The sequence below is a fragment of the Bos javanicus genome, chromosome 26 (genome assembly GCF_032452875.1).
Source record: "Bos javanicus breed banteng chromosome 26, ARS-OSU_banteng_1.0, whole genome shotgun sequence".
Lineage (NCBI taxonomy): Eukaryota > Metazoa > Chordata > Mammalia > Artiodactyla > Bovidae > Bos > Bos javanicus.
Genome location: NC_083893.1, coordinates 40,212,753 through 40,356,931, shown reverse-complemented (window position 1 = coordinate 40,356,931; position 144,179 = coordinate 40,212,753). Strand labels below are relative to the sequence as shown.

Here is a 144,179-nt window from a genome sequence, read left to right as displayed (position 1 = left end):
AGCCGAGTGGGTGGGAAGGACTCCAGATCCATGAGTTGGCTTGTACTTCTGGCTGTTATACAGCAAGGAATCTCAACTCCAGAATACTTCGATCTTTAACTCCTTCATATTTTAAGCATTTATATTCTTATTCCCTACTCTACTCCTGTTAAAATTTTTAATAAAGTTATCTTTGAAAAATCTCAATCATTCCCTTCGAGCTAAGCAACAGGAGAATTTCCCCCTTGCTTGAGCATATGATACCAGCAGAAAACAAGAGATATATAGTACCATATCTTTCTCTGGTATCATACTTCCATGTGCAAAGACGATTTATAATGGACGGGGTCAAGTTTCAAATGATGGGCTCATTCTTCATGATCACTGATCATAAAGTTGGGGGGAAAAGCTTTATATGTTGCTGTAAAAATTTGATGTTGTGTGACTTTCTTGAGATCACACCACTTGTAGGTGGCAGAACCGTGATCTCCGTTTGGGAGAAAGGAAAGATGGATGTGTTCTGAAACAGCCAATAAAGATGTCTATATTTGTCAGAGTTTGTTAAACTCTGCAGTGACAAAGATCCTCAAATCTTATTGGCTTTCAGCAACAAGAACTTCACTCTCACTCGTGTTGAGAGCTGCAAGGCAGCCGCAGGTTCCACTCCATGAGTCGTTTCATTCTGGGACATGTCCTGAGAAGGAACAACCGTACTTGGGATATTGTGTTCTTTTGGCAAAGGGAAAAGTACAAGAGACCAGGTCAAGCCACGTAACTACCTTTAATGCTGCTTAGATGAGGCTTCTGTCTTACCCATTCACATTCCATCAGCCAAAGCAAGTCACACAGCCAAACCTGGAAGCAGGGCAGGGAAGAATCCCCTGCAGTTGGTCACGTGTCAATGAATCAGGATGTTTGGTTCTCCTACAGGGAAGGCAGTAGGAGGGAATATTAATATCATCAACCGTAGCTTCCAGAAGGCAAAGTAGTTACTTACAATCTGTAAGCCTTGGACTACTGGCAACCATTCCTTCATTTAACAGGTTTCTATTAAACATCCCCTAAATGCCAAGGCACTAGGGAGCAAAAACAAGTATGTTTTCCGTCTTTGTGGAGTTTACGGTTGAGAGAGAAAGACCAAGATTAATTATGCTGCTGCTGCTGCTAAGTCACTTCAGTCGTGTCTGACTCTGTGTGACCCCATAGACGGCAGCCCACCAGGCTCCCCCATCCCTGGGATTCTCCAGGCAAGAACACTGGAGTGGGTTGCCATTTCCTTCTCCAATGCATGAAAGTGAAAAGTGAAAGTGAAGTCGCTCAGTTGTGTCTGACTCTTCTTGACCCCATGGACTGCAGCCTACCAGGCCCCTCTGTCCATGGGATTTTCCAGGCAAGAGTACTGGAGTGGGTTGCCATTGCCTTCTCCAGAGATTAATTATAGAAGTACATAAATCATGATGGAATTCTAACAAATGTATGTGGTGTGTGTGTATACAGACCTAGTCAGGGGATCCAAGAACCCAGAACCATGTGTGCCGACCCACAGAGAGAACCTGACTTCCTGGGCTCCATCGTGATGCGTGCTGACCTGGTGGTAGCAATGCGCTCCTCTGTGACACCGCTTTCTATCAGTTACAGGGTGCCCATGAAGCTACTACAAGGATGTGAGAATAACCAACCCCACAGGAGGACAGGAGGACCTTGATCTTTATGGAAAGAAAAAATGAGGCCCATGGCTAGAGGGCCAGGATGGGTGATTACCCCAGGAGGAGGCTGCTAAGATGTAGCAGTGATGAGACAGGGAGTTACAAGAACGCAGGCTCACTTTTGCCATCTAGGAGCCCTCCCTGGGTGGGCGTCAGTTTTCTCATCTATGGGGGTAATAATGCCCTTCAGATTCATGTGACTGTGATTGGAGATGGGATAAAGGTTTCCCCAGTTCAGTTCAGTTTAGTCGCTCAGTCGGGTCCGACTCTTTGTGACCCCATGGACCGCAGCGTGCCAGGCTTCCCTGTCCATCACCAAATCCTGGAGCTTGCTCAAACTCCTGTCCATCATGTCAGTGATGCCATCCAACCATCTCATCCTCGGTCGTCCCCTTCTCCTCCCACCTTCAATCTTTCCCAGCAGCAGGGTCTTTCAAATGAGTCCGCTCTTCCCATCAGGTGGCCAAAGTATTGGAGTTTCAGCTTCAGCATCAGTCCTTCCAAAAAATATTCAGCACTGATTTCCTTCAGGATTGACTGGTTGGATCTCCTTGCAGTCCAAGGGACTCTCAAGAGTCTTCTCCGACACCACAGTTGAGAAACATCATTTCTTCAGTGCTCAGCTTTCTTTATAGCCCCCGACCAAAGATTGTTAAGAATTTTCAACTGGGAGATTCTCCTGGTGAGTCCAATGTAATCACAGGGTTCTTAGATGAGGGAGAGAGAACAGAAAGTCAGAGGAGGAGACATGAGACAAACAGAGATGAGAGGATTCGAGGAAGGGACCACAAGCCAAGAAATGTGGGCGCCTCAAGAATTCAAAAAAGGGAAGAATGGATTCCCAGCAAAGCCTGAGGAAGGAGCACTGCCCCGGGAACCCCTTGGTTTTAGCCCCACAAGCTGGTGTTGGAAGACTGACCTCCAGGACGGTAAGGTAAGAGGTTTGTGTTGTTTCAGGCACATTCATTACATTTGTGTTGATTGGTTACATCATCAATAGAAAACTAGTACACGCGTTAAAATAAAATCATGGATGTTCCAATTCTTTGAAAAGGGCTTCCTACATGAAAATCGGAAATGTTTGAGCAGCTGGGAGACGTGGAGGGGCGGAGCTGGCCTCTGGATTGGTCAGACTCACCCTCCTTATTGATTCTGGCCCTCTCTAGGTGGATAAAACTCCCAAACAGCTGGATGCTAGCATCATCCTTCCTGTTACCACAGAGGCATGTACTACTGAGCCACCCCACCGCCAACAGAAATTAGCAGCACCCCTCCATTCCGTTTTCACCAGCTCTGGAATCTTTGGTGGTTCTCAACCCTGGTGTCACACCAAAATCTCCTGGAGAGCTTTGAAAATATTCTTGAGAATGGTGTCCACCTTCAGAGGATCAGATGGGCTTGCTCTGCAGCGTGGCTCAGGCCTCAGCATTTTTGAAACACTCCCATAGAAGCATCCGGTGTGCAGCCGGAGCTGGGAGTGGCTAGCCAAGAGGGGCCACCGCTCGGGTCCGCGGGAGAGTGCCCCCCGCCTCCGACTCACAGGGACGCTGGTGTCCAATTTCTCCCAGCCCCCGCAGCCTGCCTGGCGTCAGCTTTGCCCACTAAGCCAGCTCCTCCCAGACAGGCAGGCTCAACCATAAATTTTAATTCAAAATTTTTCCTTTTTATTATTTTCAAAGGCTCAAGGCCCTACATGAGATGAAAAACTTTTCTCACACTGAAATCTGCAGAAAAGAAGAGAACTTCTCTGCAAGTTCCCCATTGACAAGATGCGTCGTATTTCAGCAGCCCCACCCCCTGTACATGCACACACACACACACACACACACGCACGCACACTCACATGTTAAACTAGTTATTCTTTGCATCTGTGGATACTGTTCTATCCAAGTGTGAGGCCACTGACTTTGCTCTGCTAAACTCTTTGTGTGGCGGCTCCTTCTCTGGGGCCAAATGGAAAAAAAATCCAGATAATCGTGGATAATGTAAGTGCTGACAGGTCCGGGCGCACAGCTCCACCTGTACGGGCTGCCTCCTCACTGAGACCCACAAACGTGCCCCAGCACGACTCGCCGCGGCTCCTCGCTGGCGTGAGCTCACCTGCATTCCCGGGTTGTTTTGTTTCTTGCCTCTGCACCCGCCCGACGCCCTGTGCCTGAGACTGACTGAGCCCCTTCTGGCTGGCCTCCAGCCTGGAGCCTTGGAAACCCGAAAACCCGAGGCTGAAGCCTTGCTTAGCATCTGGAGGGCAGTCCTGGTCCTGCTCAGCCTCCCTGGCCTGAGTCTGGGAGTGGAGGGACCATCCTTGAGGTCACACGGCCCCAGGCAGTGAGCACTTGGTCTGGGAGCCCTCAGAAAGACACAGGGCCCTGGTGAACTGGAGAAGCCAGGTCCAGTGGGTCTGATGTGGGCCCAAGGTGCTGTATTTCTCACAAGCTCGCAGAGGAGGCCGATGGGCCTGGTACCTGGACCACACCTCGAGTAGAAAGGCCTGGGGGTTTCCAATGGGCTTTGCATCTAGGACCAAACTCAGCTGGAGCTTTAACAGTAGCATCACTTGCTTATAGGCAGACAAGCTCCAAAGGGAGCCATGGGGGACACTTGAAGGTCAGCATAGCAGGCTGACCCATTTATGGTCCTAGCTGATGTACGGATGTAGCCATGATGATGCTGCCCCCAGGCAACTGGTGGAAGAGGCCTCCCGTCTCTCTCCCTTCCAGCCTGTACCCCACAGCCCAGAAGCTGAGACAGTATCCCCTTGTTAGATTCCTTCTGTAGCTCCCTTAGACTAGGCGAGACCTTCCCAAAATCTGGGGCAGCATGTTGGGTCTCTCCCTCGGGTCTCAACCCACCTCTCCAGCCTGAGCCTGCTGCCCCACATCCCTGACCCTGACCCCTGACCCCTGTCCTCTCTCAGGCTGGGACCCCGGACACCCTATCCTGGTCGGAGGCTGAGCTCGGAGCCATCTCCGCTGTGTGGTCTCCCCACCTTCCGCTAGAATGATCCTCGTGTCCCCAGGGCTTGAAACACCTTGTTCAGACCCCTCCTCTGCAGCTTTCCTTGTTGTGCTGTAATTGTCTCCCCTGCCCGCCTCTGAGTACCTTAAAAATAGCACCTGCCAGGCATGCGGGTCAGTCGCAGGCAGTCAATACCTGTTTAAAATATAAATAGGGTGAGCTGCCTCCCCGCTGTGCACAGAAGAAATCCTTCCCTAACAATATAACAAAAATCAGCCCAGTTCAGAGCCCAGGAAGCAGAAAGGGCATTCTCTGTACAGGAGCACAAGCTGGGCAGAGAAGGACTGTGCTGAGATAAGAGGAGATAGACGAAAAGTCATGTCCCGCTCTGACACTCCCCTTAATCTTCTTTCCTAAAGAAAAAGCCCCAGGTCTGCAACACGAGCCTCCTTGGAACCAGCAGGTGTATGGAGACCTCGTGGTGTGAGGGCTGAGGATCCCTTTGACAAAGAAGTTCATCCCCCACGAGGGGAGGGTTGGGTTCTGGTCCAAGGCACCCGCCAAGGCCAAGGGGCCGTTGTCTCTGAGGCTTCAGCCTTTCAGTGATGAGATAGGCTCAAATGGCAAGCCAGTCCAGTATTCGTGCTTGGAGAATCCCAAAGACAAGAGGAGCCTGGCAGGCTGCAGTCCACGGGGTCGCAAAGAGTCGGACATGACTGAGCACACACTCAGGCTCACAGCTTTTCCCTCTTCTTTCTTTCCGGGGAGGTGTAGGTCTTTGTTAAGAGCTTTGTAGAGCTCCCAGGGAGCTCGTTTTGGGCGAAGCTATTCCAGGAAAATACAGGAGATGAAAGAGACACGGGTTCGATCTCTGGGTCGGGAAGATCCCCTGGAGTAGGAAATAATGGCAACCCACACCAGTATCCTTGCCTGGAAAATTCGTGGGCTTGCAAAGAGTTAGACACGAGCGCGCGCGCGCGCACACACACACACACACACACACACTTCTTATTATATCAAACACATTAAAATACATGCCTGGTTAATATTCGAACACATTTTCACATAACAATTAGAGTGGCAGTTGACTTAGATGCAGCGTTATGCTTTGTAGACATTAAATTTTAGTTTTGTTTTTTTCACTCCCTATCTTTGAGGGAGGGGATGTGGCTTAAACCCTTCTGTACAGTTTGGGTCCTAAGCAAGCCCCATGCCTCTGGGGCCCTGGCAGACCTGCCTGGCTGGGCCGTGGGCCTTGGGAGAGGGGAGTAGGAGGCAGGGAGGCATCACTTTTCTCTTCTCCCATTATCTTCTTGGACAAGCATCAGTGTCCAGCTCATGGCGTCTCTTTTCCGCCTTCAAGCGGGATTCTTCCTCCAAGTTCTCTCCTTTGCGGAAGCGAGGGGAGTGAGCGCCCTGTTGAATAGAATAATTTACCTTGAGCCAGGAACTCAGTGACAGTCCACTCCTTAAGCCACCTAAGTCATGAGGACCCAAAAGTCAACCTGTGGGTTTCTATTTTTCTTTGAGAGGTACAGTCTCCAGGTATGATTGTACAGTTACTTTTCTTTGATGTTGCCCAGCCCAGGGCCCTTTCTAGTGGCCTGACTCCTGCTGAAAAAGCACTTCTGCGGCCCAAGGGCCATGGCGGTGCTCATCTCTGGCCCTCCCTCCCTACTCTACATTTTTTCTGAGTCCCTTTAACCCCAGGTGTCTTCACTGCCCTCCCTGCCAGACGCCACCCCCCCACACCCCCCCGCCGCCCCCCGGAAACACAGCTGCAGCGTGAAGCCTCCTGACCTGGGCTGGGCCAGGCAGGTGTGCTCTCCACATTCCACTCCACACTGCGCCTCGCCTCCGGGCTGGCTCAGACAAGCACCCCTCTCCAGCTCCGGATGCACCCCCAGAGGCCTTTCCCGCTCTGCGGCTGGGCCTAATTGCAGCGAAGCCTGGATGCGAACATCAGGAGGGACCAACGAGAACAGGTGAATGAACAAGCCGGACGCTCCCACTCTGAATCCTTCACCAGTCAGGATGCCCCAAGCGTGAGGCCCAGAAGCAGAGACAGTGCAGGGGACGGAGCTAATTAAGCTGTAAGCCAGCCCCCAGAGTCCCCACTCATTTGTAATTATGCTCTCTGATCTCAGAAGCAGCCTGGGGCGCTCTGGGAGGGCAAGGTGGAGAAGGGGAAGCGGATGATTGAGAAGTTGATCGGGCCTTTTACAACGGATTTTCATGAAACTGACATGTACACCCTTCTCAGAGACTCCAGCTCCCTGAAAAGAACCAAAAACCGTGCCTAATTCTGCCACGTGATCTGAGGAGCTCCAATTGGCCGGCCCCAGGGGGGTGCTGACTTATTTTATGTAGGTCAGGGGACCCCTGTGTGGTGTAATTTTGGAAGCCCCCCGCCTTGCTCCTGCCCACAGAAATACCCTGGTTCAGCTCACCGAGGCTGGCAGTCAAGTCGTGCAAGCATTCTTGTGCTTTGGCATCGCAAAAACCCAAACGCTGTGCTTGCTCTTGCAGACGCTGACTTCAGTGGACAGGAGGCATACCTAGTCTCTATGACAGGACCTGACTGCTGTGTACCCCAACCCGTATTTTTTGTAAACTGTCAGCAAATCAAAACATGATCTAATTTTTAGACCCAATTTTTTGAATAAGTAAACTGAGGACCAGAAAGAGCTAATGACTTAATTAAAGACCAAGGAGGCAGGATGTAGCAGAGCGGAACCTGTACCCTCTGGCCTCCAGTCAAGTGGACTCTGCAGTTCATAAGACGTGGAGTACAAAGAACAAGCTAGAAAGCTAACGATTGACCGAGCATCATTGTGGAGGCTGGTATTGGGTGGGGAAGGGAGCCTGCAGAAAGGGCTGGAGTCCGAACTTGGTCCCTGTTATCACCTTTGGCTACTTTTTGATTTGTTGACTGTTAGCAAAATCCAGGTTGAGAACACAGCCATGCTCCAAAGGATAAATTGCAAGCAGAAGCTCTCGAGCCAATGCGCTTCCATCTGTTAAGCTCATCCCGTGTCCTAACGGGTCCTGCTGACAGCTGACTCGGGTCTGGGCCCCTGAGCACAGGCTCCCCCAGACCCTGCTGCTCCCCAGACAGCCCCACAGAACCAAATAGCAGCCGCTCGTCTTCGTGTGCCTTTGAAGAAAGCCAGATAATACTGGGCTCAGCCTAGTTTAGGCAGTGGCTATTTCTTTTAAAAACAAAGAAGGAGACAGACAAAATTCCTGCCTGAATCCGTTTGCCCTGGCCCTGTGGCCAAGCCCCAGGAATTCTGCCCTGGCGGGGAAGATTCCAGCCTCAGCACTTTTCTGAGCAGACTTGGGGACTTGGGCCAGAGTCTCCGCCCCTGACTCTGGTTCCCAGAGTGGCAGCAAGGCATGTCAGAGGGAGCTGGCCTTCCAGAGCCTTCCAGATCTATGGCATGAAGCTAGGGGATCTTGAGACTTTTTCTATTTTTGTTACAAATTGTAAACAAAGCTTGTTTCATGGAGTTTTAATAAAGACTCCAGAGTTAAGGAACTTAGCCTAGTACCAGGCAGAGAGTAAGCACCCCCAAAATGGTCATTATGAAAATAATACATTTCTAGTGATAAAGGTAGCTGTCTCATTATAAACAAATTTAGAAAATACTGAGATGTACGAGGAACAAAATGAAATTTATTTACAATCCAAACTCATATACATGGGACCTTATGGATATATATCCTTCCAGAGTTTTTTCATAAACTCAATATATCTGTATCATAAACTGGATTATAATATAATAAACTATATTATAAAGCTGGGTTTAGAAAAGGCAGAGGAACCAGAGGTCAAATTGCCAACATTCACGGGATCTTAGAGAAAGCAAGGGAATTCCAGAAAAACATTGACTTCTGCTTCATTGACTACAAGAAAGCCTTTGACTGTGTGGATCATAATAAACTGTGGAAAATTCTTAAAGAGATGGAAATACCAGACCACCTTACCTGTCTCCTGAGAAACCTGTATGCAGGTCAAGAAGCAACAGTTAGGACCTTACATGGAAAAACTGACTTGTTCAAAACTGGGAAAGGAGTGTGACAGAATTGTATAACTCTGGTGCTGGAGAAGACTCTTGAGAGTCCCTTGGACTGCAAGGAAATCAAACCAGTCAATCCTAGAGGAAGTCAACCCTGAATATTTATTAGAAAGACTGATGCTGAAGCTGAAACTCCAATACTTTGGCCACCTGATGCAAAGGGCCAACTCATTGGAAAAGACCCTGATGCTGGGAAAGATTGAGGGCAGGAGGAGAAGGGAGTGACAGGGGATGAGATGGTTGGATGGCATCACTGACACAATGGACATGACTTTGAGCAAACTCCAGGAGATAGTGAAGGACAGGGAAGCCTGGTGGGCTACAGTCCATGGGGTGGCAAAGAGTTGGACAAAACTCAGTGACTGACCAACAACAAATAAACTGGATATGTCTGTCTCACACAGCATAAATGGAATGTATTTATTCACACAAAAATTTTATTCATAAACATGGTTATATGTATTATTTGACTATATTTTCACTTTACAGCATTTCATGAGCTTCTTTTCATATTAATATTAACAAATATTCATTTAGTTATTATTCAGAACCACACAGTGTTCCATTATATCACAAACAACTCTTCAGTGAGCATCTTTGCACATAGAGATTCACTCACTTCTGGATAATTCTGTGTAGTTAAAGAGCTTAGGGCCACACGACCCAGCTCCTCTCTAGAATGAGTGGACCAGTCTTTATCCTGAGATCCTTTCAGGTACTAACAATACATTGACACGAGTCTCTCATCATTATTCATGGATTCCGTGTTTGCAAATTCTCGACAAGCATTCCCCAAAGTGTTCCAGAGGTCTCTATGGAAAATAGGATTCAAATGTTGGATATTAAACTTTTAATGCCCCTGGTATACATAATAAGCATTCATTAAATACGGCGTGTGTTGAATGAGTGGGGGGAATAGCCAGAGGTGGTTATACAATTTGGACTGCAAGGCAGCATAATGAACTCTTCTGCTTCCTCCTTTGGAACCGGGGTGCTCCTCACCGCGTTTGGGCGGCTCTCTACGGGCATTTCTCTGAGGCGCGTGCACCCGCCTTACACGCCCCCTTGAGAAGCAAGGTCCAGATCACACCCTCGATCCGTTGTTACCCCCGGAATTACCAAGCACAGTGGGAGTGCAGCATGGATGATCCTATGTCCCAAAGGAAAAGTCAGAAACAAGGATGTTATCTGATTTGTAAATCTACTTATGGGGAAGAAGAAAAACACTTGCAGAAAAATAATATTTTGTGACATGTGAAGATTATACAGCACTCAAATTTCAGTGTCCGTAAATAATATCGTTGGAACCTAGCCACACCCATTTGTTCCTGACCCTTGCTGGCTGATTTTGTGACCCTGTGGTCACGTGGAGTAGTTACAACAGAGACTGCACAGCCCACAAAGCCTAAAATATTTACTCTCTGGTACTTTATAGAAAAGTTTGCCAACCGCGGGCCTGGAGGTAGGAAAGGATATTCAGTCACAGTGGACTTAGTATCACAGACACACTCAGAGGGCAAACGTCCTACTGTTGAAAACCATGACTCTCAAACTCCTTGGCCTCGGAACCCTCTTTAACACTGGAAATCACTGAAGGGCTTCCCTGGGGGCTCAGTGGTAAAGAATCTGCCTGCCAGGGCAAGAGACACGGGTTCAATCCCTGGTCCAGGAAGATTCCATATGCTGCAGAGCAACTAAGCCCATGCACCACAGCTACTGAGCCCGAGCTCTAGAGCCTGGGAGATGCAAGCACTAAGCCCTCGGGCTGCAGCTATTGAAGCCCATGAGCCTAGAGCCTGTGCTCCTCAAAAAGAAAGCCACTGTAATGAGAAGAACGGGCACCGAAACTAGAGAGTAGCCCCTGCTCACCACAGCCACAGAAGAGCCAGTGCCACAGTGAAGACCCAGCACAGCCAAAATAAATAAATAAAATTATAAAGAAACAAAAAAGAAAATCACTGAAGACCCCAGAGAGCTTTTGTTGGCTGTGAGTTGCATCTATTGATATTTGCCATACTTGAAATGGAAACTGTGAGACATTTCAAACATTTATGTATTCGTTTGTTTAAAGTAACTCCACTCATCTTCCCACCAGCAGCCTAGCTTTTCCTGCCTGGGGCCCGATGAGGATTCCTGCTTAAATAAAACCACGAGGCCAGCCTTTTGTGAGCCAGCTCATGAGCTGGTTCTTTTGTTGTAGATCATTGCATTAGTCAGGTTAGGCTCACTACACTACAGTAACTCCGAGACTTTAGTGCCTAACATAACAAAGGCTTATTCCTCACCCAGTGTGGCTTGGGGAGAGGCTGAAAGGGAGTCAATGAACTTGTTCTCCACGTAGTCCCTTAAAGACCCAGACTAATGACAGCTCCTGCATCTTAGAGTTACACTCCCAAGAACAGGTGTCCTCCATGATTACCATGGAAGGGGAAGAGAGTGTCCCCTGGGATAGCCCACTCCTTCTGTCTTATATTTTAACCCAGAAGTAACAGCTCACTTCCTCTCACAGCCCATTGGCCAGAACTAGTCACACGGGCCCACCTATCTGCAAGGGGACTGGGAAACATGGGAAATGAACACCATATATGGTGGGCAGGAAATGTCTCTGCCCTCCCATGTAAGCACCCACATGTTTACAATCAGGTCCTACTGAAAAACATTCTCGAGCATGCATGCTTAATCCGAGCTACCCCATGGGCTGTCCATGGCTCCTCTGTCCATGGAATTTTCTAAGCAAGAATATGGGAGGGGGTTACCATTTCCTACTCCAGGGGATCATCCCAATCCAGAGATCAAACCCACATCTCCTGTGTCTCCTGCATTGGCAGGCAGATTCTTTTTACCACTGAGCCACCTGGGAAGCCAGTCCTTTCCTTAGTCTTTAGTGGGGACAGGTGAGATAGTCTAGGCTTCAGTTGGGGAAAGCATGGATGCATGAGAACTTCCCTGGTATCTCTGTCCTAGTGACAGAGGAGGTGAGAATCTGAAGAAATATTTGATGGCTAAGGAGTGATTGATGGCTAAAGAGAACTTCCCTGGTGGTTCAGATGGTAAAGAAACTGCCTGCAATGCAGGAGACCCAGGTTCAGACCCTGGGTTGGGAAGATCCCCTGGAGAAGGGAATGGCTACCCATTTCAGTATTCTTGCCTGAAGAATTCCATGGACCATGGTGCCTGGTGGGGTTACAGTCTATGGGGTCGGAAAGAGTCAGACATGACTGAGAGACATTTTCACTTTCAAGAGTGATTACTCAAGCAGAGCCTGGGAACTAAAAGAGGACACTTGGTGGCCTGAGGAGAAAGAAGCCAATTTTCCATTGGTGTCTGCCTTACAGACCATGAAGACATCTGGGCCAGTACCTGGAGCACCATCTCTTCCTCCACCTTCTCTGATCCCCTCCAAAAAGGATGAGAGGAAATAGATACACAGATTTGTGGGCTTTGAAAAGTGATAAACTTGGGAGTATATATCTAGAGAAATATACATTTTTATTTATACCCTAAGTCCTCCAGTCTAAACACATTAGCTTTTATTTCAGTTCAGTTCAGTCACTCAGTCATATCCAACTCTTTGCGACCCCATGGACTGCAGCACACCAGGCTTCCCTGTCCATCACCAGCTCCCAGAGTTTACTCAAACTCATGTTCATTGAGTCAGTGATGGCATCAAACCATCTAATCTCTGTTGTCCCCTTCTCCTCTCGCCTTCAATCTTTCCTAGCATCAGGGTCTTTTCAAATGAGTCACTTCTTTGCCATGAACAGTATGAAAAGATTTTATTTAAGAGGTTTCAAAAAGAAAGAGTTAGCTTCTGTTTTTTTACAGTTAGCCAATTCCAAGGAGCGCTTGAGGACCTTGTGGAACCAGAGGCTGTCTCAGTTTTGCTCTGAAATGTAAATCAGTCACTCAGGTATTGACTTTGTCCCTCTCATGTACCTGGTGCAATGCTAAATACTTTGATGAAAAGTGCAGTGTGCTATGTGGCAATGAGACTGGTTTTGTAGTAAAACATGCCATTTTTGTAATATTTAACCCTAAAGAATTTGTCCTTTGAAGTAGTCCCTTTAAAAGACTACTTAGAAATAGAAGAGAAGCAACGCCCAGTGAATCTGTATCTAGAAAAATGTGCTGTAGCCGCTGAAGGCAAACTCCAAAGTGCATTTTAAAACTTTGTGGCAGATTATATTGTCCCAAACCAATATATCTAATGATATTTCTCATTCTATATGCTTTTTGAGAAACCTGACACCCACTCATTAAGACGGGGGCTGTAATTCCTCTCCCCTTGAAGCCAGGTGAGCTTCTGACTCACTTGTAACCAACAGAATGGGCGGAAGTGATGCTGTCTGACTTCAGGGTGAGGTCATAAAAAGCAGTTGAGTTCTGCCTTGTGAGCCAAACACTCTCCCCGGAGCCGTGACCCACCCTGTAAGCACTCTGATGGCTCCGAAGCCGCGATGCTCTGAAGAAGCCCGAACTCCCCAACATGGAGGAACCGCATGACTGTGAGGAGTGGGAGATTTCCAGGCAGCCACCAGCTGCTCTCTCCTCGCCCAGCTCCAGCCATCATCTGACTGCAAAATGCACAAGAGATCCCAAACCATCCAAACAAGTCCTTCGTTTCCTGTCCCACAGAAGCTGTGAGATAATAAAATCCTTGCTGTATTAAACACAGCCAGTGATGTGTTGGTAGATTTTTTAAAAGATAATTCTAGGCTGTCCAGGAAAAAAAAAAAATCCAGATTTGTACTTACTATCTCTATGGTATAGATACTCCCACAATGGCCAACCTTCAGCTACCACTGTGGTGACTGTCGAGCTGGGAGGAGATGCACACAGCCGGCTCAGCCAAGTGTATGAGCTGGCTCCAGTGTATCGAGCTGTATCCAGGGCCAAAGACAGACCCTCTGCAGTCCCAAATGGAGCCCCTGAATGTGCTTTAAAGTTCCTTCCCCAGTTTATGTGATCGAGCCCAGAGCCATGTGGCACTCGAATTTGTGAAGCGTAACTGTGTTAAGGGGTTAAGAGGTCACATAAGGACCCCTCATTTGACAACATCTTCTCCTGACACTTGAAAAATGTAGTGGAGGAAGCCCTTCACCTTCTAAGGGATAGATATTTTAAGGGGTGGGCAAGTGAAGCCATAGCTCTTTGGGGTTCTGAAGACTGCTTCCACAACTAGGCTGGGAAAACCTGTCCCGAGGGACTTGACAAGTGCAGAACAAACTTGTACACAAGAAGCTTTGGGAGTGTAGGGCCTGCGTCCTGAGATGTGGCCACATTTCTAGGGAGACAATGTGTCTATACACACCACTCCCACCAGCACCTAGGAAAAAAAATCTATCCCCACTCATCACCATCCAAGTCTACTCGAGGGGGACAGAACTAGAAAGTCATGCCATTTCAAGAACTTTTTTTTAAATCATAAATTAATATATTCTACTCTGGGAAACACACACACGAAAGGAGAAAATAAGTCACACCCAAACCCACTATCCCAGCAGAAAACTTTGGGGTTTTGTCTTTAGTCTTTTATATAAATAGTATACACAGGTTTCATCTGAAGTTGTTCTCTTAGAGTTACATCATGATCACGTCCTTAAAAAATAATGATTATAGGGACTTCCCTGGCAGTCCAGTAGCTAAGACTCCAGGCTTCCACCGTAGGGAGTGCAGGTTTGTTCTCTCATCAAGGAAGGAACACCCCACTTGTGGTGCAGTGTGGCCAAAATGTAATAAAAATTATTATTTTTTTAATGTACCAACAGATCTTATGCCTGGTGAGATGCTTTAAAAAAATATTCACTTTGAAAAAAATGATGGTAATGGCTGTATAATATTCCATCATTTGGACGCTAACAATTCTAATTAACAGTAGAAGCCACCTCCCAAAACTTTTAAGCCTCTCCAAAAATGGAAAACCTTGTGATTAAGGCTTTGTGTTTTTATTTGACTGTAGAGTATTTGTAGCAACAGGAAAATATAATGAAAGAATATGACCACTTTTAAGACTCTTGATTAATGTTATTGTTTTAAGAAAGTTTCTATCAGTGTGAACACCCATGAGGAATGTGAAAGAGAGTCTGCCCTACAGTAAATTAATACACAAGATGAATTTTCATTATTGGTTTGATTTAAATTTTTGATTAACATATTTGAGTATTTTACACATTTGTTAAACATTTATATTTCTGTACTTGTGCTCTTGGCCCATTTTAATATAGTTACCTTAGCATTTTTCTCATTTTTTGCAATAGCCTTTCACATAAAAATAAGATTCTTTGCAATACTCATCACAAACACCTTTCCAGGATGTCTAGAAGTTTTAAGGTTTCTGTGGTCAAACACAATAATCTTTTCCTTTTTAACCTATGTCTTAAGCTTTTATATCTATAAAATTCTCCTCTCAAGATCTGAAATTTCCCCATGTCTTCTATTTTTATGTTATTTTTGCATATAACTTCTAAGTGCATGTGGAATTTATTTTGCTATATGGGGAGAGCTAGGGATTATGTCTAATATTTTCCACATGGTTGGTCCTAACATCATTTATTGACTAATCTCCCTTTCCTCACGGATCTTTACCACGTACTAATTTTTTATCTCTACTAGGGTCTGTGCTTGAGACATTCTGTTATACCCATCCATCTGTTGATGGTTTGATTTGACTATTGAAGTTTTACAATATCTTTGTGTTTCTTCTTTTCCCTCAATGGTATAATATTTTTAATAGACTTTGTTCTCAAAATAATCTGGGCTGGATCAAGCTACCAGAATTTCTTGAGAAGGAGCAATCCAGGCTACTGCAGGTCTTGTCTGAATGTAACCCTTGTTGATCTGAGTAGCCGTTCTCTTCTCGTGATAATAATCAACTTTACAACTCTCACCCAGGAACCTACTCTTTTGAAATTTTTTTCCCCCTGCTCATCCCAGTTTTTGTTTTGGAATGGAAAAGCAAACAAGGGCAGAAGGAAGAAAGAGCTTGGGCCTTGCTGGGCCACTGTGATAGAAAACTAATATATGTGGTCACTTTTTTTTTTTTTGAATGTCATGTGCCTATTGTTGCTAGAAAGCAACAGCTTCCATTTAGCTGTGTTTTCATTGAGACTTAGCAGAGAGACACCCACAAAGGAAACTAGTAGCTGCTCATTAAAGGACACCCAGCAAGAGGGAGGGGCTCTATTTGTAATGCATGCGTCTAAGCCATTTCGGTCATTCCCAACTCTTTGTGACCCCATGAAACTGTAACCTGCCAGGCTCCTCTGTCCATGGGATTCTCCATGGACATAAGAATATTGGAGTGGGTTGCCATTTCCTTCTCCAGGGGATCTTTCCTCCCCAGGGACTGAACCCATGTCTCATGTCTCCTGCATTAGCAGGTGGGTTCTTTTCCACTAGCGCCCCCTGGGAAGCCCCTTACTTGTAACTCCACTAAATTATCTTGAGTGCGCTGCTGCTCCTCTCTGGTATTCCGCCACATCATCTATAAAATGAGTCTTCCAGACTGGACAGCCTCCAGCTCTAACACAGTGCCACTGGTTCTAAACAGCAGTGCCCAAATCTTACAATGAAATCCTCCAACTGCCTTTATTTTCTGGAAACCAGCATCTGTCTGAACTTTTCAATAGCTCAAAGTGTAGCCATCGTCCTGTTTTTCCTGAGTCTTCTTGCTTTGTGAATGATCCTTTCAAGATCCCAGGAATAAAGCTGTCCCCAAAGCGTGAAGCAGATAAAAAGCAACAGCCATATAAGAGAAGAAGAAATTTGTGGGCTTTTTTCCCTGCCTCTCATTAATTTAACTTCTGACCGATTTAAACATTTGTTACACTTTTCCTGGAAACTTAAAAGTTGAATTTGGAATCCAGTCATGGAGAGAAAATTCTGCTGAGTATATAATGCAAAAATATGGTTGCTAATGAATGGCACTGATTTAACAGGAAATAAGGGAGAAAAATACAAATTTTGGAAGAAAATAAGCAATTTCACAATGTTTCCATTTGCTCCATATCCAGCTTCATTGCTTCAGGGGGTAGCTTGGAAATTTTTCTCCTGAAAGCGCAGTAAATATTCCTGTAGACTGTCTATTTTCTGACCTGGAAGAACTGGCTAGAGATGACAAATTTCCTAGAACAACTCTGGGAAATTTGTGTTGATGGTACCTCTGATTTTAAAATCTTCATTCCTTCTTTCAGTAAAAACACATCAAATTTTGCAACAAGGCAGAACAGAGCAAATTCCTGGTTCTTTAATTTAAAAAAAAAAAAACATCTTTTAAGCCTTGGTGGTTGCTTTGTTTGCATGTAAATCCTGGGGGCGGGGGGGTGGGGGCAGGGGGCAACGTTTTTAGATGCCTTTTGAGATAGTTTAGGGAGACAGCACAAAGCAGCCACCTTCCTCCCCATTAGAAATTCTGATTTTACACCATTAATTGGCATTTTCAAAACAACCCGCACCCAATTTGAAGTCTACAAATAAAATCCAAGCCCAGATGCTGTGTTCACACTTGCATGCATTTAACACTTCATAAGCAGTTCATTAAACTGATAACACTTTAAATGGTAACACTGCCTCTTTCAGACTCCCTCAGCCTGTAATTGTCCTGAGGCTCCGAATGAACCCTTCTCAGGCTGGAAACCGCAGGAATTTACATTCTTGACGTGTGTCTCTTAATTATGGACACCAGCGTCCCTGAGTCACAGAAGGCCAGGCTCGGGCCTGCACACCCCAGTGACCACGCACATAGGGACAGGCCCCAGGGGCTGTCGCCAGGGCGGCGCAGGGACCTATCCCAACGGAGGAAAAACCAAGTCTCATAACTTTTCTGAAACTCCTCAGCTGGGTTTCAGCCAAGCCCCTTGCTTCTCCTAAACACCTTCCTTCTGACCTGAAACCCATTTCCCAGGCGTCAATCTTCCTGATCCAAAAGGATATGGGATGCACCTTCACCACCTTCCTTTTAAGAGTCCTAACCCCACCACTCAAGTTTTCTCCAGAACACGGGAGACCCTAGTGCAGGCAGGCCTCCCACACTCCCTGCAAACACCCCCAGGATGCGGGGTGACTGTGGCTAGAGAGGTGAAAGAATGTCTTGGTCCACAGTACACCTCCTAGAACAGTGGAAAGGTTAATGGTCTTTGGCTATTCGGACTGTGCCCCGTGAATATGAGCTCCGTATGCCTCTCATTCAAACTCGCAACAAGCCAGAGTGGACACTGGACTTCTTCTGTTGACGGTGACCCGAGACCAGTCTGGCCCGAGTCAAGGGGTGACCATGGTCAGTGACTCTTCAGTGTGCTTGAGCACAGGGCGCTGTCCTAGGTCTTTTCCTGCATCATCTCCTTCAATCCCACCAACCCTTCGGGACTAATATTATCCCCACTTTGCAAAACAGAAAAGGGAGGTGGAAAGTCTGGGACAGTATTTGGAACTCAATCCTTCAGGCACTCCTAACAAGGCAATTGTGGAGAAGGAAATGGCAATCCACTCCAGTATTCTTGCCTGGAGAATTCCATGGACAGAGGAGCCTGACAGGCTACAGTCCATAGGGTTGCAAGAGTTGGACAGGACTTTGCGACTAAACCACCACCACCACCATCACCAATAAGGCAATTGACTTCCAGGCCATGGCCCCTCGGTGGACATCGGGTGTGTACAACGAATTAGTGTTTCTCAATGTCTGGCACCGGGGGTTTCACAGGCGAGAATCCTGTCCCTCTTGCCTCTCCCCCACCCCGGCCCCCCTGCCCAGCTCGAGGCCGGGACCCCAGGGTTCCCACGCCTACCACCTGCCCTTGAGATGATTTCCAGTCCCCTGGAAAGAGATGATTTCCAGTCCCCTGGAGATGATCGGTAACTGATGGGCAACTGATGGGTAACTGATGAGTAACTGATTAACCTGAGTGGGGCTTCTAAGACGCTGCAAGCGACACGCGAGCCCCCTTCCCAGGCCCGGAGCCCCGCGGTCTGTGGGAACCAGGAGAGGAACCCGGATTTCCCTGCGCGGAGCCTGCCGTGAGCGCGCGCGCGTGGTTGGAGGAGCGGCGGCTCCGAGGCCGGGCCCACAGCGCCATCGTGTGGTCTGAGACGGCAGCACGGCTGGGGCCGTCGGCTCCCACCTTCTCCAGGACCGCAGTGGGTTAGGCGATCCCTGCGGACAGACCTCCGCGTCCTAGAGGAACATCACCTGGGCTCCAGCTCTGGGCGCGGGCGGACTGTGGCCGCAGCAGCAAAGGGAGTGGCCCGGTGGAGTCCTGCTGGGCGAGGACTCCTTGGTCAGACCTGGACTCCCCGCGTGGGGAGCAGGCAAGCCACCCAGCCTCTCCCCATGGGGACCGGGTTTGTCACAGAGAAAGGCGCACCGGTGACAAAGGCTGCTGGGAGCCTTCTGCCGCTTCGAGGATGCACCACACTTGGCAGAAGCCAGGCCGGGTTACATTAAGGCTCCTGCTATCATTCATTCTTTCGTTGTCTGGTTCATCCAGTGAATCGGTTCACAAAAATGTCATGAATTCCTACTATTGCCACCGGGACTCTAGGTGCCTCTTGATACAGAAAAGACTAAAAGTGGTAGCGTAGAGCGGAGTGGGCGCCTTCGCTGGTCACATGAAGCCCCTGGGATCCTTTTAATTGCGGAATGGTCGTGTTCTGTGTTAATATATGATGTCACAAGAACTACAAACCTTTATGTTAACTTCCAGGTTTTCAAAATAGCGATGAGCACAAATGGTATTTCAAGATAACTACCAATTGCAAGGTGACATGAAAATAGCTGAGATTTCTTGGTTAGGAAGCCACAGTCCCTGCTAATACACTGTGACATATTGCACATAATTCATAATTGAAAAAATGTTACCTTTCTGTTCGAGGTTACTCAGACTAGTGATGTAAATGCTTCCCTAGGCAAGTTCAAGAACCTTCTGGAGTCTATCCACAGAACACTTGATTAAGAAGCCTGGTAGCTGAGCAGACAATAAGTAAGTAAACAGGGTGAGTGTAGATGGTGCTGAAGGCCCTGAAGGAAATCAAGAGGGTGATTTTGACAATAAAAACAGACGAGAGGGCCTGACTCCGGGGGGATGTCACAAAAAGCCCAGAAGACATTTGATGTTACAAAGCCTCTTACGGAGGCAGGAAATGGCCACCAGGGGCCCCATGCGGCCTAAGCCCTGCACAGTGAAAAATCTGACTCCAGTGGAAGATCTGTTTTTACTTTCTGACCACTGTGCTCCCTTAGTTCCTAAAACCCAGGCTCATTTACATCCTGTGGCTCAAGGGTAAAGAATCCGCCTGCCAATGCAGAAGACTCAAGTTCAATCCCTGGGTCAGGAAGATCCTCTGGAGGAGGAAATGGCAACCCACTCCAGTATTCTTGCCTGGAGAATCCCCATGGACAGGGGAACCTGGTGGGCTACAGTCCATGGGGTTCCAAAAGAGTGGGACATGACTCAGAGACTAAACAGCAACAACAATTAGGCCCTAAAGGCATTTGATTTTGCAGATTTACTTGTTTGCGCGAACCAGCCAAATAGCATCGATCCACCCTGCAAAACTGAACCCCTCAAAGTTTAAAGAAAAAGCTCAGTATCTCTCAGATCAGATCAGATCAGTTGCGCAGTCGTGTCCGACTCTTTGCGACCCCATGAATCACAATACGCCAGGCCTCCCTGTCCATCACCAACGCCTGGAGTTTACTCAGACTCACGTCCATAGAGTCAGTGATGCCATCCAGCCATCTCATCCTCTGTCGTCCCCTTCTCCTCCTGCCCCCAATCCCTCCCAGCATCAGAGTCTTTTCCAATGAGTCAACTCTTCGCATGAGGTGGCCAAAGTACTGGAGTTTCAGCTTTAGCATCATTCCTTCCAAAGAAATCCCAGGGCTCATCTCCTTCAGAATCTCCTTGCAGTCAGTCCAAGGGACTCTCAAGAGTCTTCTCCAACACCACAATTCAAAAGCATCAATTCTTTGGCGCTCAGCCTTCTTCACAGTCCAACTCTCACATCCACACATGACCACAGGAAAAACCATAGCCTTGACTAGATGGACCTTTGTTGGCAAAGTAATGTCTCTGCTTTTAAATATGCTATCTAGGTTGGTCATAACTTTCCTTCCAAGGAGTAAGCGTCTTTTAATTTCATGGCTGCAGTCACCATCTGCAGTGATTTTGGAGCCCAGAAAGATAAAGTCTGACACTGTTTCCACTGCTTCCCCATCTATTTCCCATGAAGTGATGGGACCGGATGCCATGATCTTCGTTTTCTGAAAGTTGAGCTTTAAGCCAACTTTTTCACTCTCCACTTTCACTTTCATCAAGAGGCTTTTTAGTTCCTCTTCACTTTCTGCCATAAGGGTGGTGTCATCTGCATATCTCAGGTTATTGATATTTCTCCCGGCAATCTTGATTCCAGCTTGTGTTTCTTCCAGTCCAACATTTCTCATGATGTACTCTGCATATAAGTTAAATAAACAGGGTGACAATATACAGCCTTGACGTACTCCTTTTCCTATTTGGAACCAGTCTGTTGTTCCATGTCCAGTTCTAACTGTTGCTTCCTGACCTGCATACAAATTTCTCAAGAGGCAGATCAGGTGGTCTGATATTCCCATCTCTTGAAGAATTTTCCACAGTTTCTTGTGATCCACACAGTCAAAGGCTTTGGCATAGTCAATAAAGCAGAAATAGATGTTTTTCTGGAACTCTCTTGCTTTTTCCATGATCCAGCGGATGTTGGCAATTTGATCTCTGGTTCCTCTGCCTTTTCTAAAACCAGCTTGAACATCAGGAAGTTCACGGTTCACGTATTGCTGAAGCCTGGCTTGGAGAATTTTGAGCATGACTTTACTAGCGTGTGAGATGAGTGCAACTGTGTGGTAGTTTGAGCATTCTTTGGCATTGCCTTTCTTTGGGATTGGAATGAAAACTGACCTTTTCCAGTCCTGTGGCCACTGCTGAGTTTTCCAAATTTGCTGGCATATTGAGTACAGCACTTTCACAGCATCATCTTTCAGGATTTGGAATAGCTCAACTGGAATTCTATCACCTCCACTAGCTTTGTTCATAGTGATGCTTTCTAAGGCCCACTTGACTTCACATTCCAGGATGTCTGGCTCTAGGTGAGTGATCACACCATCGGGATTATCTGGGTCGTGAAGATCTTTTTTGTACAGTATCTCTGAATAGTCCTAATTGGGAACCAGCCTCCTTAAGGCTTGGAGAACCCCTGAACCTTCAAGGTCTCTACCATCTTTCATTCAAACTGATGGCCCAGGGTCCCCTCCCCTCAAGCTAGTGGGACACCTGGGTTCTCACCCATGGGTTCCCAGTCCAGAAGCAGCACGGGGGCAGCATTTGGGGTGGGGGAAGAGTTGGTGAGCTCAGGGTGGGGCGGAAGCGGCCTCTGTGGCTGGGCATGAAGCACTGCAGCAGGTTTGTGGGGTGACGTCAGGGTTGGCAGCCGTGAAGAACAACTTTGTTGACAAGAAGATTAATTAGACAAACGTAGTGCCCATCAGCTATTACCGCCCCTCCTTGGGGTCAGCTCTACTCAAGCCTTTGCAAGAGACTTTTTTTGTTCATCTTTTAAAATGAAAACCTAATCTCCTCACAAGGCAGCCAGAAAATAATTCATGGTGTGCCAGAGAGCAAGTACCTACAAGCAGGGACTGGAGAGGAAGGGTTCCTGTAAACCGCCAGGCCGCGGGCTGGCCCCGCCTGGGAGCGACCCGGCCTCTTCCTTCTGCCTGTACAGACCCGGCCCCAGGAAGCATGTTGAGCCCTGAATCCCTCCTCACAAGGGAGGACTCCCGGCTGGTGAGCTGTCTTGATCTCGCTTCCTCTCTCCCTTTCATGGGAGAGAGTCTCTGGAGTGGGGCTGGCAGCCAGCCACACCAGGTCTGCAGAGCTTGGGGCATTCCGCCACCTACACCTTCCCTCTTTTCAAACGCCCTCTTTCTCCCAACAGGAGCGTGCCCCATTGTCCTATTATTGGAAGAGACAGTGAATCAGTAAGTCGTCATGGCCTCATTCATCATCCGATAACTATTCCTTGACCCTCTTATGTGCCAGCAACAGCAGGGAGGAAGGGGCGATCGTGATATATCCCCTTGCTTTGGGGGCAGAGGCTTATATTCTGGAAGGAGAGATACAGCAGTGAGTAAGATAAACGCACACAGGCGCCTGTGGTAAAGGTCCAGACAGAGCAAAGTGAGGGGATGTGGTGGAGAGGGCCTGGAGGTGGCAGCCATGTTGGCAAGGGTGTCCCAAGGAGGTGAAATTGCAGTTGAGATCTGAGGAGGGAGGGAAGATGTTGGGGAGAGGTGGCATTCTCTCAGCTACAGGGGACAAGAGTCCGGTGGTGCCAAGGGAAGGGACTCTCTGTAAATACCTATTGACTGAATGAATTAAAAAATGTTTCTAAGTTTAACATTTTAATGTGAATTAGAACCTTCTGGGGACTTGCAGCCCCGTCAGTCCTGTCAGGTCTCCCTGAGGTTCTGGAACGCCCTCACCGTCAGGCTGTGCTGTGCTGTGCTTAATCGCTCAGTCATGTCTGACCCTTTGTGACACCATGGATAGTAGCCTGCCAGGCTCCTCTGTCCATAGGGATTCTCCATGCAAGAATACTGGAGTGGGTTGCCATGCCCTCCTCCAGGGGATCTTCCTGACCCAGGAATCGAACCAGGGTCTCCTGCACTGCAGGTGGATTCCTTACCAGCTGAGCCAACATGGAAGCCCCCAGAGTCAGGCTAGGGACACCCAAACCTCATGGATGTCAACAAGCCAGTCCTGGGAACTTGTCAGAGCCCAGGGGGGCCTAGGGGGACGCCCAGGCCTTAGGTTGTGCGTGGTGGGGGCAGCTGAGCACATGGAGGCTCCAAGCCCCAGAGGTCTCCTTGGTGTGGCAGATGAGCTGGCCTTCTCTTTCCCGGGCCTCTGAAAGCCTCCTAGGGCTGGGCATGGGTGATGGCACTTGATGGCTTTGTCAACCATTTTCTTAGTAGACTCCCCAAAGCTCCACGGGTCCCCCAGCAGCCTCCTGAACCCATATCTACTTCTTCTTGGACAGAACTGAGAATCCTGCCTGCGGGAGCCCAGGTCCGATGGGCATCTGCACCCAGGGCGATCCCAGGAGCCTGGAGGTGCGTCCCGCCCTTTAAGGAGCAAAGCACAGCGGTCACTGCACAGTCCTCCGTCTTCCACGGAAGGAGGAGCCGGTTTGCCGCCTTGAGGCTGTCCTGTCGGAGACCCGAGTGGGAAGGAGCATCTGTGCTGCCTCCTGGGGCCACGCCCCTCTGTGGGCGGAGTCTCCGACCTGGGGGCAGGGCCTGCGTCCTGTCCTATCAAGGTCATCTCGAGTCCGTGGAGCCCTGAATTGGCCCCAGGTCTGTGTGTGCCTGACTCCTCCATCTGTTTTCCTCTGGGTGACACAGCAGCTGGATGTGTGTATATGTGTCGGGGGGTGAGGCAGACAGAACTTGGACACGTGAGGCTGATGGGCACACACTCGTGTGCCCTCGCACACATGCACAAGACCCCTTCAGTGGGCCCACAAAGAGCTGGGGGTGGACCTCCAAGGGATGGGCTATACAGCCCGGCTCCCCGCACCACTGTGTCCTGACAGCCCACTCCTGTGCTTCTTAAATTCAAACCTGGAGGAAGATGTTTATCAAGGTAGAAAAGTAACACGTTTTATCTCACAGCTTATTATCTTGATTAGGAATGGCAATCGACACATGGCATAGGGCCTCCACGTTTACCCTTGTCCTGGCCTCCAAAACGTCAGGAAGTTAGGACACTCTTGGAGGAATTTACCAGAACCAAGGAATCCTCCTCATGGGGACAGCTGAGTCCGTGTCCCCTTTCTCGCATCTTCCCTGAATGAACCTCTGCACCCTGATCCTCCAGGTGAGGGCCAGCCTGGGTTTAACATGAGGTCCCAGGGCCGCCCCCAGATCCGATGAACAGGGTCTCGGGGGAGGGTCTTGGGAAGCTGTGTCTTTTGCCCCTGTTCTCCTTTCTCCATCAAGTGACTCAGAAGTGTGAGCCCTTTGTGGGGAAGGGGACAGGAGTTCTCTGTTTAAAGCCCAGTGGGGGAAATGCAGTCTGGGACTTGCCTGCTGTCTCTGAATAGATCTTTGGGGGCCGTGGGGTCAGATCCTTGTAGGGAACCCCCTTTTCTAGCTGCACATGGAGGGGGCTCCAGACTCATGGGGCTTAACTTAAGAAACCACTCATGTCTGTCCTACACCCCATCTGGAGGCCCCCAGAGCCCCACCTGGTCCTGATTCTCCTCCAGGAGGGGATGCAAAAGTTAGAACAGGAGGCAGTGAATGGCCTGTGGATTATTCTGACCTGCCACCAACCTGTGACCGTGGGCCTTTTTTTCCCCTTTCCAGGCCTCAGTTTCCCAGGGCTATAAAGGTGATTTCAGAAAAAAAACTTCCACATAAGGCATCAATTCACCTCTCCTGGTCACAAGAGAGGGCAAATGGATTAGAAAGTTTTCATTCCTTTGGTCTAGCGGTTTTTGGAGCACTGAGTTGCCAGAGGAAGTGAAGCCACTTAGTCTTGTCCGACTCTCTGCAACCTTTTGGACTGTAGCCTATCAGGCTCCTCCACCCATGGGATTTTCCAGGCAAGAGTAATGGCAAGAGTAGGTTGCCATTTCTTTCTCCAGGGGATCTTCCCAACCCAGGGATCGAACCCGGGTCTCCCGTGTTGCGGGCAGATGCTTTATTGTCTGAGCCACCAGGGAACAGATGTTCAAACAGAAGACTCAGTGCCCACACACTGAGTGGGCTCATCCAGCTGCCTGACTCTTCTCGGTTTCCCGGTCTCTGCTGCCCTCTGCTGCCCAGAGCAGGCTGGGCCAGGCCAATGCAATCAGCCTGGAGCGTGGAGCCCAGGACCCCTTTCTAAAGCTTTCTCTTTTCACTTGCAGGAGACCTGAGGCTCAGAATGGACAGCGTCTTCCTCTAGGCCACACACCAGCTAAGCAGGGCAGAGGGTCCTCTGCCCCATGGCCCCTCCTGGGGCCTGGACCAGCCTCCAGAAGGGCAGCTTCTCAGGCCTCATTCCAGACCTGACTCTGAAACGGGTGGCTGCCATTCAGCTTTCAGCATCTTCATAAACCCTCCACGTGATTCTCATGCATACTCCAGATGAGAACCTTTGCTATGGCTCTGAACCTGGAATTTCAGAGGAGGAGTAGACTTTAAGAAAAAAATCTTATTGTGCATCAGAGGAGCCTGGTGGGCTACAGTCCTTGGGGTAGCAAAGAGTCAGACACAACTGAGTGACTAAGCGTATGCACACACACACACACGCATCTTTAAAATTAAAATGATACATGAAAATGCAGAAGTTCAACTGCTTGGTTTTTATTTCATCCTTAAGCTCAGCACTGTGAGAATGCTGGATTTCCGTAGCACACAGGTGGGTTCTGTTCAAGCTTTTGTTGAGACTCCTTGGGGACACATAGAAAGTTTTCTCTGATCTGGGTGATATGTGTGCCACTCTAGTGAGTGACAGAGAGCTTCTGCTATCGAGCAGGATTTCTGAAGTCTGGAGAGAAGCATGTGATGATCGGCAGCATCAGGGAAGGACTTTGGACTTCCAAGACAGTCCTGATTTGAATTCATTCGTCTATATATTCACCCCTTCACTTACACAACAACTGTTTATCAAGCTCCAACTATGAATTCTGCAGACTGTGCTGGCTGTTCAGCCTTTGGTCTCTACCCTTACTGATACAGTCCAGTGGGAAAGACAGAGAGGAGACCAAAAATTACACAGAAAAATGAATTCCACTGAAATTAATTAGTCATAATGATAATGAGTTCCCTGAAGAGGGCTTTCTGGGTGTCCTGATAGTCATGAGGGCACAGCCTAGGGAGAGGATTATAAAACAGGGTGACGATATGTCTTATGAAGAAGGTGGTCCCGAGGGCTATGGGAGGGGAAGGGATGCCTTCTTCCCACAGGAGCTGCAAGGGGAACCCAGAGAAAAGACCTCACGGAGGTTGAGGGTTGGTGGGCTGAGTCTTTTTACTATTAGAATTTAAACTTGACTTTTATTATGAGACAACATTTTATTCTTAAAAATGTTTTGAATATAGATAATACAGTAAATGTTAAACCACAGACAATCCCACTGTGTAGACATAACCACTGACAAGAGTTTGCTCTAGAGACTTCTGAATATTTTATGTCAGTCTGTGTGATACTGTGTTATGCTATGTGAAAGTGTTAGTCACTCAGCCATGTCTGATTCTTTTGTGACCCCATGGGCTGTAGCCCACCAAGCTCCTCTGTCCGTGGGATTCTCCGACAAGAATACTGGAGTGGGTTGTCATTTCCTTCTCCGGGGGGTCTTCCTGACCCAGGGATTGAACCCGGGTTTCTCGCGTTGCAGGCAGATGCTTTATGGTCTGAGCCACCACTAGCCACCATGCTACTTATTGTTTGGTGATTTGCTTTTTAAATGAGCAATGTGCATGGGCCTTCTTTCTTCCTGCCTACCCTTCATGTGTGAATACCTCTCTGCTAGTACCTGGCTGTTTCAAGGACATCCAATGTTTCTTTCATTTTAATACCTGTCAAGTTGTCCCCCCATCCCTAGGTGTACCCTGAACACGTCAGACCACTGGGAGGGGATTTTTGTTATGAAAAATGTGGTAGCTTTGGGACTTCCCTAGTGATCCAGTGGTTAAGATTCTGCGCTCCCAATGCAGGGGATCAGAATCCGTTCCCTGGTCAGGGTAACTAGATCCTGCATGCTGCAACCAAGACGAGGCACAGCCAAAAAAAAAAAAACAAAAAACAAAGAAAAAACTCAAAAATAAAAATGTGGTAACTTTAAGATAGCAGTGGCGGTGTTCTGGGGCTTACTGTGGGAAAAATCGTTACACACTCACAGAGATAATAACCCCTAAGGGCCAGAAGAGCATGAAATCAGACCAGAAGCTCCAAGCAAGAGGTGGAGGGGTTCCTGCCCAGGCGGAGACTGGAAGGGAGGAGAAGGGAGACAGCGGTGTGGGTTTGGGGGTTTGGGGGTCACACAGGGAAAGGCAGAGCCCGCTTGGGAGCAGAGAGATCGGGGCTGAGGTGCTCGCTGCCCACTTGCTTCTCTGGGTGGACAACATCGTAACGAGGATCAAAGTCTCCTCCCCACAGACTGCCAATCCACAGTGGAGCCGTGTGCCCTCACGGTGCCCTGGACTAGACACGGCCCCAGGACTCAGCCTCTGAGGGTGACAGCCTTCCACAAGGTTCTGCTGACAACGGGCAGGAGCCAGGGTGGAGAGGGGAGTAGCTCCCAGCACACGGGTCTGCTCGAAGCAGCATGGCGGTGTTCGTGCAGAGGGCAGGTGAAGAACTCCGACACAAAGAGAGGGCTAGGTGCCGGAGAAGCTCAGAAAACGATGTATGCACGTGTGCTGTGTTCACAGCGACCAGCTGCTCTGAGAATTCTGTATCAGTGTCAGAACGATGACTGCGCTTAAACTAGGGAAGCACAGATCACATAGCAAAGCACTCCAGCCAGGGACAGAGGAAGGCCCTACCTGGGTCTTCACCCATCTCTGAAGGGTCCAGAAAGTCAGCCAAGGGGAAGAGGTGAACACACCCCTGTGCTGAGAAGACGGTCCTTTGTAAGCCGTCGGAGTCTTTTATGAAGAGGGTGGCCTGGCAGGCACCTCATCTCGTAGTCGCCTTCACTGTGATGGGAGGAGAACAGAGGGATAAGCAAAGAAACTCAATCCTGGCCACACGTGAAAGTCCCTTGGGGGCACTGTGTAAACCTCAGGCTCTCAGACCCCGGCTCTTGAGACTCCAACTGAACAAGGCTGTGTGGTTATATGATTTTTAAAAAGGAGTTTACACACACATGTCCAGTAGCCAGGAGTGAGGCAGAACTTCCTGGGACCCTACTCTCAGAGCCCAAGTGCATCAGTGAGGGGCCTCAGTAGCTCAGAAAGACTAGGGTACTCCAAAGAGCGGCACATCTTTTAGCTTCTTTTTTCTTTTTTCCTTTCTAACATAGTAAAGCTAAGAGATGAAGCGTGATGCTGATGCGTTCTTATTTTTATGATTATGGAAGTCACAAACTGTCAGCACAAAAGCTGATTTTGGCCTAGCGATGTATTTTGTTTGGCGTTCACTGGATTTTTTTTTAAAACTCGAGCCAACCTTTAAAAATCTGGATATTTCATGGAGTTATTTGGACTTGCAGTTTCTTTTGAAAGATCAAAAGCATCTGACACTTGGTGCCCCAATGGCATTGTCTCTGTGCCCACAGACAGCAAGTGCTGAGTAGGGGCTCTGGCTTACTTCGCTGAGCCTGTTGCCCTGGGACCCCCTAATACAGGGTGTGCTTTGCCACTGCACCCTGACTTTCTGATTTGTTTTTAAGCCTGTGGATCCCACATAAGTAAAAGAAAAGAAATTGGTCCATCAGAATCTAATCTGTGCTAAAATTGAGCAACACAAAGTGAGTTGCTCACAGTTCTTTCCAAACCAGAAAAGTGTGTACACTTCATTTTGCCCCAGGAACCAGCCAAACAACATTAGCCAATTTGTCAAAATTACATCAACACAGTCTGTTTTCATTTTTAAAATAGCATAACCACAAATGTATCTAGAGAAAAAAAAATCTGCTGAATTTGACGTTGTTGGTCATTTCCAAGTTCCCTGTTGTACACTGTGTCTGCTCCTTTGCTCACTAATGCAAGGTAAGTTTATCAAAGCCAACGGGAGATTCGACAATGACGTGCTTTCTCTGGCTGCCTTGCGGGGAGGGTGCCTAATAAGGCATTTACCGTGCACAGTGCGGCCGGAGACCATGCAGTTGAGGGACCAGGGCTGCTGAATCTCATCGTTTTCTTCAAGTGGCCAAAATGGTTTTTTCCTGGGTTTATACCTGGAAGGACTGATGTTGAAGCTGAAACTCCAATACTTTGGCCACCTGATGCGAAGAGCTGACTCATTGGAAAAGACCCTGATGCTGGCAAAGATTGAAGGCAGGAGAAGGGGACGACAGAGAATGAGATGGTTGGATGGCATCACCAACTCAATGGACATGAATTTGAGTAAACTCCGGGAGTTGGTGATGGACAGGGAGGCCTGGCGTGCTGCAGTCCATAGGGTCGCAAAGAGTCGGAGACGACTGAGCGACTGAACTGAACTGATACCTGATGACAGAGAGGCTGAGAACCAAAGTGAAGCTTTCAGCAGACAAAAAGGGATTGAGGGACCCTGAGAGGCTTGGGAACGTGATATAACGTGTGGGGCTCAGAGGTAGGGCACCTGATCTGGGTGGTGGGGGAATGGGAGGCGTGAGGTGGGAGAGGATGCTCAGCCTTGAGGATGTGAGGATGGTTACATGTTCTCCAGGCAGATGAGGCAGGTCAGGTGGTCTGGTATTCCCATCTCTTGAAGAATTTTCCACAGTTTCTTGTGATCCACACAGTCAAAGGCTTTGGCATAGTCAATAAAGCAGAAATAGATGTTTTTCTGGAACTCTCTTGCTTTTTCCATGATCCAGCGGATGTTGGCAATTTGATCTCTGGTTCCTCTGCCTTTTCTAAAACCAGCTTGAACATCTGGAAGTTCATGGTTCATGTATTGCTGAAACCTGGCTTGGAGAATTTTGAGCATGACTTTACTAGTGTGTGAGATGAGTGCAACTGTGTGGTAGTTTGAGCATTCTTGGCATTGCCTTTCTTTGGGATTGAAATGAAAACTGACCTTTTCCAGTCCTATGGCCACTGCTGAGTTTTCCAAATTTGCTGGCATATTGAGTGCAGCACTTTCACAGCATCATCTTTCACGATTTGAAATAGCTCCACTGGAATTCCATCACCTCCACTAGCTTTGTTCGTAGTGATGCTTTCTAAGGCCCACTTGACTTCACATTCCAGGATGTCTGGCTCTAGGTGAGTGATCACACCATCGTGATTATCTGGGTCGTGAAGCTCTTTTTCGTACAGTTCTTCTGTGTATTCTTGCCACCTCTTCTTAATATCTTCTGCTTCTGTTAGGTCCATACCATTTCTGTCCTTTATTGAGCCCATCTTTGCATGAAATGTTCCCTTGGTATGTCTAATTTTCTTGAAGAGATCTCTAGTCTTTCCCATTCTGTTGTTTTCCTCTATTTCTTTGCATTGATCGCTGAGGAAGGCTTTCTTGTCTCTTCTTGCTATTCTTTGGAACTCTGCATTCAGATGCTTATATCTTTCCTTTTCTCCTTTGCTTTTTGCTTCTCTTCTTTTCACAGCTATTTGTAAGGCCCGCCCCCACCCCAGACAGCCATTTTGCTTTTTTGCATTTCTTTTCCATGGGGATGGTCTCGATCCCTGTCTCCTGTACAATGTCACGAACCTCAGTCCATAGTTGATCAGGCACTCTATCAGATCTAGTCCCTTAAATCTATTTCTCACTTTCACTGTATAATCATAAGGGATTTGATTTAGGTCATACCTGAATGGTCTAGTGGTTTTCCCTACTTTCTTCAATTTAAGTCTGAATTTGGCAATAAGGAGCTCATGATCTGAGCCACAGTCAATACCAGACCACCTGACCTGCCTCTTGAGAAACCTGTATGCAGATCAGGAAGCAACAGTTAGAACTGGACATGGAACAACAGACTGGTTCCAAATAGGAAAAGGAGTACATCAAGGCTGTATATTACCACCCTGCTTATTTAACTTCTATGCAGAGTACATCATGAGAAACGCTGGGCTGGAAGAAGCACAAGCCGGAATCAAGATTGCAGGGAGAAATATCAATAACCTGAGATATGCAGATGACACCACCCTTATGGCGGAAAGTGAAGAGGAACTAAAAAGCCTCTTGATGAAAGTGAAAGAGGAGAGTGAAAAAGTTGGCTTAAAGCTCAACATTCAGAAAACAAAGATCATGGCATCTGGTCCCATTACTTCATAGCAAATAGACGGGAAAACAGTAGAAACAGTGTCAGACTTTATCTTTTTGGGCTCCAAAATCACTGCAGATGGTGACTGCAGCCATGAAATTAAAAGACGCTTACTCCTTGAAAGAAAAGTTATGACCAACCTAGATAGCATATTGAAAAGCAGAGACATTACTAAATGTCTGTTTAGTCAAGGCTATGGTTTTTCCAGTGGTCATGTATGGATGCGAGAGTTGGACTGTGAAGAAAACTGAGCACCAAAGAATTGATGCTTTTGAACTGTGGTGTTAGAGAAGACTCTTGAGAGTCCCTTGGACTGCAAGGAGATCCAACCAGTCCATTCTAAAGGAGATTAGCCCTGGGTGTTCTTTGGAAGGACTGATGCTAAAGCTGAAACTCCAATACTTTGGCTACCTCATGCGAAGAGTTGACTTGTTGGAAAAGGCTCTGATGCTGGGAGGGATTGGGGGCAGGAGGAAAAGAGGACGACAGAGGATGAGATGGCTGGATGGCATCACTGACTCAATGGACGTGAGTCTGAGTGAACTCTGGGAGTTGGTGATGGACAGGGAGGCCTGGCATGCTGCGATTCATGGGGTTGCAAAGAGTCAGACACGACTGAGTGACTGAACTGAACTCAACTGAGGCAGATGAGGCAGGAAAGATGTCCCAGACAGCAAGGACCAAGCTGTGACTATGTCACGTGATCAGGAATCACAAGTGTCTCGGGTTGATCGCATTGTAAGGTGCAAAGAACAGACGCTGAGTGAGAGGCGTGGCCTGACCCTGGATGATGGAGGGTATTTCATGTCATTTAACTTGAGCCTAGGGGGTTCAGTGACATAGTTACACTGATTTATGGGGAAGACTGGAAGAGCAAAGTGGTTTTCTAAACTTGGAAGAGAGAGCTCTGGTAGGAGAGAAGGAAGGGAGGGACATCTTCATTGTTGCAATTCAACAAAGCACAGATGGCTAAAAGCAAGCAGAATGCAGAGAGAACCTGCGATCAAGCAGGTTTGGGAACCCTGAACACTGTGTCCTTTGCTTGAAGGGACTCAACTTGTATCTGACATATTAAAAGTCCTGAGGTCTGCAATACAGTAATTTGCTTAACTATGTTTATTTTGGCAGTTCCCAAACTTATTTGACTATGATGTTTAAAACATTTATTAATATTTTTGCAGGACATTACAGTTCTAAGGAACACGTACTGGGATAAATTGGCAAAACGGATTTTCTGTTCCAGAAGCCAAGAAAGCTAAAACCACAGAGAATCCTGGACTCTGGAATCTTCCCCGAGCCAGAGTCATGGGTCTGGATGGCTTTGACTCCCTAGGGCTTCCCTGAGCTGTGGGTGCTGGAACTGTTGCTGTCCATGGTTTTCCCTGATCCACAGTGGGCCTCAGAGAGAGATGCCAGCAAAGCATCACGAGGGCTTCTGGAAAGATGGAAACGGAAGGCTGGGAGCCTGGTTATGTCAACCTGGTCGACAGGGAAATTTCTAGTCCAGAAGTACAACTGAAAACCATTCCTCTGTTTCTGGAACTCTGGGCTCTTCCCTGACAAAGCAGATTCAGTAAAACAAACACAGGCAGAAAGCCTCCTCCAGCTTGGCCAGGAGGCGAGGATGGGGGAACGGAGGCAGAATTCTTACCGTTCCGGGTGATGAAGGGGGGCATTGGCCCTACAGCTTGAGGTCCCTGAGGAATTCCCGGTCCTCCTTTTTGCTCAGAGGAGGTGTCTTAGTTGGACATTGCCATTAAAAAAAAAAAAAAAAAAGCACAAACTTAGTGGCTTGAAACAAGAGGAGTTTGTTCTCCCGGGGTTCTGCAAGCCAGATGTCTGTAATCAAAGTTGGTAGGGCCATGCTTTCTCTGCAGGTTCCAGGGAAGAATCCTTCTTGCCACGTCCCAGCTTCTGTCCTTCCAGTGAGCCTCAGCGTCCGTGGCCGGCAGCTGCATCACTCCGATCCCCACCTGTCTTCACACAATCTTCATCCCTGTGTGTGTCCTCTTCTCTTCCTATAAAGACACCATCATTGTCTGATGATGTCATCTCAAGGTCTAATCACTTCTGCAAAGACCCTATTTTCAAATAAAGTCACATTCTGAGGTTCCAAGTGGACATGAATTTAATGGGAGGGAGATATCATTCAAGCCCCTACAAGGAGCCAGCAATTCCCCAGCAGTCTCCAGCAGGCCTCCCCCTTGGCAGAGGCTGACATGTGTGTCTGTGGGGCCCTCTCTTTCTATTTTGATTTAGATTTGATCATGGCCTGAAGGTCTGGGAGCTCGGAGGCTGGGCTGCAGCCCTGAAATTCACCAAGCCTCTCTGTTACTCTGTGAAAAGGCAGAGCCCCCACCTCTCAGACACAGCAACACCATTCACATCCCCAACAGCCGGCTGAGGCACGAGTGACTGAAATCTCACGGGGAGTCGAGTTTGGCTCAGAAACTTGAGTGGGCGGGAACTTAGGGTAGTGATGGAGCTCAGAGGTTCTCCTTTGTCTCTTTGCTTTTTTAACCTGCCATTGTGTTCTTGAAGTTGTCAGCTGGCTCTTTCTAGAAGCGGTTGGAAACTCCATAATCACCTTGGGGATGGACTTTCTTTATTGCTGGACAAAGTGTCTCCAAGGGTTCTGGGGAGCCCTTTGGGGTATACTGTTCCTTCCCCAGGCCCTGAACTTGGAAGCTCAGGGGGAGAAGTTAGGAGAGGCTTGGAAGCAGATTGCGGGAGAAGTTAGGAGAGGTTCCCCACCATTGACAGCTACAAATGGACATAGGGTCCCAAAAGATGGGGAGGCTCATGTCCAACTCTGCAACCTCATGGACCGTAGCACGCAGGCTTCCCTATCCTTCACTATCTCCTGGAGTCTGCTCAAGTTCATGCCCACTGAATCAGTGATACTACATAACCATCTCATCCTCTGGCTCCCCCTTCTTATCCTGCCCTCAGTCTTTCCCAGCATTAGGGTCTTTTCCAATGAGTCGGCACTTTACATCAGGTGGCCAAAGTATGGGAGCTTTAGCTTCAGCATCAGTCCCTGCCATGGATATTCAGAGTTGATTTCCTTTAGGATTGACTGGAGGGTCCTGGACTGCAAGGACATCAAACCAGTCAACAGCCCTAGGGGGGAAGTATAAGTCACCATCCCCATTTGGCAGGGGACTAAACTGAGGCTCAGAGAGGCATAGCTTGCTGCCTGTTGGCACACAGCTATGATGGAGCTGGGATTCTGACTAGCTGGATTGATTCAGAGATCAGGTTTTCACCTGCTACACTGCACTGCCGCTGCCACTTGGGGGGCCTCTGGAGTCATCCCGCTGTCAGCTAATGCCCATTCTAGTGGCAGAACTTATGATTGATCAGCGGACAGCCTGGGAGGTAGTGAGCACCCGTCCCAGGAGGCCTGTGAGCAGACGCAGGATGGCCGTTTGGAAGAGACCATGGCAAGGCTGGCTTCCCACCCCCAGGGAGCCTGAGAAGCAAAGTGGAAAGAAATCTGCGGTGGCATGAATTATTCAGAAACTCCAAGGGTTAAGCAATCTCATTAAGTGTGTTCTGTTCTCAGGGTTTGTTCTTTGGTTTGTTTTTTTGGTTGAAGTGTTTTTGTTTTCTTTCCTTCTCATGAAACTTCTAGACGTGGAGGAAATTGTTTGATGATCTCAATCCTCTCTTTGTGTGTATAAAAGAGTTAGTGTCTCTCTGGGAAAAGACATTAAATCCTTTTGCTTCAACTGAGGGCAAATCAGTTCAAGGGGAGCCCTGAGGCTTGTTCTGGGAAGGCTCCATCTGTGTGGCTCAAGGGCCAGCCTCCTGCAAGTCCCTGGGTCATCCCTGGTCCCTTCACATTGGAAGTCCCAGAAATGCTGCTGAGAGTGTGGTCATTGCTCTGACCCCTGAGAATGATATCCCATAGCCTGTAGGTCTCTATGTATCTCGGGTGACCGAGTCCACCCCAGTCCCCAGCACAGATTCCACGTGATGCGTGGAGACAGCAGGGGAGAAAGAGAGGACGGGCAAAGAGGGGAGACAGGCATTCCTGGTTAAGTGTGTCTGGCTATTGTTGGTTGAAACACAGTTATGCAGGATTCTTACAGGACTTCTCAGAGCCTTTAGGTGTCTCTGTGCATTGTGACAAGATTTTAGACTATCTTGTTTTCCTGAATTATTTAATTCCTGTCTCCTTTTTAATAGACTTAATTATTTGGCGCCCCCATCCCCCACCAAGCTTTTTCCTGAAGCATATATCATGGGACTACCTCTTGCACGTGTTCCTTGGCATCGCCTTTTGGAGGAAATAACCTTAGACTGTCATCTCTGAATTAGGACCTTTGCTCTCCACAAATATTTATGGAGTCCCTATGGTGAGCCAGCAAGGATGCCAGTTACTTTGGGAACATCTCAGGGAAGGATTCATCTCTCCTGTGGTTTTCTGAGTTCGGTTCAGAACTCAAGGCTAAGGATTCTCATGGGCCTCTTTGCTCAAGGAAGGGGCACAGCACCCCTTCCCTCCTTCCACAGGGCAAAATGTGGAGGTCCGGGCTAGACCCAGAGAAGGAGGGCTCTTTAAAGGTCCCCTCCCTCCTCCTTGGTCTCCTCCATCTGTCTTCCCTCTCTTCCCCAACTCCACATCATTCTCAAGCGTCCAGGCCTCCAACACCTCCCCAGGGCTGGGAAGCTGTTTTCAGGGCTCAATGCCGTGGGGTGCTCCAAGCCAGACGGGGTGATGAGACATGGCTCTGGCTGTGGGGATGGCCCCGGCAGGCATCACCCCAGTGAAGCCGGGAGAGGGCTGCAGGGCTGTGGGGAGCGGAGACCCCTAAGGGCAGAACTGGGTCTGAAGGTTGGGGCTGTGTGGCTCTCACCGCAGACCAGTGCGTGTTATGGGGGAACCCTGACTCCCTGCCAGTTGTGGGGGGAGTGGAATGAGCATGTTGGTTCTCTCTCAGCTCCTTCCTGATGATTCGTGAGGCCACTGAAAACCTGAGGTTCCTGGGGCCACACAGGCACAGTTACTCCTGCTCACGAAACACAAGACACTTCCTTGGGCTCCACTGATGGGAAGGAAGAGGAAGTTTTCCAGGGACACTTGGAGGCTCATTAATCAGAGTGTTAGAGATGTTCTGATCCTCACTTGGCTCTTTGTGGGGAGAACGCAGAGGGGAGGTGGTGAGTCTTCTCAGAATCCTCAGGTAAGCTAAGCATGCAGCTCCCCTCTGGAGCAGAGGGGCTCCAGACTCTTGCGAACAACCGTCTCCCCCGAGGTAGCGCCAAAAATGAGAGCCAATATTTGTCAGTATTCATCCTGCCAAGCTGTGTCCCAAGAGCTTTTCAACTTAACGAGGGAAGGACTATCATCGAACCCATTGTACAGATGAGGAAACTGAGGCGTGAGGATGCTAGATTCACTGGTCAGGGATTACAAAACTCACAAAGGCAGAACCAGGAGTCAGACGTGGGGTGGGAGTCAGGGGTCAGGGCCAAGAGTCCGTGGAGGAGCAGCTCAGGGGGCTCAAAGAGCTGCTGAGAGGGACAGAGTGGGCAGAGCCAGCACGCCAAGGGGGCAGGTGACAGCACTCAGGTTACTCCGCCCGCTCTGCCTGCGCCCCCCTCCCCGCTTCCCCCACTCCCCACAGTAGAGAGTGAAGTACTGGCTTTCCTGGACAGACTGCATCTTGGTTATCTACAGATTTCAGAGAAGAAAAAGCAATGAACATCATTTTCCTCTCTCAAAAGTGCTTTTTTTCTGGATTCATCAACCACAGTAGAGATACTGTCCAGTTAGTAACTACCCTGCAGTTAGTAAGTTTTCAGATAACCGCATTTAAATAAGATACTGCGTGCATTTGTTAAAAGAAATGAAATATGACACAAAGATGTGTGAGGAGGCTTGTCCTGCTGCAGGTGCCAGGGTAAAATGGAAACTTTCAGAACATGATTACCCAACACCTGTCGGGAACCTTTCTGGAACCCTGGAGAATGTGGGGGCCACCCCAGGGCACAGTCAGATGGGAAGGTCTCTGGTGTACTAGGGGTGAGGACGAGGCTGGTACCAGGCTGGCCTCAGAAGGCTGTCCGAGCCCTCTGGAAAGGCCACCTCTGGGCAGCCGGTGTGGCTGAGCCCTCTCCAGTCCAGAACTTCCCTGGGCACTTTAGTGTGCGCCTGTCCCCGTCTCATGGGCCAAGGCTGTCTCAGTCCTGTACCAGCCTCCACTCAAATCCAGCCTCCTCCCTGACTTTTCCCAAAAGCCTAGTCACATCAATCACAAGATGAATTTCCTACTTTTATTAAAGATTTGTGGAGCCGCAGGAGAGAGCGCATTGCACATGGCATTTCTGAGAAAAATCCCCATTTCACATGTCTTCTTCCAAAGCATCTTGATGACAGCACTGCAAATTGGGCTCCGGACAAGGCTGGGGTGAGCGGAGCTGCCATCTCCAGCTTGTGCTTCTGGAAGAGCAGCAAGGCCCGCCTGCCTCTGCGTCTGCGTCCGGAAAGCAGCCCTCTTCATCATCCCCACTCGCCTCGCCCCCTGCCCCGAGGCAGTTCAGTTCAGTTCAGTTCAGTTGCTCAGTCGTGTCTGACTCTTTGCGACCCCATGGACTCTCTGTCCATCACCTGGAGTTTACTCAGACTCATGTCCATTGAGTTGGTGATGCCATCCAACCATCTTATCCTCTGTCATCCCCTTCTCCCGCCTTCAATCTTTCCCAGCATCAGGGTCTTTTCCAATGAGTTGGTTCTTTGCCTCAGGTGGCCAAAGTACTGGAGCTTCAGCTTCATCATCAGTCCTTCAAATGAATATTCAGGACTGACTTCCTTTAGGATGGACTGGTTGGATCTCCTTGCAGTCCAAGGGACTCTCTCAAATGTCTTCTCCAACACCACAGTTCAAAAGCATCAATTCTTTGGTGCTCAGATTTCTTTATAGTCCAACTCTCATATTGGTACATGACTACTGCCCTGAGGCAGGGACGGTGATAAATAAGCCACCCAGACTGGCTTCCTGCTGCGAAGGCAGGGGCTCCCAGGACCCTCCTCTCTGGTATCCTGATCTTTCTCCCTCAGTGGCCCACTCTGCCCTCTGTGGCTCTGTCATTTCTCAGGCTCCGGGAAGACTGAGGCCAGGGCCTCCACATCCTTTCCTCCGGGATGACAACAATGATGGAGGTTTGGCACGTGTTCATACTGAGCAAAGGCTCATTCACAGGAAAGGAGACTTGGATGGGCGTGGGTTTCCTGCAAGGGCACCGCGTCTCCACCTGCTTTTGTTGGAAGCCAGACAGGGCAGGCCAGCCCTGCCTGGAAGGGGAGTAGCGGACCCAACACCAAGATGATTCTGCAGACCTCTCGAGGCCCTTCCTGGACACGGCTCAGGTGCCACTAAGAAGCACAGGCTCCTGGACAGGGGATCCGGGACAGAGACCCAGGGAGTATCTTAGATGATGGGGGTTGGGGAAGGAGGACAGGAAGCAGGTCTCAGTGGCTGCCAGGCCCCCCAGAGGAGAGGCTCCCTGCCGGCTCTCACCGGGACAGCCCAACCCTCTGCTTCTCTTCCAGCTCCCCCAGCCCCCTTCTTCATGCAGCCTTTCACTTCACATTTATTCATCAAGGGCTTTCTGTGTGCTCGACCCTCTGCTGGGATCTGAGGGCTCAGGAAAGCACAAGATAGACCTGCCCTCGTGGAGCCTACAATCTCATGAGGAAGCCAGGGGTTCTGGAAAAAGGCAAGCAGGATCAGGGCTAGTGGAGTTTGGGACCCTGCTTGTAAGAGAGCAGAGCAGCCCAGCTGAGGGTGAGGTGACATCTGAGCCGAGGTCTTGGGGAGGTAATAGTGAGCCCCGTGAGTGAGCGGCAGGGGAAGAGAGCTCCGGACGAAGGGCACAGCGAGTGCAAAGGTGCTGAAGCGGAATGGATTACATTCAAGGTCAGAGGTAAGTGGGCAGGGCTAGACAACACAGCTGTTGCTACTGCTCAGTCACTCAGTTATGTCCCGACTCGTTTGTGACCTTATGGGCTATACCCCACCAGGCTCCTCTGTCCATGGGACTCTTCAGGCAAGAATACTGGAGTGGGTTGCTGTGCCCTCTTCCAGGGCATCTTCCTGACCCAGGGATCAAACGTGCATCTCTTGTCTCCTACATTGGCAGGCGGATTCTTGACCTTTGCACCACCGGGGAAGCCCTTAGATAATGCAGGGCCTCCCTTATAGACAAGCGTGTGGTGGGAGCCACTGGAGAGATGTGGCCAGGGCAGCATTTGATGAGAATCTTGTGTCCAAACATCACTCTGGCTGCTCTCAGGGCTTCCTGGGTGGCACCAGTGGTAAAGAACCTTCCTGCCAGTGCAGGAGACATAAGAGACACAGGCTCAATTCCTAGGTTGGGAAGATCCCCTGGAGAAAGACAACCCACTCCAGTATTTTTGCCTGGAGAACCCCATGGACAGAGGAGCCTGGCAGGCTACAGTCCATAGGGTCACAAAGAGTTGGACATGACTGAAGCAACTTAGCACGCACGCACACACGCTCTGTGACTAGACTCCCAGACTAACATGGAAGCAGGGAGATGGCTAAGCTGCTGTTCTCTCTACCAGTTCTGAGCTCCCCTCTCAGGGGCAATAGGCTGGCCTCGCCACAGTGGTCAGACCCGCAGGCTCACTGGCCAGCAGGTCAGGAGCTTCTGCTCTTTCACCCCCTGTCAGAGCAGCAGATGTCAGCTGCCACCTGGAGCAGCTGCCCGGCTCTCTGGTGAGCTGGCCCCCAGCTGGGCCCTCATGGGCGTCCAAGCAGCTGGTCCACACATTCCTCCCACCCAGCCCTGGGGGAGAAGTCCCACATTCCTGAAAAATGGAACCATTTGCTTGTGTTGGTTGTAAGCCTGCTGTCCTGACCACATCTTTCCTTGCGCTTATCTGCCTGGAGGCCCTGGGCTCATCCGTGCTCATCTGTCAAGGCCATGCTGACACCCCTCCCTGGGAGCCCCCGGGGAGTCACCCGCTCCCCGTCCTCTCTGAACCCCAGTGCAGCTGCTGTGGGCCTCCCCGGCTCTGGTGTCCACTGTTTGCTGTGTCAAGGCCACTCCCAGTGGACTCTGTCCTGTCCTTCTCTGGTTGGGTGTGTCCTTCCCTCTTGGGCCTGGGGTTGCTCTTCACCTCCCTGCTCCATCCCAGCCTCCCCCAATTTGAGGGAAGTGCCCTCATCCCCTGACCAGGTGTGTCAAGTCGCTGGCAGAAGGTGGTGGCTCAGTGGGTACTTGGAATTTGGTGGTTCCCATGGGTAGGGATGGGGAGGCATCAAAGGGCTGGGGTGCAGGAAGGGAAGGTGAGTCTCAGGCAGGAGGAGGCTCGCTGAGTGTCCAGGAGACGGTCAGAAAGGAACCGCTGGAAGCAGATGGAGCAGGTCTCTGGAGATGCCTCACGGAGAGAAGGAGGTCCACCCTGGCTCCAGACCAAGTCCTTTCTGCTCCAAACAAGTTTTCCACAATGCCAGTGGGTGATGTTAGGGATGCCCAGAGTCACTTCCCTTCTCTCCCTTCCTCCCTGTCCCATTCTGATTTCTGCTCCTGGTCTGTGTCACACAAGCAACGACTCTCAGTCCTGAGTGCGAGCTGACAGTGTCATCCGTCTTCTCACAAACAGTGACGCGGGCAGACCACACACGTTCCTGAAGGACTTCTAAAGACTTGAGCAGCCTCTAGACTGGTGAGCCCTCTCATCTGTCACCTGTCATCTTCGCTCAACCATCTTGGAGGCAGGCAGTATCATCCCCCTCTTACAAACGAGGCTCAGTTGACAGCTTGTCAAGGTCAAGGCCAGTCATTTAGATGGCAGGGACACGCCCTCCCCAGGCCACGCTTTCCTCTTTGTTCCACACTGTGGGCACTGGTGTTCAGAAGCACGGTTGAGCAAGTTTGCACAGACAAAAAGCAAAACCCAGGGCTTGACTGACAGTTACTCTGCTGGCCAGCGGGTGGCTCCAGTCGGCCCTCTGCAATGTGCCACGGCATTTCCAAGAACACAAACAGATCAGAGTCTTTGGACTCTGTGGGAGAGGGAGAGGGTGGGATGATTTGGGAGAATGGCATTGAAATATGTATAATATCATATATGAAATGAGTCGCCAGTCCAGGTTCAATGCACGATACTGGACGCTTGGGGCTGGTGCACTGGGACGACCCAGAGGGATGGTATGAGGAGGGAGGAGGGTTCAGGATGGGGAACACACGCATACCTGTGGTAGATTCATTTTGATATATGGCAAAACCAGTACAATATTGTAAAGTTAAATAAAATTTAAAAAAAAATTCCGAGTTAACTACCATTACACTTTTGCTAGAATGCTATCCTCCAGGACAGCTGTCAAGCTGCTTCGTGGGACACAGTCCATTTTCCTTGGCCTATTCTTGCCAAACATTAGCAACTTTAGCAAGGGCCTACTGTTCAATTACATTCCCAGCTGATGTGAGCTCTAGACCACGGGGCAGTGAACTTAATCTGTAGAACTATATTTTGTCCTTGGACAGCTGGTTCTTTAAGAAAACAATCTGAGTGATTTCCCTCCAAATCAGGAGACCTGGCTTCAATTCCTGGGTCAGGAAGATCTCCTAGAGAAGGAAATGGCAACCCACTCCAGTATCCTTGTCTGGAGAATCCCATGACAGAGGAGCCTGGAGGGCTACAGTCCCTGGGCTCACAAAGAGTCGGACATGATTGAGTAACTAACACTTTCACTTTCATCCTGCCTGAAGCACTAAGGCTCTAGATGGTAGAACGTCAAAATATTGGAATCAAGTGAGCTCTTACTATAGCAGAACACATTAGGAGGTGCCTGGAGTATAACAGACTTATTTTAAAATGCTGATAATGAAACCGCTCTTGGATTTAAATTTTTCTATCACCTGTTGATGTCAGCTATCATCAGCTACCATCTGTTTGCTCAGAACTGTCAAAAATAAGACTAGGTCAGCCTGAATGATGCATGTTCTATGTAGTTTCCCAGACCCACTGCCATGGGAACTGGGGTCCATGAGTCAGATGAAAGTGAAAGTCACTCAGTTGTGTCTGGCTCTTTGTAACTCCAAGGACTAAACAGTTAATGGAATTCTCCAGTCCAGAATACTGGAGTGGATATCCTTTCCCTTCTCCAGGGGATTTTCCCAACCCAGGGACTGAACCCAGGTCTCCTGCATTGCAGGCGGACTCTTTACCAGCTGAACTACAAGGGAAGCCCAAGCACACTGGAGTGGGTAGCCAATCCTTTCTCCGGGGGATCTTCCCGATCCAGGAATCAAACCAGGATCTCCTGCATTGTAGGTGGATTCTTAACCAACTGAGTTATCAGGGAAGCTCTGGGATGATGCTAATAACATCTTCCTGAAAAAAGCTAAGTTATAGTGCATCAGGGCTTCCCTGGTGGCTCAGTCTATAAAGAATCTGCTTGCAGTGTGGGAGACCTAGGTTCAATCCCTGGGTTGGGAAGATCCCCTGGAGAAGGGAATAGCTACCCACTCCAGTATTCTTGCCTGGAGAATTCTGTGGACAGAGGCTACAGTCAGTGAGATCGCAAAGAGCTGGACACGACTGAGTGACTAACACTTTCACACCTCGTCAGAGGAGGACCACTGGTCTGCACCCCCAAGGACAACTGGGTGCTGCTGAAGCTCCATCTCAAGTTGGCATTATGGACCCAGAGTAGCAGTGGGTGAATTTTTCCTATAAGAGGCCAGAGAGTACAATATTTTAGGCTTTTTAGGACACACAGTCTCTGTCCCAAGTACTCAAATCTGTCAAAGGAAAGCAGCCTCGGACAAGGAACAAATGGGCGTGGTTTTTCCAGTAAAACTTTTATTTACGAAACAGGCAAGGAGTGGGCTCAGCTCTGCAGGTTGCATTTTGCAGTTCTTCACCTTGTGGGTCTTGATGAGAGGTCTCTTCCTGTGCAGCCCCCCACCATCCGCCCACACCAGCCCACCCTACTTCAGTTTCAAAAAGGCCATAAACACAAGGGAAAACTGGTCCAAGCTACGTTTTTAAGGCAGTGACTGGAGAATGTTCTTTTATCTGATCTTAAATTCGTAACTATTTGTTCAGTCCTTCTGAAGCTGTACATCACAGGGTTTTTAACAGCCTTCTTGCCTAACTGCACCTGGCTTTGCTAAAACCCCAATCACCTATGGAACCTAGAATATCTTTCCTTCTCTTGTACTTGAACAGTTACTTTCACCTTGACTAAGTCATGTTTCTCAGTGTCCCGGAAAAAGAATAAGGAGGGTCAGTAGTGTTAGTCGGCCTTTTTAGGTAAAAGAGCCAAATATTGAAGTACGATGCCCGCAGAGACTCATCTGAGAGCCACAGGCACAGAAAATCTCAGTGGGAGAGAGGTGGGACTTTCATGGTGTTATTTTGTGTGGGTCTTAACATGGCTGATGGAGCAAACACAAGGAGCCTTTAAGGACAGGAAAGACAGCGGGGCAATATGCTCATCCAAGTGCCCACTGGACCTGCCCATCTAATTGGATTCCAGCAGTTCTCAGGAGAACTGCATTCCTAAAGCCTAGCTCCTTTGCTTTTCCTCTTTTAAAAACACCAGCACATTCAAGTATTGATAGAGCCAATTTAACACAGAAGGCAATGGCACCCCACTCCAGTACTGGAAAATCCCATGGACGACTGGTAGGCTGCAGTCCATGGGGTTGCAAAGAGTTGGACGCGACTGCACTTTCACTTTTCACTTTCATGCATTGGAGAAGGAAATGGCACCCTACTCCAGTGTTCTTGCCTGGAGAATCCCAGGGACGGGGGAGCCTGGTGGGCTGTTGTCTATGGGGTCGAACAGAGTCGGACATGACTGAAGCGACTTAGCAGCAGCAGCAGCAGAGCCTTTAAAATGCCTTTATGTTTTAATTGAGGGACTTCTTTCATTCACAAAATGAGAATGAGTCATTTTGAGTCAGTCATATCAATTGTAAGCAAGATCCCAAAGAAATAAAGCCCTATTGGCTCAGAGAATATTTTCACTTGTCTGTCATTTATTTCTGCCTTGCAGAAATCTTTTATTCTAGATGGAATAACTGCCAGTGTGTACCTGAATACTTTACTTAAATCGCAAAGTGCTGCTGAGGAGAATGAAATACTTTGGGTGATCACAAGCTCAGGAATCATAGACACCTAAGACTGTCCTCAGGCAAGACGGAATCTCCAGGCAATCAAGAGCCGAGAGAGGCACCGTTTTATTGAGGTGAGGGCTACTCTGTAGAGAACTTTTGATCTGGCGCATCTGGGAGGGACATGAGGCTGGTATTGACATTGCTCCATTATTGGTTTTGGGAGAACAAAATGTCCTGCTCCCACTTTCAAAGCAATGTAAAGACCTAAAGCCAGAGTGCAGGGAGGCCCAGGGCTGGTCACCATCTGCAAAACAATCAGCAACAGAACAGGGAAAGGTAGTGAGTGACTCTCTGGTGAGCTGCTCTGCCTGGTCCTCTCCGCACTCCCACAATCCAGCAAAGGATCACCGACTATCTGTTGGCCTCCAATCCCGAGCACACGGAACTTTCAAATGCCCTCTGCTGGAATTTCTACTTCTTTCTCTTTGCTTACTAAAGCCAGCATTCTTTTCTCCCTTAGCTAGTTGATGGCTAGATTAATAAAGTCCATCCTGACAATCATTTAACTACTAAACAATATAAAGAGAGCTGGGTTTGCCTGTGGCCTTTAAAAATTTGGTGGAACCTACCCAGGCAAAGAAAGGGCAAGGAGGTGACCAGTTACAGGACCAATGAACGGATTCTGGGTTTCTTTTAGGACATGTAGCAAAAGCACTGGGCTGGGAACAAGCATTCCTGGGACAGGCCCTTCCTCTCCACGGACCTCAGTTCCTTGTTCGAGGGGGGTTGATATCTAAGGGCAGAGACTACGATTCCATCTAAAAACACCTCTCAGTGGGTGTTAGTACATATGCCACCCTGGACGTCCAGGGGAAAGACAGGAAGGCCATTTCCTCACCTCTCAGAGCCACAAGCTGAGCCCTGCCCACGCAGGAACCCCGGCGGCAGGTGTTCCACCCTGTTCTGTGCTGCGGCCCCGAGTTCCTGCAGCCAGGTTCCGGATTCAGCAAAGCAGTGCTGGAGGGTGGGTAGCTGGACCAACTCCTGAGGCGCCAGCACAGCACCCGACGTGGTGCGCAGCAGCTCAGAGGACACAAAGGCCTGGCTGGGATGAATTCCCTTTTTATTTATCGTTTCTGTACGTTATACACATTTAAATTTTTAGCAATAATTTATAAGTCACATTTCATATAGTTCAGTCATTGGAAGAACACAAAGACAGAAATGAGAGCACTGAGCCTTCAAAGAGGAGGTTACTGTAACACATCACAGCAGGAGCTAAAATCTCAAATATCCAAGACTCCACAGACAAAACCTAAAGCTTACAATTTCTCTAAGAGCCTATGCACTTGAAATTACAAAATTCAGCAACTGCCTAAACCAAGAAATGAACAGCTCTGTTTTCAAGGTAAGAAAACAAGGAATGCTGTGGTAAGTCACCTTTACTGTTTAAATGTTTCTGCTCTGTTTATACATGGAATGACTGTATATACACACAGGCACAGCACATATTTCAGTACAGCTCTCACAGACTGCTTTTACTACAGATTTAAATCTAGTCCATGAGAAAAGCAATTCAATTGCTTGGATCTTAAGTTTTAAAAAAATGAAAAGCATTTCTAGGGACTCTTAAAGCTGTCTCCAAAGTATAAAATGTTATACTTTCAATATCTGAAGTGTTCCTGTCTTTCTCTGAGATGAATACGGGTCCCAGGACTGGCTTCTCACAGTGTAAATGCTCACACAGTGTTGGGCATACATGGCGAAACAGCTTACGAGCGCCCTGGAGAGGATGGCACCCTCGTGGGTCTGGGCTGTGACTGTCCACAGCCAGACCAACACCCCGGCCGCTGCTCTTGAGGCCGGGTGCCCTGGGGCATGGAGACTGGTCACTCTTCAGTCAGTCAGTTCTTGCTTGGGGGATTCCAGTTCATTCAATAAATCTCTGCCAGCTGCTCCAGCCTTTGAAGCAAAAAGAACCGCTCCCTGTTTAAAACCAAGGTTCTTTAAACTTCGGGCATAATCTGCATATATAGCAGAGATGAGCTTCTGTAAACTGCAGTTAAGGAAGAGAAGGGCAGACAGGGCTCCAGCAGGTTCCCACAGGCCAGAAACAAGGACCAGCTCTGGAGAATGTCCAGGGGAGGGTAGCACAGGAGGAGCACAGGGGGCTCTTCTCAGGGAGGGCACCTGCTGGGGTTGAGTGGGGGCGGGAAGGCGAGGTTTCAGTGTGCAGTGTCCCTGCACTGGCACCAGCTGAGCCCAAAGCCCGACTCCTACAAGACCCAACTAACATCCCCTCAGATGCTTCAAGGTCTAAATGCACTTAAGGAGTGGAGAGGGAAGGATGACAGAAGAGAAATACATGCGCAAACCCTTGAGCTGTTTGCAAATCTGAGAGGTTGGCGTTTAAGGGGCAGATCCAGCCTCACTGAGTGGCTCAGACGGTAAAGAATCCACCTGTCATGCGGAAGACCTGGGTTTGATCCCTGGGTTGGGAAGATCCCCTAGAGGAGGGCATAGCAACCCACTCCAGTATCTTGCCTGGAGAATTCCATGGACAGAGGAGCCTGGCAGGCTACAGTCCATGGGGTCGCAAAGAGTCAGACACGACCGACTGACTTTCACTTTCGCTTTGGGAATGTTAGACAGCCCTGTTCCACTGTGTTCTGATATCCAAAACAGCGCCACTGAATCAGAGCCAGCTTAACCAGTGCCAAGGTATATGACACTGAGTTCAATTTTCTGTTAAAAAATATATACAGAAAAATAAAAAACATGACATGTAGATATGAGGCCACAATGTAACAATTCAAGAAAGAGTGCAATGAGAACAACAAAGCCTCTGCAAACACAAGGACCTGAGAGTAGGATTCTCAAGCTCCTTCTTTTCAAAGAGAAACATGTCACTCAAGTGACGGGTGGCAGAACTGAAATGCTGCCGGTCACACATGACCTGCCTACATGACACGTCTCTCTGAAGTGCCGCTGTGTCTTGTTCCACGTTAGCCCGTCCCTGTGGGTAACAGCCAGTCGTTCTTTTTAATCCATTCTGGTACGCATTTATTCCAGCAGAGCCTCCTATACCTTTCCTATACTGCTGCTGCTGCTAAGTCGCTTCAGTCATATCCGACTCTGCGCGACCCCAGAGACGGCAGCCCACCAGGCTCCCCCGTCCCTGGGATTCTCCAGGCAAGAACACTGGAGTGGGTTGCCATTTCCTTCTCCAATGCATGAAAGTGAAAAGTGAAAGTGAAGTTGCTCAGTCGTGTCAGACTCTTAGCGACCCCCTGGACTGCAGCCTACCAGGCTCCTCCGTCCATGGGATTTTCCAGGCAAGAGTACTGGAGTGGGGTGCCATTGCCTCCTCCGTTTCCTATACTAGATCTTCTATTTTCTTTGCAAGTTCAAACAAAACATTACAAAATCTGGGCTCCCTCCACTTCAGCCCTTCTAGGCTCTCCATTGATCTCACGCTGATGCTGGTGGGGCAACAACCTTCTTTCTGATTTGTCCCCTCCAGTTTATCCTTTTCCTGGCTCTGGGCAGTCAGAACACAGATCTTTCTCCATACAATAGTTTCCTCCCAGGCAGCACAGCCAATGGGGATGCTTAAAACCCACTCACGGCATCTGGTTCCCCATCAGCAAACACATCCCAGCAAAGGATATCTGTGTCCTCGCTGACTTCGATGGCTCCGTACTTGAGACAAGCTTCCACAAACAAGGCCGCTCTGTCGAAGTACCTCATGCTGCTCAACAGAACACAAAGCACATCAGGAGCTGTGACTTTCATCATTTGGGGGTAGGACCATCCCAGGGAGTGTTTCCATACAAGGACTCTCCACAGAAGCCCGAGGGCTGCATGAGGCACACCAGCACTGTTCTCTGCCCCAGCTTAGAGGAAAGGGGAATTCTCAGGCCCCAACCCTTTGCTCTTTTCTATTAACTCTTATAAAAATTTTGTGAAATCACTGAAATAGAGACAGGACAAGAAATCTACAGAGACAGGACAAAAATCCACATATCCAAGTCCAGATTTCACAAGTAACTTTCTGTCATATCTGCCTCAACCTACTTCCCTTAGTTTTAAATAAATAAAATGTCCTATGGTAAGTGATAAGCATTAATTACCCTTCAAGGTTCTCAGAGGGGACACCTCCAAATTGCCACACTTTCTTCCCCCTTCCTCCTGCTTTTCTGCCTTTGTCTCAGTTGTTCTACTCAAAGCTAAATTGACCTCAATTCTTTTTAAAACTTCTTTTTAAACAGGTAACTATTAGGTTTAACTAACATTGGCAGAGAAGTAGCAAAGTTCCTAGACCAAAAGAAGAATGAATAAGCATGGATTGCTCCACTCCCTTTAGGTTTTTTCTAAAAAATAAACCTGAAGTATATGCTTCTCCCTTCACTCCCAACATCAAGGACTACCAGCCTCCTGGCAGAGCCTCATGAGCAGTGGTAAATCCTGGGTGGTTCTGACCAGCCACTGACAGTGGGTGTACCTGTGAAGCGTCTCAGCCACGCTGGAAAAGCAGCCCAGGGAAAGGAGAACCAGGAGGGCCTTGGACTTCTGGTTCACTTGAGGGGAGCAAAGGTGGTCGACCCACCGTTTCAAAACGTCAGCGCACTCTTCAGAATTTAAGCGGACCTGAGGAAGATGCCCACGTTAAAAAGGACACCCTGCACTATACACAAGGAAAAAAGAATTCAGATGAAATGGGATCTATTACCATGAAAGAGAGCTCATCTCTGCTTTACCACACAGCCCCTGCTGCTGCAGTGCCGTGACCAGAGGCGACAGGGATCCACAGCTCAGGATCAGCGGGCCTGGGACACCTCTGGGCTGGGTGTAGCCTGGGCCCACACCCCAGAAGGGACAGGAGGCAGCTGCCTTCACTTAACTGCTACCAATGCAACCTCCACTTTGCAGTAAGAAGAAATGTAACTTATATGCAAAGAAGAAGATGAAAGCTGCTAAGAAAATATTTGTAAAGCCGCCTTGCAGCCCCCAAAAACACCTCCAAATCATGAGTCAAAAATTCAAGATTGAACTTTCTCGCCCGAAGTTCCAGGCACCTACTAGAATCACCTACTTTGGCAAGCCACGCTGCCCGGTTCCACTCGCCATAGGTCTGCAGGTAGCGGCAGGCGTCCGCAGCTTTGTCTATCAGGCAGAGCAGCTGGACGCCCTCTGGAAGACAAGACAACAGCCCCGTGAGTGACGCTGGAGCTGTCTCTCTGGCGAGTCACTGAAGGGTAAAAACCACCATTTGACTTCACCTGGTCTTGGACATTTTATACCTACTGGAGACACGACTGACTTAAATTTTAAAATGAAGCATTAAAGTAGAGTTTTACAATGTTACCACTCAAGTAACTTGGGTTGGCAGTACAAATACAGTCCAGAAAACAAACAAGTCAAGACTATCTCACTCACTGGTTTTAACGTTTAAGGTGTCCACGTTTGTCCAATTTATGTCTATTATTTCGGCCATTATTAATAACACCCCTTTTACTCTTTAAAAATGCACTGGTCTAGATGACTAAATTATATGGTCATCTTTTAATATGAGGGCTTCCCTGGTGGCTCAGATGGTAAAGAATCTGCCTGCAATGCAGGGGATCCAGGTTCAATCCCTGGATCAGGAAGATCCCCTGGAGAAGGGAATGGCAACCCACTCCAGTATCCTTGCCTGGACAATTCCATGGACAGAGGAGCCTGGCAGGCTACAGTCCATGGGGTAACGAAGAACTGGACACAATTGTGCGACTAACACTTTCATAATATAAACTGCTAGCAATAATTTATTTTTCTCCAGGGTATATCAAAAAGAAATATTCCTAATAACCAAATACTTTCCTAGGAATGGGTCTGATTTTTCAGAGTACTGACAAATATACCCCTAAAGCATGCCTCACCTGCCAGTTTTCCGTTGGCGATCATATTAGTTGCCACGAGCTTGATGGTGCTCTGGGAGGGGCCTGACGAGGTGACAGTGGTGACCAGACAGGCTTTCAGTGAATCACAGTAATAATGCTGGTTGTCTGCGCTGGTTTCCAAAAGCAACTGCACGGCTCTGTCTGTCTAATAAGGGAAACGGTTCTTCTAGTTATGAGGCCATTTTCCTCCAACATAACCTTTCAAGATTCATAATTTGGAACACTGAAGTTTTCAGTTTAAAGAAGATTTTCATTGTCAAAAATTATCCATAAACACGTTGCTTACATGTATACAAGTTGAACAAAAGTGCAACACTGCTTCTTTAGGACAAATGTAAAACCACAGGTACACAGGTTTACACAGGTACTTATTTAAGCTCTGTACTAGTCAGAGACAAAACCAAAACAAAACAAAACTAGGCAGGCCTCATGTGGCATTCAGTTCACCTCAGTTCAGTCGCTCAGTCGTGTCCGACTCTTTGGGACCCCATGAATCACAGCACGCCAGGCCTCCCTATCTGTCATGTGACATTATGGAAGCCAAAACTACAAGTTGGTTTACCATACATTTTTGCTTTCTCAGAATGTCTATTGGTCCTATTTTGAGAGAAAGCATATATTTACACTTATACTTTCAGGGAAATGCTATAGTGTGTGTGCACGGTGTTTGTGTGTGATATAAATGATGCCGTAAAATACCAATCAACTAGCAACTCCCTGAAACATGAAAAGAGTTATAAAAACTGACATACTTGACCCAAGAGAAGCAGCTGGTCTGTACATTTCCTTGTATGATCATAAGTTGACCGTTTTACTTCCTGGAGATTAACCCTTTCCAACTGAAATTTCTAGAGCAGAAAAAAAAAAAAAAAAACAGAAAATTGAGCCTGGATTTTAAAACTTTTATTTAACTATTAGTAAACATTACTTAGACTTCTGAGTCAAAGAAGAAGTCCAACAATTTAATAAGAATTTGAGAAGAAAAAAATGTTGAAATGTACTATGATCTGTGCGTAAGTCTGCCTGCTTACAGAAACTGGCACTTTAGTAGAGCTGGAAGAAAAATCCTATGTGTAATTCAGTACTCTACTGGAGGTTAAACAAATTATGAAACTACCTTTATATATATAGAACAGCAAATTCAAACCAAGTAAATTAAGTATTTGTTATTTATAGGAAATTAATTACATGAGAAAATTAAAATGAACCAAGTTAAAAATTTTTAAGGCCCCGCAAAATTAAAAGGCTGTTAATAATAAAATTTTAATGTCTACTAAAAACTCAGTAAGCGTTTATGAGCTTTTAAAGTCCTGAATCAGGCCTTTTTAATGTGACTGTGCCAAGGGACTCATTTCTGTTATGTGGACCTTTACTTAGTACAAAGTTTCCCAACTTTAAGATACTGACAAAGAAAGATGTAGCTTTAAAGGTTTTTAATATACGAAACATAATACCTGAAAATAGGCATTTTCACAGAGGATGTCGTAACATATATCTAGCGGGTTGTTCACTCTGTCCTGAGGAGCAGCTTCTTTAGCCACTGGTGTGCTCGCGGCCTTTTCCTGGGACAGGCTGTGCAGATAGTGGGCGGCGACAGTCCAGAAGTGCAGCTCCGATTCATCACCGTAAAGCCTGGCCAGGGTGAGATCACAGTCTCCACTGACCTCAGGCAGCAGCGTGGGGCCTGGATGGGGTCTCCCCACGGCAGCCTGAAGTGCTGGGAGCATGGTGCTGGCCCATGAAAGACCAACATGCTGGCTGGTGAAGAGCTGAAGCTTCAAGTCTCCAGCCCTGTTACTAGGTCTCAAACAGCACAGGACCCTGACTGCATGGGGCCCCTTCCGACCCAAGCCTCCCTTTGATCTATGTTAAGAGCAACACCGAGGTGCTGTACCCTGTGCTATTATTTACCTGGTTTGCCATCAGCACATCTTTCAATCTGTACCAGTTAAGGAAGAAGTTCCTCTGGGATCACTGACTAGATAAGGTGTGGAAATAATATACTCTTTATTCTCTGGGGAGTGGAGGGAAATGTCTTTCTTATAAGGGATGGCTCTACTCTAAGTAAGAATATATAGGTTATTCTAAATATAATCTAAATGTAACTTATGGGTATACTTAGGACATGCCCCTTGTAGCTGATATTTTAAAAAGCTATCTGTAGAATGGAGTCTTTTCAATAGAGAAGGCCTAGATCTCATGTCTTTTTCTTTTTCCTATTTGTAATACTACTTTCAAAACGATCTGTAAGCCAACTATAAAGGATGAACTGATATATTTTCTAAAATTCCAAAGAGTTTGGTTTTAACTAACAACTCTTGATGAAAGGAGTGAGTTAACCTGAAATTCCCTGTCTCTTACCCAGAACACTTCAAATAGTGTTACCTTGAAACAAGCAGGCATCTCTGCAGGAGAGTAAACTCCGGATCGAGCAAGAGTTTCTTTATGTCACTGCAGGCAGGAATCCAGACAAAGGCAAGACAAAATTTTTGAATCCAACAATAAAGGAGATAAATCAATACACTCTTAAAATGGAAAATTCTACCCAAAAGATATGATAAGAACCTACAAAAGAAGTCACTTTGCCACGGCCCTGAAACTGCAAGAGCTTACAGGGCTTAGACAGTATCTAGGCTTGGAGAAGTGGAACCCATCAACCACCACAGCTTAAGGCTCTAATGCTGATTTACCTTCTTGAAGCAGCTCAACTCCCATTCTAAAAAATATGAACAGCTACCTAACTACAGGAATAAGAAGGTCATTGTTGATAAAATGATTTTACTAAATGATCATCAGGAATACTCTATACTTCAGAGAAGATGCATTCAGAATTTATTCTTCAAAGTATTCAAAAATTAAAATATATAAGTGTTTCATAAATTGATATTTCTACAATAGCCCATTATAGACTATTTACAAATAAGGAAGGAGGGGAGATAGTCTTTAAATCTATTCTTTTCCATTTAAACATAAATGCTAACCTTGGGACACAGAAGAGAAAAAAGTAATTACTTTGAATTCGATATCAATATAATATTCCTTTAGCATTAATTTATTAAGTATTAAAATATATGTTATGGATTTTAGATTGCCAAGATATGTTTTCCCAAGAACTCCTTGTGGAGTCAAATTTTCCTTCTTCCTTTCCAGTGTTATACACAGTACCTATTTGTAAATGTTCTTGACTCTAGGGAGCATATTAATTTCTTAGACAGAATTGTACAAACACAGCACCTGACACAGAGAACTTATCTTAGCAGAGAGAAGCTGACACACAAGAATTGCCCTGTGTACACCCATCCTCTAACGTGAGGCTCTGCAGGGCATCTGTGCTGGAGGCAGGTTAGCTACAAGGCGGCTTACCCCACTGCTTCTTCTCCTGCCCTGACATGAGACCACAGCAATCTGAAACTTACTTCCACAAAACAAAGACTCTAAAGGGAAACAAACCGAGGTGAAGAGAGGGGTCTCTCCGTGGGCCACTAATATTTTCCAAAACAAAGCTTATTTTAATTTTAAAAAGTATAAATCATTATGTTTTTCTTTTTCATAGTCTTATTCTCTAATAAAACATAGTCAGAGTGCTTACTTAGACAATGAGTTCAACTGCTCTTGAAGGAGATTCTTTATTTCTTCATTTTCTGGATAATCACTGTACCAAGAAAAGATTTTAAATGAGTTAGTTTTCTCTTTATTTACCACCATTTATTTCTTCACCAGGAAAAAAGGTGTGTTAATACAGAAATAACTTCTTTGTAGTCCTTGGTTAAAAACCTGCGTGTAGACCGAAAAGCAACAGCCTACTCAGGAACCTACCAATCACCTTTAACGCCTGCTTTTATCTTATTGAGTCAAAACAGAAATGAGCACAGAAAGTTTCCCTGGCTTTCAAGAAACCTGAAAATTTATTAGTGAGCTCTAAAACTATCAGGTTTAGAGTCACGTTAATAAGGAACTTAGCAAGGACTACACGAATCTGCTAGTTCTGCTCTGCAAAATTAACATTCATTTCTCTGAGTAGATACTTCTTGGAGAAAGAACATCTCATCACATTTATTTTTTTAATTCTCCTAACCCAGGGCTTCACTGGTGGCTCAGTGGTAAAGAATCCCCCTGCCAATGCAGGAGATGTGGGTTTGATCCCTGGGTTGGGAAGATCCACTGGAGAAGGAAATGGCAACCCACTTCAGTATTCTTGCCTAGAAAATTCCACAGACAGAGGAGCATGGGGGCTACAGTCCACGGGGTCACAAAGAGCCAGACACAACTATGACTGAGCACACACACAGCCCACGCCCATCTGTGCATCCACACAGCAAAGGTCCCGTAGCGCTTGTGGTAGTTTAACTAACAACCGCCAATAATGGTTTCTGTGACTGTTTTTTGCAAGGAGGCAGGCTATAAAACAGAAAACACTTCTGAAGTAGATTCCTTTATGCTGCTTTTAAAAAGATTTAATCTTGTCCCCTGACCCTGATGCTGGGAAAGCTTGAAGGCAGGAGGAGAAGGGGATGACAGAGGATGAGATGGTTGGATGGCATCACTAACTCAATGGACATGAGTTTGATTAAGCTCCGGGAGTTGGTGAAGGACAGGGAGGCCTGGTGTGCTGCAATCTCATGGGGTCGCAAAGAGTCAGACATGGCTGGAGTGACTAAACTGAACTGAATCTTGTCCCCAAATTCCTCTTGGCCTCAACTGGCCCTCTTCACACTCAGTACGCCATGCCCAGGTTCAGACTGTAAGATGACCAAGCACACAGCCACCTGAGACACCCACGTGTATTCACAGCTGTGCCCAGGTCCCCAGAGTGGGAAAGACAAGAGGCAGATCAGTGACTCTTTCAGGGTCTCTGCCATCACTGCCTTAACTCAGTTTTAAGGTTCCAATGCCTGTAAGCCCTGGAGACCAGCTACTGCTAATTTTTATGGGATGTCCTTCAATCTTAAATCAATTAAGAAAGAAAAACAATAATGCAAAAAAACTTACACATGAGAAATGTCCAAAGAATACTGTCCATTCCAAGGCTGATGTAATAAGAAAGCTTTCAAGGCGAGAGCAGCCCTGGGAACAAGGAGATATGGGCACCACACAGGCTCTAGACAAAAACACAGATTTCGCTTTTAACAAGTAGAATCATATACAACTATAAAGCTTCTGCTGTAGACAGTTCACAGAGAAGTCAGCAGAGAACAATGTATAAGTCTGGTGGTGGCAACTCAGAGAGTGTATTAGTGTAATCACTGCTTAAGACACAGGGGCTCAGTGTCGGGCAGAAAGTTAGACTGACGAGTCTCTGACCCCACAGAGATAGTACTGAAAGTTCTTGGAAACAGCATCATACAAAATGTTACTAAACAAGTCTTATAGTTCTGGATTCCTTTTAGACACTGCTAAAAATAATATTGTTTTATGCCATTTTATGCCCCTGATCTAGGCAGCAGATAAGAAGGATTCTCCAACTTAAAAACAGGGATTCCAATTTTCTACATTTGTCTGACTTCCCCTTTTACTGGGAGAAGAAGCAGTGTCACAAAAATGTAAATAAGGGGCGGGGGTGGAGGAAGAAGACCAAGCTATCCTAAGAAAACAAATTTGAATCAACATATTACGATCTTCTCTATTTGTCATAAAGGAGAAATGAAGCAAATATACTAAATATTATATCAATGCATATGACCTCAAATGATTTTATTATCTTACATCAATAAGGTCCAAAATACATTTCTAATTCCTCAGAATAGAAATATATTACATCAAACATATTTTTCCAAGCTCAAATCAGCACATATCTGGCAGCAAACACACAGAAATCTTTTTCCAAACTCCATGTTTACACTCTCACCAGTCTTTATTCTTTAACATTTACTGAGTGTTGTTCTGAGTTTAAAGCTCAATTTAGGGGAATATATGCATAATTTCATTGACTTTCCCCATTATTATTTTAAAACTTGCCCTTTTTGGCTGAGGTTGCACCATTAGAGAATCAATAGCATTTTTTAAGGAAAATTTTAAAAGGAAAATGTAACCTAAAATCTGGTTGAGAGTCACCTGTTCATTCATGGTATTAAACAGTCATGGTATTAAACATGGTAGCCCATTAAGCTAACAATGGGTTCTCATTAATTATATAAACAGATTAATTTAAAAACAAGTACCTTGGCTTTGGCTGCTGTCTATGGGGTCACACAGAGTCGGACATGACTGAAGTGACTTAGCAGCAGACTCAAATTTTAAGATAAAGGTCAAAGAATAGCTTCTCAAACATCTAGATTATATTTGCATACTTCTTTACCTAGAATTGGAGAAGGCAATGGCATCCCACTCCAATACTCTTGCCTGGAAAATCCCATGGATGGAGGAGCCTGGTGGGCTGCAGTCCATGGGGTCACTAAGAGTCAGACACGACTGAGCGACTTCACTTTCACTTTTCACTTTCATGCACTGGAGAAGGAAATGGCAACCCACTCCAGTGTTCTTGCCTGGAGAATCCCAGGGACGGGGGAGCCTGGTGGGCTGCCATCTATGGGGTTGCACAGAGTCGGACACGACTGAAGTGACTTATCTTACCTTTTACCTAGAACTAATGACTAAGTTAAAAGAAAAAAATCATTCTTGAAATTCCCTTAATTTCTTCAATAACTTTATGTTTCAAGTTAGTATCTATGCTTGTCCTTCCCTAGAAGGAGGTCTTGCTACTTCTGCAGAGCTGGCAGGGATCTTGAGGACAGATGTGGCAATGCAGTGCTCAACTGCAGCTCACCAGAGGACAGTCACGGTTACAGAGTAAGAAGTTATGGTTCCCAAACACAGTGGCAGGGGTGGGGCAGTGTCGCAAACAAAAGCACATTTAATCCAAGTTAAAGGCAGCCCAGTCAGCATACACAGCAACTCGGTAGTGCCTCAAGCACAAACATAACAATGAAGGGACATGTTTTAAAACCCTACTGTCTCTGAATATGCCAAAGACTGACTCTGAAGGCACAGACAATTCCCAGAGCCAACAGTTTCTATGATGAAACTCTGTAAATAACTAAACAATTCTATTTTTTTACATATTAGATAGCCCAGTGTATGCACCAAAGTTATGCCTGGAGAAAATTTAATGTAGGGACATCTCATTTTCAAATTGATGAGTGCACTCACAAACTTCTCATTCATAGCTACTTTTTACTAAAATAGCTTTCATTCTCAGAAAAAAAATCTCAAAACCACCATACAAAAAAGGGAAAGGTAGTGCAATCATCTAATTCTGTTTTGACTGGCCCTTTAACGAGTCATAAGACAGGCATCACAATTCATGATACTTTCCAAAGTTACTTTTCCATGATATATGGTTGCAAAAGACACAAGACTCACTATTAAAAAACCAGCAGTACTTTACCACTAGATTCGTGTCCTCTGATGACCTCTCCTGAAGTCTGAGGAAGTCATTTTTATTCATGTAAACATCTTTCATCTTTTGACAGAGCACTCAGAAAGGGGTCAAGGAAAGGGCGCTGAGTAAACCAGCACTGGGGAATGACTGACATCTAATTACAGAGTCTAGCATCTCAGTAGTATCAACACTCAAGCTTTAAGTTAATATGCATTCTTAAACACAGATTCCTAGAAAGAATGAAATGGAACAGAAGCAGCTCTCTCCCATGAAAAGAACAGCTGGTGCAAAATAAAGACACTTCCAAGCATCCTTCCCTTAGAACTCCGTACCAGTCAGCTCCTGCTCGTCCATCCTAAAGCACGTGGACTTCATGGACATTTCCAGGACCCTGATACACCCGTCATCGGAAGCCAGGATCACTTTATCCGACGTGCACCAGTCCACATCCAATATCCGAAAGGTTACATTTCTTCCACTTCTTAAACTGCTCACCATCTGAACCTTCAAGAGTGAATTTGATTGTCACTTTCAGAAAGAAAAGGAAGATGTTTATCATTCCAGACTAAACGAGCAAGAACGGCAGTGCCTGTGGCGAAGGTCCAGTTCATGTTTAAAACTGAGCAGTCGTGGGCAATCTATCTTCCACATGCAGACTGCATTTTGAAGGTCCCAGAGATGGTGGTAACATTAACAATCTGTTGAGCTGTCACCTTTAGAACAGAAATACTACAAAAGAAAAAATTTTTAAAGGAAGAAAACTGCTCTAAGAAGCTTGACAAACCCATTTATAAATCAGAAGGAAGGAAAAGAAGTACATAGTTCCTGTGACCAGCAGCTGCATTTGCGGTGAGCCCGCGTGCAGCTGGGCTTACCTCTTTAGAATCCCATACTTCAGCTCCATCATTGTACATTGCTATTAATTTTTGGTTTCCTTTACCAGGGGCGAAACGAATCTTCTTCACCCAACTTCGGTGTGTAGGTATTCCTCTGAGGACAAACAGAAACCAAAACACCAATATGAAGTAGAGTAGTCTCTCGTCATTGAGAGAGATGTCCAATGTCTCTTTCTATTTCTGCTTTTGATAAGGTCTGGTGACATGACAGGACAACCACTCTGCTTTCTGGGACAGGGATCGCATATGACAGACGTGGTCTGCTTTTTAACAACAGTTGGAATAGTGCCCCAGCACTTCGTGTGGGCCACCTGCAGGTAAGGGTCATTTATGAATATCCCAGAGTTTAGCTCAAGGCAGTTCCTCCCAAGTTCTACAACAAGAGACCCAAGGGTCCAACCTGCACATGACTATATTTAATGACACTATTGCCAAGTGACAGGCCTCCAATGGAACTATATCGAGATTTTTTGTTTCAGCCAAATAATACCCTTGAGTTCTTGAAACATACCTGGATACTCTGCCTTTCAAATCCCAAAAATTTAAATTTCCATCCATATCTCCAAGAACTAACGTATCACCTTTCCAAGCAATGCAAGTAATGCTACCCATGCTCCCCTAGAAAAGAACAGCAACAAACACACATCAATTTCACCACTTATAAGCAGTCACAACAGAGAAATACTTTTATTTAACAACTGTGATAAAATAATAAAGATATCTTGCTGGTGGTTTAGTTGCTAAGTTGTGCCCAACTCTTTACAACCCCATAGACTGTAGTCCACCAGTCTCCTCTGTCCATGGGATCTCCCAAGCAAGAATATTGCAGTGGGTGTTATCTCCTTCTCCAGGGGATCTTCCCAACCCAGGGATCGAACTTGGGTCTCCTGCATTGCAGGCAGATTTTCTACAGACTGAGCCGCCAGGGAAGCCCCAAAGATATCTTAATAAAACCTAATTATAGTACGAACATCATCAAACACTAACAGAGTTTAGTCACTAAGAGGGCTACCTAGCATTTCAATTTCAACTAAGAAGAAACAGAAGATTTCAATTCAATGGACATTATTATCTGAACTAGATTTATAGAGAAGTTCTTTTGAGGAAGACCTACTTCAGAAAAAAGAAAATTAAAAGAAGAAAAAAGAGAAGGAAAGGACATCCTTTCAGGCACTCCTGTCTCCAAGTTATCCCTCACTGCTAAAGGATGAACACATTTATTCTGGGGGAACTCAGAGCTGTCTCACAACTAACTGTTCAGCAGTTCTTCTACTGAGGATCCATCACTATGCAGTACACCTGAAAGTAACATGATTCTGTATATCGACTATATTTCAATTAAAAAAGAAAAAAGATTCATAGCTTTGCTGATACCTTCATGAATAATGAAGGAGAAGAGATACTATACACTGAAGGCATCTGTAAAATCTGAATTCACAGAAGGTTCTGCAGAGAAGTTACACAGGGAAACACAAATACAAGAATGAGACACTTCTGTAATAAATCAAAGTGGGCTGGAAGGAGCATGCAGCTCTAATACAAGCACAGAGGTACTGTGATGGAGAGACGTGGAGTTGGGGCTCTCAGAAAAGCCGTGTGGACCTGAATCCCAGCTGCATCACTGAATGTGCTGTATGATGTGGGGCATGCTTACTTAATTTTTATATGTCTGGATTTATCGTCAATAAAGTAGGGCAAGCTCATAAAATTTGAGGAGTTCCTATTAGTGTTAATAAATTTTTATAGGTAAAGGCCTTATGACGATGTTTGCCACAGAGTCAATATAATGCTAGCTATTCAATAATATTGCTCAATTACTTTTCTACTTATATTCTTATATTCAAAGAAATCTTGTTTCATCATTTATAGAACAATATTAAAAATTCATGTTTGGTTCTCACAGTATTGCTAGTAAGAAGTAGGAATGCTCCAGAGTTTTGCTAAACTGGCTGTTAAAAGACTTGCACATACACCAAATACTGCATAAATCCTAGTGGCAGTCAAGAAACAAAGATACAACTGGATTAAAAATAATTATGTTAGTGATTCTATTAGTAAAAAACTTAGAAATCTATGTTAAATAAATAGAATTCAGTACAGTATAAAGCAATAGTCCAAGATCTTATTTCTATTCTTCTGACCATATTAACATAATAGAATATTTAAGAGTTTGCCTTTAAATTTAACTTTTTTAGTCCTGAGAATTTTTGTTTAACATTTTTACATTACTTTCTAACTTCTAAAAATTAGAATATTAAAACTTCAGTCCAGAAATCTATCACCAGCTTAGAATTACAAGTGATGTATTAGAACTTTCTACCTAAGAGCTTGTTGATGGAATACAAGCCATATGAAGATTCTAAGGTGCTTTCGGAGAAAAGTGGGACAAACTCGCTTTCTGACTCCAAATAATCCCAAGAGAACCAATGAAAGATTTAAAACTCAGTAGAGTATTATTAGTTGGCACTGATATGTTTCCTACATGTAAAACATGATGTTCAAAGGATCGAAGTAAAGCTGGCAGCAAACGGATAATCATTCTCTCCCACAGTTTTCTGAATAAAGGCAGTCAGTCAACTATAAACTCTCCATGGGAATGTAATTTAAAATATATCAGGCTTCTTCTTTTTACCATTTTTATATGCTCTATAGTTATGGGGCCAAAATTTAAAGGTAAAGTTCCAACTCAAAATAAATGGCTTAGTGGCTTAGTACTTTATATTTGGAAGGAAGGTAAAGAAAAATATTAGATTAAAATAAACAAAAGCTCTGCCTCAATTCTACACACTGGTCATTGAAAAATATTTTGATTGCTGAAAATAAAAATAATGAACCCAAATCAGTCATTCATGTTTTATACAGTAGATACATAACTCTCTTTTCCTAAAATAATCTGCTCTAAAATATGCACTAATTTCACTGGAGGCTGGATCCTTATTAGGCTGGTCATTCTTCGAAGAAACTGCTTCCAGCTGTGGAATAAAAGGATCTGGCAGGCAGAATTAAGACTTGCTATATCCTGACCAGACCTCCATAAGAAGAGGCAGAATCTTAAAAGCTGTGTTGTGCAAAAATCCTGAAAGCAGCAGGACTTTTCTTTCTCCCTGTCTTCCTTACTAAAAGGAAAATTCATGTGTCTAGTGTTCAAAAGTTTTCAACTTTTTTTAGAGTGGAGGAACCTAGAATCTCAGAAATTATTGGATTATTTCTATTCTAATCTCAAAGGTGATGTAATCAAAAAACAAAAGAGAATGAGCTATTTGCAAGTGGCACTAGAGAAGCTAAGGTGGGGCCTTCTCTGAGGTCTAAAGGAGGAGCTCTGAAAGGAAACTGATTTTCCGGAATAGAGCTCTTTACACTGCAACTCTTAAAGGCCATGTTCTTGAACTGCAGTTTTTCTTTCTATGCACTTAAATTTAGGTTACTGCTCCTATTATAATGCCAAGTATCAATCTTTCACATTTGCATTATTTTTATCCTTTCAAACTAGTGAAAACTTTTGGCACTATTAAGAGTTTAAAACAGACATCACTAAATCTCAGATATGACTCATTCTATGTAACAGTAAAACTGGAATTACAGCTTGAAAAGCACTTTCACATGCTGCTGCTGCTGCTAAGTCGCTTCAGTCGTGTCCAACTCTGTGCGACCCCATAGATGGCAGCCCACCAGGCTCCCCCGTCCCTGAGATTCTCCAGGCAAGAACACTGGAGTGGGTTGCCATTGCCTTCTCCAATGCATGAAAGTGAAAAGTGAAAGGGAAGTCGCTCAGTCGTGTCCGACTCTAGCGACCCCATGGACTGCAGCTCACCAGGCTCCTCCGTCCATGGGATTTTCCAGGCAAAAGTACTGGAGTAGGGTGCCATTGCCTTCTCCGTTCACATGCTGGTTATATATAAGTTATATACACACACACACACACACACACACACACACACACACACACACACATATATAATCTCATCCTCTACTTAACAATTATAGTAATATTAGCAAAAACATTTTCTTCATCCACTCAGTAAAAAAAACCCATGAGATATATGCTGACACAAATAATTAACTATAAATCCTTAGAGAATTCCACAAGGCCATGGGGGATATATATGTTTGTAAAGATTAATACCTTTACACCTACAACCTGATTACTGTTACCTAAAAATAATACTAGATTTTAAATAAAATCCTTCAGGGTAATACTTGAAATGGAAAGAGGAGAGACTAGACTCAGACACATAGACCTGGGTGTAAACGCTGCTCTGGCATGTCACGAGGCCGGGCAACCTGGGGAAAGTTACTCATTCTCCCTCAATCCTATCACAGATAAAATGGAAATAGTTCCTCATGAATTATTATAATGACAAAAATGAGCAGCACATGGTATGTCATCAAAATAGTTACAATGCTATTCTCCAAAAGTATGGGACAAATTTAATCAGTGGTAATATCTCCTTAATAAAGCTTATTTGGATTAAACTTTTCTGAAAGTTTTCCACCTTAACTGTGGCTTCACTGGCTATAGAACTTATGAGGTCTATGGTAAGAAATCTTCATGCAGGTTTAACCACAGTTTGGACTCACGTCTGGTGGGATCCGAGCACTGTCTTTCACTGAGTTTCCTTCAACAGTGAGATGATAAACTTGGCCGTCATTATCAGTGAACACAAAATGTTCCCGGGCAGAGATGTTCTGACTGAGTTCAGATTTACTTTCAGCCTCCTGCAACAAGCTTTGGGATAGAGGAAAAGAAGATGAAGATTTTTTTTTCCCCTAGAGTGACATAATGAATTAACTCACTCAAATACAGATGGATTAACAGGAGGTCAAATCATTTAAAAATAAAAGGCTGAAACTAATCTTTGCCCGGCAATAAGAGGAAAACACAAATTACTCTTCATACCATGGCTGAATGTTTACCCTGTACAGAAGAATGGAGTGATCTAGACTTCACATGGGAAAGAAGACTCTCTGCTGTTTCTGCTGCAAAACAGAGGCCTTACCTTGGCGCATCATTCTCTCAAGTTTTTTATTTGTAAATCTGGTGGGGACGGGGCAGTACAAAAGTTTGAATTCCTAATACATTTTCTGTGGTGAACACAGATGACAATAGGGTCCACCTGGGTGTTCACGCTACGTTCATTTGAATCAGAAGCTGAAGTCTATGGAGCCGAAGGGCACTGAGAATCAATCATGCTCACTAACAGGTGCGGACATGTAAACTGCACGCTGCTCTGAGCAATGCAATTACTAACTAACTCTTTAGTCATGTGAGCGTGTACACAGCCATCAAAGTCTGTTCCAAAGCGGACTAGAGATGCCTTAGGATGCCACCCGTCAAATTCCCAACGAGGACTTAACAAATTTCCCAACCAGGAAATAATAAATTCCTGGTTATCTGTAATAACCAGGTTATTACAAATGACAGCGGGAGAAGCAGGGCACCTGATCACAGATGACTCAACAACACTCAGCTCTGTATCTGAGACCACGGTCTGGCGGGCCATGGCCTCTCGGGTGGCCAGCTGTTTCTTCCTCAAGCTCTTCAAGTTGTGAGAAGGTGACCATTCCTGTGAATCAAAGACAGACACCCACAAGTGCTCAGTCCCTCTTTCTTCCAGAAGAGCGGGTCATACTCACCACTGCCCAGCATCACTTCTTATTACTACACATGAACTCACAATTTGTTCTTAGGTTTTACTTTAATTTTTAGAAAGGCTGAAGGCATGCATTTTTATTAAAGCTTATGATAGAAGGTTTCAATAATCCATCTCTATTTCCTTCTACCTTGAATCTTCAATTAGAACTTAAGGGAAAAGAGTTTAATGGCAAACTCCAAAAGGCTTTAACTTTTGATGCCTTCCATTTTTTGAAATCAAAATAATACATTTAGTTATGATACCTCCCACTCCTTACGTCCCCACCTCCCCCTTAGATGAACTGATCACACACTCCTCCAGTCATTGCCCATTATCACCTGTAGGCCCACCCCAAACCTCTCCTTTTATTTATTTACTCCTGTTTATTCTAAAGCATTTAATCTAATACCCTCTCATATGTATAAATTCTAAACGTAGTTATTTTACATGAAGGTATTTGTGGTCTGCATGAACAGTAGTAGATCATGTATCTCATCCCACTGCTCTTTTTACTCGGCACAATGTATTCAAGTCCCACCTCTGTTGTTTCTGTATGTTACATAGTACTTCATGGGTACATCTGCCAATTTTTAGTCTAGTTTTTAGTTTAGTTTTCCCAGGAAAGGACACCCAGATTGTCTCTATACTCTCATCTTGGGAAATTACACTGCACTGAAACTTCAATGTCCACACAGAAGTTCCTGTATGACCAGAAGCTGACCAGCTGGGGCAAAGAGGATGTCTGTGTTCAACTAAGTGCTGCCAGCCTGCTCTGCAGAATGGCTTCACTGGTCTACATCCCTACCAGCAGTGCCTAAGAATTCTTACAGCCCATACCTCACCCACATGGGATGCTACTGGCATTCCAGTTTTTGTTTGTCTAAAAGGTTTATCATGGTCATTTTACTTTGCACATCTCAAAACCCAGGATTCTGAGCTTTTTCACATGCTTGTTGGCCTTTTAGGTCTCTCTGACATTCATTAACTAGTCACATCTTTCCACTGGGGTTACCACTGCTTCATTGCAGGAGTTTCCACAGTATTAACCCCTTAGAGGATTAGTTAGTCCTCTGTCCATCTTAAGACACTGGACAATTTTTTTTTAAGTTGTCTTCCATATTTAACTTTGACAGTGGTATGATTCGTTGAATAGAAAGCACCAATCTTGATGTAATCAAATTCATTAATTACCTTTCTGCCTTTTGGTTTGAGCTTCCGATATCCTCTTTTGCCCCAGAACAGAAAAATATTCTTCTATATTTGATTATATTAATTTTATAGCTGTAGTTATTTTCACATTTAGGTCATTAATCCTGTGGAGCCCACCTCTGAATATGGTTATTATGCATAAATCCAGTATTCCTCTCTATTAAGTGAGAGGTTCCCTAATACTTTTTACTAAACAGGCTGTTCCTCCCCTTGGGTTTTTAAGTTACTTTGCTGCACATTAAGTTACCAAATATTTATGGGCCTATTAATGAGCTCTTTATTATACTGATCCATTTCTCTTACTTGGGCCAATATGACATTCAGTTCAGTTCAATTCAGTTGTTCAGTCGTGTCTGACTATTTGCGACCCCAAGAATCACAGCACACCAGGCCTCCCTGTCCATCACCAACTCCCCGGAGTTCACTCAGACTCACGTCCATCAAGTCAGTGATGCCATCCAGCCATCTCATCCTCTGTCGTCCCCTTCTCCTCCTGCCCTCAATCCCTCCCAGGATCAGAGTCTTTTCCAATGAGTCAACTCTTGGCATGAGGTGACCGAAGTACTGGAGTTTCAGCTTTAGCATCATTCCTTCCAAAGAAATCCCAGGGCTCATCTCCTTTAGAATGGACTGGATGGATCTCCTTGCAGTCCAAGGGACTCTCAAGAGTCTTCTCCAACACCACAGTTCAAAAGCATCAATTCTTCGGCGCTCAGCCTTCTTCACAGTCCAACTCCCACATCCATACATGACCACAGGAAAAACCATAGCCTTGACTAGACAAACCTCTGTTGGCAAAGTAATGTCTCTGCTTTTGAATATGCTATCTAGGTTGGTCATAACTTGCCTTCCAAGGAGTAAGCGTCTTTTAATTTCATGGCTGCAGTCACCATCTGCAGTGATTTTGGAGCCCAGAAAAATAAAGTCTGACATTATTTCCACTGCTTCCCCATCTATTTCCCATGAAGTGGTGGGACCGGATGCCATGATCTTCGTTTTCTGAATGTTGAGCTTTAAGCCAACTTTTTCACTCTCCACTTTCACTTTCATCAAGAGGCTTTTGAGTTCCTCTTCACTTTCTGCCATAAGGCTGGTGTCATCTGCATATCTGAAGTTATTGATATTTCTCCCTGCAATCTTGATTCCAGCTTGTCCTTCGTCCAGTCCAGCATTTCTCATGATGTACTCTGCATATGAGTTAAATAAGCAGGGTGACAACATACAGCCTTGACGTACTCCTTTTCCTATTTGGAACCAGTGTGTTGTTCCATGTCAAGTTCTAACTGTTGCTTCCTGACCTGCATACAAATTTCTCAAGAGGCAGACCAGGTGGTCTGGTATTCCCATCTCTTTCAGAATTTTCCAGTTTATTGTGATCCACACAGTCAAAGGCTTTGGCATAGTCAGTAAAGCAGAAATAGATGTTTTTCTGGAGCTCTCTTGCTTTTTCCATGATCCAGCGGATGTTGGCAATTTGATCTCTGGTTCCTTTGCCTTTTCTAAAACCAGCTTGAACATTACTTTATTTCTATGGTTTTATATGTCTTGTATAGAGCAGGATGGGGCCTACCTCCACCCATACCACCTATATTACTCTCTTTTTTCCAAGGTTAACTTAGCTACTAGGACTTTTATTTTTCCATAAATATTTTAGAATATGTTTATCATGCTCCTCAAAATATCTAAATTAAATTTTAATTGGACTTTAACATAATATTAGCTTAACCCATCCAAGAAAATAAGAATTATCTCCATTTGTTTAGATCATCTTCTCTGAATATACATTTTTTGCAATAAAACATACAGCAGTAATGATTTTAATTTGAGCTAAAGAAAAATATTCACCATGTATATACATACCCAAATAAACTGTTTACTTCTTTAAAATTATAACTTACCAAAGCAGTTATTGCAGGGAAGTTTTTGGACATTTCTCTAAGAATGGTACAAGTCCTAACATCCCATAACTCCAGGGGTTTATCTTTGAATACAACTGCCAAATACTGCCTAAAATAAACAAAATTACTAAATGAAGCTCTTTTTGCAGTATTTTCACCATAAGTAGTACAAATAAAAAGTTCATAAAGCTCAGATGACACATTTTAAACGAAGAGAATTTAAACTAACTTTTAGCCCTCCTGATTAGCAGTAGTCCTAAGAAGGTAAAGCTCTAAGATGACCTGTGAGAGTCACACACACCATCCGGGCAAGGAGCCTAGCTCAGAACGAAGAATGAGAAAATGCATGAGTTCACATCCAAATCTTAAAATAACCTTCCTGAGACTCAATTTTCTCATTGAGACATGAGAATACCACTACTTGCATCAATGGGCTGATTGGTATGCAGGTTATGGGAAAAACTAAATGAAAAAGTAAGTAAAGTTTCTATCATGCCGACTGTGAGGAACTGTGACAAAGAGTAGGAAATGTGACTTGTAGCTCAGTGTATCACAGGACTTAAGATTCTCCCACGTGATAGTTATATGACCTAAAAGCATGTGACCTTTTGAGTTTTAGTCTACTTAGCTTTAAAATGGAGTTAATAATACCTGCCTCATCAACCTCACTAAATACTACATGGATAAAGAAAAAGGGACAGCACACATGAACGGATTTTACAAATCACAATGGATTATGTAAATGAAACATGTTACACTTTTATTATATCTAATATAAAAACAAGTAGAGACATGTATGTAAATAACTAATATAAATAAAAGAGAACCTGGTAAATGCTATAAAGATTCACTATGAAAGCTGATATTAACTTTGACAATAGGGAAATGGCATTCTAGGCAGAGTTACAAGTGTGATAAATGGCAAAAGACAGAAAAGGAGACAGGCTGTGTGGGGGAGATATGCTACTTGAAATGCAGAGTATGTGAGATGAGAACAATCATCGTGAGAAAGAAGATTAACATGTGAATTTGGATTCACATTAAAAGCCCTAAGATATCCTAAAATGCAGTGCTATCATGAATAGAGATTCATTCTGTAGAGAACAGGGGATCCTTGAGTTTTGAGGCAGTGGTCATAATGTGACCAGAGGTTTAAGATGTATTAATTTAGTAGGCTTGTATAGAGTCAAGACTGACAAGAAATAGAAAAATCTGGCTTCCAAATATTTTGAGCAATTATTGGACTTTTTCGTGGAAGGACTCCCTTACATTTGAAAAAATTACTGAGGATCTCCCCCAAAGAACTTTTGTTTATGTGGGTTTTACTGATAGTTTGCCTAGGAGAAATTAAATGTAACATAATTATAAACTATATTAATTTACTTAAAATGAGAAAAGAGAAAATAACTACCAAAATGGCAGGTGAAAACATAAACCATGTTGATAACTGCATTAAATATGAATAACTTAAACACTGCAATTAGAAGCAGAGATTATCAGATCAAATAGTAAAATAAGTCCCATTATATGCTCTCTTTCAGAAATCACCTTTATATACAAAGACAGAGATAAGTTACAAATAGGGAGAAGGAAAAAGATATACCATGCAAATACTAATCAAAAGAAAGCTAGAGTGTCTATACTCATCAGACAAATCAGATTTAAACTTCTGAGAAAAGACAAACAGGTAATTTCAGTGATAAAGAAGTCAGTAACTCAACAAGATATAAGCATGGCAGTCAGTGGAACAGAAAATAGAAAACCACAAAGAAAAATGAAAGAAGTCCAAAGGATTTTCTTTGAAACAATTAATAAGATTGATTGACATAATTTACTGATATACAGAGAACAAAGTAGTGATTACCGCTGGGAAAGACACAGGGGAGAGGGTAAAATGCGTAAAGGAGACCAACTGTCTGGTGACAAAATAAAATCTGGCTGGTGAGCATGTTGTGAAGTATATACAACAGAAGTAGAAACATAGTGTTGTACACTCAAGCTTATATAATGTTATAAATAAATATTATGTCAAACTATTTCAGTATATGAATAATTGAAAACTGAAATTAACAGAAAAAAAAATATAATTTATAAAAGCATCAAAGAAAAAGCAAAAAATAAATCACAAATGATGCACAGGACCTGTGTACTGGAAACTACACAATATTATCGAAAGAAATTAAAGAAAAACTAAATAAGCAGAGAGATATACCATGCTCATGAATCACAAAACTTGGTAAGATGTCAGTTCTTCCCCATGTTGATCCACGGATTCAATGTAATCACAATCAAAATCCCAGTAACCTTTTATCATAAAACTGGTTAAGTTGATTTTAAAATTTATATGGAAATGCAGAGATCCTCAAAAAGCTAAAGAAATGTCAAAAACAATTTCATCGTGCTTACTCCTTCTTTCTTTGTTCTTTTGATTAGTTTTCAGTCAATCTCTGTTGTCAATGATTCTGCTTTACATATATTTTTCCTTGGAACAAAAAACTTACTATAATTAGATCTAAGTTATAAATAAGGAAAATGAATTCTTTCATTCAATAAGCACATACTGAGGTAAAAGCTGAACAAAGAACTTCAACAAATAACTAACATTTCTTAGTGAGTAACAGGTACTTCTATCAATATAGCTATAGTTGAACAAAATGGGGTCACCCATTTTACCAATCTGATGAAATGTTAAGATTCAGATAAGTTACCTTGTCTTACGGTGATTTATCTGAATGGAGAATTAAAAGTAACAGCAACTTAGTTTTGCAATTAATCTATTTTCTGTGATACAGCTGCACATCACAATTTCCTACCACTAAGAAATTCTACGCACATGCATGCATGTTCTCATTTCCTTAAAGATAAAAAAAAAAAAAAAATGCTTGAGATTCCCTAGTGATAACACCAGATTTTTTTTTTAGGTTGACACTTACTTCAAATGAGATACTTTAATCATTTCGATGGGCGACTCATCATTACCTCGTTCACCACGGAAAGCAATGCTCCTGCCTTTAATTGTAAATATTAAACAAAATGTAAAAACAACACATGAAACACGTAAGAAACTAAAAGCTGTACCAGTGTAATTTGATCAGTGGTACCTTCTAGTCTCCTTCTCACTCTTCCATTTGCTTTAAGCTGTTTCTAATCATCTAAATTCAAAACTAAATCAAAAGTAGTATAAGACCAACACTGTATTACTTACATTCAAATATCTATAAAAAGATATTTTCATTTTTTATAGAATTTCTTAACGCCCTTCTATGGTACCTTTCAAATAATTCAATTTTAGAAATTTAGAAACATCAATTTCTAAAGTTTTAATGCATCTATAGTAAAGCAATTATCTACTATAAAAACTACTGGTACATTCAAAGTATTATAAACATTTCCATGTTTACAAATATTAACTAATGGGGAAAACACTCTTTGAATAGGTATTTAAGATTTCTTGTCCCATGTGCAAAATACTCAGCTACAATATTTTGACATGTTCCTCCAAAAGTCTCTATAAACTGAAATTGAGGAATATTAAGAATGAGTTAACATCCAAAGAAGTTAAACAGTTTTCTATAACTAAAAAAAAAAAAAAAAGTTCTACCTTATGTTTGAAAAAATATTTTAATAGCATCTCCTAGATTTCTATTTACATTAAACAAAAGGGAGAAGAGACTCAATTCAAAGACAAATGGATACCTACATGTCTCCCTGCTCTTCAAGGCCATCACATTGAATTTCACTATTATTATTCACCAAATACCCTACACCCTTTCCTGGCTCTGCTAGTCTGCTGGTCTCCTTAGAAGACAAGGCTGTAAAAATCTATAATTTTATGAACCTAAATGTCCTATCCAAAAAAAGTCAGTATCTTTTACTTAGAAATCTGTTCTTCAAAAAGAAATATGTGAAAGACAGATTTTGAGTTATCTAAGAGTTCTGATACTTTGCCAACAAAGGTCCGTCTAGTCAAGGCTATGGTTTTGCCAATGGTCATGTCTGGATGTGAGAGTTGGACTGTGAAGAAAGCTGAACGCCGAAGAATTGATGCTTTTGAACTGTGATGTTTGTTGGAGAAGACTCTTGAGAGTCCCTTGGACTGCAAGGAGATCCAACCAGTCCATCCTAAAGGAGATCAGTCCTGGTTGTTCATTGGAAGGACTGATGCTGAAGCTGAAACTCCAATACTTTGGCCACCTGATGCAAAGAGCTGACTCACTGGAAAAGACCCTGATGCTGGGAGGGATTGGGGGCAGGAGGAGAAGGGGACGACAGGGGATGAGATGGCTGGATGGCATCACTGACTCGATGGACATGAGTTTGGGTAAACTCCAGGAGTTAGTGATGGACAGGGAGGCCTGGCGTGCTGTGATTCATGGGGTCGCAGAGTCGGACATGACTGAGCAACTGAACTGAAGTGAAGAGTTCTGAACCTGAGCTGATGGGACAAATGCACAGGCATGTTTTTAGTGAATGATACTACAGGACAGCATTTCATCCCTGGGCTATCATGTGACTGCAGTGATCAGTGTCAGTTTACCGACAAATCAGGAATGCAGGGATATGGGTCACCAGGCAGGTCATTTCCAATTAAACTAGAGCAACACTGGACTAATAGGAGCTAATTCTTTGAGGCTTAGTAACACAATCTGATAAGTAAGAACTATAAACTGGAAATATGTATTGACAATACAAGGAAGCAACCATAAACATGATTTACTACACACATATATAACTTATTGGTTGAAACTACATACATTTATATTGCTAAGCCATTAAAAAAAACTCCTCATAATTTTGTTAAAAAAAAATACTTGAAATCATTCCATGTGCTATATAAAAAATAATAAAAAACCTTCACCTTACTCTGCTTTTAAGTTCTTATTTTGAAAGGGTTGCAGGTTTTTAACAATTGTGAACAAGTTACTTTACTGGAATATTTCCTATTGTAATGCCTTTAAACTGCTAAATTAAGTTTTCCTACTAGTCAGCCAGAAAATATCAAAAGTTTCAAAGCTGAGCATTTTACAACAATCCTTGTAAGATTTTTAAGAGCTTCCTGAAAAGGCCAAAATTTTTTTAAAAGATTCTAAAAAAGTGTAACTACGAAGATTTATTTCAAAACTGTACCTCTGGTTATCTGGAACAATGTACTTGGAAGTAGAACTGATATCCCATTTATGAATCTGTCCATTTGGGCTAATGGTACTCCATGGACTTGTGCTAACACAATTTGCATACAAACAATGATGAGTCTTTTCTAGGGCAATTATTATAGAGCAACCAAAAAATGAATACATAAACATATAAAAATGAATACATAAATAAAATTCCAAGGTGAAAGAACTTTGAATACATCTTCTAAATAGCGGCATCTTTGATTAACATGATGGTACCATTTTAAATATTTTAATAGTCTAAAAACACAAACCTGTTGGAAGATCAACCAGTTGAAGTTCATTTCTCACTAATCCCATGTTGTTTGGTGTTGAGGTAGCGAAAGAAAGAAAACCAGTTAAACTTGTCCATTCAATACCCCTATACAGAGAAATTAAACAAAGATCAAAATTCTTTGTTTGAAAAATTTATTTGAAAATTAAGTTTTTTCTATGTCCTAAATTTTATTATACAAGTTAAAGAATAATATTAATACAACATTTGAGAATAAATTATATATTTCCAACATATAAAAAATTATTTTTAATTAAAACTTTATTTCCAAAGACAGCTCAGTTATCAGAAGTCATGGCATTAAAATGACTATTAAAATCTGGCAAAGAAGAGCACCGAATCATTGCCAAGAACTCCACTGTTTGAAACAAGTGGTACAGAAATATTCTGAGCCGACTGCTTAAAGTTGAGTACATAAAGGAACTTTATCAAATTTTATCAACATTCCTAGCTGGTTAGGAAGCCAAAATTCCTGAAGAAATACAGACTGAACTGTTAGATTGGAAGTAGATGAAAGCACCAAATAGTGTATCAATTAAATAACAGCACAAAAGAAAAAAATAAACCTGTATGACAAGACACTAACCTATCAACCTAATGCCCTGTGAGTCCCATTTCCTTGGGACTGGCAATGGGTGAGTCCATGTATTTTTCCCACTGACATACCTGGCTTAACCATCAATGGAAAATGAGGGGACTCAGGACATGTGAATTCATCACAGTAGTCACAAAAAGAAATGAGAAACACTATTACTACCCAGCACTGCTTACAAGGTAATGGGTTCCCCTGGTGGCTCAGCGGTAAGGAACCCGCCTGCTAATACAGGAGACGCAGGTTTGATCCCTGCCTTGGGATGAACCCCCGGAGAAGGAAATGACAACTCATTCTAATACTCTTACCTGGGAAATTCCATGGACAGAGGGGCCTGGCAGGCTACAGTTCATGGGGTCACAAAGACTCTCTACTACACAAGGTAACAGAGCTGGCTGGGCGACAAGTTTAAACCTCTGTTCTATATGCAATTGCTCATCAGCACTTACAAGACAACAATATAATATCAATGGCTGCTTTCACAATACAATGGCAGGGCTGAGTAAGTGCCAGAAATTTTATGGCCTACTACTACTACTACTTAGTCGCTTCAGTTGTGTCCGACTCTGTGCGACCCCATAGACAGCAGCCCACCAGGCCCCCCCGTCCCTGGGATTCTCCAGGCAAGAACACTGGAGTGGGGTGCCATTTCCTTCTCCAATGCATGAAAGTGAAAAGTGAAAGTGAAGTCGCTCAGTTGTGTCCAACTGTTAGCGACCCCACAGACTGCAGCCCACCAGGGTCCTCTGTCCATGGGATTTTCCAGGCAAGAGTACTGGAGTGGGGTGCCATTGCCTTCTCAGTTTATGGCCTACAAAGCTTAAAATATTTGCCTTCTGTCCTTTATGGGAAATGCCTGCTGACTGATCTAATTTTTCCATGCCTATTCTAATCTGAATGCTATTGCTCAAGTGAGCATGACTGCTCTGACCACCTCTCTCACCTGCCCAAGCAAAGGTGTGATGACTCCTGCATCACATCCATGCTGCTCTCTGTGACGGTCAAAGCTACCCAGCAACACAGGTACCTCTCAATCATCTGAACCTGTCTGCTATTTCAATAAGAGTAACTTTTCCTTACTGACCCCTTGTGTATCTGTCTACTTGTCTTTTCTCAGAGGAGCAAAGATAATCCCAAGAGAACTGAAAATAACATTTGCAAGAGCTGGGAATACCTGTTGTTATCAATTTATACCTCTTTAAATGTAAACTGCCAGTTTTGACTCTGTGGATCACAATAAACTGTGGAAAATCCTGAAAGAGATGGGAATACCAGACCACCTGACCTGCCTCTTGAGAAACCTATTTGCAGGTCAGGAAGCAACAGTTAGAACTGGACATGGAACAACGGACTGGTTGCAAATAGGAAAAGGAGTACGTCAAGGCTGTATATTGTCACCCTGCTTATTTAACTTATATGCAGAGTACATCATGAGAAATGCTGGGCTGGAAGAAGCACAGGCTGGAATCAAGATTGCAGGGAGAAATATCAATAACCTCAGATATGCAGATGACACCACCCTTATGGCAGAAAGTGAAGAGGAACTAAAGAGCCTCTTGATGAAAATGAAAGAGGAGAGTGAAAAAGTTGGCTTAAAGCTCAACATTCAGAAAACGAAGATCATGGCATCTGGTCCCATCACTTCATGGGAAATAGATGGGGAAACAGTGGAAACAGTGTCAGACTTTATTTTTCTGGGCTCCAAGATCACTGCAGACGGTGACTGCAGCCATGAAATTAAAAAACGCTTACTCCTTGGAAGGAAAGTTATGACCAAACCAGATAGCATATTCAAAAGCAGAGACATTACTTTGCCAACAAAGGCCCATCTAGTCAAGGCTACGGTTTTTCCAGTAGTCATGTAAGGATGTGAGAGTTGGACTGTGAAGAAAGCTGAGCGCTGAAGAATTGATGCTTTTGAACTATGGTGTTGGAGAAGACTCTTGAGAGTCCCTTGGACTGAAAGGAGATCCAACCGTTATAAAGATTAGTCCTGGGTGTTCATTGGAAGGAATGATGCTAAAGCTGAAACTCCAGTACTTTGGCCACCTCATGCGAAGAGCTGACTCACTGGAAAAGACCCTGATGCTGGGAGGGATTGGGGGCAGGAGGAGAAGGGGACGACAGAGGATGAGATGGCTGGATGGCATCACTGACTCGATGGACATGAGTCTGAGTGAACTCTGGGAGTTGGTGATGGACAGAGAGGTCTGGCGTGCTGCAATTCATGGGGTCGCAAAGAGTCGGACATGACTGAGAGACTGAACTGAACTGAAATGTAAACTCGTGTTGAAACAATCAGATTAGATTGCTGAAAACTGAGTATTCTTCAGAATTTTCATGCCTGGAGTGGCCGCTTCTCCTCCTCTCCTTGACCACTACCTAGTTCAAGTCCCAGCTCCAGCACTTACTGGCTCTCTGCTCCTCTATACCTCAACTCCCTCCTCTGCTGTGCAGGGGTCACAACACTGGGCACATAAAGAAGGCCTCGCACAGAGTCTGCACTGTACGGACTCATCATCACCATCAATTACTCTTTATTTCGAGATCTCTAACTCAAGCTGTGTTTTTTTCATTAAGCCTCTCCATGAACTACACTCAAACCACAGCCATAGTGACTACACTATAAGTTGGTTAATTATTCACTGGAAGAGTCCCTTTGTCTCTTGTTTCTCTTTCTTTCCCCTAACATGGAGTACTCATTAATTTTTCTATTTAGAGTGAGCACAATGAGAGAAGCAGCATTTTGGACTTCTGCTCTCTACGTAAGTCTGGTAGCTACAATCAGATCTGTTTACCCACAGAAACCTTAAGATATACTTTTCAAGTCTTGTTGATGGAAATCTGATACTCTGGTATAGTAATGCTGCTATCTTTAGATAGGAAAAATTTCAGTCCTCTCACTGTTCAATTATTACTTTAAGGATACATCTGTTAAGTACCCCATAAATGCTGTTGCCAGTGCTATTAAGTACCCAGGACATGTGAGCAACTTGCCAGGCTAAGGAATACAGCTGCAAATGAGGCGGACTTAACTGCTATCCTTCAAGAGCCCTGTGATCTAGCAGGAAAGAGACATTGTACAAGTGCATCTGGAGTTATCTATCACAAAAGGGAGCACTGCCAAGTTCGACAGGAGCTTGCACGAGTCACAAAGAAATGTGGTGTCACGGGCCACGTAGGGCTTCCTGGAGAAACATTAAAGCTGAGACAAAGGGCAAATAGGGTTTTGCCTGAGAGCCTGAAAAGCTGAGGAAACAGTACAACTGATGGAGAAGCACTGCCCTAGACTGCACTCTCTTAGGAGGGAGGTACCTGCCCTGGCAATCCAAACACATGACAATTTCTCAGCAAATTCTGTTAGATTAAAAGAATGATGTCCAAAAAAGCCTACCACGCCTCCTTATGTTTCTAAGTGCTGTTCATATCCAGAGAAGGGCTTTCCCCACTGTTTACAGGCTGCCCCAGTGTTGTTCAGTTCAGTTCAGTCGCTCAGTCGTGTCCGACTCTTTGCGACCCCATGAATCGCAGCATGCCAGGCCTCCCTGTCCATCACCAACTCCCGGAGTTCACTCAGACTCACGTCTATTGAGTCAGTGATACCATCCAGCCCCAGTGTTGAGGATATAACAAAACATGGGTGGCTGCTTATTTATAATTGAGCACCATAGGTATATTGTTTGTGAACAGATTCCAGCAGCAGCTTGTGTATCTGACTCCTACTGATTGACTAAAAAAAAATAAAAATCACGTTGGACTTCAAAGTGTATGAGATAAGGAGATTATTTCTCAAAAGAAAAGAATGAAAACTCTTGTTAAGCTGAGCACAACACTGCTCCCTGGATTAGAAAACCACTATCCATCTAGGTTTAACCATACACTGAGCTCTATTAAAAAAAAAACTTGTAAGAACTGTAGCTCATGTTCTGACTCAGATAATCTAAGTTGGTTTTGTAGCATTCCTCACTATTGAACAACTGTAACCTTAAAATCTACCAACAGGTGTTGCGGCTCTGACTCCTACAGATGCCCAAGTCTTCCTTGTTCGCGTGCACTGGGGATGCGACACTGGCTACCTCTCAAGACCAGGTAGTCCGCGGGGAGCACACGCTTTCTGAAAAGCCTTGAAGTTCTACCATGATATGAAACTAATGTCTGCAAATTTACAGATGAACAAAATGGAGATCATTTTACTTTCCACAAATAATTCAATGTACTCAAAGCAATACTGAATCCATCAGTGTTCTGATACCCATATACATTTTAACAATTTTTGACAATGAACATGGTATTGGGCTATATTATTGTAATTTCAGTCTATAGGACAAAGATACCAACTAATAATATAAGAACTCTAATAATCTAAGAAAACCTGTCTGTACCACTCCACATTGTTTACTTCTAGGTATCTTCCACTGGATCATAAGCCTCCAAGATTTTGTCTGTTTACAGGCATAGAGAAGAGATTCAATATATATTTCATATTTATAAAGTGTAACTGGTTAAAACATCATGGTTTTGAAAAACACACAGATATAAACTATCTATAGTTAGGTAGTCCCAGGCCATGTGTATGATAAGACTGAAGTACTTAAGATTAAGTGGTTTTAAAAAACACTTTTAGTACAAGGTAGAAAAACCACCTTTTAAAAGTTGCCCTTTCCATGTCCTGGCTATTATAAACAGCAACCTAGATGTCCATCAGCAGATGAATGGATAAGAAAGCTGTGGTATATATACACAATGGAGTATTACTCAGCCATTAAAAAATACATTTGAATCAGTTCTAATGAGGTGGATGAAACTGGAGCCTATTATACAGAGTGAAGTAAGCCAGAAAGAAAAACACCAATACAGTATACTAACGCATATATATGGAATTTAGAAAGATGGTAACAATAACCCGGTATACGAGATAGCAAAAGAGACACTGATGTATAGAACAGTCTTTTGGACTCTGTGGGAGAGGGAGAGGGTGGGATGAGCTGGGAGAACGGCATTGAAACATGTATAATATCATATATGAAACGAGTCACCAGTCCAGGTTCGATGCATGATACTGGATGCTTGGGGCTGGTGCACTGGGAAGACCCAGAGGGATGGTACGAGGAGGGAGGAGGGAGGAGGGTTCAGGATGGGGAACACGTGTATACCTGTGGCGGATGCATGTTGATATATGGCAAAACCAATGCAATATTGTAAAGTTAAAAAATTAAATTAAATTAAATTAAAAAATAAATAAAAGTTGGCCTTTAATTTGCATATGAGTATCTAGAATGAACTGGGTTTACTGCTAATAAGTTCAGCAATTTTTATAACACATCTGTGAAATTTTCATAATGGTTTTTAATTATAATACTATAATTGCATTAATTGAAACACAAAGACAGCAGTATTTTAGCATCCTCTTGAGCACCATCTCTGGATGTAAAATGTGAATTATCTTTAAAATAGCAATTAAGAGGGAAAATTTATATTTAAAAAATGGGCATATTTACGAGATCATTCACAATACTAGCCTGACTGAGTAGCATACACTTGAGAGTTATCTGGTACCCCAAGCAACACTTTATAGTTTTTGTGTCAATAACAAATACTATCATATTTAAAAGCAGAAAGATGAAGAATGTAAGCATGTGTAAATGGAAAAGTTAGAAATAAAAATTATAGTATCAGAAAAAAAAAAAAAAACAAATACTATCATAATGTGTAAATCATGTTCTTAGTGACATCTATGACCTGAGCAATCCAGAATAACATCTTACTTATAGCAAATAGCTCACTGATTAACTAGCTACTGTGTCTTTATTAGAGGCTTCATATTGTGGTGATCATTTCACCACACATACAAGTATTATTACACTGTACATCTGAAACTAATATATATTACTGCACCTCAATATAACTAAATAAATAAATAAGATTTCAGTGTTCAGAAAAAGATGAAAATGTGCTTGATTTCCCAGAAGCATGTGCCAAATTCTTGCTATTAATCTTGGCTTAGTCAACATTTTTATCTTACTGCCAAACTGTTTCCAATTAATCTATGTGAACTTTTTTATCTGAAGACCCAGCACAAGGATGCTATGAGCTCAGTTCTGAAGCCTTTTAAAAGCCCTAGACTGAATTCCATATACCTTTTCACAGATGACTCCACAATACTCTGTTTCTTCTTCTGTAAATTGGGAATAATAATAGTGCCTACTGCATAGAATTGTAGTGAGCAATCAATGAAACAATGAAAGCAAAGTATTAATATTTAACATAATCCTCAGAACAAGTATTGATTAAATGATGAGTTCTGACTCATTGCTGTTTGCCATAAAAGGGAACACTGCACACAAAATCCAAGGGAGAGAGGAAATGTCAATACACATGGGAAAGAAAGGGAGAGAGAAGGTATCAGTGGCAGCAGGGACTACTGAAAGGAGAGAAAAAGATGACCAACAGTCTGAAAGGATCCAAACAGATACCTAATGCTTTTGAAGACATTATTCTTCCATGTAGGTGTATTTAGGGAGATACTGGGGGGCGGTGGGGGGAAATAGCATAAAGTGGCGATAAACAGTCACTTAGGCTGTACCAAAAGATCATGAATTTAAAAGATTAAGGCAACATTAACTCTCAGAAAGTGAAGAGGAACTAAAAATCCTCTTGATGAAAGTGAAAGAGGAGAGTGAAAAAGTTGGCTTAAAGCTCAACATTCAGAAAACGAAGATCATGGCATCTGGTCCCATCACTTCATGGGAAATAGATGGAGAAACAGTGGAAACAGTGTCAGACTTTATTTTTCTGGGCTCCAACATCACTGCAGATGGTGACTGCAGCCATGAAATTAAAAAACGCTTACTCCTTGGAAGGAAAATTATGACCAAACTAGACAGCATATTCAAAAGCAGAGGTATTACTTTGCCAACAAAGGTCCGTCTAGTCAAGGCTATGGTTTTTCCTGTGGTCACGTATGGATGTGAGAGTTGCACTGTGAAGAAAGCTGAGCGCTGAAGAATTGATGCTTTTGAACTGTGGTGTTGGAGAAGACTCTTGAGAGTCCCTTGGACTGCAAGGAGATCCAACCAGTCCATCCTAAAGGAGACTAGTCTTGGGTGTTCACTGGAAGGACTGATGCTGAGGCTGAAACTCCAATACTTTGGCCATCTCATGCGAAGAGTTGACTCATTGGAAAAGACCCTGATGCTAGGAGGGATTGGGGGCAGGAGGAAAAGGGGACGACAGAGGATGAGATGGCTGGATGACATCACCCACTCGATGCACATCAGTTTGGGTAAACTCCGGGAGTTGGTGATGGACAGGGAGGTCTGGTGTGCTACGATTCATGGGGTCGCAAAGAGTGGGACACGACTGAATGACTGAACTGAACTGAACTCTCAGAAACTTCCATCACAATCAGAAGTTGTGATACTTCAAGCACTGACCCTTCCCATTTAGAAAATACATTTATTCAGAATAATGTGTACGCTAAGGGTTCACTAAGAATTTTAACATATACATGAGGCCTATAATTTATATAATGTACAGAAGTAAGAAAATAGCCTGATACATCTGTTCCAAAATCATCCAAAAATAACCGAAGATTAATATATTTATATTTTACACGTGTAACTTTATAATCTGTCATTACCAGGGCAAAGAAAATAATATAGTCATGTGATCAGAAAAATAATGCTACGGAGCAGGTAGGTATATACTTTTTATTTTTACTGGAGTGGTATATAATACTTTAAAACATAAAGCAAGAGGCTTCCTTCTGTCCTGTTAGCCTTCCCTCAGATACCTCTATATTCAAAGAACTCATGAAACAGGTCATATGTCAAATGAAAGAATAAATGAGATTAAAAATTAAAGTGACTATACTCAAATTTTTCATCACAAGTCCTACTATAAGATCTTTGCAGAAATGGAAAAAAACTATATAAACTGGAACAAGGAAAGAGAGTTATATCCAATAAGAAAATATCCTAGACCTTAGAAGAAATAAATAAGATGCAGAAATAAAGTGAGAAAAAATTCTTCACTGAATTAACATCCTCCACGAAGTAAACAATTAGTACTTATCCTTGATGAACACAGCTACTAGTTGGACAAGAATATCTATTATTCAAAGCTTTCAGTCAAATAATCACTGCAGAGTATTCCATGTAGAAAAGTCCAAAAGAGCTTTTTTGATATTACATATGTTTATGAGCTCAATATCCCAATGACAGACTCACTTGACTTCACATGAATGGATGCTTAACTCCTTGTGCAGCAGCCCACTGGTGAGATGGTACACCAGGACGGAACCATTGCTTGTACCTATCAAAATGACATGATAGAGGAGATTTAATCTAGTAGAAGTTTCATATCTAACAAGTCTTCTCTCAAGATTTCATTTTAAAACATCTATCTTTAATAAAAGGAACCTAAGCTAGGTGTGAAGGAAGAGTATATTTCTCTGCCTTCCCTCTTTTCAAAAATGGGTCTAATCTCACGGACTCTGGGCTGTGTTGTGCTTAGTCACTCAGTCGTGTCCAACTCCTTGCGACCCCATGGACTAGAGCTCTCTAGGCTCTTCTTCCATGGGATTTTCCAGGCAAGAATACTGGAGTGAGTTGCCAAGCCCTCCTCCAGAGGGTCTTCTCATCCAACGGATCAAACCCAGGTCTCCCACATTGCAGGCGGATTCTTTACCATCTGAGCCACCAGGGAACCCCAAGAATACTGAAGTAGGTGGCCTATCTCTTTTCCAGGGTATCTTCTGAACCTAGGAATCGAACCAGGGTCTCCTGCATTGCAGGCAGATTCTTTACCAGCTGAGCTACCAGGGAAGTTCCATGGACTCTGTAATCTTACCTAAACCCAGAAACAGATTTTCAAAGAAAGACTTCAAAATCTAATTCAATACACACAAAATTTGACGATGCACTTTCTTAAGCTTTTTGAATGTTTATTATTATAACTAGTACTCAAAAACACAGCCTAGCAGAACTCATTAACCAGATTTTTCTGGTTTTCTTTACAAAGATTTTTTGCTCTGTCTTTAACATTAAATACATCATAAAGAGATGGTAAAGTACAGTGGCTAACTGTGGATTTTACAGTTAAAGAAGCCTAAGTTTAAGCCCTGGCTCTGCCCTATACTCTTGCAGTTTTCTTGCTTGCATTGAAAATCTATTTATTCATTGGAGATTAAATGAGAAACATGTGTGTAAGACACTTAGTACAACACTCAGCACCATGTAAGGATGTGATGATTATTATTACTGTTATCACTGTATTATGATTTGTAGTGATTATTATACCTAAAGCTTTTCACAGTCTCAGGTAATCAGTCTAAAATTTAATTAGAAGGGACATGGCCATTTGAGAAAGTAATACTTTCTTCAGAAATTAATGTTTCAGCCCTTAATATGTTTTTATAAGTGAAGCAAGAAAAGTGAACAATGTTAACGGTTGCACAATCACTTTCTCATTACACATGACTGAAAGAATTAATGGATTCATACGAAGCAACAGACTGTAGAAATAATAATATAATAATGTGAAAGTCACTCAGAAAGAGAAAGTCACTCAGTCGTGTCTGACTCTTTGCGACCCCATGGACTATATAGTCCATGGAATTCTCCAGGCCAGAATACTGGCGTGGGTAGCCTTTCCCTTCTCCAGGGGATCTTCCCAACCCAGGGATCATATAATAATAGTAAAAACAAAAATTCTAGGCAAATTCCAATCTTGGCTAACTTGCTGAATAAAGCTTCAGAAATTTCTTGCAAAACTATTCTAGAGAAATATGGTATTATAACTTTATATTTATTACCTATGCCACAATATCTTCTAGTTCTAGTACTGAGAAAATATCTAAATTACTCAAACTTTTCAATTAGCAAATGTTCAAAATTATTGTAAGATTTCTATATTCTGCACATTTTGATGTTGAAACTATGATCTACAGGCCCTAGAAGGAGAAGTGAATCCAGCTGAGCTCTGCTTGTGTTTCCTAATGACTCTGCAAGACTTCAGGCACATATATTTTTTGCTTTTACTTTGCTATTATACTAAATTTAATAAATGACTTGCTATTCACTATATGCCACTATAATATAGCTTATTCTACAATGGAAATCTCAGATTCTGATCAACTCTTATTATCTAACTATCTCAAGACATAATTTTCACCAAGAAATTAATAAAATCCTAATTGACAAATTAGATATACTGACATTCAGAGACATACATTCTATGTACATTGACAAATTCCAACTGAAATTTCAATAAGAGATTTAATATGAATCAATAGTTTCTAGAGCAAAAATTAAACATCTATCTGTATTTATATAAATCTGGAAACCTATAAGCACAGATCACTGAATCTTAAAATTCAAATCACTTTCAAAAGATGATAATGGAAAAAAATGGGGAAATAACAGTACCACCAAACAGTAATACTCAAATGAACCACTAGGAATCACAAGCCAGCCACTGAGCTAAGACACAAGGGCTACAAGATACATGTGATGAGATTTTATTTTTAGGAAAAAAAAAGAATCACGAATCACATGTTTAGAGAACTGGGAAAAAACCAGAAGTCAAACCAATAGCATCTTAAGAAAATGACAATTTCAAACAAATATTCTATTTTTCAAAATTTTAGAGAAATGAATTTTTAACCTTATATACTTAAAAGCAAATTAAAATTCTGTTTTATCTGTAAAAGAAACCAGGTTAAACACATTACCATGAAATTACTGTGACAGCAAGCTGAAACCCAGACCAATTTTTTTTTTAATCTAAAACATAAAAATTGCAATTTCAACCCAGAAGGCAAATCTTTAGTTTACAAAGACAAGAGCCACTTTGAATAAAATAAAACCAGGTTTAACATACAATTCTTAGCAAATATAGATTCTTGCTGTTACTAAATATTAACTTTGACCACATTGTTAACAAAAACTCAAAACAAAATGACATGTACAGGAGAGCTTGAGATGGTCCACGAAAAGACAAGCAGTCTGGTTTCGGCATCACACAGGACTACCCGCCTGACCTTTCAGAAACACATCCATGGTGTTGGAATCTCTGTCATCTGCCATTGGTGAGTGAGTTATTGTTGTGATTTAAAAAGATTAACAGGAGAGGGGAAAAAGCATTTCAAGATGAGTATTTATACAATTTCATGGAGCCTCTTCCTCCTCTTAAAGCATTCTAAAGGAGAATAAAGGATTTTCTAATAATCAGGAAACTTTAATGTCTTAAAAATGTAAAATAGACATTAAGAGTTAAAACAAGAACTCACCAACAGCAAGCAATGGCTGATACATCTTGATGTTTTTTGTGGTCAACGGGGGGCACATACGGATAGCGAACTGTGGGGAGGGCAGTCCTGAAAGCAGACCTGTTAGCAGGAACTTGAGTTGCACTTCCTGCAGAATGGAGCCTTTGGGATGTTCTTCCCCAGCAACTGCACTTTGCCCTGGTTTGTAATAAAACAAACAAACAAAAATACATTAATTGCAACATATGCTGATCTTAAAACTCTAAAGGAACTTTACAGTGGAAGTACTCTTCAGATCTAGAAGGTGTCACATAGCACTCTGGGGGCTTAGCTATACACTGGGTCTTATTTAGCTACGGGACTTAATTTGCATCATCTAGTATCTCAAAGGTTAGATTACTCCAGAGTATTGCTATCCATAATTCGGGGGGCTTTGTCTTCTAAGAAACACTGTTTTAGCCAAAGTTGCTGGCTTCAGGGTAACAAAGGCAAATCGAGAAGGACTAGGGTTAGAGAACAGTTTCTGTACATGACAGATTATAGCATATTCCTGTCTCACTGCCTTCCTTAAGTGTTATGTTTTGATCTGATGCACTTTAAAGTGCACATAAAATTGGTAATCACAAATAGGTTCAAAGAGCTCAAACCAGTCAAACCGAAAGGAAATCAACTCTGAATATTCACTGCAAAGACTGATGCTGAAGCTTAAGCTCCAAAACGCTGGCTACCCGTTGCAAAGAGTTGACTCATTGGAAAAGACCCTGATGCTGGGTAAGATTGAGGGCAGGAGGAGAAGGGGACGACAGAGGATGAGAAGCCTGGATGGAATCACCAACTCAATGGACATGAGTTTGAGTAAACTCAGGGAGATAGTGAAGGACAGGGAAGCCTGGCTTTTTGCAGTCCATGGGGTCACAAAGAGTCGGACATGACTTTGCAACTGAACAACAACAACAATAACAAAATGTTGCACTACAAAGATTGCAGCAAAGTTGAAACTTTAGCTTACTAATAAGGGTTTAAAATTTTTCTTCCTTTGTGTGTGTTAAGTTGCTTCAGTCATGTCCAACTCTTTCTGACGCTATGGACTATAGCCCACCAGGCTCCTCTGTCCATGGGATTCTCCAGGCAAGAACACTGCAGTGGGTTGCCATATCCTTCTCCAGGGGATCTTCCCACCCAGGGATCGAACCTGTGTCCCTTATGTCTCCTGCAGACAAGTTCTTTACCACCAGCACCACCAAAGCCTGGGATAAAGTTATCACACAAGAATATGTGTGAGTGTATATGCTTGTGTGTTTATCACAGGTGGTGCTACTGGTAAACAGTCCACCTGTCCATGCAGAAGACACAAGAGATGCAGGTTCAATCCCCTGGGTCAGAAAGATTCCCTGGAGTAGCAAATGGCATCCCACTCCAGTATTCTTGCCTTGAAAATTCCATGGGCAGAAGAGCCTGGCTGGCTACAGTCCATACAGTGACAAAGAGCTGGACACGAATGAGCATAAGCACACATTAGTGCACGTGTGAACACCCTAGGTGCTCACACATATACACATCTTGTGAAGGGAAAAATGTAAATAATTACTCAGAGTGGGTGATGGGATTCTAAATAAACCTCTTAAACTCAAGTCGTTTTAGTAAAATGTTATTATAAAATCGGTAAGATATACACACAAAAAAAGGATCAATCTGAATAAATGATCCCTTAGGATAAGCCATACAACTGATACTCATTTTTAGTAACAAAGATGGGGTCTAAAGCAATGGCAACAAGTAGGTGCCATGTTTACCAACTTTTGCCAGCTTGGAGTTGATTCCAGGAAACTGCATATTTCTCTTCCAGCATTTTCCATGTGAAGTGATTCACAAAGTAGGGCAGATTAGGCCTTAATAAGCAACAGCCTTTACTCAATGAATATAAATCAGACCTCTGTACTTAACTGAATTGCTTTCAATTATCACTAAGTACATACTGAATTTCAAATTAAAAGTTTAATTAGAAGTTTTAATTAAAATGTTTTCAAGTAACAAAGATTTAATTAATACTGTCAAATCAACAACATTGTCAAGAACTGCTATACAATCTGTATCATTTTGTCCCCCCAAAAATGTAATTTATATCACTTAGATACCTAAACAGCATAAAATTTCAAACTCCTATGGGCTTCATATTACTGATTAGTTCTGTACATGTGTGTTCATAATTCTTTTCACTTTAATAGTTTTATTAAGTGCAGACAGGGTCAATTAACTCAGAAAATTATGTTACTGATAAAATAAATTTTGCAAAACAATTATGTGTCTGAACTTCTTCATAGGGATTTATTTATGTGTGAAAGATGAAAAGAAAAAATTTGAAGTATGTAAGTTAGCATCAATGAGCACAAAGAGTCCAAAATTGGCAGGAAATATGAGAATACCAGGGTATGGAGAGGTCAAGCCTTGCTTTGGTCACAGCGAAGCAGCCAGGACTAGAGGCCATGGCCAAGAAGCAGACTCCAGACTGGGATGATTATGACCACATTTCCACTAACTGGCTGTGTATTTTGGGGCAAGTGTTTTAATCTCTCCAGGTCTTAGTTCCCACATATATAAAATGGAAATAATAATAATAGTACCTAGTCCACAGGGTTGTCAAGGTATTAAGTAGAGAATTTGGCACAGCATTTAATATAGTACTAAGCCCTCAATAAATGTTATCTCTGATTAACATCAATAAGCTAATGCTCTTCTTTCTAGTATATCATTTATTTTTATAGCATTTAAACAAACAAAAAGAAACCTAGTAAATAATGTCCATGTTTAATTACATTATAGAATAACAAATAATGGTAAAGAAAATCCTTTATAAACCACTGGCCACAATTTTAAGTGAATTACACGTTAACTCTGCTTGGCATGTTTATAATTCCTAGCTGTATAATATTTGAAATCACCAACCCTCATTCTTCCTTGACTATATTCTGGCTCTATAATAACTAGATAAGTTTGAAATAATATTTTATTTGCAAATAAATATTTGGTGAAAGTAAGAATTCCCAACATAAAAATAAGAAAATGTAAGTCAAGAAGATGATTTTTTTCTAATATTGCTCAGTTAATTATTTCTTCAATAACTATTTATTGTACATCTAGAATGGGCTATACCCTGTGCTGAGTGCTGGGGATGCAAGGCTGAATTAAGCTCTGTCCCACCCTTGTGGTGCGTATAACCTACGGGAAGAAACAGACAAGTAAAATCACAATGACAATCGGCAGGTAAGTATTAGGGACCACATAAATTTTACTTATTTTATACCCCTCTGGTTTATTCAGAAAAGAACAAATCTACATTTTAGTTTTCTGAAGTATTAACTTTGATTTAATAGTAACAACAATCACTGACTATTAATTTTGCCCTTCAAAAAGTATACCTAACATGAAAGTCAGAAGGGAAAAAAAAAGTGGCTTACCAATCATATTATCTAAGGAGAGGTCTGGGAGTTTATTCTGTAGGACTCCTACAGGAATTCCACAGAAAGACACTGGTGAATATAAAGGTGACACGCCAGAACTACTGCAAAGATATAATAATTAGACAGTTCTTACATATTTAAAGTCTGCATCATATGTTAGTGACTCAAATTACTAACTTTAGATCATAGTACTCCATCCAGTTTTTACACTAGTCATTAATCTAAACCACAGGTGAAATATCTCTAGCAGGTTTACATAATCCCCTTATAATCTAATGTCTATATATTTTTTACAGAAAAAGGCCTTGCTATTTTTATATGATTCTGGCAGTCTTAAAAAAGGGGGGGAAGCAAAGCAAAACAAAAAAGAGATCCTATTGGTTCATTTACCTGCTCCGTGAATTCCGATTACAAACAGCAGACTTCAGTTCCCATATCATAACCCTGCCATCACTCACTATGAGGGCAGCTGCATTCTCATTGACGGGACAACACACCATACTGAAGGGACGGACAGTTTTTGTCACCCTGATTGCATCACACTGGCTTCGTAGGTCATAGGTAAGCTCCTGGACAGGATCTGGATCTTAACAAGAGTATTGTTTTCTTTAAATATTAGAAAGCAACCATATTAATGTCACTGCTACTTGTTTCAATGTAAATAATACCTCAACCAAATAGAACATCATCCCTTCAACTAAAGCAAAGTTTGTCAAAAATGGTTTCCCTGTGTTTACAATTACTAATTTCTTCAGGATATAAGACAATTAGCTTAGTGACTGTCCACACCAAGTTTAATGTCCAAAGAGCAATTATCAAAATAGCTTATTTAATATTTTTTAAACGAAGACAATCTTTCAAAAAAAGATCAACAGATATATGATTAAATAATGAACAGTACACCTGTAGCCCATCATAATTTACTTGCTCTACATCACGATGGTGTGATCACTCACCTAGAGCCAGACATCCTAGAATGCAAAGTCAAGTGGGCCTTAGGAAGGATCGCTATGAACATATCTAGTGGAGGTGATAGAATTTCAGCTGAGCTAGTTCAAATTGTAAAAGATGATGCTGTGAAAGTGCTGCACTCAATATGCCAGCAAATTTGGAAAAAGCAGTGGCCACAGGACTGGAAAAGGTCAGTTTTCATTCCAATCCCAAAGAAAGGCAACACCAAAGAATGTTCAAACTACCACACAATTGTACTCATCTCACACACTAGCAAAGTAATGCTCAAAACTCCCCAGGCCAGGCTTCAATAGTACGTGAACCGAGAACTTCCAGATGTTCAAGCTGGATTTAGAAAAGGCAGAGTAACCAGAGATCAAATTGCCAACATCCACTGAATCATAGAAAAAGCAAGAGAGTTCCAGAAAAACACATACTTCTACTTCACTGACTATGCCAAAGCCTTTGACTGTGTGGATTACAACAAATTGTGGAAAAGTCTTAGAGATGGGAATACCAGACCACCTTACCTGCCTCCTAAGAAATCTGTATGCAGGCCAAGAAGCAACAGTTAGAACCAGACATGAAACAAGAGACTGGTCCCAAATTGGGAAAGGAATACGTCAAGGCTGTATATTGTCACCCTGCTTATTTAACTTATACACAGAGTACATCATGTGAAATGTTGGGCTGGATGAAGCATAAGCTGGAATCAAGACTGGCAGGAGAAGTATCAATAACCTCAGATATGCAAATGACACCATCCTTATGGCAGAAAGCGAAGAGGAATTAAAGAGCCTCTTGATAAAAGTGAAAGAGGAGAGTGAAAAAGATGGCTTAAAACTCAACATCTAAAAAATGAAGATCATGGCACCTAGTCCCATCGCTTCATGGCAAATAGATGGGGAAACAATGGAAACACTGACAGACTTTATTTTCTCGGGCTCCACAATCACTGCAGATGGTAACTGCAGCCATGAAATTAAAAGATGCTTACTCCTTGGAAGGAAAGTTATGACCAACCTAGACAGCGTATTAAAAAGCAGAGACATTACTTTACCGAAAAGGTCCATCTAGTCAAAGCTATGGTTTTTCCAGTAGTCACATATGGATATGAGAGTTGGACCATAAAGAAGGCTTAACGCTGAAGAATTGATGTTTTTGAACTGTAGTGTTGGAGAAGACTCTTGAGAGTCCTTTGGACAGCAGGGAGATCAAACCAGTCAATGCTAAGGGAAATCAGTACTGAATATTCATTGGAAGGACTGATGCTGACACCAAAGCTCCAATACTTTGGCCGCCTGATGCAAAGAACTGACTCACTGGAGAAGACCCTGATGCTGGGAAAGATTGAAGGCGGGAGGAGAAGAGGACAACAGAGGATGCGATGGCTGGATGGCATCACCGACTCTATGGACATGAGTCTGAGCAAGCTCCAGGAGTTGGTGATGGACAGGGAAGCCTGGCACGCTGCAGTCCATGGGGCTGCAGAGTCAGACATGACTGAGTGACCAAACTGAAGAGTAAGCCTGAAAATAATTGTATTTTACGAAAGATGTGAAAGTCACTTTCACCTTTACATAGCACATCATTCCATAAAGACATCAGTTTTATTCTCCAGGATGAGACTGGAAAAGACAACTGAATGCCCTGAAGACTTCCTAACCTATGTCACTTTACCATGGAAGCGACACAGGCTTAAGACATTCCTTGCTAAAGCAGAAGAAAAGTCAAAGGGGTGTAATAATAAAGGTATACACAAGGCTGGATTGTGTAAAAGAAATGGTCACAAAAGATAACATGTGCTTGGCTCATGGATACAGTCAAAAAGGGATTACAAAATACTACTATTGTTGCTGCATCCAGGAGGTGCACTGTTATAATACCCAGAGATTATCTTGGGTCTGTGCTTTCTTATGTCTCATACTATAACCATATTCTATTATTTTAAGGCAGGGATTATCATTAACTCCATGCTTTGGCTAGTATTTGCCACATAAAGCTTTAAAAAATAATTCTGAAAAAAAAAATAAGTGAACATTATTGTGAGATATAAACTTACCCGGTTCCTCATTTGAAGTGAAAATACTACTGTAAGATCTTCGAACACGTAAGGTTATACAACCATTTTCATGTAGGCAAAATAAACCATCACGTTGAAAGCAGGGAATTACCTTTAAATAGATGATATATTTATTTTTCAAAACCACAGATTTTAAAATTATATATACAGTGAGACTCATAAACTCATATTTACAGAATACGGGCAAAAAGTAAAACAAAAACACAAAAGCACACATATAATCCCCTAATCCATCAATCCTAAAAAATTTGTCTTTATTCATGTAACTTAAATAGTTCAGTATCCATCTCCAGATCTGTCAGAATAATTTCTAGGGTTAAATCAAACCAATCAGAAGCCCAAAAAAATAAGGAATGTAAAATAACATTGTCAATCTTTAAATAAATAGAAAAAAGGGGAAACTAAGGACTTTTGCAAGACTATGCAAAGGTATAGATTATTTTTCTCTATATAATTCATAATCAACTTTTGCTTATGTAATTTGTAAGCTGTAGATACCTGCAGAAAAGGAACTCCTGTTCGCTCTATTGCAATCACACCCACTGTCTGATTCACCTCAAGATCAAGGATTAAAATCTCACGAGGATAGAGCAGCAACATGTGATTCCTTTTGGAAGGCAGGTATGCCAACTGAAGGCAATCATTGAGAGTTATGAATTCTGCACTGGAAAAAGTAAACATTTACTTCAGGCATCAAGAAATGAGTCAGACTCACACATGAACGTATGTACAAAACAGATATGGATCCACAGACAAGAAAACAAACTTATGGGTACCAAAGGTGGGGTGGCCACGAGGGAGGGATAAATTAAGAGTTTGGGATTAGCAGATACAAACTACTCTATATAAAATAAACAAGGTCCTACTATATGGCACAAGGAACTAGATTCAATATCCTATAGTAAACTACAATGGAAAAGAAAATGAAAAAGAACAGTAATATGTATAACTGAAGCACTTTGCTGTGTGTGTGTGTGTGCATGTGTGCGCACACGCCCTGCGTCACTCACTCAGTCGTGTCTGACTCTTTGCAGTCCCGTGGACAGAGGAGCCTGGCAGGCTACAGTTCATGGGGTTCTCCAGGCAAGAATACTAGAGTGGGTTGCCATTCCCTTCTCAGGGGATCTTCCCAACCCAGGGATAGAACCCACGTCTCTTACATTGCAGGCAGATTCTTTACTGTCTGAGCCACTAGGGAGGCTCCATATAATATAATATGCATAAGTGAATCATTTTGCTTTATATCAGGAACTAACACAGCATTGTAAATCAACTATACTTCAATTTTTAAAAGATGAATCAGACTTTATTCATATCAGAAAAAGCTAAAAAAGGATTGAATTTTGTACTTTCCATATAATAACCATCAATGAGAATGTACAACTGTCTCCCGAAATAACCAACATGAGCTAGCATCTAAATATTAGATCTCTCCTTTGTGCCAAAATCCAAATTATGACAATAACACTAGACAGGCTGGAGAGATGTTTCCAAATCATTGCAAGTTTAAAGTACACCAGTAAGTCTATGATATGAGATGGTAAGTGACAATACTACCCAGCACTCATAAGGCAGTACTGTCATTCTTATTTTGTAGTCAGAAGTACTAGATGGAGGGCTGAAAAGAAGCCGTGGGATTAAAACACAACATTTAGAGTAATTAGGGCTAGAGAACTGGATCAGGAGTCAGTGGACTATCTGTTTGGCCTTGAGCAAGTCACTCCCTCTACTCGGCCTTCCTTCACTCTTCAGCTGTTTTAAAGATTTTCTGGAACAAAGTTGGGTATTTTATTCACTTGCCACAGAATTTTCTTCTGTGTAAATAAAAGATGAAACAATATGAGGATTGTAAAGATTGTTGAAGAGTCTCAAAAATCATTTCAGTAATTTGTGATTGTTGTATATACTTAATCACAACTTTGTATTTATAATAAATTTACATATTTATTTCAATAGGAATGGGCATATAATTATGTACCATCTTCTTTTTACATAATAATTTTATTAAGGTTTTGAAATTTAAAGTAAAGTTAGATCAGAGGACCATGGAGAGGGATGTGGACTGCATTAAAATTCTGGCTGTGCACTTCCCAGTTGGGCAAGCTTAAATAACAAATTTAAAACAATGTAAGACTCAATTTCCTCACACAGATGAACATATGATTCACATGAGAGAAAATACAGTATGTAGGTCATAAGTTATAAAACTATGCAGGTTAAAAATAATTATTTATGATACAGAATTACTGCAAAAGAAATAAGTTCTCAAGATACTTAAGGAGTAATCTTCAATCATTTCAGCATAGGGTGGGGGATAAACTAGGGATAAATTTAACCAGCCTATGGTTTAATATATAAAACTGATATTTACATATCAATTCAGAATTTGTAGAGCAATTTGTATTTTACCACGTTTTTCAGGTAATTACCCACAAAGTCTAAATAGAATAATCTTAGTATATTAAAAATAAAAGCATTTTTAAAATGAATGTCAAAAAACTACCAAAGCAATAAAAATATAAGAACCACAGCACTAGGAAAAAAACAGAAATCTATTTTTAATGCATAAAATTAGTTCTTCAAAATAAAATTTTATTCAGTTGAAATTTCTGAAATAAACAAAAATATAGCATTTACCAAAAGAATGCTTATTAAGTATCAGATACTATGATAAGGACTTAAGTTTCTGTATCTATTAATCTTTGTAACAGGCCTATGAAACCCTTTAAAACACCGTATCTTGGATATTGGAAGAGTGAAATCTGAGAAAGACTAAAGTATACTCCAAGTCACAGAGCTACAGTTCCCCTAGAATCTTGGCCCTTAACTACTATGGGAAACCACTTTTACATGCAGAAGAAAAACATTCATATTTTACTGGCTAATGACATTACACAGTATTTAAGTCAGGAAAATGTATTTAAAATCATAATCCAGTTTTTGCCCCCCAATTTGTAATGTGTTCAGTGGCCCCCATCTTACAATCTTTCTCTCTCATTTTCAGAAGTCAAAGATGTTCACTGAAAATTAGTGGGGGTTGTTTACTGCATTACTAGAAACAAAGGAACCATGCTAAGTGCTAAATCTCTTCTTAGAGGAGGAAACAAAAAATATTTTTCCTTTTATAAATTGAAAATTAGAAATAAGAAAGGGTAACACAAAGAAGAAAATCAATCTTAATACATCTCCAAAAATGGTATTTTCAATAAACAGATAAACACTGAGTTACATGAATGTTGCTGCTAGTTTTATACTTGCAACTTACCTAGGTTTCTCTTGAGTGATTAAGATTTTCACTTTATTAAGAGCCTTCTTGGCCCCTGTGGCTGCAGCCAGCTTGTTGTGAGCTGGGCTGGAGTGTGGACTGGATATGTAAACTTTTTTCCCAGGTCCTGAGGGAGGCTTGGATGGAGAGAAATCTGAGATGAATACAATGCCCTCGCTGGTGAGTACTGTACTGAGAGAAGTAAAACTCTGATTAAAGTTTAATCAAGTTTAGCACAGAGTTTTATTCCAATACATTTTTAAGAGCAAGGTAATGATAATTTTAATAATAAGGAACTGGCAGTGTTATGCAGACATAATGGGAATGTTCTCCAAGTTAAACAGAAACAGGTGGTCCATTACAATTCATCAGAGGCCTCCAAGCTCAGCACTCTAAATTAATATCTTAAATTAAAAAGATACCAGAAGGTTACTGGCAGAAAAAGCAAATGCTTGTTCTTCCAAATAAATTCAGTGTACGGACTTTCATTAGAAACCTTTCCTCATTATATCTCATAACTTCAAAATCTAAAGACTTTCAGAATATAAAATTCACAGAAGAGGAAAAAAAACCTATATATGAGGTTCTGCATACCACATTTGGCAAATTCAAATATTTAACTTGTTGATACTAATTTTTTATCATTATCATGAGTTGCTCTGTCTAAATTTACTTCCTTTTTCTTCTTGAGTGTCAAACTGAAGCTTGGGATATGCAAAGAGTGTTTCACTTAATATCTAGAGTAAAAGTGCCAACAATGGCTAAGTGTACAGGAAACAGAAATATTTTATGCCTTTTTATGATTGAAAAAATAATCCCCCTCACAACTGGGGCCGACTAACACCTGCTGCTGCTGCTGCTAAGTCGCTTCAGTCGTGTCTGACTCTGTGCGACCCCATAGACGGCAGCCCACCAGGCTCCCCGTCCCTGGGATTCTCCAGGCAAGAACACTGGAGTGGGTTTCCATTTCCTTCTCCAATGCATGAAAGTGAAAAGTGAAAGTGAAGTCGCTCAGTTGTGTCCAACTCCTAGCAACCCCATGGACTGCAGCCTACCAGGCTCCTCCATCCATGGGATTTACCAGGCAAGAGTACTGGAGTGGGGTGTCATCGTCTTCTCTGGACTAACATCTATCTGATCATAAAAATCTTATCTACCCTGGCTCCTGGCAATGAGTGAGGCTGTTTTAAAGGCAGGGAACAAAGCATTCAAGAATTATGACAACCCCAGCACATTCAATGAGCAAATCAAAGATGTTAGGTCAACTGATGCTTTGAAATCTCGTGCTTTCATCAACTAAATTACAGAGATGCAGTAAATTAACCTGAAGCTTTGTCTCCATTTCAGATTATAGAAGGCATCCTTCAAGGTCGAAGTCTGTCCCCTCCTTTTGTGATGTCCTCACTCCCTGACTCTGTCAGCTAAGCCTGCTCTCCTCAGGGCTCCCACAGCACTGCCCTCCACAGCAACCCAGTGAGTGCACACATACGTTCACATATACACATTTACACACACAAACCCTAAACACACCGTATTGCAGTTATTTATACAGCTATGTTTCCCATTTTGATTTCTACTTGTCTGACCTTCTGTCCCTCCATCAACTCATATACCCCTCAATAAATATTGGAGGATACAAATTGGAATGTTGAGTCATTCAAATCCAGGGAAAACATTCTTTACCATAGTAGATGTCCTCATCTCTTTGAAGTTGTTCATCAAATATCAAAATGAAGTCTACCTTGACCATTTTATCTATTACAACAAGCCCACTCCCACTCCCTTTATCTTGTTTTATTTTTTATACCACTCATAATACATTGTAGTGTACTAATTCATTATGCTCATAGGTTACCACCTAATTCTTCCTCACTAGAATGCAAACTTTATGAAGGCAAGAATCCTTGTCTTGATTCACTGATATATTCCAGGCTCCCAGAACACTCCGTGCATATAGCAAGTAAAAGCTCAAGAAATATTTGTTGGATAACTGAATAAAAAATATTTAGTCACAAAAATATCTGTCTAGAATCTAATTTTTAGATCAGTGGCTCAGTAAAACATTAAAGTATATTGGCAAAAACAGTCTCTACAAGAAAAAACTCCCTTGGGCTTAGTCTGTTCCTGACATGCATCTGTTTATGGCACTCAAAAGGCTTGGAATGAATTAGAACAATATTTTGAAAAGGAAGAAATGAATTTGGCCACAGACTAAATGAAACCCTTGACTCAGGTTCTTTTGATGTTCCTAGAAAAAAAATTTAATTAAGTCTGAATTAGAATAACACAGCAACTCTCTCGTTCTCTGACTAATCTAATTCTGATCATAAATTCCATACACTGAAGGTCTAGCTTGCTGATTTAAATTTCTAATCATCAGAATACTTGAAAAAAATATGGGTTATGATTTAGTATCTTTACTAGGAACTGAAAAGATAGGAACTAGATGCGCGTCTGACTTTAAGATGTATGATGGGTGTACGTGCATGTGTATCTTATGTATATAGCGTTAACCATATATATTACAAATACCTCAATTCATTTTCCACAAGAAAACTAGTACTCACAAGTTAAATGTGAGGGATCAAAAGGATCAAAAGAAAAAGAAAGAATGTTATCAGCATAGCTCTTCTTCCAGAGTTTGGTGCCAGTATCTGCATTCCAGAGCACAATGTAATTCGGCGGATGGATAGCAAGCAATAAATCCCGGGAAGCATCTTGATTCCATAACCACTGAACATCTGCAAAGACCAGATAAATAAAGACAAAATTCAGAAATCACCCACTTTAAAACACTTGGTTAATGCATCCTTTATATCTAGTTGTGTGTATGTGTTTTCATAATCCTTAAAATCTTAACTTCCCCCCTCCTCTTCAATGTTGCATCTAAGTTTATGTGTCAAGATTGACAGGGAAAACTAATTTTACATAAAAATGAGCTGCCTGAACATTAGAATCTAGAGGTCAACATTTCCAAGTAATCTGAAATATTGCTTCAAAGAAAATACAAGGCAATTTACACTATTCAGTAGTTAAAACTTTATGTCAAAGACTTGTCCTAGCCAGGATCAATGTCAGACTCTCCTAATGTTTTTGTGGAGTTACTTAATGGGACTTTACAGAATTGCACGTTTTTTCAAGACAATAAAGAAGATAAAGATCTAGTTCAGTAGGTACAGTAAGTACTCAATAAGTTTTTTTAACAGTCATTTAAAAGATTCACCCAGTCAAGAGAGCCACGCAGTCAAAGCCAGGAATGCTGTATTGATTAGGTCAGTAACATAAGCAAGCAAATGATCTACTGATATATGAAAATGAGAATAGCATTTTATCTCTATTAGCAGAAAGTAAGCATTGAGAGCTAATTCAAAGGTGCAGTTCTGGGGAGTTTATTTATAGCTTAGATCTACAAGACCATTTATAAGGAGCTTAAGTTTTCTCATCATGCTCAACTGAAATTAATGCATTTTACCAAAGCACAAATCAACTGAGATCTGAGGAAATAAGCCCAGGAGCATATTGATAGGGAAAAGAAAGCTAGATTCGGATCCACAGAACTGGCTACACACAATCAAGAGTTAACTGAGAAGTGATGAAAGTAAATGAAAGGGACAAAAACCAACCGCTCTAACAGTAAGTGTATTAACACAGACGCTCGGTGGAGCAAGGACTTTCCTCACCCTGAATAGGCTTGGCATGCTCTTGGATCTCACACTGTGCTACTCCTGCTGCTACATCCCAAACGATGATCTTTCCATTGACATCAGCAGAAGCTAAGCGCAAGGAATATGGCGAGCCAATGTTATGATGATAATTTTCCCTGGCCCATTTAACCTAGTATCAAGAAGAAACCAAATCAAGTAAATATGTGCACTGGATGTAAACCATACATAATTTTCATAAAACACTGACCAGATCTCAAGCTACATTCTACACTTATATTACAAAAATAGGAAATTAGCTTCCTCAAAAGTCAGACATTTTTATTATGATTTTTTTAAAGCCGGAACTAAAATAGTTTTGAAAACATCACAACTTTCTTGCCTTTAAAATATCAGAAATGAGACACAGGCTTAATAATCTAGAGAATTCAGGCAAAAATTCCAGAACACTATCTCTTAAAATGGTATGATCACTGGTATATCATCTAATCACAGTAAAGACCATGAAATCTAATTCTGACAGAACACGTAAAATCCTAAACTGATAAGAAGAATCTTCTCTTGCACTCTATTCTTCTAATTAAAAGGAGACAACTTTGAGCTACCAAAATCTTGCAAAAGGAAAACACAAAAGCAAACAAAAAATCTGGGTAAACACTCATAAATCGGAAAAAAATTGCAGCAGTTTTTTCTCTAAAAAAATAAATTTATGCATCATACTTTTATAATAACATTAATAGTTTTTTAAATAAAAAATACAAGAATCCCAGCACAAATCAGGTTAATTCCTGAGTACTGAGCACTGACAGAATAAGGAATAAAACAGTCCTTCCTCTGAGCCAAGGTCTTCCCTGGCTACAACCTCCCTTCTTTAGCTCCTACTTGTTTACTTTGGATCATTTCCCACATAATACTCTGGAGTTATTTTATTTACTTTGTTTTGACCTATCACCAGTCCTGCTCCACATGGCAGGATCATGGGGCCTTGCTCACATTTCTATTCCCAGACCCTAACACAGTGCCTGCAGCTGACATTCAAGTATGTGTTTAGTAAACAAACTGAACACCACAGACTCTTCAAATATATACCTATATTTGAATACATAGGGATATACCTATGTACACAGACACACACATGTATGTACACATAAAAGTAAACACACTCAGAGAAAATGCTTAGGTAGGGAGGCATGCTAATCAATTCCAATAGCATTCATGAAAAAGATGGCCAAAAGTGTTCCGAACTTCAGTGTTAACGAGACACATCTTTTCCTCAGGCAAGAATTTTTTTTAAATGAGAATGTGTGTCTGCACATATGCATGTATATATGTTTGAATGTGTATATATGTATATGTTTACTTTATACACGTGTGAAGGTATGTATACTCTCCCTCCTCGTTATTTACAGAAACTGTATTTGTGAATTTGCCTACTCGCTGGAACGCATTTGTAATTTTATTTGTAAAATCAGTATCTGCAGTGCTTTCACCATCATTAACGGACACACGCAGAGCAGTAACAAACCTGAGTCACTCAACACCCAAGAGCACCCCAGCTGCGGTTGACAAGGCGCTCTTGCAGCAGTTCTCAGGGTGTAACCACTGTCTGTTCTGAGGCCTACTTACTACTGTGTTTTGCATTTCTGGGCTTCCGGTTGTGACTTCACTGTTTAAAACAGTCCCCGGCGCAGTGCTCAAGTGCTGTCTAGAGCTCCTAAGCACAAGAAGCTGTGCCATGCATTACAGAAAAAACACACAATATAAGCTCTGTCCAGGCATGAGTTATGGTGCTGTCGGCCATGAGTTCAATGATAATAAATCAACAGTATATAATAAATAAGATGTCTTTTAACAGAAACACATATAAAACAAGGTTATATATCAATCAGTTGATGAAAATATTGCAACTAGAGGCTCACTAGGAACCAAATTGCATTATTTCCCCCAGGAGCAATCAGTGTTTCAGTATTTGCTAATTCAGTGTTTCCAACAACTTTACAGAATAAAACTACCACAGATAAGATTATTGTAGGGTGGGTGTGTGTGTGTGTGTGTATATGTGTGTAGTACTTGAATTCCATCTCTGTATATATATTTTTTAAAAATCACCTAAACACATCATAATCAAACTGCTGAAAATCAAGATAAGGAGCTGAGAAAAGATACACTGCATACAGAGAAACAAAGACAAAAATTTCCCAACAAAAATTACTCTGGGAGATAATTGAGTGATCTTTAAAGCACTACAAGGAAAAAAAAAAAAGTACTGGTGAAACAGTTTCTCAGACAAATAAAATCAGAAAGGATCAACCAATATCAGATACATGCCTCAAGGACTTGAAGGAAATTCTTTAGCCAAAAGGAATATGACACCAGACTGAAACACACATCTATACTAAGAAATGAAAACTCCAGAACTGCAAAAAAGACAGAAATGGGGGGAGATATAATATTTCTTCCCCAAAAACAAAAAAATTAAAAAACAAAACCTATATTCAACATTAGACTTGATGGTGAAAGACTGAATGCTTTTTTCCTAGGTTCAGGGTAAGACAAAGGCATTCTCCCTCAGTCCTAAGCACTGTAGTAGAGGTCCCAATCAACACAAGAGGACAAGGAAAAGAAAGAAAAGACACCAGATTACTAGTGAAAAATCCAAGCTGTCATTATCTGCAGATAACATTACTGTCTACGTAAGAAAAACAAAACAATAACACTCAAGTTACTAAATCTAATGAGTTTAGCAAGATCATAGGATACATGTAGACATTAAAAAAAAAATCCCCTGTATATTTCCCTTTTGCACATTACATACAAAAATTAACTCAAAATGGATCTAAAACCCAAATATAAGAGCTAAAATCATAATATCCTTAGACAAAAACAAAGATATAAATCTTCTTGACACTGGGAAAAGCAATGGTTCTTTGTTACAGCCTACATCAAAATTTAAAACTTCTGTGCTTCAGAGGGCACTATCACAGAATGAGAGAAAATATTTGCCAAGGCATATATCTGATAAGGGACTTGTATCTAGAACCATAAAGAATTCTTTCAACTCCAAAGTTTTAAAAAATACAATTTTAAAATGGGCAAAGGAATGAATAGACATTTTTCAAAGAATATCTACAAATGGCCACTAAGCACATGAAAAGATGCTAAACACTATTAGCCATTAAGGAAACACAAACCAAAACCACAATGAGAACCACTTCATACCCCCTAGGAGGGCTATAATCAAAAGGACAGATGTTGAGTTTGAGGAGAAATTAGAGCCCTCATACACTGCTATGGGCATGTAAAATATTGAAGCCTCTTTGAGAAAAAACAGTCTGGCAGTTCCTCAAAAGTTAAATATAAAGTTACCATGTGAGTCAGCTATTCTACTTTGAGGCTATATACTCAAGAGAAATGAAAACACGGGTTCACACAAACAAACTGTACACAAATGTTCATGGCAGCATTGTTCCTAATACCTAAAAAGTGAGATATGCCAAATATCCATCAATAAATATTGATGGATTGTATCACTGGAATATTATTTAGCGATAAAAAGGAACAGAGTTCTGACACAAGCCATGTGACATGGATGAATCTTGAAAAACGTTATGCTAGGCGAAAGATGCCAAGCACACACTGCACCATCTCATTCATTTCAAATGTCTAGAACAGACAAATCTACAGAACAGAAAGCAGATTAGTGGCTGCCCAGGGATGAAGGGAAAGGGGCTAGGTGGCAACTGCTAAGGCATACATGGTTTCTTTGCAGGGTTATGAAATTGATAGTGGTGATGGCTACACAACTCTGGATATACTGAAAACCATGGAACTGTATGCTTTAAATGCATGAATTTTATGGTATGAGTATCTCAATAAAACAGTTAACAACCAATAAAAGACCCCAGATCTCCATCTCCAATAATAACATCTTTCCTAAAATTTCAGATCAGTATAATTCAATTGCCCCAGGCGTCTCAGACTTTGCACCTTAAACACTGACTTCACACAGTCACGTCATCAAAACAATACTACCATTCAGCTACTCATACAGAAACCTCGAGTCATTCTGATTCTCCCTTAAGACTGTTCACTGTAAAGTTCACCTCTAAAGTGAAAGTTGCTCAGTCACGTCCAACTCTGAGAACCTATGAACTGTTGTCTGCCAGGCTTCTCTGTCCATGGAATTCACCAGACCAGAATACTGGAATGGGTAGCTATTCCCTTCTCCAGGGGAATCTTCCCAACCCAGGGATGAACCCAGGTCTCCCACACTACAGGAGGATTCTTTACCTTCTGAACCACCAGGGAAGCCCAGAAATACTGGAGTGGGTAGCCTATCCCTTCTGCAGTGGATCTTCCTGACCCAGGCATCAAACCGGGGGTTCCTGCATTGGGGTCATTCTGTTGATTAAGACTGTTTACTATAAACATTATCAAGTTCACTTCTTAGAGAGCTCCTAAATCTGACTCCTTTATGTCTCCTCTTTATTTTAGGCCCTAAGGATTTCCTGCCAAAATTACTACAATTCTCCTAAATGATCCCATTGCATTGTCTTGCCTTTTTCCAACAGATCTTCCACTACTGCCAGAGTGAGTTTTTCTAAAATGAAAATATGATCAAGTCAATCTCCTACTTAAAAATCCAAAGTCCATCATAATCTTATAAACCTTTCAGGGTAGGTGACTTTCTCCGGCTGCCTTCTTTCATCACTCCTACTGATTACATGTGTATTCCATCTTTTGGCCATCCTTTACACACACTGCTTCCTTTTGAGTCTATTCTCCTTTTCTCCTGCAGTGCACTTCCTAATTTTTCACTCAGCCAGCTACTGTTTACTAGTCCCTAAAATGAAAAGAATTCTGAGCCCTCCTCTGATCCCTACAACCAGGTGACCTGTAGTCCCTTCGTCTTCCCATAGCATATGAAACAGGTCTCACTTACCACACTGTATTTGTAAGTTTTCTTCTCACTCTTCCTCGCTAGACAATGAATTGCTTGAGGGCTTTCTCATCTCTATACTCTTAGCACATACTAGATGCTCAAAACTAATGAGTGAAATGAGTGGTGCAGTACAGGACAAAATTAGTGTTTTCCACTAGCATTAAAATGACCTAAGAACTAGCATTTAATAGTTCAATACTGATGCGACATTATACATGGAAATACTGCATGCGCATGTGTGATCAGTCTTGTTCAACTCTTTGTGACCCCATGGACTGTGGCGGGCCAGGCTCCTCTGTCCATGGATTTCTTTAGGCAAGAATACTGGAGTGTGTTCCACTTCCTCTTCCAGGGGATCTTCCTGACCCAGGGATCAAACCTGAGACTCCTGCATTGGCAGGTGGGTTCTTTACCACTGAGCCATTCGGAAAACCCGATATGTAAATATTAGGCTACCCCAAATAAGAGTATCACATGTAAAACCTACTCAACATTTCTACATATGACTTTAATGAGATTCCAGCGATATTTAAAACTTTAGAACAGACAATTTATGATAGGGTGGAAGTAGGATCTGACTTACCTTGACAACATCAGCTTTATGCTTTTCTAAAACTTGAAGCGTTTGAGCAGTATTGGAATCAATCACTACCACAAGCGAATGACATCCATAAGCAATTAAACCTTGCCAGCCCCTAACAAAAAGTGTTAACATTTAAGTTAAGAGCAAAGCAAAACAACTTCTCTCTTGCCAAAAGGCATCCTAAACAACAGATAAATCTAACCAATAGGCACCGCCATTAATAAAATTATTATGTAAGCCCAAAGGCTAGCACATTACATTTTACCATTTAAATAGAAAAGGTCTAGCTAAGCTTTAAAAAACAAAACTTGTTGAAATTTTTTTTTTTCCCGGATAAAAAAATTAAGTTCTGAGAGATATGCCTGTAGAGGTGTAAAGACATATAAAGCGACTCGGGTCGTCTATTTGTCTTCGAGAGCTTATCCCTCGTCTTACTCAACCCCGAATGCCAAGCATCCACAGAGTGCGTGGGATCACACTCCACGCTCTGTGATGAGCCCTGGTCCCTCCAACCAGATAAAAAGATGAACACTCAACAGGAAGTTTCTGTACTCTTGCCAACCTTCCCAGGAGCCACAGCTACAAGCAGTCTGCTTTATATTTGCCTGGTTATTAATTATCGTTGTCATTTTATAGTAAAAAGATAAAGGTGAAATGAAGAGTTGGCGAGAGCCCAGGGTCCTGGCACAGCGTCCAGCACACTGTTGAATGGATACAGGTTAAGAAACGGGGATGAGAGAAAAAGAAGACAGAACTGGGGAAGAACGGAACTGACATGGGGGCGAGAAGCCCGGAGACTTGGGAGGAGAGGGTAAGAGTGGGGAATGGGGACGGTGAGGAAGGTGAGGGGAACGAGCGAAGAGAAACAAGAGATGAGAGAACGAGGGCAAGTATATCCACCCACGGTAAGTTCCCATATGGGGATTTTTACAGCTTTTATAGTAACAACAGAAAGCCGGCATTTAAAAATGAAAATCTCTAAAGTGTGAAGGCAGCGTCCAGTCTTGAAGAGAAACTAAGCAGGCGGATGAAACCGCTTGTTCTTTCCCCCTTCCCCTCAGAGACTCCTGGCCGAGCCTGGCGGCCTCGGAACCCGGCGCCCTCACCAGTCCACCGCCGCCTTGTTGTGGGCATTGAGAGCCCCGGTGAGGGTGCGCGCCGACACCTTAAAATTCACGGTGTAGGGCAACATCGCCACGGCTAAACTGGGCCCTCAGAGCCGCCGCGCAACCAGGAAGCTGCCGGCCACTGGGCTTCCGTTCCAAACAGAGTCCGGGTGACTCCTTGGGCGCCGCGCTTTGGTTCCGCTAAATCCGAGGTTCCACCGCTTCCGATTCCGTTGCCTTCAGTTTCCGTCACTCCTATGTTCCGCCTGCTTCAGGGTTCCGCCACCTTGGGGTTCCGAGGCTCTGTATAGTATCTGGTTGTGCCTTGAAGGAAAAGGTGTTGCCTGGGGTCACATCTGTTTTCTTAAGACTGGGACTGCGTAAGCCTATGTGCCCTGATGAAAATGTAAGCCTATGTGTCCTGATGACAATAGTGAAAAGCAAGAGCTAAAAGTCCCAATTAGCCTTTTGCCTTCAATCAGTTAACTTAGAAAAACTACCAATGTCTAGTCAAGGCTGTGGTTTTTCCAGTAGTCATGTACGGATGAGAGAGTTGGACTGTAAAGAAAGCTGAGCGCCGAAGAATTGATGCTTTTGAACTGTGGTGTTGGAGAAGGCTCTTGAGAGTCCCTTGGACTGCAAGGAGATCCAGCCAGTCCTGAATGTTCATTGGAAGGACTGATGAAGCTGAAACTTCAATACTTGGGCCACCTGATGTGAAGAGCTGACTCATCTGAAACGACCTTGATGCTGGAAAAGACTGAAGGCAGGAGGAAAAGGGGACAACAGAGGATGAGATGGTTGGATGGTATCACGGACACAATGGACATGAGTTTGAGTAAGCTCTGGAAGTTGGTGATGGACAGGGAGGCCTGGCGTGCTGCAGTCCATGGAGTCGCAAAGAGTCAGACACGATTGAACGCAAAGAGCTGGACACGACTGAGCAACTGAACTGAACTGAACCGAACCAATGCCAGGCACTGTTGTAGGTGTTGGGGATATAGTGAGGAAGAGGATACAAAGTCTCTGCCCTATGGAGTTTATAGAATAAATGAGATTGTGGATTTAAGAATAAGTTTCCATGATCTGCAAAAAAAGAGTAAGAGAATGTATAGGATTTACTGGATGAATGGAGAGAGTGAATGAGATGAATAGCCAGAATTCGAAAATTTTTCAATGGCAACCATGCACTGTATGTGATCCGTTAATGGTTCCTGTAATGAACTGCTATTACTAATACCAGATATCATTTATTGGGAATTACCACATGCTAGGCAGTAAACTAAGGACTTTCCATGTTGCTGCTGCTGCAAAGTCACTTCAGTCATGTCCGACTCTGTGTGACCCCATAGACCGAAGCCCACTAGGCTCCCCCATCCCTGGGATTCTCCAGGCAACAACACTGGAGTGGGTTGCCATTTCCTTCTCCAATGCATGAAAGTGAAAAGTGAAAGTGAAGTCACTCAGTCGTGTCCGACCCTCAGCGACCCCATGGACTGCAGCCTTCCAGGCTCCTCCATCCATGGGATTCTCCAGGCAGGAGTACTGGAGTGGGGTGCCATTGCCTTCTCCAAATTAGCTAAGCCTTTTCTTTGATCCTCACACCGGATTTCCTTCTTTTGGTCCTAGGTGTCTTGAAAGGTTAGTGTCAGTAATAGAAGGGCATTTATTGTGACTTTGGGCAGATCATTTGAATTCATTAAGCCTCCTTTTCTTCTATTATTAGAGGGAGGGGTTAATTATCCTTAGATCATTAAAAGCATAATGTTAGATAATATATTAAAGAACCTAACACAGCACTTATATTCCTAAGTGCCTTATAATTTACTGACAGAGCTGGAATATAAATATAGGTCCTTTTTTAGGGGTAGGGGGTGGGATAGCACTGGCCCTCTAAGCTGTGCTGTGTTTAGTCACTCAGTCGTGTCCAACACTTTTCCACCCTGAGGACTGTAGCCTGCTGGGCTCCTGGCTCCTCTGTCCATGGGGATTCTCCAGGCAAGAATACTGGAGGGGGTTGCCATGCCCCCCTCCAAGGGATCCAACCCAGGAATCGAACAGGAGTCTCCTTCATTGCAGGTGGATTCTTTACCAGCTAAGCTACCAGGGAAGTCCCCACCCACAACTAAGCTCAGTCTGTTCAGTCACTCAGTCGTGTCCAGCCCTTTGTGACCCCATGGACTACAGCACACCAGGCTTCCCTGTCCATCACCAAGTCCTGAAGCTTTCTAACTCGTGTTCATCGAGTCCATGATGCCATCCAACTATATCATCCTCTTTTGTCCCCTTCTCCTCCTGCCTTCCATTTTTCCCAGCATCAAGGTCTTTTCCAATGAGTTTACTCTTTCACATCAGGTGACCAAAGTAGTGGAGTTTTAGTTTCAGCATCAGTCCTTCCAATGAATATTCAGAACTGATTTCCTTTAGGATAGACTTGTTTTATCTCCTTGCAGTCCCAGGGACCCTCAAGAGTCTTCTCCAAGACTCTTAGAGTCTTGGAGACCCATTCCTTGGCGCCACTCATGGGGTGCCCAAGTCCCTCTAAGCTCCCTTAAATTTGTAGAAAGATCTTCCCTCTCTAAGGTGTATCCTGCAAGAGAAGAAGTAATGAGAATTTGGCTAAAAGTGGAGTTGGATTTGCTGAGTCACTCATGGGGATACCAAAACCACAGTGATTTGCTTTAAGACCAGGGCTTTAAGGGATCACAACAGTGAATGTATCAGACAGGGTTTGGGGAATCGCAGTTCTGGATGGACCATGATGACCTTGGCTCTGAAGGGGCTAACTCAGCTCTTTCTAAAAAGCCAGGCTGTCCATACTCATAGCCAAAGACATAGGCTGTTTGAGCTGCCAGGCAAGCCCTAACTGGTGTTCCTCTGACCACCTTGCAGTCATATCGTGCTTACGATGCAGTCTGGAGCTCAAGTCTGTAGCCTCAGGAATTAGCTTTAAAAGACTACAACTTGTATATCTTTCAGGATAACGATGTCCCCTTCTTTTCCAGACTTGGATCTCCTTCCCTTCTCAGGCTGTGTCTTTACTCAAACCCCTTTGCTGACAGTTGGTCACTTAGCTTCCCACTGCCTCTAGCATCAATATGGGCCATGACATTTACTACATTAGTTAGATTATTTTTCTTATAACACTGCTATTTTAAATTGGTCAATCCTGTCTTATTTTAAATGAAAGCATTTGAACTGCAAACCAACCCTGTTTCATCAGTGGTAGGTATTTCCAACTCCAAGTTCTAGATAAAGAAACTCAGCCTCCGAAAGGAGGGGGGATTTACCCAAGATCACATTTCTGGTCAGTGAAAGAGGTGAACTTCCATACACTCAGGGCTCAGTCCAGGATACAGAACTGCTCTCATATGAGGTTTAGGTATGGTTGTGCATTGTCGCCAGGGATGAAACTGGGGCTAAGTGTCCGCACTTTGTGCAGTCAATGCATTTTAAAGGAAAGGCACCCAGGAACATGGGAGGCACAGTCGGCAGCTAAGGGGGGGACTGGATGAACAGGAGGGGGTACTAGACTGACAGCCTAGATTGGCATCTATTTATCTTTCTTGGGTTTTTCCTTAAATACCTTCCACCCACCCTTTACTTCCTTGTGGATGATCATCAGTCCGATTTATTGTCTGACTACTCTTATTATTGATCTCTTTTTGTGTCTGCACATATTATAGGTAATTATTACAGTATAATGGATCAGTCACTGCACTTTATGACTTGGCAATTGAGGTTTATTAGACTGAAGGAGGTTTCTGAGAAAAGCAGTCATGGTGAAATGGATTTCTCCTGAGGAAGCTGTGTGAGGGATGTGTTTTTCTTACATCCTGAGCACAAGGAGAGGCAGTCAGGTGTTGCTGGAAAGGGCAAGAGCTTTGTGGTTAGACAGACAGACAGACAGACAGGTGGGAATCCTGTTCTGGTCCGGCCACCTCCTAGCTCTGTGACTTAGGGCAAATTTAGGGTTTGAAATATGGTATGCAAGATTCTCCAGTGTGATGGTTGTCCTGGCTATTAAGGGCAAGGAGCCAGGTGTGCACCCATTCGGGCCCCCTCTCTCTTTCCAGCTGGTCCACATAATTGACCTGCAGGCAAAACTAATTCCTGGGATCACTGGTGGAGAAAGTGATGGCACCCCACTCCAGTACTCTTGCCTGGAAAATCCCATGGACGGAGGAGCCTGGTAGGCTGTAGTCCATGGGGTCGCTAAGAGTCGGACATGACTGAGTGACTTCACTTTCACTTTTTACTTTCATGCATTGGAGAAGGAAATGGCAACCCACTCCAGTGTTCTTGCCTGGAGAATCCCAGGGACGGGGGAGCCTGGTGGGCTGCTGTCTATGGGGTCGCAGCAGCAGCAGGATCACTGGGGCTCTGTCAGTGTGTGTTTATCTAGTTACTGGCTGTTTTTAATGGAAGAATAAGCTAGAGGACATCCTTATTTGATTCATTCATCAGACTTTTATTAGTCCAAATAAACAATATCTTAATATTGAGCTCATGGAATAGCATTTCATAAATTAGATTAACTTTACAAACTTGTAGCTGGTGCACAAGCATGCTTTCTTGAGAAGAAGTAATTCTATTGATTACACATTCTTAACAAGCTTGAATCTGGGTAGAAATAGACTGTGAGACACTCTAACAGGCTTAAGGGTTTCTGGTCTTTCACAGAATCTTCCAGTTGTTGCAACTAAAAACAAATGCCATTTTGACACTTCTAAGTGTCATATTTGTGTTCCTACCCAGGGTATATGGCTGGCTTGTAATTCAAAGTCTGCCCTAGTTTTGAGTGTAGACAGACTAAATCCAGAGTCCTAGAAGCCAGCATACGATAAAAAAGTGAACTTGTAAGCCCCCTGACATTTCCTGAAAGTGTTTATTTAAGAGCATCTAGTTTTACTCTCTTGAAATATTAAGAACAATATCACAGTTTTTAAAAAGAGAAAAATGTGTCCATAATCTTTACTTGCTAATGTGAATTTTATATTCAGTTCAGTTCAGTCACTCAGTCATGTCCAACTCTTTGCGACCCCCTGGACTGCAGCACGCCAGGCCTCCCCATCCATCACCAACTCCCAGAGTTTACTCAAACTAAAATCCATTGAGTCAGTGATGCCATCCAACCATCTCATCCTCTATTATCCCCTTCTCCTCCTGCCTTCAGTCTTTCCCAGTATCAGGGTCTTTTCCAATGAGTCAGTTCTTCCCATCAGGTGACCAAAGTATTGAAGTTTCAGCTTCAGCATCAGTCCATCCAATGAATATTCAGGACTGATTTCCTTTAGGATGGACTGGCTGGATCTCCTTGCAGTCCAAGGGACTCTCAAGAGTCTTATCCAACACCACAGTTCAGAAACATCAATTCTTCAGCGCTCAGCTTTCTTTATGATCCATTTCTCACATCCATACATGACTACTAGAAAAACCATAGCTTTGACAAGACAGACCCTTGTCAGCAAAGTATTATCTCTGCTTTTTAATACGCTGTCTAGGTTGGTCATAGCTTTTCTTCCAAGGAGCAAGCAACTTTTAATTTCATGGCTGCAGTCACCATCTGCAGTGATTTTGGAGTCCAAGAAAATAAAGTCTGTCACTGTTTCCATTGTTTCCCCATCTATTTACCATGAAGTGATGGGACCAGATGCCATGATCTTTGTTTTTTGAAAGTTGTTTTAAGCCACCTTTTTCACTCTCCTCTTTCACTTTCATCAAGATGCTCTTCAGTTCCTCTTCACTTTCTGCCATAAGGGTGGTGTCATCTGCATATCTGAGGTTATTGATATTTCTCCCTGCAATCTTGATTCCAGCCTGTGCTTCTTCCAGCCCAGCATTTCTCATGATGTACTCTGCACATAAGTTAAATAAGCAAGGTGACAATATACAGCCTTGACGTGCTCCTTTTCCTATTTGGAACCAGTCTGTTGTTTCATGTCTGGTTCTAATTGTTTCTTCTTGGCCCGCATACAGATTTCTCAGGAGGCAGGTCAAGTGGTCTGGTATTCCTGTCTCTTTCAGAATTTTCCACAGTTTGTTGTGATCCACACAGTCAAAGACGCTGGAATAGTCAAGGAAGCAGAAGTAGATGTTTTTGTGGAATTCTCTTGCTTTTTCTATGATCCAATGGATGTGGGCAATTTGATCTCTAGTTCCTCTGCCTTTTCTAAATCCAGCTTGAACAGCTGGAAGTTCTCGGTTCACATACCGTTGAAGCCTCACTTGGAGAATTTTGAGCTTTACTTTGCCAGCGTGTGACATGAGTGCAATTGTGCAGTAGTTTTGACGTTCTTTGGCATTGCCTTTCTTTGGGATTGGAATGAAAACTGACCTTTTCCAGTCCTGTGGCCACTGCTGAGTTTTCCAAATTTGCTGGCATATTGAGTGCAGCACTTTCACAGCATCATCTTTTAGGACTTGAAATAGCTCAGCTGGAATTCCATCACCTCCTCTAGCTTTGTTCATAGTGATGCTTCCTAAGGCCCATTTGACTTCACATTCCAGGATGTCTGGCTCTAGGTGAGTGATCATACCATCGTGGTTATCTGGATCATGAAGATCTTTTTTGTATAGTTCTTCTGTGTATTCTTGCCACCTCTTCTTAATCTCTTCAGCTTCTGTTAGGTCCATACCTTTTCTATCCTTTATTGCACCCATCTCTGCATGAAATGTTCCCTTGGTATCGCTAATTTTCTTGAAGATATCTCTAGTCTTTCCCATTCTATTGTTTTCCTCTATTTCTTTGCATTGATTGCTGAGAAAGGCTTTCTTATCTCTCCTTGCTATTCTTTGGAACTCTGCATTCAAATGGGTATATCTTTCCTTTTCTCCTTTGCCCTTAGCTTCTCTCCTTTTCTCATCTATTTGTAAGGACTCTTCAGACAACCGTTTTGCCTTTTTGCATTTATTTTACATTTTTCTTGCAATCCTGTTCAAATAAAGATATATTTCATACTTTCATAATGTGCATACGTTTTATTAATCTTTTTTTGACCCTTCTATCATAAGTATGGGGTTCTCTAGTGGCTCAGACCATAAAGAATGTGCCTGCAATGTGGAAAACCCAGGTTGATCCCTGAGTCAGAAATATCTCCTAGAGAAGGAAATGGCAACCCACTCCAGTACACTTGCCTGGAGAATTCAATGGACAGAGGAGCCTGTTGTGCTACAATCCTTTCGGTCGCAAAGAGTCAGACATGCTGAGCAACTAGTACTTTCACATAATAAGTATACTTATAATACTTATATAGTCATCATAATTATTATTCAAATTAATTCACAGTATTTCATAGAATAGATAAACAATGATTTATTTAGCTATTTCACTATCTGCTGATATTTAAATTATTTCCATTTTAATAAAAAAGATAAAGCTACAGTGAAGATCTTCATGCTTAGAGTTGGTTTTAATTCTGTTATTTTCCTAAAATAATCCACAGGAATGAGTATAATTGTCTTTTATTTTAGTATTAAAAATTTTCTAAATTACAAAATAAGTAAGTGCTTATTGTAGAAAATATGGGAGTTCCAGAAGAGCATAAATATAAAAAAATATTATTATATGATTACTGGTAATATTCTTTTAAGGCTTCTTTTAAGTGACTACGGAGAAGGCAATGGCACCCCACTCCAGTACTCTTGCTTGGAAAATCCCATGGATGGAGGAGCCTGGAAGACTGCAGTCCATGGGGTCGCTGAAGGTTGGACACGACTGAGTGACTTCACTTTCACTTTTCACTTTCATGCATTGGAGAAGGAAATGGCTAAATATTTCTTCCTTTAAAAAATGCGTATTTTTTTATAAAATTCAGGTCATCGTCTAAGAACTAATTTTACTCTCTTTTCCACTCAGTACTGAGATATAGTCATTTGCAAATATTTCCCTAATTTAATTTGCCCTTTATTTGGTGAATTTGGGGAAATACAGAAATTTAACATCTTCTACGGTAATCAAGTGCATCGCCCATTGTATGCCCTTTTCATACAACAAAAGCAGGTCTTTCATTGCTTAACCACCAGACTACCATTTGACAGTGCAGTGTTCTGTGTTTGTCACGACACACCCGACTCTAGGCCTGGTGTCGATCAAGGAAACTGAAGACGAGGAGCCCTTTCTGAAGTCCCCAGGTGCTTCCAAGTCTGGAGCGGAGCCAGGTACCAGGACTGGCGGTGTCTTTCCTCCTTCCTGCTTATCCTGCTCCTCTCACTGGCCTGCTGTTTTTCCCATGGGGACACTGGTGCAGCAGGAGCTGTCTCCCAGAATCTGCACTCACTATCTACATAGTCCCCACGGGGAGCCTGGGATTCCCTGTCTTTTCTGGTCTTTGCTGGTCCCTTGGGTGTCACTGAGCTCAACACCTGGGAGTCTGGTCCAGATGGCAGGAGGCAGCTGTGAGACCCACGAGTCTGCCTCAAGACAGACCCACCAGGTGGTCACCAAACAAGCTGATTATTGAGAATTCAGCGCCTTCCTTTGAAGGATGCTGTTTTGAGGGTGAAGTTAATGTCTAGGGGTTTCCAGGCAAATTCACTAGGAAAGTGACACCTGACTTTTTTGTGGGCTATGTCTCTCATATCTGTCTCGTTTGCACAAAGGGTTTCAATAAAGAGAAGGAAAAGTCATAAATCTTCTTCGTGGCAGAATGCAGTGGTCATGAAAGTTAATTCTCTGTAGGATACAGGTTTAAATTTCACTTAAGGTATTTAAAAGGGAAAACCACTAGGATTCTTGCATAATTGTACAAAGGGACATTTTATAAATCTTGATGAACTGAGTAACAATGCTGTTTATTGAGAAGCAGTACACTAAAAATTTGTATTTCTTACTAGGTATATGTACATAGTTACAAATACAAATATTCTCTCAAAGTTACTCAGTAGTGTCCAACTCTTTGTGACCCCGTGGACTGTAGCTCACCTGGCTTGTCTATCCATAGAGTTCTCCTGGCAAGAATATTGGAGTGGGTTGCCATTCCCTTCTCTGAGGAACTTTCCTGACCCAGGGATTGAACCCTGGTCTCTGGCATTGCAGGCAGATTTTTTACAGCCTGAGCCACCAGAGGGTAAGTGTTAGTTGCTCAGTCATGTCTGACTCTTTGTGACCCCATGGACTGTAGCCCACCAGGCTCCTGTGTCCATGGAATTCTCCAGGCAAGAATACTGGAGTGGGTTGCCATTCCTTTCTCCAGGGGAATCTTCTTGACCCAGAGATCGAACCCAGGTCTCCCACATTGCAGGCAGGTTCTGTACCATCTGAGCTACCAGGAAAGAATGTAGTAAAATGGCCGTGATATTAAAATGTTCTCCTACTGAGTCTTGCCTGTCCTAGCTGAGCACTCTCTGTGGGCTTGGGAAGCAGAAGACGTGAGTTACTCCTGAGGCCAAAACAGAAAGGGCCAATAGAGCAGCCATTATTGAAGACATTTATGGTGTCTGTGATTGAGGAATCCATTGACTCTCTGCTTTATTCAGCTCATAAGAAGAGTCTTTCTATGGTAATATATTCACATCAGGGCTATACTGCAGGATTTGCATTAGGGCTCATTAATCTACAACAGGAGGTAGGAAGTACTTTAATATGAACTTAAGTGATTCAAGGAAGCAATAATAACACATCAGTTTTTAAATTAAGGGGAAATTGTCCATCCCTGAACAGTACCTATTCCTCTAAAATGGAGTGTGTCGAGTGCAGTAAAAATTTCCTTTATGCTCTGAAAACTGCACAAGCCTTCCCAGTGGCCCCCATGAATCAGATCTATCCTCTTGGGAAACCATGCTCTCCCCTAACTGCTGCCCTTCCTCTCCTGCTCCTATATGAGGCCCAACCTAGGCAGCCAAAATGACTAGGGGTCCCTTCCACAGGCCCCATCACATTGGGAGTGAAGATTTCTACATATGAACTTCGCGTGGATACAAGCATTCCATCCATAACAGAGAAGTGGAAGTAAGAATTAAACTAGAAAGAGTATTTGTGTTGACAGTGAGGCCTGGAAAGGAAAGGGGGCTGTTCAAACTTTTAGCTAGTTAGCACTAGCTAAATACACGGCTGCCTGTCATGTAATTCCTTTGAGTCCCATCTAATAGGACTCAGACCTGATTCAGCTGTGTTAGTGTAAGTAAGTGTTAGTCATCTAGTCGTGCCCAACTCTTTGCTACCCCATGGACTGCAGCCCACCAGGCTCTTCTGTCCATGAGATTTCCCAGGCAAGAATACGGGAGTGAGTTGCCATTTCCTTCTCCAGAGGATCTTCCCGGCCCAGGGATTGAACCCAGGATTCCTGCACTGCAGGCCATATTCTTTACCAACTGAGCTACAAGGGAAGCCTGTGTACCCCTTCCCAAATAATCCATAAACCCCAGGAGACACTGGTTTCACTACCTTTGGCTGTAAGCTTGGGCCTGATCGCTTCAAGTGAGTCCTCTTCCTCTTTATCAGTGGCTGTTTCAGGAATTGACATGAAATATGCTTCTGCCTGGGCTTTCCAGGTGACTCTGGTAAAAAACGTGCTTGCCAATGCAGGAGACACAAGATATGCAGGTTTGATCCCTGGGTCAGAAAGATCCCCTAGAGGAGGAAGTGGTAAGCCACTCTAGTATTCTTGCCTGGAAAATTCCGTGGATAGAGGAGCCTGGCAGGCTACAGTCTATGGGATCACAAAGAGTCAAACATGACTGAACAACTGAGCACACACACACATGTACACTTCTGGCCAGTAAAATATGAGAAGTGTTTTGCTGGAGATTTCTGAGAACATTCTTCCTTGGTCCTCTGAGAGACTTTGAGAAACAACTCACCATTTCTCCTCTTGGATATGAACAAGGGAGAATTAGTCCTAGTTATTGCTAAAGCCACCCTATGAGCAGGAGGAAATTTACGATGCAATTGACTCTGGACATCAGAGGAGAGTCGTGGAAAGAGCTTTAGGTTCAGTTATATCCTGAGCCCGATGTCAGGTACCCTAAGGCTCACCCTATCTTCAGACTTTCTCTTGTGTAAGTGGATTTTCAGTTGAATTCAGAGTGAGTTGGTTTTCTGTTACTGAAGCCTAAAATACCTAAAGGCTGACATCTTTTGACACTGGAAATAATACATACTCTAAAACTTAAATCATAGCAATAAAATATTGGTGCAAGCGGTGTCTGAAAGCATTCTTTGCCAAGGGCCGATGAGCAGTCCACACTCCCCATCAGGGATGTCATTAAATGCAGAAGGCCTCCTATCAGGAAACATCAAGCTCCTGTGAAAGCAATTCCTGCTCTGTAGCATCTGAGTCTGGCAGACCCTGTTTTGACCAACATTTCAGCCCCTCAGCTATTATCTGGACACTTAGTCTTGAGTTGTGCCATTGATTTTCTTAAGACCGCTTTCAGCTCTCCATTTCTCCACTACTAACCTAACAGGCCCAGGAGGGCAGCAATCACTTACCCAGAGAAGCATTTTCATTTATATTCATGATTAATTTGTGGGGAGCCAGCCGAGAGTCAGCAATAAAAATGCTGTTGCCTGGGAAACAAGATTCTTCCTCGAATTTTTTGAGAAACGTGGGGTCCTTGATGCTTCACGAAATACTCAACTTCCTCTAAGAGCTGAGCCACCAAGGTAACCCTGCCGATCCATTTTAGAATGAAGAACTCCAGAGCCTGAAGTCATGGTTGACTTTTTACTCTGCCTAAATGTGTGATCACTGACTCAATGGACATGAGTTTGAGCAAACTCAGGGAGATAGTGAAGGACAGGGAAGCCTGGCATGCTGCAGTTCATGTGGTTTCAAAGAGTCACACATGACTTAGCAACTGAACAATAACAACAAAATATGTTCAAATTTCCTGGAGGAGCACTTTGTACTTCCTACTCAGAAAATTAAATCTACTCTGTAATAAAGTTCACATCCTATAGGCATAACTGAAGATAACACATTCAGAGCCACTCCATACTGATCTGTATTCTGCCTGCTAGGCTGGTGGTGGCGAGTTCTTTGTCAGACACTCATGGTGAAGATAGCTTTTAGCCCTGGTGATGGAGTATTATACACCCCTGAGGAATTCCCAGTTTTCCCTGGAGGAAATAGCATGTTGCAACAGAAGCTGAAATTCACGGGTAGCATGCTAGCAGATTTAACAAAATATTAAAAACCATGCCATCCCACCAAGGTGTACTAGGGTTCCAATTTCTCCACATTATTGCCAACATTTGCTGTCTTTTTTTTTTTTAATCAATAGCCATCCTAGTAAGAGCTGTGAGATGTGAGAGTTGGACCATAAAGAAAGCTGAGTGCTGAAAAATTGATGCTTTTGAACTGTGGTGTTGGGGAAGACTCTTGAGAGTCCCATGGACTGTAAAGAGATCAAACCAGTGAATCCTAAAGCAAATCAGTCCTGAATATTCATTGGAAGGACTGATGCTGAAACTGAAACTCCAACACTTTGGCAACCTGATGCAAAGAACTAATTTATTGGAAAAGACCCTGTTGCTGGGAAAGATTGAAGGCAGGAGGAGAAGGGGATGACAGAGGATGACATGGTTGGATGGCATCATTGACTCGATGGACATGAGTTTGAGCAAGTTCCAGGAGTTGGTGATGGACAGGGAAGCCTGGCATGCTGCAGTCCATGGGGTCACAAAGAGTCAGACATGACTGAGTGACTGAACTGCATTGAACTAATCCTAGTAAGTGTGAGATGATATCTCACTGTGGTTTTGATGTGCAGCTCCCTGATAATGAATATTAGTGACATTAAGCATCTTTTCATGTATTTGGCCATTTTAAAATTTTACATATTTATTTACAAATAAAAACCTGCATCAGGTCTGAGTTGCCGCACGCAGGATCTTCATTATGTCATGCAGATCATTTGTTTCAGCGCCAGCCTCCCTGTGTGGTGCGTGGGCTTAGTTGCTCCACGGCAAGTGAGATCTCAGTTGCAAAACCAAGGATCAAACACCCATCCCCTGCACTGCAGGGCGGAGTCAACCCCTGGACCACCGGGGAATTCCCCATATACTTGGCTATGTGTATGTCTTTTTTTGGAGAAATGTCGATTCAACTCTTTTGTCCATTTTAAAATCAATTTATTAAGGTTTTTTTTTTCTTTTTCTTGAGTTATAGAAGTTCCTTATATATTTTAGAGATGAAGTCCTTATCAGATATACGGTTTGCAAATATTTTATTCCATTCCAAAGGTGACCTTTTCCACTCTATTGACTGTTCCCTTTGCTGTGTAGAATCTTTTTAGTTTGATATAGTTCCACTATATTTTTGCTTTTGTTATCTGTGTTTTTGATGTCGTATCCAAGAAACCAGTATCCAGATCAATGTCAAGAAGGTTTTCCCCTGTTTTCTTCTAGGAGTTTTACAATTTCAGGTCTTATCTTTAAGTCTTTATTCATTTTGAATTCTATTTTTTTTGATGGAATAAGATATAAGGTTCAATTTCATTATTTTGCAAAGGGATATACAGTATTCCCAAAATTATTTATTGAAGAGACTATCCTTTCTCCATTGTGTATTCTTGACACTCCTTTCAAAGATCAGTTGATAATACATTGTGAAAGTGAAATTGTTAGTCACTTCAGTTCAGTTCACTTCATTTCAGTTGCTCAGTTGTGTCCAACTCTCTGCGACCCCATGAATCACAGCACACCAGGCCTCCCTGTCCATCACCAGTTCCCAGAGTTTACTCAAACTCATGTCCATCGAGTTGGTGATGCCATCCAGCCATCTCATCCTCTGTCGTCCCCTTCTCCTCCTGCCCCCAATCCCTCCCAGTGTCAGGGTTTTTTTCCAATGAGTCAATTCTTCACATGAGGTGGCCAAAGTACTGGAGTTTCAGCTTCAGCATCAGTCCTTCCAATGAACACCCAAGACTAGTCTCCTTTAGGATGGACTGATTGGATCTCCTTGCAGTCCAAGGGACTTTCAAGAGTCTTCTCCAACACCACAGTTCAAAAGCCTCAATTCTTCAGCGCTCAGCTTTCTTCACAGTCCAACTCTCACATCCAGACATGACCATTGGCAAAACCATAGCCTTGACTAGACGGACCTTTGTTGGCAAAGTAATATCTCTTCTTTTCAATACGCTGTGTTGGTTGGTCATAATTTTCCTTCCAAGGAGTAAGCGTCTTTTAATTTCATGGCTGCAGTCACCATCTGCAGTGATTTTGAAGCCCAAAAAATAAAGTCTGACACTGTTTCCACTGTTTCCCCATCTATTTCCCATGAAGTGGTGGGACCGGATGCCATGATCTTCGTTTTCTGAATGTTGAGCTTTAAGCCAACTTTTTCACTCTCCTCTTTCACTTTCATCAAGAGGCTCTTTAGTTCCTCTTCACTTTCTGCCATAAGGGTGGTGTCATCTGCATATCTGAGGTTATTGATATTTCTCCCAACAATCTTGATTCCAGCTTGTGCTTCTTCCAGCCCAGCATTTCTCATGATGTACTCTGCATATAAGTTAAATAAACAGGGTGACAATATACAGCCTTGACGTGCTCCTTTTCCTATTTGGAACTGGTCTGTTGTTCCACGTCCAGTTTTAATTGTTGCTTCCTGACCTGCATATAGGTTTCTCAAGAGGCAGGTCAGGTGGTCTGGTATTCCCATCTCTTTCAGAATTTTCCACAGTTTCTTGTGATCCACACAGTCAAAGGCTTTGGCATAGTCAATAAAGCAGAAATAGATGTTTTTCTGGAACTCTCTTGCTTTTTCCATGATCCAGTGGATATTGGCAATTTGATCTCTGGTTCCTCTGCCTTTTCTAAAACCAGCTTGAACATCTGGAAGTTCACAGTTCACATACTGCTGAAGCCTGGCTTGGAGAATTTTGAGCATTACTTTATTAGCATGTGAGATGAGTGCAATTGTGCAGTAGTTTGAGCATTCTTTGGCATTGCCTTTCTTTGGGATTGGAATGAAAACTGACCTTTTCCAGTCCTGTGGCCACTGCTGAGTTTTCCAAATTTGCTGGCATATTGAGTACAGCACTTTCACAGCATCATATTTCAGGATTTGAAATAGCTCAACTGGAATTCCATCACCTCCACTAGCTTTGTTCGTAGTGATGCTTTCTAAGGCCCACTTGACTTCACATTCCAGGATGTCTGGCTCTAGGTGAGTGATCACACCATCGTGATTATCTGGGTCGTGAAGCTCTTTTTTGTACAGTTCTTCAGTGTATTCTTGCCACCTCTTCTTAATATCTTCTGCTTCTGTTAGGTCCATACCATTTCTGTCCTTTATCGAGCCCATCTTTGCATGAAATGTTCCCTTGGTATCTCTAATTTTCTTGAAGAGATCTCTAGTCTTTCCCAGTCTGTTGTTTTCCTCTATTTCTTTGCATTGATTGCTAACTCTTTGCCACCCCAGGTACAGGCTCCTCTGTCCATGGAATTCTCCAGAGAAGAATACTGGAGCAGGTTGCCATTTCCTCCTCCAGGGGATCTTCCCGACCCAGGGATCGAACTCTCATCTCCTACATTGATAGGCGAGTTTTTTTTTTGTTTTTTTTTAACCACTTAGCCACCAGGGAAACCCATGTTGTATACTTAGATATTTGTTAAGAGTTATATATTATTTTAAATGTCCTTATCATAATAAAATAAAATGTAAACATGAAAACCCATACAAAGAAACAACCCCATGCCATCCCAAATAAACACAAGGGATGTTTAGATCAAATAAAAATGGTGCTCCAAATCAGGAATTTTGGTTGCAAGGGACAGAAATTCAACTCAAACTAACTTTGGCCAAAAGAAAATTCTCTGACTCATAAAACCCAAAGGAAGGAAATACCCAAACTATAAGGAGGAGAGTGATGCAGGCAGGCATCTGGTGGAACTGAATTAGAAAGTCAGGTACTGGCTAGACTCAGCACCCTCCCTGCACCTTTGCTCTCTGTTTCTCTCTCTGTTGGCTTTTTTCTTTCTCTCGCTGCAGCCCCTTTTCCTACCAGATTGCTGGCAAGATGGCTGTCAGCAGCTTTGAGCTAAGTTTCATTTCTTCCTGAGGCTCTTTTTCAATTCCAGAACAGCTGATGGAGATGAACTTTGTTTTTCTTTTTCTTTTTTCTTTTGTTTTGATTGGAGATGGACTTTGATTCACCTGTTTGGGTCAGGTACTTGGAAGAATCCCCACTGGCCAGGGGAAGCCAGGCTGTGTAATAATGTAAGGGACCCCATATAGTTGTGTGCGTGGGGGAGATGTTTCTGGAAAAAAGGAGAAGTTTCATGCAAATGATCCCTGGAAGTTTCACTCTACAGAGCCTCGGCTATGAAGGCAGCAAATGAAAGAGCTGGCAGGCAGTCTGGGGACCAGCTGGTCCGAGTAACCAGGAACCAGCTTGCCCCAGGGGCTTATCAAGGATCACACAGAAAATGAAAGGTAAGAAAAAAAATTGAGTCTAATTCTCCTGGGAAGATCATACTTCTCAGCTTCTTAGAACCCTACAACAAACAGGAATGTGTAACCCGTTTTGCTATTTAAAGAGGAATTAAGAATCCTTTCCTTCCTCTGTGTTAGAAAAGAAGAAAGGGGTGGGGACAACCTGCAGGAGCCAGACGCTGCGTTGCTGTATTCAGTGCTTCACGTTCCTCATTTCGTTCAATCCTCAGAGCACATCCTGAGGAAGCATCCGCATTTTACAGACGAGGAAACTGAGGCTCAATGGAACAAGAGAACTTACCTAAGATCTCCTAGTAAGAAAGGGATGGAATTTGCTGGCAGGAAGCAGGTTAGAGACACTCTCCATGGATCACCCTAGGGAGAAGGGATGAGGATGGTGGTAGCTGGCTTAGAATCTGCTCAGCCCTGTTATGGTGAAAATATACTTCTTTCATCCATGCTTACAAAGGATTCTTCTTTTTTTTTTTTTTAATAATACTTTGTCTGCTATGGCTGAGACTATCACAACCTTGTTAATTGGCTATACCCCAATACAAAATGGTTTTGGTGTTTAAAAAAAATAAAAACATTAAAAACATTTTTTTAATAACTTGTATACAGTCTTTAAACTTTTTTATTTAGTTAGGTAGTTATTAGGATTTTTTTATTTTGGCTCTGCTGGGTCTTCATTGCTGCTGGAGCTTTTCTCTAGTTGCAGTGAGCAGGGAGTAAGTACTCTTTGTTGCAGAGCATGGCGGGGCTTCAGTGGTTGTGGCTCCTGGGTTTGAGAGCTCAGGCTCAAGTATTTGTGGTACATGGACTTAGCTACTCCACAATATGTGGGATCTTCCTGGACCAGGGATCGAACCTGTGTCTCCTGCATTGGCAGATGGATTCTTTACCACTGAGCTCCAAGGAAGCCCTGCAAAGGATTCTCAATGAATTTCTGGGGGACTTTTAGAGCTTAGGGATTACTTGCCCCCTATCTTCCCTCGCCCACTGGGTCAGGTCTGGATGGAGCATAAATGCTCCTGCTTCCCACTTTGTTGTCCGGGTAACTAGAAGCCACCTCTAGCACCAGGCCCCAGAATCTGCCTGAGAGGGCTCTAACCTAGCCCCCCACACTGCCTGGGCCTTGAGGTCAGCTGCACCTGTATAAATCCTTGTTTGAAAATTGTCATGTATATTTTCTCTCTTAAAATGAGTAGGACTATTTCATTGATTTTTCAGAGATTTGAATTTCAACCATAAGCACATCTTAATGAAAGGAGCAGATTATCCAGGCTGGACCTTATTGCAGTGTCTTCCAAATTATATTAAAATATTTATTTATACCCTGAATAGTCCACGGGGCTGCTAATTCCTTTCATAATGTCACCTCATGCCAAGGCCGACAAAGCTAACGAAATAATCTTCTCCACTGCCCCCCTCCCAAAAGCAATCATTTCTTATCATCGAATCTCAGAAACTGTGCACACAAAACCCTTTGCAGTAGTTTTGGGGACTGTATTATAGAGATGGATTTCTGCTGTGAGAGTGAAATTCAATTTAAATATTTTCAGCTGGCTGTCCAGGTATGAGAAGGCTTTCCCAGTGTTTAATGGAGCCATTTGTCTCTAGAAATAAGCACTAATGCAATGTGATGTGTATAGACCCAGAGTTCTGCCTCTTTTTTTCCCGCTCTGGCTTGAGCCGCCAGTGGGGGGAAGAAAGGCCCTAGTATCAGTGAGAATCACAAAAGGCCGCTTTTTCCTTGGAGAAACAGTGAACCTCCAGGGGCCTGCAAGAGTAGCCTAGAAAAGTGGGACCTTATTTCCCCCATCAGGAATCAAACCCTGCAAGGTAGCTTGCAAATCTTGCAAGGTATCTTCTCAACCCCTGAACCACCGGGTGGTGAAGTCCCAGGAATGCCTGGAATTTCGACCTAGGAGAAAGGCTGGCCAGGAATATAGCTCCATCCTAGCAATTATTACTCTTACAGCAGTTATTGAGGCTGTGGTGGTCACTTCAGTCTCATGTAGAAATTGGCAACATGCTTTGTAATCATTTTATGCCAAAAATCAAGAGGGGACGGGCTCTTGCTAAAAAGCATTCAAAAGTTGCTGACAACTAAGGAAAGATCCACTCTGGTGAGGAAGTAAGTAGCTGGCACTCATTATAGAAATTTAAGAACAGATGATATGTGCGGATGATAACACAGCACTGTGCTTACTATGCTCTATCATTTAACTAGTGTGATCCTTATCACTTCCTGCAGGGGGCAGGTATGGGGAAACTAAGGCATAGAGACTAATTCAGGGTCACCCAGCTGCTTATTCAATTTCTTCTGTTTTTGCTTAGTTAATCTCCATTGCTGCTTTTGGTAACAATACTCCATTTACCCTTGAGGAGCCACCCACCCATCCCCTACTCTCACTGCCTGTGGTTTGCTTGAGGTTGACTCCCTCTGCCCACTCCCAGTCTCGCCCTCCCCTCCCCACCCCGCAGTGAGTGGGATGGGTGGGTATGTGACTCAGGCAATCAGCAAATTCTACTTCCAGGCACAATGTCTGATTCAGGGAAGAGAGCCATGGAAACAGTTAAGCCCTGAAAACTTCTCTGCAATGTTAAGAGAACCCATCTTCGAGCTTGAGGCAGAGCACAGAGCAGGGAGGATGTGTAAGCCTGGGGCTGCAGGAATTGCACTGCACCCCTCCCCACCCTGACCCCCCGCCCAGTGAGAGGCCATCTTTCTAAGTGTGGAACCACCCACCCAAAGCAGAGCAGACCTACAGAAGGAAAGTGATGGGGCTTACGGATACTGTGGAGGCCCCACACATCCTGCCATTTCTAGAGTCTGCACTGGGCTTGTCCCACCTTTCCTTTTTTTTTTTTTTTTAATTCAGAGGGTTTTTTTTTTTTTTTTTTAATATTTGCAACATTGTGCAACCATCATCACTATCTAACTCCAAAAGTTTCATCAGTCTTAAAAGAAACTCTTTAGCGGTCACTGCCCACCCACCCCCAGCAGCCTTTTGCAGTCATGAATCTGCTCCAGTTCTCATGCAGTTTGCAGGTTAGAACCATTGCTCACTTGGGCTTCAGGGCTTCCTCTCTCTGGCTTCCGTCCCAGCCCAAGGAGAGCGTTGGTCTTCATGAGGATCATTGAGGATGTCTGCTGGGGATAATTCACACCAGGGATGCCTTCTCTGTTATACATAAACACATTAGGAAGTAGAGAATCCACTGTGAAGGTGACAAGCAGAGAAGAAGGGGGATAGGGTGTTTGTGACATGTGACTCTGATGCTGGGTAGGACCACGCCACCCCTTGTTGTTTGGATAAGACAGTCACTGAATCCCCCAATTTAGAGCCTTCCAACCATTACCTTGAGTCGCTGATGGTGCAGGGTCTCCAGGCTGCCACCCTGGTGCCGGATCCTCCTTTTAGACTGTGTTGCTGACTTGGCATCACTTGTGCCAAGCTGGAACTTGGCTCTTGTTCAGTTTGTTTTTCACTTAAGCTCCACTTGCACAAAATTTACTGGTAGAATCAACTTTAGGATACGTTGAGAGAGAAATAAGGAAAGTGATTTTGGGGCCCCACAAATAACTCCCAAATAAACATCAAGCCCTCAAGCCAATCATAAGTCTTCCTGAGACCAACTGAACGCTGAGCTGTGAGGCAGGGACATGACTTCAGTGGGCCCTCAGCACTTTTACTTTCATGTGCCACCTCATTCATTTATCTATCTTCATATATATTTGTATTTATATATATTTGTATATGTGTAATTATATTTATGACTGGGATTTTCCTGATTGCCCAGAGGCAAAGAATCTGCCTGCAATGCAAGAGACACAGGAGATGCAAGTTCACTCCCTGGGTCAGAAAGATCCCCTGGAGAAAGAAACAGCAGCTCACTCCAGTGTTCTTGCCTGGAGAAATCTGTGGACAGAAGGGCCTAGAAGGCTACAGTCCCAAGGGTTGCAAGGAGCACGACATGACTGAGCACAGATATTTATAACTACATTGGCATAAGAAAAATGTAATTTTAGTTGTATTGTATTTTTTTTTAAGTTTTGACTTTAAGAGAAATTAAAACTTGCTAAGGAGATCTTCCCTTGTGGCTCAGACAGTAAAGAATCTGCCTGCAATGCAGGAGACCTGGGTTTGACCACTAGGTTGGAAAGATCCCCTGGAGAAGGGAATGGCAACCCACTCCCGTATTCTTGCCTGGAGAAAGATTGTAAAATTAAGATTGTGAGATTGTAAAATTAAATTTACACAAGTAATTTACACGAGTCACATCAAATCCAACTCTGTCTGATTCTGAATCTTGAGCTCAAGATTCTTCTAAACCCTAAAGGTAAGTGTTTCTCATCCCCTGTTTGTGTGCTAGGTGGTGTCCAACCCTTGTGGCCCCATGGACTGTAGCCTGCCAGGCTCTTCTGTCCATGAGATTTCCCAGGCAAGAATACTGGAGTGCGTTACCATTTCCTTCTCTATGGTATCTTCCTGACCCAGGGATCAAACCTGAGTTTCTTGCATCTCCTGCAGTGGCAGGTAGATTCTTTACCACTAGCGCCACCTGGGAAGCCCCTCTGAAGTCAGTCCCTTCATCCCCTAAAGTCAGGTGCTATTTCAGATAGTCATGACTATCTGAGGCTTGAATCTACTCACATTTGTACATGAAATCTTGTAAGAATCTTCACGTCAATGGTTTTCAAATGGGGGTGACTTTAGCTCCCCGGTGGCTTTGACAATGTCTGGAGATATTCTTGGTTGTCACAAATGGAGCAGGGGAGGAGAGTGGTACTGATATCTAACAAGAAGAGGCCAGGGATGCAGCTTAATATCTACAGTGCACAAGACAGACCCCACAGCAAAGAATTTTTATCCAGCTCCAAATGTCAACAGTGCTGAGGCTGAGAACTCCCGCTCTTCTACATAAAGTAGCACTTGACTCTAAAATACACAAATCGTCCTATTTTGTCCCTCTTAATACAGTGTGTCATTTGCCAAGAGTGCAAAGTACAGTCTTCAAAGCATCCGTCAGATATGACTCTTAAATGGATGGTTTTTCAAGCGTCCCACTGGATAGGATGACCAGATATGTTATCCTGCTAATCAGGACACTGACTATGAAAGAAGATCCTATTTACAGTTACTCCATGATATCAGGTGTATACCTGGACAAATGGCTCCCTTACTATTGAGTTCACTATTAAAACATGCTTGTGGCAGAAGTCAGTGTAGCAGTAAAGATGAAATGCTGCCTCATATGTCTTGGCAATAACTTCAAACCTTTGCCTCCCAAGTTAAAGATGCATTTTCCTCCAAGATCTCCAGAACCCTTTAGACACTCAGAGGCCATTCTGTGGCCCTCTGTCACCCATACAAGTGGCATTCAGCACCATCCATTGTTTTTTCAGACACCACTCAAAAGCTTTTGCTCTGCAGCCAGTTTTCTTGCTAGTTTAGAAAGCCCATCACCTGAACTTTGGCAATTGTGTATCTTCTACAGGTCATTTTCTTTTGGCGAGCACCCTGTGAGGGAGGTCATGTGATATGGTCACCTTTAAGAAGTGTAAAGTGAGACACAGAGAGGTTGGTGGCTCTGGGGAGCAAAGCAAGTCCCAGTCCAGTAACTCTGTCATAAGACAGGAGACAGATGGCATCATATTCTAAATGCACCCCTCTGGGTTTACCTGGATTCCAAGAAAAACCTAAATAGCTTTTTTATGACAACCCTATCTAACTACCATCTTTGTTGACAGGTGTCAGTAAAGGCATATCTTGAGCCAAGGAAGAGCGGAGATGATGGAAGGGCCCTTGACTCTTTTCCCTTCCACTCAGGAGCACATATCAGAAATGCGAGTGAAAGCAATTTCTTTGGAAGGATAACCTTGACTGCATTCTGTTTGTTAGAAAAAAGATATAGTTACAAGCTTTAATTTGTCACAGGAATTGCCTGTGACCCATCTCACAGTCAGCCATGCCTCACTGGCACACTGAGCTCTGTGCTCCAGCTTGGGCCTCTCTTCCACTGCGCTCCATCTCTGGGGAAGTGATTTTAAGAAGTAAGCAATAAAGTAAAATGCTGTCATTAGTTGAGTTCTTATCTTAGAACCATTTCATCTTGATTTCTCTTTTGAATCCAAGATCAAATCCCCTGGTTAAAGCTTGTGGGTTTAGGGGGAAGATAACAGTAGATAATTTGAGGCATAAAGTGTCTATGTTAAGACTCTTAATGGATAGAACACAGCCATGAAAGGTAAAGAAGCTACAATTCGAGGTGAGGTCTTGTGAAAAGAAGTGGACTCCCCCACCCCAATGGAGAGGACGTGATATTGATGAGGTAAAAAAATTAGGTTGTGAGATTCATGTAGGGCTTTATCACACATCCTTTTAATTCTGCAATTAAAAGAGGGAAATATGTGTGCTGTGTTTCTTTCTCCTTCAGAGACACGATGGAAGCTGGGGGCAGAGATGCCCACTGACAACCAGAAGAGGAAGATGGATGACCCCAGCTCCTTGGAGAGGTCGTAATGGAGTTTTCTCCTCCACTGCATTCCATTTTTCCTTGCCACACATCCTGAGTTCTCCCTGTCCCCAGCTGAAATACAGTCCCTTCTGTTTACAGATGGCAAATGTGACAGTGCAGTGAGCTGTGGGCCATCATCCAGTCTGACAGGCACCCAGGTCTGTGAGGGGAAGCCAGAAATAGGGCGGTAACAGACCATGGAGTTGAGATGGCCTCCTGGAGTGCTAGAGAGGCCCTGGAGACTGGAGGGTGGCTTGGCAAATCAGCTTTCTTCTTCTTGTCTTCCATTTTTGGGGGGCTTCTTTTTCATCTCCCGTCTGCCCTCCCCAGGCTATTCTGTCCCAGTGATTCAGAGCAGAGCTGTAGCACTTCAAGAATCACCTAAATTAACTTCTTTTTGGGGTTTATGGGAAGAAGTGTGTCTTTCCAGAGAACCCGCAGTGTCAGCAGAGGCAAGGCAGCTGGGAGAAGAATGGGCCTGGGAACTTCAGCTTGTTGGACCTCCATGTGCAAGAGCTGAAAGCACAACTTGTTTGCATCGGTGAATGAGCAGTGGGTTTGAATGTTACCCTATATCCATGCAGGAGAAGGCAATGGCAACCACTCCAGTACTCTTGCCTGGAAAAATCCCATGGACGGAGGAGCCCCGTGGGCTGCAGTCCATGAGGTCACTAAGAGTCGGACACGACTGAGCGACTTCACTTTCACTTTTCACTTTCCTGCATTGGAGAAGGAAATGGCAACCCACTCCAGTGTTCTTGCCTGGAGAATCACAGGGACGGGGGAGCCTGGTGGGCCGCTGTCTGTGGGGTCGCACAGAGTCGGACACGACTAAAGTGACTTAGTAGTAGTAGTAGCAGCTATATCCATGCACATAAGAAATGTTACAGTGTGTTCTCCTAAATCAACTTTAATTGGCTCTGAGCTCCTGTCAACCATTGGCAGGAAATTCAGTCTTGGTCATGGGACAGGGGTCCTCACTTCCCTCCTCTGAGTTGTACCCAGGCTCGGAAGACATGGCAGAGTCCAGAACATTCATTGGAGGTGTCTTTGGCCTTTGAATTACATTCCTTATTTAAGGGGTGCACTGAGGTGCCTTGAAGACAGCGCTTCCTTGTGGAGCTTAGCGCAGAGAACGTTGCTGGGACCAGGAAGCTCATTTCTTTTTTCATTCCCATGGGACGTCCTGCCTAAGCCCCACCCACAATCCCAATACCAATGTGCTATATGGGAACAGAACTCAGGCTCCAACTTCCCATTCAGTCCTCCAAAGCCCCACCTCCTCTCAGAGCCTAAGGAAGCTCTAAGTGATCCTGTTCCCTCTCTGTGTCTTCACCATTCTGAGTCCTCAAATTCTACCCCATCCCTTCCCTTGTCTCCAACCATCCACCATGACTGCAACATGAGCCCAGACTTTGGCCAAAGACCAAGTTGCCATCAGGTTTGATTTCTTCTGAGGGCTGGAATAGAGAATCTGCTCCAGGCCCCTCTCCCAGCTTTCAATGGGTAACTAGCTAGCTTTGACTGTCTTGACACCTGCTGATGCCAGCCTTCTCAGCCTTCATCTTCACATGGTTCTCTGTGTGCTTCCTTGTCTCCAAATTTCCCCCTTTTATAACAACACTAGCCATATTGGATTAGGGGCACTACTCAAGGATGAATTTTTCTAATTACTATTAACTAATTACAACTGCAATGACCCTATTTCTTAAAAGGTCACGTTCTTAGATACAGGGAATTAGTGTTTTAACATATGAATTTTGGGGGTACAGAAGTGAACCCATAAGAGTGACTAGTTTGCCTCAGTTTTCCTGAGATTGTCCTGCTTTTAAAGCTCCAAGCTGGACTTCTCTGGTGGTACAGTGAATAAGAATCTGCTGACCAGTGGAGGAGACAGGGGTCCAATCCCTGGTCTGGGAATATCACATGCCATGGAGCAACTAAGCCCGTGCATTACAACTCATGAGCCCAGGTACCCTAGAGCCTGTGCTCCGCAACAAGAGAAGCCACAGCATGAGAAACCCACACACGGCAGCTAGAGAGTAGCCCCCAGTCTCCTCAACTAGAGAAAGCCTGTGTGCAGCAGTGAAGACCCAGTGAGACCAAAAATAAAATCAAGAAATAAATTATAAAAAGAATACAGTTCCCAGTCCTGGAAACTTCCTCAGTCCCAGGCAAATCAGAAGATCTGGTCCCCTGATTTAGGGACAATGCCAAATTAGTAACAAAAAGTGTCCAACATTTGATCATTGCCTGGAATCTATTTCTTGGAAGCCGCAAAGCAAAGACCAGCTAGCAGCAGATAAATTTGGATAGTCCTAGATTCCCTGGATGACTGTCACTTCTTTAACTCTTGACATATAGCAAATATTGACTAAGTGTTGATGAAGCATTAAGGAGAGGTGCAGAGAGAGCTGGGCCAATGGCCAAATGAGTGTGAACAAGGAGTGGGTGGAAGCTGAAGGATGGTGGGGAGAGTATTCTTGTAGAAGAAGAGACTGGATAGTTGAGGTGTCTGTTTGAGATGCTAGGGTGCAGAGAGGAGGGCCTGTGGGGCATGTGCACCTGAGCCCCCCTCCTCACCTTGTTGAGAGTGAGCCATCGTGCCAAGGAAGCCCAGTATCCAGTGGCTCTAATCTCCGCCATGTTTCCTAGTTGCTGCAGAGGAGTGGGGGCAACTCTTTAATTCTCCCATAAATTGAAGGTGATGAGGGTCACCTCTTAGAAGGTTCTGGTCATGCTTAGAACACATATATGGTTTGCAAGTAACCATCCAGGACTGATTACAGAGAAGAAGGAGAATTCAACTTTGAGGAGGAAATCCATCTTATTTTTTAATTTTTATTTATTTATTTTGGCTGCATTGGGTCTACATTGCATTGCACAGGCCTTCTCTAGCTGTGGTACGTGGGCTTCGCTTGTGGCATCAAGCAGTTGCCCCATGGCAGGTGGGATCTTTGTTCTCCGACCAGGGACCACATCTGCATCCCCCACATTGACAGGCAGATTCTTAACCACTGGACCACCAGGGAAGTCCCCCAGGAAACCCACTTTAGAAGAGCAGAAACTGCATCGTGGTAAAAGGAGGATCCCCTGCCCCCAGCCTGCTCGCACAGTGGTCGGCTGTTGCTGCTGTTTACAAGTTAGGTTTTAGGAAGTTTATGCAAATGCCTCCCAAAGGATCTATGTGTTATTTGACGTGATATTGAAATAATCCCCACAAAATAAGTTTTCTGATTACTGATCCAGCTTGTAGAGAAATCAAAATAAACTCTCTTTTGTAAAAACCACTATCATGGATATGCAAAAGTGTCCTGAGCACATAATTTCAGAAAAAGGTATGATTTTGACAAATCAGCAACTGCTCTTGTTAGATAATCATTCTCCTTTCGTAAGACCAAAAATAAGTCACAGCTCAAGAGAGGCACAGTTGATTAGAGAAGGATATATCCTTATTTATAGCCAATCAATACTACTATAATCAAGCAACTATTAGGTACAGAGCAAAAATTTTAAGGATTTCAAATATTTGGCCTGGAATAGAGTTTCCCTACATTATCAGAAATTTATGCCACTATCCACATTATTAATGACTCAGTCCTAAAAGATAGTCTCCCTGGTTTAATGAAAATATCTTCAAAATTGATCTAGGGCAACCCAGAAACCTATTTTACAGATGGAAACACTGAGGTACATTGTGCCTTATACAAATATGACTAGAAAATCGACAGAAACAGAGTCACCTCTAAACTGAGCCTCTGAGTTCTGGGGATTCTACACCCCACTGATGTAGGGAGGGGTGTCTGACTGGACAGTGTCTGTGGGTCTTGGTTTTAGAGGGGTTCACCCCATGCCATCTGTTCATTAGTTTTGGGGTCAGTGCAGCACGCTCCCCTTTCTGATTAGCGACCACCACCTGCTGTTGGAAGTCAACCCAAAGGCTCCGGCTGCTGTTCTGTGGCCATCTGTCACCTGGCCTGACAGAAACACCTCCAGCATGGGAAGAGTTCTCCAGGCAACAATCTCACCCTGCCTACCCTTCCCTTGTCTCTCCTCCATGCAGGAAAGGATCACAGGGGGGAACCCAGAGAAAGGTGAGGAACAGGGACGACCAAGAGCTGCCCTGTGGGAAGGTACATGTGCAGCTTAGAGGCGTCAGATTTCTCTTGGCTTTTGCCGCATCAAATGAAGGGCACTTGGGCACTGGGTTTTATATATTTGTCTTTCATCTGTCTATCTCTCATCTATTTTTATTGAGCTGTGAAAGTGAAAGTTGCTGAGTTGTGTCTGACTCTTTGCGACACCATAGAATTCTCCAGGCCAGAGTACTGGAGTGGATAGCCTTTCCCTTCTCAGGAGATCTTCCCAACCCAGGGATCGAACCCAGGTCTCCTGCATTACTGCTGCTAAGTCGCTTCAGTCGTGTCCGACTCTGTGTGACCCCATAGAAAGCAACCCACCAGGCTCCCCCATCCCTGGGATTCTCCAGGCAAGAACACTGGAGTGGGTTGTCATTTCCTTCCAGTGCATGAAAGTGGAAAGTGAAAGTGAAGTCACTCAGTCGTGTCTGACTCTTAGCGACTCCATGGACTGCAGCTCACCAGGCTCCTCCGTCCATGGGATTTTCCAGGCAGGCGGATACAATTCAGTGGGTTTTAGCATATTCACAGAGTCGTGCAACTACCACCACTAATTCCAGAATACTTTGATCACCCAAAAGAAAAACTCCATACCCAATAGCAGTCACTCTGCACTAGCTTCCCTCAATCCCTGGCAGCCATCAACCTACCTTCTATCTCCATGGATTTGAGCATTTTGTTATTAAAGTCCTGCTGACAGGGTCCTTGGCACCTGCCCATTAACAGCCAAGAAAGGGAAAACTTAAGGTCCACAATAAAAGATGGAAGGCCATTTTTCATGACCTTTCTTCTTGACTTCTGAAAGTAGCAACACCCCACTCTTCTCTTTGCTATCGATTCATGTCTTTCTTTTGTACCCACTGCCTGCACCCATGGTGCTGTCTGGGGTTCAGCTCTGCTCTGGGCATCAGTGTGTCACACCCTTCTTCCCTGTCATCCACTCCATCCATTTCTGTGGCTTTGAGCATCCCTCGTGGCCGTGACTGCACCACTGGTCCCTCTGAGCCCAGTCCCTCCTTCTGAGCTTGGTTTCACCAGATACACTGATGGGTGCTTGAATTAATTTCCTCTTGCTGCAACAAATAACCACAAACTTGGTGGTCTACAGCAACAAGAATTTATTGTCTAAAAGTTCCAGGAGTCAGAAGTTCAAAATCATGCCATTGGACTGAAAGGCATTGAGAGGGCTTCACTCTCTCCAGAGGCTTGAGAGGAGAATCCCCTTCCTTGCCTCCTGCAGTTTCTAGAGCTGCATTCCTTGCATCTGTTGGCTCCTGGCCCCTTTCTCTACCTTCACAGCCTGCGGGGCAGCATCTTCCAATATCTCTCTGCTTTGTTGTCACATGACCTTCTTCTCTGACTATGACTCTTCCTGTGTCCCCCTTAATCACATCTGCAGAGGCCCCTGTTGTCATGGAAGGTCACTTGGTCACTGTTCCTGGTATTAGGGCGTGGACATCTCAGGGGCCATTATTCAATCTTCCACGGCACTCAATGTATGTTCACAAGAGAGATAAAAGGAGGAAGGAAGGGAGGAGAGGGGAAAGATGAAGACAAAGCATAGTGTTTCCTTCGAGAAGGTCTGATCCACTGATAGTTCTGATGACTGAGGAGAGGACTCTGGAAAGGCATGGGTCTCTGGAAGAGCCCCCCATTCAGGGGAGGGACATGGTGGAAAGGTGGTGACAGGGCACCTCTGTGATGCTTCTGACTGTCTCATCTCTCCTTTCATCAAACTGCTTGTATTTTAGGCCAGGCCTGGGGTGCAGGACATGGGGTAGGGAGAGAATTTGGGTAATAGCAGGAAGTCAGGCAGAGCTAGGTGTCCTGTGGCCATTGTAGAAGTGGTGGCTGAGACCCACTGCCCAAGCAAGGCAACTCTTTCCCCTATTTAACCACATTTCAAAAGGCAGATCAAGGAAGCAACTGGAAGAAAATTAAGAAAATACTAAAGGATGTTTTCTTCTCTGCTTCCACTAAATCAGAATAACTAAAACATGAAGTGTGTATGGTCCAATGCGCGACATCCTCCCAGACCTTTCAGCATTTAGCATGTTATTTTTGTGTAGATTCTTGCACGATGCAGCCATCAGAACTGAGGCACACGCAGTTGAAAAAGTTGCTTAGGAAACCAAAGCGTGTCATCAGATCCCAGGGTTGGGTAAGTGTGGGTCAATTTAACAGACTTTTTTGTTGCTGTTATTTTCAATTTTTCTTTAAATAAAATGAGCTGTTTACAGCAAAAATAATAATACATTGTGTAGCTTATAACATTTGTGCGTGTGTTAGTTGTTCAGTTGTGTCCAACTCTTTGTAATCCCATGAACTGTAGCCCGCCAGGCTCCTCTGTCCATGGGATTTCCCAGGCAAAAATACTGGAGTGGGTAACCGTTCCCTTCTCCAGGGGATCTTCCTGACTCAGGGATCGAACATGTCTCCTGCATTGCAGGCGGATTCTTTACCATCTGAGCCACCAGGAAAGCCCAGTTTATAACATACGTTGAAGTGAAATGTATGACTACAACAGCATGTAGGCTGGGAGATGCCACAGGCAAGGCTCTACAGAAGACAGGCAGAGCTGTACTAGTCCTTGAAAATAGACTGGGATAAGTTTAATAATTATAGTACATACACCTATTCACCTTGGTTTTATTTTGGAGACTATGTTGTTTTTTAATAAAAAATTATATTACTTAACATGGATCAGGCTTATTATTGTTGTTTTAAAATTCAGAGGAACCTGGAAGGCGGCTGTCTGTGGAGCTGCAAAAAGTCGGACATGACTGAGTGACTAACACTTTCACTTTCACTTGGGCTTGTTTTAAAATGAATCAGGGAAGATTTTTAAAACTGCCTAGTTTTAATTCCTAAGATGATAAGTATTGATACATAACCCACAAAAACAAAAGCTCTTTGCAGTCTTCAAGCTTTTTAAGAGTGCAAAGAGGGGCTTCCCTCATGGCTCAGTGATAAAGAATCAGCCTGCCGATGAAGGAGACATAGGTTTGATCCCTGATCCGGGAAGATCCCACACGCCACAGAGCGACTAAGCCTGTGCACCCCAGCTACTGAGCTTGTACTCTAGAGGCTGTGAGTCCCAACTACGACCTCATGCGTTGCAACTACCGAAGCCCTTGTGCCCTAGAACCCGTGCTCCTCTACAAGAGAAGCCACTGCAGTGAGAAGTCTGTGCACCCAATGAAGAGTCACCCCAACTCTCCACAACTAGAGAAAACCCCATGCAACAACGAAGTCCCAGCATAGCCGAAAATAAATAAATATTTTTTAAAAAAGAGTGCAAAGAGATGCTGACACCAGCAAGATTGAGAACCATGTGACCTTGAAAAGAACTTGTCATCCAATGTTTATTATATTTGATACTGACTCCAGGGTCTGTTCTCTAATATGTGACTGCCCTGCTTCTCAAATGTAAAAAAAAAAAAAAAAAAAAATGGAAATTTGTAAAAAATAAAATTTCAGAATAAAAGGGAACATTATTACTTGATGAAGAGTTTACCTGAAATATACAAGTGAAGTGAAGTCGCTCAGTCATGTCCGACTCTTTGCGACCCCATGGACTGTAGCCCACCAGGCTCTTCCATCCATGGGATTCTCCAGGCAAGAATACTGGAGTGGATTGCCATTTCCTTCTCCAGGGGATCTTCCCGACCCAGGGATCAAACCCAGGTCTCCCACATTGTGGGCAGATGCTTTAAACTCTGAGCCACCAGGGAAGTTTATACCTAAAGAGGAGAACATGATACATATTCCCTCTAAACCCAAACCTTCATTGTTTCAACTACTGTTACTATTCTACTATGCATTAGCTTTAAGTCAGTATAATAAAATAAGAAAAACAAAATGTGTAAGAATTACGAAGGCAGAAACAAAATTGCCATCATTTGCATTATTATTAGCTTCTCTGGAGCTGCAGAGAAGCTACAAGAACCAATAAGTCAGTTCTGTATGATTGCTAGACAGAAGAGTAATACAAAAATCAATACCATCCTCATATCCCAGAAACTGTTAAGTAGAATGTAGTTTTTTAAAAAAGACTAAACTTCATATTTGTAACAAGACTTTCAGATAAAAGGAAAAAAGGAAACAAAAAAATCTTCCTTGAAAGTTATAGAAAATCTAAATATCCAGTTTGTAGGTGGGAAGATTTGATATTATAAAGAAGGCTTATTACTTTTATTATTTCATTGCTTATCTATTAAAAGTCTTAACATAGATTTTCACAGAATTTGATAAAGTGCTAAAGACAAATTTGAAGAATGTGGCCATGTGTGTGGTAAAGAAGAAAGTCGGGGGAATATATCTTGTCTTATTTGATAGGAAAGCAGGCTCAGTGAATAAAAGGGCGCAGCATTGGACTGGGGGTGTATACAAAGGCCAGTGAACCTGTGAGCAGCCTGGAAACAGAACTGCATATGGGTTCGACCTGGTATATGACACAGTGGCTTTAAAATTGGTAGGGACAGAGTAGCCCAAACAGCTAGTGTGTTGGACGACAGACGGAGGAAAAGCGTCCACTGAACTGAGACAGCATCTTGAGACTGAAAAGCAAGGCAGGCAGCTCCATAGTCAATGGGTCAGTTTTTTAGAGGGCACCTTACAGGGTGGGATGGGGTAGTTGGCTGTTTGGAATCACTAACAGCTGCACTCTGAACTGCTGAGGAATCACTGGGATAATTTTTACCATTATCCTCGGCTATGGTAGTAGGGGCTCAGAAACAGGAAGTGCATTCCTAAGATTTATAAACGGTAACTAGTCTCATGGTTGCCTGGAATAGATCAGCGAAAGTTTTCATCATTGTTTGGGGACTAACAGAGCATAAAGGCAACCTGGTCCCAATGATTATTAAACAGTATCTATTAACTACAAAGCCTTGATGATAGAGAAGTGATTTAATTCACAGTAAAATCCTGGGTAGGGTCAGTTGAAGGACAGGAGAAACTCTAATGGCCCAAGATAGTGTTGGTTATGCTGAGAGCCATACACAGTGATTCTGGAATAATGTGAAGTCTTTATTTTGGAAGAAGATAGTAACAACATTGAGCTTCCATCATAGTTAAGTCAATAAAGAATCTGTGTGCAATGCAGAAGACCTGGGTTTGATCTCTGGGTCAGGAAGATCCTCTGGAGAAAGAAATGGTAACCCACTCCAGTATTCTTGCCTGGATAGTCCCATGGACAGAGGAGCGTGGCAGGCTACAACCTACGGGGTTGCAAGAGTTGGACATGACTTAGCGACTAAACCACCATGAGTAATAACATCAATTCATTATTTCTTACCATATTAAAGTTAAATTCCATTGTGTAAAAGATATTCAAGTCAAAAACAAAACTATAAAACTTTTGGGAGAAAATGAAAGTCGCTCAGAGTCCATGGAATTCTCCAGGCCAGAATACTAGAGTGGGTAGCCTATCCCTTCTCCAGGGGATCTTCCCAACCCAGGGATGGAACCCAAATTTCCCAAGTTGCAGGTGGATTCTTTACCAGCTGAGCCACAAAGGAAACCCAAGAATACTGGAATGGGTAGCCTATCCCTTCTCCAGGGGATCTTCCCAATCCAGGAATCAAACCAAGGTCTCCTACATTGCAGGCAGATTCTTTACCATTCTTCATCAGGGAAGAAAGCACAGCCAAATATCACTTTGACAGTGGAGAAGGGACTGATTTTTTTAATGATAGAAAAAGCATAAGTCACAAAGAAAAAGTTTGATCAAATTGTCTAATTAAAAAAATTAACTCTCATGCCAAGAGGCAGGAAAAATCATGTAAAAATAAGAATGAATTTTGCAATCCAAGTAATGACAAAATGTCAGTTTTGAATACATAAAGAATTTTTATTTAAAAAGACAAACCCAGTAGGAATATGGGAAAAAATAACACGAAAAGACAAGTTTTCCCGAAGGAGGAAACCTTCATGGTCAATAAATATACAAAAATATATTCTCACTCTCTCACATGAGTGATCAAATTTACACATGAAACAGCAAGGCGATACCATGACACACATCAGTTTAGGATAATTAATAAGCCTGTTCCAACCAAGTGTTGGCAAAGGCATGCAGAAATGGGGGCTCTGTCCCAAAGCTAGTGGGCATGCTGACTGGTGAAGTGACCACTCCAGAGAACAATATGGCACCTCTCATACATTCTCCTCAAGAGAAACTCACATGTGCACATGACTGATGTGTACATGGTGGTCACCGCAGCTCTGTTATTTCATAGGATATAAGTGGAAGTCACCCAACAGTAGAGGAACTGATAAAGAAGGTCTGTTGGTTAAATGGAAGCTTGAGCTAGATCTGTTAAGACATGGAATCAAAGTGGGTGCATTTCTGACATGATGTTGAATGAAAAAAAAAGCAAATAGCACTGAAGGAACAGTATTGTACTAAGTATTTGTCTAAATGCTTAAAAACATGAAAAATAGATGTGTATATGCTATTGCAGGAATGGTGAAATTTGTTAATGGCAATGATTTGTATCAGCTTTAGAATGGTGGGTATCTTTAAGGAATCATGGCAGGGGGCTGTTGTGGAATGAGCGGTGCAGCTGAGATTTAGCTGTGTCTGCCATGTTTTGTTTCTGAGAGAGTTTGGAGGCCAAACATATATGGTAAAGTGTTATGTTTAGCTTTGGTGGAAGACACTGCATGGCAGCATGTGGGTGGCCCAGAACCTGGGCTTCCTGTGAGTGAGTCCATGTCTGAGAGGGGACTCAGGCGGGTTGGCGGCTGGGGCAGTTGGCTGTTGTCCAGCCTGGGGTTCAGCCAGTGGCTTCAACAAGTGGTGTTTCGAGATGCTTACAGCAACAGGCCTTGCTGGGCATGTAGAGGAAAGATACAGGGCAGCCATCAAGAGGGAGAAAACCACAGGACCACATGAAGGAGTTTTGTATAAGAGCAGCTCTAGAGCATTGGAAAACAGGTAGTGAGTGGGGTTAGGCTGGGGTGGGCAAGGGATGGACTTTTGCTTTGAGGGGAGCCTGTGCTGGCTTTTGAGCTTGTTGTAATGAGGGAAGTGAGTAAATCTAATTTGTGCTTTGAGATTACTTCGGTGTCATTTCCCCCTGAATTTCATTTTATTCAATATAAAAAAAAATCAACCTTGGACCAGCACTGTATTCAATTCTTCAAGTGCATCTCCTTACAAATTCATAGAGGTCCTTTGCTCTTAAAACATACACACACACACACATAATTTTTTTAACATAGTTTTACAGAGGGATGTAAAGTTCTAGGTGATCTTGTTTCCATACAATTCAAAAAAAAAAACAAATCAAATTATTTATCAAAGGTATTCTTTAGGACATTGTGCTTGTCTTTTATTTTTTAACTGTCCTTCCGTGTCTACTCTAATTATTCAATACAGGCTTCAATCTAGTAAAGGCATGTTGCTGTCCCTTTGAAACATAAAAATGTCTAATGTCAGGAAACCATAAAGAAAGAGTACTCTCTACCCTAGATTTTGACCTATATGATTCTTTTCTTCTGTTTGGTTTTACTTAATTGAAAGACTGTTTCTTATGTTTTTCTGGTCCCCTCATGACTATTTTCATTCTTTCTAGGCTCATTTCAGAACTCATTCAACCATTTCTGCTTCTCAAAGCGATGCTATTCTGTTGGTAATAGAGAAAGCTCCAGGTGCAACGCTGAACCTCATTTTAGGACATTATTAAAAGCATTTAATTCACATAATTGTGTTTTATTTGAAAAAAATGACTAAATCTTGGATTGAATTGACTGAGACATAACTATTTTAGGGCTTGTTATTAAGAATTTAAACATTATTGGGCAATTGCTTTCAACTGTTTGAAATGTCTGTTTTCACTTATAATAATAAATCTCCTTGTAAAACCTTCCACAGATAGCATTTTATACTTCTCGGGGACTGGCCTGTTCTATTTGATATAAACACTTTAATGTCTTATTTCCGATGTTCTTTCATTATTTTCATTTTCAGGTTGGGGAAACAGAACCCTGAGGCTTAAATGACCTGCCAAAGTGCATCGGTAGTGGGTGGCTCATTCACTTGTCTTCAGGTTTACAAGTCAAGGTTCTTTTTATTGTTGTCATGTGAATTCCAAGACTCTAACTTATCCCTAAACTTGTTTTTCCATTTATCTTCATGGCATCTGATGATTAAGCTGTCTGCCTACCAGAAATATGGTGTGATTGGTTGTTCAACAATTTCTAAAATTGAAAAAGGAGGGCAAGGAATGATTGTATTGGATACTGATAACTCTGTTCAAGTTGCGATCTTTAAATCATGATGCATTATCATTCATTTCAATTGATTCTTGATATTATAGTGTGCACCAATGTTAAGTTATGGGTTTCCCAGGCAGCGCAGTGGTAAAGAATCCACCTGCCAATGCAGGAGATGCTGGAGATTGGGGTTTAATCCCTGGGTCAGGAAGATCTCCTGGAGGAAGACATAGCAACCCACTCCGGTATTCTTGCCTGGAGAATTCCATGGACAGAGGAGTCTGCTGGGCTTGAGTCCATGGGGTTTGCAAAAAGTTGGACATGACTGAGCACACACACACACACGCACAGTGTTAAGTTATAATTCTAAGTTATTTTCTCTACTGTGGCATCAATAACCATTTCCCCCTTTATTATTTGAATTCTTTGGGTATTTTTGTAGATTGGGGTTTCTGTGTAGAGGTAAATCTTCCTGTGGGGGACAGGGGGAGGCTGTCCTGAGCACTGTAGGATGTTTAACAGCATCCCTGGTCTCTACCCAGAGATGCCAATAGCACCGCCCCCCCCGCCACCCAAGTTGTGACAAGCAAAAATGTTTCTGTGGTGTGTGTGCTCAGTTGCTGTAGTCTCGTCTGATTCTTTTTGACCCTATAGACTGTAGCCTACCAGATTCCTCTGTCCTTGGGGATTCTTCAGGCAAGAATATTGGAGTGGGCTGCCATGCCTTCCTCTGATTTTCCAGACCCAGGGGTCGAAGCCACATCTCCTTCGTCTCATGCATTGCAGGCATATTTGTTATCCACTGAGCCACCTGGGAAGCCCCCAAAATGTTTCTAGGCATTGCCAAATATTCCCTGGGACAAAGTCATCCTTAGTTGAGGACCACTGCTGTCAATGATACTGGCAGTGAAAATGCCTTATTCTCTTAAATTATTGAATCTTCTAACCTAAAGAAGCATTATTAATTACTTATAGATGCACATTTATCTATTGATCCTTGTAAAATCAATAGAAATCAGTTGAGAGAGTATCTCAGAGGAGAGAAAACCCAAAATCTAGTTAATTCAAGCATAACCCTTGGGACCAGGTAATTAAAGATGTAATTAACTGGTTGTCTTACCAAAATCAATTCAAATTGCAGTTTCATCCATCTTAGCTATAGACCATGTTTTCTTCTAGTGATGTTCCTGTTAGAGATCTTAGGACCAGGAATTGAGAAAACAAGCTAGGGATGGCACTTCGGTTGCATAATAAAAGTGTTTGATTCACATCAATAGGATTGCTCTGCAACTTTGATCATTCTACTGATTCTCCTTTATAATTTGAAATGGAACCGTCACTTACTATTAGGAAAAATGAAGAGAAGTCTCTGGGTAAAAAGGCATAAATAGGAAAGGGAGAATAAAGCAGTTCATTTCAACAGAAAGTGCTTCTTATTTGTCTGTTCTGTTCAGCACATGGGCTACATTGCAGGCAAGGCAGTGAGTTCCCCATCACTGGAGGTGTGCAAACTGAGCTGTAGCTCGGGAAGAGATTAGGTCAGGCCATTCTTGATTTGAACGTTCAGCACCTTGTATATAGCTTGACTGAGCCTCAGTTTCCTATCTGTAAAATGAGCATAGCAGATGCCATTTACAGAAGTTCTGACTTAGGCTAGATAGTCAATAAAGGGCAGCTTGGTTTCTAATTTCTGTGTAGCTCATGCTTCTGTTGGAGGGCTGGGTGGCTTCATTTCACTTCTAGGCTCCACCCGGGAAGATACCAAGAATCGTGGTTATGCAGGAATTGTTTCAAAATGGCTTTATCCATCACCATAAAGCAAACATTTTGCAATACCCATTAGATACACATTGTTATTAACTTCCCTGAAAGCAGCCTTGACTGTTTCATGGTTTGAGAAAAAGAACGAGCAAGAAGAATAACAGTTAAGCGCTCCATCCACTGAATCCTGGTTTATGGCGGTAATAAAAGCAGCATGTTATCCAACCATAGAGTGTCTATTTTTAAGTAAGCTAAGCTTAGCTTACATTATGCAGAGCTGCGTGGAAATGTGGACTTGAGTGTCTGGAAGCATCTCAGGGTGCGTTACGCCAGCTTGGCTTCCTCACATGAGAGGGGGTTGAAGAACCACGGGCAAGGAGAGAGTGTCCTTCTACCGCTGGGGAACTTTGCCTCTGCACTAACCCTGCAGAGCTAAGAAAGGATGCCAGACCTGGAACACGAGAAACCAATCCAACAGTGTCGACCACAATCTGGGCCTTACCTTTGTCATTCATCAAAATGTTTGCTATTTCAAAGTATTTTGGTCCCAAAGAGAATACTTCATCGGCAAGAGTCTCTAGCATGCTGGAGCAGGCAGCAGGCTGCTGGTTTTCAATTACTTTCAAAGTTAGGTCATCTTCTCCATGTATAGCATCTCCCAGAGGAGAGTGACCCGTAAGACAAATGAAAGGAGACCCCACTGGTTGAGGCAGGAGTTTGAACGGGTACTTTGCAGTGTCTCCGCCTCCGGAACCACCTTCACTGCTCCCCCTAGTGGCCTAGAGGCATCCCCTTTGAGCCTCTGAAGTGAAAGTGTAAGAGATTCAGTGGTAACTGACTCTTCAGGACCCGGTGGACTGTAGCCCTCCAGGCTCCTCTGTCCATGAAATTCTCTAGGCAAGGATGCTTGAGTGGGTAGCCATTCCCTTCTCCAGAGGAGTTTCCTGACTCAGGTATCGAACCCATGTCTCTTGCATTACAGGTAGATTCTTTGCTGTCTGAGCCACCAGGGACAACCAGCTGGACTCAGCCATTTCAGATCCCTTTCTTGTTTAAAAGCCATTGACTGCATTCTTCTGTACACAGTGGGCTTATAAGCCTTTATAATATCAGCAATTGGCAAAAAAAAAAAAAAAAAGAGAGAGAGAAATCCAAGGCACTTCCGTGCCAACTTGGTCTTCAGAGCCACCTAACCCAGTCTGTTCTTATCCCAGAGAGTTTTTTGTAATGATGCTTAGTAAGAGCACGCTTTGTTTATGTTGCTTCCGATGCTTTTCCCTGACTTACTATTATTTTCAAAACATAAAGAAGGTGGTAGAGTAAATGGTTGCTCACTTGATGTTGCCATGATTTTAACTGTCTGGGAAAAGTCAGCAGAAGTACAGAGTCTTGAATGTGAATAGTGGTTCTTCCATCTTTGGGAAGTTGGGAACTGCTCTTACGGACACTGTACTGACCCTGCTTAGATTTAGAAGTGTCTAGAACAGAGTCTGGTGCTCAACATGCACTGGCTGAATAAAAAGGAAGCCAGGGCACTGGAAGCATCCCAGCTTGATAATGCTCTCCATCACACTGCTAAAATCTAATTCTGTTGTGGGCATTGCTGGATTTTGCTGACTAATGATTCCCCCCGCCCGCCCCCCCCCCCCCCGCCCCCCCCCCCCCCCCCGCCCCCCCCCGCCCGCCCCCCCCCCCCCCCCCCCCCGCCCGCCCACCCCCCCCCCGCCCGCGCCCGCCCCCCCCCCCCCGCCCGCCCCCCCCCCCCCCCCGCCCCTTCTGGTACTCATCTCCAGAGAAAATGAGGAGACAATATGAAATAAGATCCATTTGCATTTTTAATTTTCTTTTAGCAGAATAGCTTTTTAATTTTTTTAAAGACACGATCGTGGTGGCACACGTAGATGTTGAAACCAATTAGTGGGATGACATGAAGTAAGACCAAAAAAAATGTAGATTTAATTGAAGAAAGTTGCAATATAAAATCCAGCTGCCAGCCTTTAAAATTGTAATTAATTCTAGGAGGAAGAGAAATCTCATCAAATCATTCTGGCTGCATACTCAATAGAGTGTTTG

At 43.2% G+C, this 144,179-nt stretch overlaps 1 protein-coding gene across 5 annotated transcripts; it reads right to left on the bottom strand.

The window, feature by feature from the left end:
- Positions 1–45,863: 45,863 nt before the first annotated feature.
- WDR11 (WD repeat domain 11) lies at positions 45,864–105,257 on the bottom strand. 5 transcript variants are annotated; one of them, XM_061403663.1, is made up of 30 exons: positions 105,077–105,257; positions 103,971–104,082; positions 98,464–98,617; positions 97,351–97,524; positions 94,784–94,970; positions 92,017–92,182; positions 91,498–91,609; positions 88,875–89,070; positions 88,482–88,585; positions 88,177–88,242; positions 85,048–85,224; positions 81,986–82,070; positions 73,146–73,252; positions 70,651–70,726; positions 67,718–67,826; positions 64,417–64,541; positions 63,556–63,703; positions 59,489–59,595; positions 58,957–59,071; positions 58,414–58,585; positions 55,693–55,801; positions 54,293–54,355; positions 53,089–53,154; positions 52,158–52,335; positions 51,456–51,551; positions 50,683–50,848; positions 49,857–49,954; positions 49,266–49,411; positions 48,433–48,512; positions 45,864–46,812 (listed from the first exon to the last, which is right to left on the bottom strand). In XM_061403663.1, exons 1-30 carry the CDS (start codon positions 105,160–105,162, stop codon positions 46,658–46,660), a joined length of 3,735 nt encoding a protein of 1,244 aa, XP_061259647.1. In that variant the 5' UTR covers positions 105,163–105,257; the 3' UTR covers positions 45,864–46,657. The 5 variants fall into 5 exon arrangements, with proteins under 5 accessions (XP_061259647.1, XP_061259648.1, XP_061259649.1 ...); XM_061403664.1 differs by having other exon boundaries at positions 88,482–88,582; XM_061403665.1 differs by lacking the exon at positions 88,177–88,242 and having other exon boundaries at positions 105,077–105,256.
- Between the last annotated feature and the right edge of the window lie 38,922 nt (positions 105,258–144,179).

Excerpts from the sequence above, each read along its gene's own strand:
- WDR11 (XM_061403663.1), bottom strand. The coding sequence starts at position 105,162 with ATGTTGCCCTACACCGTGAATTTTAAGGTGTCGGCGCGCACCCTCACC. Across the intron at positions 55,802-58,413 it reads GGACGAGCAGGAGCTGACTG|AGCCTGTGTGGTGCCCATAT; the intron begins GTACGGAGTTCT and ends GTTTTTGTCTAG. Across the intron at positions 49,412-49,856 it reads GGGCAGCGTGGCTTGCCAAA|GTCCGCTTAAATTCTGAAGA; the intron begins GTAGGTGATTCT and ends CATCTTCCTCAG.